General features: G+C 58.5%; 1 protein-coding gene across 4 annotated transcripts; it reads left to right on the top strand.

The window, feature by feature from the left end:
* Positions 1 to 34,184: 34,184 nt before the first annotated feature.
* Positions 34,185 to 100,136, top strand: SMOC2 (SPARC related modular calcium binding 2). 4 transcript variants are annotated; one of them, XM_070417320.1, is made up of 13 exons: positions 34,185 to 34,421; positions 55,332 to 55,503; positions 59,316 to 59,422; positions 60,156 to 60,255; positions 72,379 to 72,426; positions 74,030 to 74,080; positions 75,220 to 75,294; positions 79,537 to 79,723; positions 82,131 to 82,213; positions 90,566 to 90,665; positions 92,320 to 92,594; positions 95,768 to 95,805; positions 98,747 to 100,136. In XM_070417320.1, exons 1-13 carry the CDS (start codon positions 34,335 to 34,337, stop codon positions 98,762 to 98,764), a joined length of 1,341 nt encoding a protein of 446 aa, XP_070273421.1. In that variant the 5' UTR covers positions 34,185 to 34,334; the 3' UTR covers positions 98,765 to 100,136. The 4 variants fall into 4 exon arrangements, with proteins under 4 accessions (XP_070273421.1, XP_070273420.1, XP_070273423.1 ...); XM_070417319.1 differs by having other exon boundaries at positions 73,997 to 74,080; XM_070417322.1 differs by lacking the exons at positions 59,316 to 59,422; positions 60,156 to 60,255.
* The last annotated feature ends 40,131 nt before the right edge of the window (positions 100,137 to 140,267 follow it).

Genomic DNA, 140,267 nt, shown 5'->3' with positions numbered 1-140,267 from the left:
ACGTGGAGTCTCATGCAGTTTTCACATCATGAACTCGTCTTCCTGGGGCTGCTTCTCAAGCCCTTTGGGTGCAAAGACCGTGCTCGGCTCAGGGCAGACAGGAGCAGCGGGCGGGCATGGCCCGGTCTGCAGGGAGGGCTGTGCACGGGTGTGTGTGTGTGTGTGTGTGTGTGCGCGTGAAGGGCGGGTGCAGGGGGGTGGAGGGGGGTGGAGGGCTGTGCAGGGCGGGTGCAGGGCTGTGCGGAGGGGCGGGGGCGCAGACTCGGGCCCAGACATGGGCTCGCTCTGGTTTATAAGAACATCTAGTCCAGCGGTTCTCAACCTGTGGGTCGTGACCCCTTTGGGGGTCGAACGACCCTTTCACAGGGGTCGCCTAAGACCATCGGAAAACACATATATAATTACATATTGTTTTTGTGATTAATCACTATGCTTTAATTGTGTTCAATTTGTCACAATGAAATTGGGGGTCACCACAACATGACGAACTGTAGTAAAGGGTCGCGGCATTAGGAAGGTTGAGAACCACTGGTCTAGTCTGTGAGAAAGTAACCAAAAACTCCTTCTTTTCCCTGTAAACGTGGGTAACAGCCGTTGGGGGGGCTGAACCAAACCGTGCAGCCCCCGCCACTTAGGGAACGTCCGCCCGAGCCCCAGGCTCCAGGTGCCCCCAGGACCTGGCCGTGAGGCGGAGGCCGAGCAAGGGGGGGCTCTGGCGGCCACGTGGACAGTGGACATGCGCCTGGGCGAATGGGAGGGACGACACAGAAAGCCGGGCGCCTGCCCGTCTGTGCAGGGAATCCCGTGGACAGGCCGCAGGGCTGCCTCTCGGTGAGGCCGGGCTGGGTGGGCGGAGCTCCTGCCCCTCGGGGTGGGCAGAACCGGTTCTTCTGGGGGAAGGGGGGGGGGGCGAGCAGCGGGAGAAAGAGGAGCCCAGGTGTCGAGGGTCCCAGGGAGTCCCCCCAGGACCCAGGTGCTGCAATAAAAATGCACAAAAGCCCAGCCGTGTGCCTCAGCGGTTGAGCGACGACCTGCGATCCAGGAGGTCTCGTCCAGTTCCCCCTCAGGGCACATGCAGCTGGATCCCCAGTGTGGGGCGCACAGGAGGCAGCTGATCCATGATTCTCTCTCATCATCGATGTTTCTCTCTCTCCCTCTCCCTTCCTCTCTGAGGTCAATAAAAAATCTTACACACATGCACACATTGCACGCACACACACGCCCACACACATGCATGCTCACACCTGCACACACGCACACGAGCACACACACATGTGCACACATGCATGCACACGAGCACTCTCTGTGTTTCCCTCTTCCTTCCCCTGGTACGAGGGAGCCTGCACTGTCGGGGTGGAGCCGCCGTGGCTCAGGCAAATGCGCAGCAGGAGCCTCTGTGTTATCCTCACGGGCAACCGTGACTGTTTCTTTTAAACATTTGTTCCGATTACACTTTACATGTAAAATATTGGAAAATCGGGAATTTTGGGAAATCACACATGGAAAACACAGGCCCTGTGTGGGGCAGTGGGGACCTGACGCCAAGCGAGCGGGTCTGCGACCCCGACGAGCTGAGGACCCTCAGGAGGAGGGACGCCTGGCTCTGCAGGGCTTGCAGGTGGCGCTGGAGGCAGATCGGGAGGAGGTGACGGTCGCGTGTGTGTGTGTGTGTGTGTGTGTGTGTGCGCGCGTGTGGCCCAGGGCGTGGCCTGTCTGACACGTTCGTGCATGAACGTTTGTGCGGGTTGTGGGCAGGGAGGCGTGCCTGGCCTGTGGTTGGGACATTCTTCCTCCGTCGCCCCCTCCCCAAGGCCTCGCAGCGTGGAGCGTAGTCCCCCTCGTGTCACGGGGAGAAACTGAGGCGAGAAAGTCTGCTGTGCGGACGGGCTCCTCAAGCCGGCGGTCTGGCCGGCACATCGGTCACTGCCGTGTCTTCATTCTGCGTCAGGCCCCTCCCAGCAGCCCAGGTTTGGGGAGTCTCGGAGGTTGGGGCTCCTGTCAAGTGGCGTTCCCCGTTCACATGACCGTGTGATCTCAGCATCCCCGTCATTGAAGAGAACAGGTATTTAAACACGAAAAATGAGGAACCTAACGGTTCAAGCTTCCCCCACGTCCCGTGTGGTTCAGGGTTCAGGATCTGGAAGAGGAGCCGCACGCAAACGAAAGACAAGACAAGAAATAATAATTTGGGAATTCTGGGGGGCCAGGTGGGCAAGTCCAACTCAAGGGGAAGGACTTCCCTGGTGCCCAGGCCTCGCCAACCTTTTATTGGTTTGGGATAAACCATGGCCCTTAGGCCGGCAATTTCCAGTAACAGGCAGACTAGCCCATCAGCAAGGATTTACACAATAGTAAATGGGGAAGTTGCTTCAGCTACCATTGTCTGGACTAACAGTGGGTGCACAGCCCTGACCATTGTCAGAGCTCAAAGGTCGCCAGCCTTCCGGGCTCCTTGTCCACACCTCTCTGCTAGAGAAGACCATGGTGACTTCCCACAGGAACGAACAAATAAATGGATGAACAAAAAGGATTGAGACACGGAGGCGTGAAACAGACTGGGATCTCAGAGGGGAGGGGGTGGGGAGAGAGTAACCAAGGAGCTTAGATCAGACGCTTAGCCCTGGGCAGACAGTGGGGCCTGGGGTTGGAGCGGGAGGGGGGAGGGGAACAGGTGGACGTGGAATACTTTCAACAATGAAGATATGTTTTTAAAAAGAACCGAATTCTATTAATTTTCTATCATAAAATAAATCATAAGCAGATTTCCGGGCAGCAGGGCGAGCACCTCCTGTGGGAGCCCCGCCTGTGGCATCTCGGTCCCCCTCCTCCCGCCTGGTCCCTCTCCTCCCTTCTGGGTCCCCCTCCTCCTGCCTGGTCCCCCCTCCCCCCACCTGGATCCCCTCCCCCCACCAGGGTCCCCCTCCCCCCACCTGGACCCCCCTCCCCCCGCCTGGATCCCCCTCCTCCCGCCTGGATCCCCCTCCCCCCACCTGGATGCCCCTCCTCCCACCTGGATCCCCCTCCTCCCACCTGGATCTCCCTCCTCCCGCCTGGTCCCCCTCCTCCCACCTGGATCCCCCTCCTCCCACCTGGATCTCCCTCCTCCCACCTGGATCCCCCTCCTCCCGCCTGGATCTCCCTCTTCCCGCCTGGTCCCCCTCCTCCCGCCTGGTCCCCCTCCTCCCACCTGGATCCCCCTCCTCCCGCCTGGTCCCCCTCCTCCCACCTGGGTTCCCCTCCTCCCACCTGGGTCCCCCTCCCCCCACCTGGATCCCCCTCCTCCCACCTGGGTTCCCCTCCTCCCACCTGGATCCTCCTCCTCCCACCTGGATCTCCCTCCTCCCACCTGGATCCCCCTCCTCCCACCTGGATCTCCCTCTTCCCGCCTGGTCCCCCTCCTCCCGCCTGGTTCCCCTCCTCCCACCTGGATCCCCCTCCTCCCGCCTGGTCCCCCTCCTCCCACCTGGGTTCCCCTCCTCCCACCTGGATTCCCCTCCTCCCACCTGAATCCCCCTCCTCCCGCCTGGTTCCCCTCCTCCCACCTGGATTCCCCTCCTCCCACCTGGATCCCCCTCCTCCCACCTGGATCTCCCTCCTCCCACCTGGATCCCCCTCCTCCCACCTGGATCTCCCTCTTCCCGCCTGGTCCCCCTCCTCCCGCCTGGTCCCCCTCCTCCCACCTGGATCCCCCTCCTCCCGCCTGGTCCCCCTCCTCCCACCTGGGTTCCCCTCCTCCCACCTGGATCCCCCTCCTCCCGCCTGGTCCCCCTCCTCCCGCCTGGATCCCCCTCCTCCCGCCTGGATCTCCCTCCTCCCACCTGGATCCCCCTCCTCCCGCCTGGTCCCCCTCCTCCCACCTGGGTTCCCCTCCTCTCACCTGGATTCCCCTCCTCCCACCTGGATCCCCCTCCTCCCGCCTGGTCCCCCTCCTCCCACCTGGATCCCCCCTCCTCCCGCCTGGTCCCCCTCCCCCCGCCTGGATCCCCCTCCTCCCGCCTGGATCTCCCTCCTCCCACCTGGATCCCCCTCCTCCCGCCTGGTCCCCCTCCTCCCACCTGGGTTCCCCTCCTCCCACCTGGATCCCCCTCCTCCCGCCTGGATCTCCCTCCTCCCGCCTGGATCCCCCTCCTCCCGCCTGGTCCCCCTCCCCCCGCCTGGATCCCCCTCCTCCCGCCTGGATCTCCCTCCTCCCGCCTGGATCCCCCCTCCTCCCGCCTGGTCCCCCTCCCCCCGCCTGGATCCCCCTCCTCCCACCTGGATCCCCCTCCTCCCACCTGGATCCCCCTCCTCCCGCCTGGTCCCCCTCCTCCCACCTGGATCCCCCTCCTCCCCCCTGGATTCCCCTCCCCCCTCCTGGGTTCCAGGGGCCCACGTCCCGTTCCCGCAGCAGCAAACGCAGCGTGAGCCTGTGGCCCGTTCCCACGGCCGGGACCCCGGTCCCAGTGTCTGAGTAACAGGCCCCCAAACTGGGTCCTTCTAGAAATCAGCCCCGACGGAAACTGCAATCGCCGGGGTGTCCTTCTCAGACGCGGGTCAGGTGTGGTCAGTGCCCATGGCTCTGGCTCAGGCCTGTGGGGTGAAGCACGTTTTTGGTGTGAGCAGGACGCCCCCTGGTGTGCATGTGGGGAACCACACGCAGGTGTGAAGAGGGATGTGAGGATCTTGCTTCCTTATGCAGATCAGCGTCCACACGCCCCCACCAGCAGATCGCAGCTTCAGAAGCCAGGAAGCCCCAGTGCGGCTCAGCTCGACCTGCGAACCAGGGGGTCACGGTTCAATTCCACTCAAGGGCACATGCCCGGTTGCGGGCTCGATCCTCAGTGGGGGCGTGCAGGAGGCAGCGATCCATGGCTCTCTCTCATCATGGATGTGTCTCTCTCTCTCCTCTCCCTCCCCCTCTGGAATCAATAATAAAATATGTATATTCAGGCCTTCCTCCCCCTCCTCTCCTTATTCCCTGTCCTTCCTGCACCTCGGGACTCAGGGCCAGGGTTCAAGTTCAGACTTTGACAATAACCCTGCCCCCAAATTTGGAGAAGTTACTTAAACTCTCCAAGCCTCAGGTTCCCCACCTGCAAACCCAGGGTGGGAGGGGGTGGGCACCCAGCTGGGGAGTCTGCCGGTGCCCCCAGACGCTGCTCCCAGCACAGCCCCTGCCTGGGTCACGGGTCAGGGTCACGGGATGGGGCCGAGGAGACATCCCTTTGGTCAGCGGGACCTGGGCTCCTCCGTGGGCCATTGGCCTTTAGCAGGCGAACCACGCGTCTATACACCTGCCGGCAGCGGAACTGCCTCCACGACTCTCCATCGAGCTGTTTGCCCGGCTCCTTTCTTAACCGAGTCACTGTTCTACGATATCAGGACGGACGAGGCTCATTCATGGTTGAAAAGCAAGCACTGGGGATGTGGGGATGGTCACTGTGGATCCCCGAGCTCCCCTCGTGGCTCAGCTACTCTGCGTGTGTGTGTGCGTGGGTGTGTGTGTGCGTGTGTGTGTGTGTGTGTGTGTGTGTGCCTGTGTGTTACTAAGAGGAGGAAAGACAAGTGGACGGACAGGAGCATCCTCCAGTTATTCCCTGAAGAATCGCTGGCACCTGCTCTGGCTTAGGCGCCGCATCAGGGAAACCAGGCCCACCGGCCCCCACGTCACTCGCTGAGGAAGGGGCGGGAGCTCAGAGGTGCCATGAGAGCACATGGCCACCGGGCCAGGGTCAGGAGAGGCTGCGGGCTCTGAGGGGTGAAGTCGGTTCCGACCACAGTGTGTGTGTGGGGGGGGGGGGGGCAGAGGGGGGGGGACCGGGGTAGGGGGGGCAGGGACCAGAGGTGGTGTCTCCGGAGCCTCGAATGAAAGGGTCACTCGGCTCAAAGCACAGCCAGGGGACAGGGGGCACGGGAGCCCCCAGTGCAGGGGCCAGCGAGGTGCGGACCAGCGGGACGGGCCGGGCGTGTGGAGCTCTGGGCGCAGGTGTGGCAGTGAGTGCACAGGTGCAGCGGCTCAGCACGCCCGCTGGGACGGCGGCCTGAGCTCGGAGGGGCCGGTCGAGGTCCTGGCTCGGCTGTGGGGTGCTGGGACCACGCTTCTCTCCTCCCCGGGCTCCCCACCTCGCGGAGCCCGTCTTCCTGCCGCAATCGGGGTTCCCTCTGTCTGTTCTCTGTCCAAGCTCTTTCCCTCGGGGATTGTGCTCTTTTAAAAAATATATATATTTTTATTGATTTCAGAGAGGAAGGGAAAGGGAGAGGGAGAGGGAGGGAGAAACATCAGTGATGAGAGAGGATCATCGACCAGTGCCTCCTGCACGCCCCACACTGGGGATCCAGCCATAACCCGGGCCTGTGCCCTGACCCGGAATTGAACCCTGACCTCCTGGCTCGGAGGCGGATGCTCAACCCCTGAGCCCCGCCGGCCGGGCTGGGTGATTGATTCTTCATGAGCCGAGCGCCTCTCTTGCTGGCTCAGTCTGCGTCCCTGGGGCCGGAGCAACGAGGCTCCGGAAGATGCGGCCTGGGCCCAGCTACACTCAACTGCGTGCGACAGGGGCGAGGTCGAGTGGGGCCTGGCTTTGCGGGACTCCGAGGCCACAGGGTCGGTCCGAGTGGAGGAAGCCACGGCTGCGTGGAGGAGGGAGCCTTTCCCAGGTCAGTCGGGCAGCTCCCGCTGAGGCGCGGCCGCCTGGGGAACCCCCCAGAGACGCAAACCGTTACTGTCTCTCTTGTTTTTTGGGGGGGAGAGGGGGTTAGGGTCTGCACCCTATGCGTCCCGTGGACTCAGGGAGGGAGACACGGCGAGGCCGCCTGACCCCGAAACTGCCCTCAGCCCTGTTTCACGCACTCTGATTCTCAGGGAGCCAAGCGGGTGTGAAATACACAAAACCGTGTTCCGGCCGCCTGGCTGCATGCTCTGTGTCTGAGCCCGGCCCTTCCCCTCGAAACCCACCTGTCTGTCTCGGTCCCGTGAGACCATTTCCTGTGGCCCCACTATGTGCTGTTCTCGATGGCGCAGGGTGTCTGGAGGGTGCAGCTCTTGTGGTCCCGGGAGAAGCCCCCTGCCCGGTGTGGCCCCTGCACAGAGGCGCGGCTGGGAGCTCCCGGGTGCAGCGTGCCCGTCGGGCCAGGGAGGGGACGTGCACACGCACGGGGATGTGTGGCTGGGGTTCATTTTCCCGCGACGGGACATGGCCGTCGGCGCGTTCTCTGTGGGTGATGTGACTGCACCACGAAGACGTGTCCGATCCGGCTGTGCACGGTGGTGGGCTTCACGGTGGCGACATTTTCAGTGCCATGAGAAGGTGGACGTAACGTGAGCGTACCCCTCCATAAACCCACGTTAAGTGCAATCATCGTAATTTATGGGTGATATAAAATCGTGTTTTGTTGTTTCAGTAAAGTGGTCCCCGGAGGTTTGCGCTGCAGGCTGGTGAAGGGAACCCAGCCGCTGGGACCTGGGCTCGCCCCATGGGAACCAGCCCGGAACCAGCCCGGAACCAGCCCGAACCAGCTCTGAGCTGCGGGGCTGGCCTCACGGTGCAGTACCGCCTCCGGCCACCAGGGGCAGCCTCGGTCCGCGCCAGACCAGGTCCTGGACTGAGGACGGAGAATCCAGGCCCCGCATGTGCAGGGCGCTGGGCCGTGGCCTGGGAGCAGAGGGCTCCGCGGCCTTCGGAGGGCTGCACGGGGGCGGGGGTGGCGGGGCGGAGTGGGGGGAGGCGGGGAGCTGGTCTCTGTCCCTCCCAGGCGCAGGCGGCTGCTCAGACCTGGCTTGGGGACCAGCACTGGGGGAGGCCCCGAGGACCCGCCACCAGATGGCGCTGTTGCCCAGGGCTCGTCCAGGCGCCAGGTGTCCTGGGCCCCTGGGACTGGGAGCCTGGGAGTGGGGGTGGACCGAACCCACGTCCAGGTGCGCTGACCAGGACTCGCCCTCCGCGCGCTGACCAGCCGCGCAGCCCTGTCTGTGTGTCTCAGTGGCCTGGGGCGGTGGGAGAAGTGGGTAAGGGTCTGGCCATTGACAGGTGGCCTGGCGGGGAGGGGGGCCAGGTGCCCGGAGCAGCTGCAGTCGGAGCAGCAGGGACAGGAGCTGGAGAAGATGGGGCGCAGGCCCTGAGCCAGGGGTCAGAGGTCATCACGGTGCCCTGGGGCACACGCACACATGCACGCGCACGATGCACATATGCGTACGATGCACACGCATGCACCTGCTGGGAGCAGACCCTGGCCCTCGGGCTATCACAGTGGCCCCTGCCTGGCATCGGGCCTATGGGAGGTGCAGAGGAGGTCTGAGGGGGACACAGAGGTCGCTGGCAGGTCTCCTCTCCTTGGCGTTGAGCCTGGGGCTCTCCCCCCAGACCCTCCGAGCTCCTGGCTCTCAGAGCCTCTGCCGCAGGCCCACAGCTCCCACACCTGAAGGCAACAAAGCCCCATTCAGCCTGGTTCCCTTTATGGCCCAGATGCTGGGTTTCTGCTACTTTGATGTGAGCGTTTGCACCTTCAGGGCAACAACGGTCCGGCCTGGGGTCCTGGCTCCCAGCACCCCAGCCTTTATTGCCCCCAGGTGCCCGCGGCCGTTACTGATAAGGGTTTGTACCTCCCAGGCCGGGCCGGCTGATAGGAGGAGAAAGGGCTCGGCTGCCCCTCCTAGGGAGCACCAGGGGGTCACCCCCACCCGGCGTCTGTTTACAGAAACCGCCTCCGCGGCAGATAACTGGTCCTTGTAGCCGAGGCTCGCAGGTGGCTGTCTCCGGGCACGACCTTCCTGGTGGCTGGGCTCACACGGTGCTGGGGCGGGGTCTGGGCCCGAGCCCTGGCATGGCCGCTGCCTGGAGGAGGGGCCGGGGAAGCCGTGGCACCTGTCCCTTGGTGCTGACGGGCGAGCAGACGCCTGCTCTGGCCCAGGTGTCCCCCGCGTCTCCCGTGGCTCCTCCCTGGCGTCCATGTGGCCTTCACCCCTGACTGTCCCAACTGTCCTCCCTCTGAGGGGGACACAGAGGTCGCTGGCAGGTCAAGCTTTCCTCCTCGCCTTCATCTACCTTCAGGCACAGGTGGTTCTCTCAGAGACAGGCACCCAGCACCTCGTGTGACCGTGAACCCCGGGATGTTTATGGTGGGACGGCTCCGGCCGCTCTCCCTCAGTCTCTGAGGTCAGGAACGGGGGTGGCGTGCCTGCCAGGTGGATGCAGCTGCCCCCGTGGGGAGGGGACGGGGCGCCAACACCACTCGGCGATGCCATCTCGGTGCCGGGCAAGCCAGGGGCAGCCCAGCCGGGGAGACGCTGAGATCCGGCAGGTCCCTTCCCCTGGGCCCCGTGTGTCCGCTGTGTCCCCACCTTCCTGAGTGGGGAGCACGGGGTGTGGGGGTCCCGGCTCCCAGCTGCTGACCACACAGTGTGTGTCCACAGACGTCCCTCCTGACCTCTGCCCCAGAAGCCACTCTGCCTCAGCAGGTGTGACAACCCAGAGGGCTGACCAGGCCCCAGCCACTGCCCCCTCGCCAACCTCGAGGGATAGAGCCTAGGTCACTGGGTTCCAGAGGAACATGCCCCCCCCCCCCCCCGCCTCCCACGTCTGGCCCTCCCCCCATGCCTCCAGCCCTCCCCTGCGTCTGCTCACTGCCCCCTGCCCCCTGCATGCGACTCTCCCCCTGCATCTGCGTCTGGCCGTCCCCCCCCACTTGTCCAGCCCTCCCCCGGGTCCATGTCCACTCGCCCCCTCCCCCGGCGTCCGGCCCTCCTGCCTCCCATGTCCTCCAGCCTCTGGGGCGAGCTCAGCCCAGCACAGCTGGACAGACACGTGATGACCAGGGTGTGGCCACGCTGAGCCCGAGCCGAGCGCATGGGGCTGCGTGTCCCTTTCCTTCACTGAGGGGTGGAGCGCAGAGGGTGTCGCTGGAGGCCCCCCCCCCCCCCCCCAGTGGGCTGGGCAGTGAGGCTCCTGCAGGTCCCTGTGGCCCATGAGGACGATGGGGAGGTGGCCTCCAGGGGTGCCCTGAGGGCAGGGGGGTGGGTAGATTTGCCCCCTGTCCTGGGTCCTGGGACAGCCGAGTGCGGGTGTGAGAGGTGGGAGGGCAGGTGTCCCAGGCCCTGGGGCTGAGGGAGGGAGACCGCCTGCGGTTCTGGCCCTGGTTCCGGCCCGACCCATTCACAGTGCCACGGGGAGGGGCGCGGTGTTTATGGCCCAGGCACTGGGCAGGGACAGCCAGCGCTCTCCCGAGTCTCCTGGTTCTCACCGTCCTGAGACGAGACCTTTGCAGGGAAATGTTTAAACCCACCCTCCCAGCAACAGGACACCTCAGGCCTAGCCGGGCGGCTGCTGACAGACACGCCGAGGGCCGGCCCCGCTGCCAGGCCAGGTGTGCAGTGCAGCTCCCAGCCGCTTGCCAGCTCCCCTCCCAGGAAGCCAGCAGGACAAACAGCCCCAGGCCTTCACCCGGAAAACGGCCGCCTTCCGGAGCGAGGCCGGGGCCTCTCGTGTTTGCACACCTGTGGGAGCGGGGGCGGCCCGGCCCAGGAGGCCCAGGATCTGAGCTCAGGTTATGAAAGACCCCGATCGTGGCTGAGCGGAGGGTTGGGTGCCAGCACTGGGGCTGGTCTGCTGGGAGAGGCCGCGCCCCGGCTCCCCGGCCTCCCCGGCCCCGCCCCGAGCCGGGCCTCAGCGGTTGCTGGGTTGATGGCAGACCCAGGCGAAGGAGCAAGTTCCATCCACGGCCCCTTCCCGTCTGAGGGGTGAGGCCGCGGAAAACAGGGATCTGGCTCCCAATGGGGGGCATCTCTGATTCCCGGGATCCTTGTCGTCCCTGTGCACACACCCCATTAGTGGGGCGCGGCGGGGCCCACACCCCGCCCCTCGGAGACCTCTGCTGTCATCGCCACCATCTGACGCGCGTGCTCTGCCTCCCAGCTTCGAGGAGCCGGGCGGCCCGGCGTGTTCTGCTGCTCGTCCCCTCACGTGTGTGTCTGAAGGCAGGTGCGGACCTGGCTCCCCACTGACCCGCTGCGCAGGGAGGGGCGGTGCGAGTGCTGGGGCCTCGGCGCTTGTCCCCGGGTGTCCAGGGCCCTGGGGCCTCGCTGCCCCCTGGAGCCCCCAGCACGTCCAGAGGCGGGGCCAGCGTGAATCTAAACGTAATTTGTAATGTCCCTCGTTCCAGCCAGAACCAGGGCCTCAGGAACAGGAACTTGGTATGAGGTTGCCGGCTCCTGGGCGTCTCTCCTCTCACTCACCAAGGCCCTGTTCCCGCTGGGCAGGCGTCGCTCTGCCCTCCAGGCCAGTGTCAGGCCTCTCTGCCCGTCCTCGGGGCTCCGGGGCTCCAGGCAGCGGGCGGCTGTGGTGAGGGGCTGATGGCATGGCGGGTGGGGCGCCGGGAGGGGCAAGCCTGGCCATCTGCTCATGGCAGGGGGTGCTGCTCCTCCCACAGAGGTGCTCAGAGCTGTGTCCCCCTCCCCCTCGGGCTCCTCCAGGCCTGAGGTGCCCGCTCCCCCGGGACAGCCCTGCTCTCCGTTCACTTGTTTATGTTTCTGGGAGATTTCTTTTGAAAAAGGAATCTGAGGCTGAAATGGTCCTGGAAACACACACGTTCAGTCCCCGGAGCGGCTGTGCGCTCCCCGCGCTGAGTAAACACACCTGCTCCACGTGCGCGCAGGTCCCAGGCCTGGCCGCCCGGGGAGCAGGCTGACCTCGCACTCAGGCTGGGAGGACAGCGTGGCCTCAGGGCTCGGCCCTGGCAGTGGCTTTTGCATCGAGAAAGCCCAGAACTAAATGCATTGAGACCCACCCGAAACCTGGTCACAGACGGAAAACGCTCAGACCACGCACAGCGACGCGTGAAACCCGGCTCGGTCAGCTGACTGTTTAAAACACCCTTCGTGGGGTTTGTTAGAGCACAGACCAAAACGTGTCAGTTCCTGCCTTTTGATACGAGAGAGTGAAATAGAATTCCATTCTTTAAAGTAGCGGAGCCCCTGTGACAGCATCGCTATGTCCCGGGCATATTGAAAAGTCACCCATTGCCCTAACCGGTTTGGCTCAGTGGATGGAGCGTCGGCCTGCGGACTCAAGGGTCCCGGGTTCGATTCCGGTCAGGGGCATGTACCTAGGTTGCGGGCACATCCCCAGTGGGGAGTGTGCAGGAGGCAGCTGATCGATGTTTCTCTCTCATTGATGTTTCTAACTCTCTGTCCCTCTCCCTTCCTCTCTGTAAAAAATCAATAAAATATATTTTAAAAAAAAAGAAAAGTCACCCATTGCCAGCAAATGTAACATGGTAACATTCCCTTGGGGCGATTTCTCCCCTCTGATGTGCATGTTATCATGATCCTGTGTGTATGTGTGCCTGTGTATCTGCATGCACGTGTAAGTATGTGTTCATGTGTTGGGCATGTGTGTCTGTGTGTCTATGTGTGCATGTGTGCGTATGTGCTGTGCATGTGTGCATGTGTGTGAGGGTGCCTCTGTGTGTGTGTGTGTTGTGTGTGTGTGCATAGGTGCATGTGCATGAGGGTGCTGGTGTGTATCTCTGTGTGCATGTGTGCATATGTGCTGTGCATGTGTGCATGTGTGTGAGGGTGCCTCTGTGTGTGTGTGTTATGTGTGTGTGCATAGGTGCATGTGCATGAGGGTGCTGGTGTGTATCTCTGTGTGCATGTGTGCATATGTGCTGTGCATGTGTGCATGTGTGTGAGGGTGCCTCTGTGTGTGTGTGCTATGCGTGTGTGCATAGGTGCATGTGCATGAGGGTGCCGGTGTGTATCTCTGTGTGCATGTGTGTATATGTGCTGTGCGTGTGTGTGTGCTGTGCGTGTGTGTGTGCTGTGCGTGTGTGTATGTGCTGTGTGTATGTGCTGTGCGTGTGTGTGCTGTGCACGTGTGTGTATGTGCTCTGCATGTGTGTGTATGTGCTGTGCATGTGTGTGTATGTGCTGTGCGTGTGTGTATGTGCTGTGCATGCGTGTGTGTGTGCTGTGCGCGTGTGTGCATGTGCTCTGCATGTGTGTGTATGTGCTCTGCATGTGTGTGTATGTGCTCTGCATGTGTGTGTATGTGCTGTGCATGTGTGTGTATGTGCTGTGCATGTGTGTGCTGTGCGCGTGTGTGCTGTGTGTATGTGCTGTGCATGTGTGTATGTGCTCTGCATGTGTGTGTATGTGCTGTGCATGTGTGTATGTGCTGTGCATGTGTGTGTGCTGTGCATGTGTGTGCTGTGTGTATGTGCTCTGCATGTGTGTGTATGTGCTGTGCATGTGTGTGTGTGCTGTGCATGTGTGTGCTCTGCATGTGTGTGTATGTGCTGTGCATGTGTGTGTATGTGCTCTGCATGTGTGTGTATGTGCTCTGCATGTGTGTGTATGTGCTCTGCATGTGTGCGTGTGCATGAAGGTGCCTGTGCGGGTGTGCAGTGAGCCCTCTCACGGGAGTGTCCAGGTGGCCCTGGGCAGGTGTGCATCAGGACTCCGTGCGCCCATGTCCTCGGGGCACGGCTGGGAAGTGGGGGCGGGGACACGTCGGCCACACGTGCAGCCCCCTGGATCGTTGCAGGCTTTTGGTTTATGGCCAAACACGGGCGTTTTTGATGTTTCGTGTTTGCTCATTCTGGGCAAATCACAAGGCTCTGCTTTTAAGAGAAAAGGATTAAAAGGCCATTACGAGGCCTCTTTGACGGTAAATGGCTTAACTATTTCAAGGAGCTCCAGGCAGATAATCAGAGTCAGCCGTGGGCCTGGGTCGGCTCTGCCCCAGGAAATGTTTATGGCCGGGCGCGCAGGGGGAAGGCTGCGGGCCCCGAGCCCACGGAAAGAACTCGGAATTCACGTGACTCGTGGTCGGGCTGAGACAGCTCGGGGGTTCCTGGGACACCGGCGGGTCCCCAGCGCCGCGTCCTGGCCTCTGAGGGCGGCACCGTGCGCCCGGCCCTCCCGAGGCCTCCCCCCAGGTCTGTCCAGGTGCAGCAGCGCCCGGCCCTCCTCCATGGAAACCGCGTTCCTCCGTTGGACGGAGGACAGGCTTTCAGAGTGAAGGTCTTTGCACTTTGGGCCTCGTTTGCAGTGTTGTTGCTCAGAAGTCATTTTATAAAATGGGAAGCATCCTGAGTGGGCGGAGCCCATCTCTGACCGTGAGGGCCACGGTTCCCACGCACTTCGGGGCGGCGTGTCCCTGGCCGCACCCGCCTGCCTGGGTGCCCCCTGGGCCCTGGCTCCCGGGGCCTCCCGCCTGCGGCAGGGGCGGGGGCTGGGCCCCAGGCGGCTCCTTCCCCGGCTTCCGCTGACACTGCGGCCCCACGGGGGGGGGGTGGGGGGGGCATCCTGTTCTGAGGAAGGACAGTGTGTGTCTCTGAGTCCTGAGAACGGTCACAGACGCATTCATTAGAACAAGGTCCTGCAGCCGGCTGGCTCAGGGCTGAGCATCGACCTAGGAACCAGGAGGTCAGGGTTCGGTTCCGGGTGGGGGCACATGCCTGGGGTGTGGGCTCAATCCCGAGTGGGGGGCGTGCAGGAGGCAGCCGATCGACGATCCTCTTTCCTCATGGATGTGTCTGTCTCTCTCTCCCTCTCCCTTCTTCTCTGAAATCAATAAAAATATAAAAACAAAAACCAAAACCACGCACCCCTGCGCCAGACGCGTGTGTTGTCAGCAGGGAGCTTCCAGGGCCCGGCTGGCTGCTGCCTCGAAGACCCCAAGCCTCACGGAGCCCAGAGCAGAAATGACTGAGAAACGGACGTAACGGCCCTGCGACCTGCCGCCGGGGTCTCTGCTCAGGGCGTCCTGAGGTGGCGATCCCTGAGCTCAGTCGTGGAAATACAGACCTCACCACGGCTGGGACGCGTGCGGAGGGACCAGGAACGTTGGGAACAGATGTGTCATCGCACGGAAACAAGTTATTGAGAAAACAGACGTGTGGCCGAGGGGAGGCAGGCAGCCGCGTGTCAGTCAGTGACACACGTAAAGGCCCCGCACGGAGCCGCCGCGTCTGCATGGGAAACGCCGCGTGACCTTCCAGTCCCCTGAGGTCGCGGCCTGTGCTTCCCGTCAAATAGAAGGCCTGGCCCTGCGCCCTGCAGCCCCAGCAAACGGGAGACGTCACTGAGGCTGAGCAGTGACCCTCGGAGCCTCTGTGGGGAAGGGGTTTCGGGGGACGCGGCCGCGCCCAGCCAGGAGAGCGGGGTTTGGGGTGACGCCGGGGCGCGTGGACGAGACGGAGGGGACGCCACGTCTCCCGCCCTCTGCCCAGGGCACGGTGCGGCGTGGGCCTTTGTCTGCTGCCAGCAACCCGGCGGCGGGGTGAGCGTGGGACACACACCCGTCCTGCCGTCAGTAACGCCGCATCCCGCACGTCACACACGTGTGCTCTGGTGGCACAAACACAGACTCACCATCCCACAGCACGCGCTCCCTGTGCTTGTCCAACAGTGCGCACGCGTGCATGAATCGGCCTGTTTCGTGACCAGTCTCTGCTCAGTGAGACATGAACTCGGGGCTGACGGGTCAGAGGTCAGCTGGAGAGTGGGGAGTCCTCCGCCTCCCACCGTGCGGTCAAGACGTGTAAGGAAATGAGTGCGATTCCACACTCAGGGCAGTACCCACTCAGGACAGCTCAAACCCAGGACAGCACACACCCAGGACAGCTCACACCCAGGACAGTACACACCAAGGACAGCACACACTCAGGACAGCTCACACCCAGGACAGCTCACACCCAGGACAGCGCACACTCAGGACAGCTCAAACCCAGGACAGCCCACACCCAGGACAGCACACACCCAGGACAGCTCACACCCAGGACAGTTCACACCCAGGACAGCGCACACTCAGGACAGCTCAAACCCAGGACAGCCCACACCCAGGACAGCACACACCCAGGACAGCTCACACCCAGGACAGTTCACACCCAGGACAGCTCACACTCAGGACAGCTCACACTCAGGACAGCCCACACCCAGGACAGTTCATACACTCAGGGCAGTACCCACTCAGACAGCTCAAACCCAGGACAGCTCACACCCAGGACAGCACACACCCAGGACAGCTCACACCCAGGACAGTACACACCCAGGACATCTCATACCCAGGACAGTACACACCCAGGACAGTTCACACCCAGGACAGCTCACACTCAGGACAGCTCACACCCAGGACAGCTCACACCCAGGACAGCACACACTCAGGACAGCACACACTCAGGACAGCCCACACCCAGGACAGTTCATACACTCAGGGCAGTACCCACTCAGGACAGCTCAAACCCAGGACAGCTCACACCCAGGACAGCACACACCCAGGACATCTCATACCCAGGACAGTACACACCCAGGACAGCACACACTCAGGACAGCTCACACCCAGGACAGCTCACACCCAGGACAGCACACACCCAGGACATCTCATACCCAGGACAGTACACACCCAGGACAGCACACACCCAGGACAGCTCACACCCAGGACAGTTCACACCCAGGACAGCGCACACTCAGGACAGCTCAAACCCAGGACAGCCCACACCCAGGACAGCACACACCCAGGACAGCTCACACCCAGGACAGTTCACACCCAGGACAGCTCACACTCAGGACAGCTCACACTCAGGACAGCCCACACCCAGGACAGTTCATACACTCAGGGCAGTACCCACTCAGACAGCTCAAACCCAGGACAGCTCACACCCAGGACAGCACACACCCAGGACAGCTCACACCCAGGACAGTACACACCCAGGACATCTCATACCCAGGACAGTACACACCCAGGACAGTTCACACCCAGGACAGCTCACACTCAGGACAGCTCACACCCAGGACAGCTCACACCCAGGACAGCACACACTCAGGACAGCACACACTCAGGACAGCCCACACCCAGGACAGTTCATACACTCAGGGCAGTACCCACTCAGGACAGCTCAAACCCAGGACAGCTCACACCCAGGACAGCACACACCCAGGACATCTCATACCCAGGTCAGTACACACCCAGGACAGCACACACTCAGGACAGCTCACACCCAGGACAGCTCACACCCAGGACAGCACACACCCAGGACATCTCATACCCAGGACAGTACACACCCAGGACAGCACACACTCAGGACAGCTCACACCCAGGACAGCCCACACCCAGGACAGCACACACCCAGGACAGCTCACACTCAGGACAGCTCACACCCAGGACAGCTCACACCCAGGACAGCGCACACTCAGGACAGCTCAAACCCAGGACAGCTCACACCCAGGACAGCGCACACTCAGGACAGCTCAAACCCAGGACAGCCCACACCCAGGACAGCACACACCCAGGACAGCTCACACCCAGGACAGCTCACACCCAGGACAGCTCACACTCAGGACAGCTCACACCCAGGACAGCTCACACCCAGGACAGCACACACTCAGGACAGCACACACTCAGGACAGCCCACACCCAGGACAGTTCATACACTCAGGGCAGTATCCACTCAGGACAGCTCAAACCCAGGACAGCTCACACCCAGGACAGCACACACCCAGGACAGCTCACACCCAGGACAGTACACACCCAGGACATCTCATACCCAGGACAGTACACACCCAGGACAGTTCACACCCAGGACAGCTCACACTCAGGACAGCTCACACCCAGGACAGCTCACACCCAGGACAGCACACACTCAGGACAGCACACACTCAGGACAGCCCACACCCAGGACAGTTCATACACTCAGGGCAGTACCCACTCAGGACAGCTCAAACCCAGGACAGCTCACACCCAGGACAGCACACACCCAGGACAGCTCACACCCAGGACAGTACACACCCAGGACATCTCATACCCAGGACAGTACACACCCAGGACAGCACACACTCAGGACAGCTCACACCCAGGACAGCTCACACCCAGGACAGCACACACCCAGGACATCTCATACCCAGGACCGTACACACCCAGGACAGCGCACACTCAGGACAGCTCACACCCAGGGCAGTACACACCCAGGACATCTCATACCCAGGACAGTACACACCCAGGACAGCACACACTCAGGACAGCTCACACCCAGGACAGCTCACACCCAGGACAGCACACACCCAGGACATCTCATACCCAGGACCGTACACACCCAGGACAGCGCACACTCAGGACAGCTCACACCCAGGACAGCCCACACCCAGGACAGCACACACCCAGGACAGCGCACACTCAGGAAAGCTCACACCCAGGACAGCACACACCCAGGACAGCTCACACCCAGGACAGCTCACACCCAGGACAGTACACACCCAGGACATCTCATACCCAGGACAGTACACACCCAGGACAGCGCACACTCAGGACAGCTCACACCCAGGACAGCCCACACCCAGGACAGCACACACCCAGGACAGCGCACACTCAGGAAAGCTCACACCCAGGACAGCACACACCCAGGACAGCTCACACCCAGGACAGCTCACACCCAGGACAGTACACACTCAGGACAGCTCACACCCAGGACAGCACACACCCAGGACAGCGCACACTCAGGACAGCTCACACCCAGGACAGCACACACCCAGGACAGCACACACCCAGGACAGCTCACACCCAGGACAGCTCACACCCAGGACAGTACACACTCAGGACAGCTCACACCCAGGACAGCCCACACCCAGGACAGCACACACCCAGGACAGAGCACACTCAGGAAAGCTCACACCCAGGACAGCACACACCCAGGACAGCTCACACCCAGGACAGCTCACACCCAGGACAGTACACACTCAGGACAGCACACACCCAGGACAGCACACACTCAGGACAGCTCACACCCAGGACAGTACACACCCAGGACAGCTCACACCCAGGACAGTACACACTCAGGACAGCTCACACCCAGGACAGCACACACTCAGGACAGCTCACACCCAGGACAGTACACACCCAGGACAGCTCACACCCAGGACAGTACACACCCAGGACAGCACACACTCAGGACAGCTCACACCCAGGACAGCTCACACCCAGGACAGCTCACACCCAGGACAGCGCACACTCAGGAAAGCTCACACCCAGGACAGCACACACCCAGGACAGCTCACACCCAGGACAGCTCACACCCAGGACAGTACACACCCAGGACAGCTCACACCCAGGACAGTACACACCCAGGACAGCACACACTCAGGACAGCTCACACCCAGGACAGTACACACCCAGGACAGCTCACACCCAGGACAGTACACACTCAGGAGAGCTCACACCCAGGACAGCGCACACTCAGGACAGCTCACACCCAGGACAGTACACACCCAGGACAGCTCACACCCTGGACAGTACACACCCAGGACAGCACACACTCAGGACAGCTCACACCCAGGACAGCTCACACCCAGGACAGCTCACACCCAGGACAGCGCACACTCAGGAAAGCTCACACCCAGGACAGCACACACCCAGGACAGCTCACACCCAGGACAGCACACACTCAGGACAGCTCACAATCAGGACAGCTCACACTCAGGACAGCTCACACCCAGAACAGCTCACACCCAGGACAGCTCACACCCAGAACAGCTCACACCCAGGACAGCTCACACCCAGGCAGTGCACACCCAGGACAGCTCACACCCAGGACAGCACACACTCAGGACAGCTCACACCCAGGACAGTACACACTCAGGACAGTTCACACCCAGGACAGTACACACTCAGGACAGCTCACAATCAGGACAGCTCACATCCAGGACAGCTCACATCCAGGACTGCGCACACCCAGGACAGCTCGTACCCAGGACAGTACACACTCAGGACAGCTCACACCCAGGACAGCGCACACTCAGGACAGCTCACAATCAGGACAGCTCACACCCAGGACAGCTCACACCCAGGACAGTACACACCCAGGACAGCTCACACCCAGGACAGTACACACCCAGGACAGCACACACTCAGGACAGCTCACACCCAGGACAGTACACACCCAGGACAGCTCACACCCAGGACAGTACACACTCAGGAGAGCTCACACCCAGGACAGCGCACACTCAGGACAGCTCACACCCAGGACAGTACACACCCAGGACAGCTCACACCCTGGACAGTACACACCCAGGACAGCACACACTCAGGACAGCTCACACCCAGGACAGCTCACACCCAGGACAGCTCACACCCAGGACAGCGCACACTCAGGAAAGCTCACACCCAGGACAGCACACACCCAGGACAGCTCACACCCAGGACAGCACACACTCAGGACAGCTCACAATCAGGACAGCTCACACTCAGGACAGCTCACACCCAGAACAGCTCACACCCAGGACAGCTCACACCCAGAACAGCTCACACCCAGGACAGCTCACACCCAGGCAGTGCACACCCAGGACAGCTCACACCCAGGACAGCACACACTCAGGACAGCTCACACCCAGGACAGTACACACTCAGGACAGTTCACACCCAGGACAGTACACACTCAGGACAGCTCACAATCAGGACAGCTCACATCCAGGACAGCTCACATCCAGGACTGCGCACACCCAGGACAGCTCGTACCCAGGACAGTACACACTCAGGACAGCTCACACCCAGGACAGCGCACACTCAGGACAGCTCACAATCAGGACAGCTCACACCCAGGACAGCTCACACCCAGGACAGCTCACACTCAGGACAGCGCACACTCAGGACAGCTCACACTCAGGACAGCGCACACCCAGGATAGCTCACACCCAGGACAGTGCACACTCAGTCTCACACTAGCCCAGGAGTAGCTGAGCACTCCTCTGCTGAGTGCCATGCTTTCGTCTCCAGAGAGAACAGGGCAGCCTGCCTGTGAACCTCTCTCTAAGGAACCAGCTGTGGCATCTCCGTGCACGTGGGCCACCTGCTGGTCCACAGTGAGGCACCCACGGCTCCATCGGGGTTTTCAGATCCGTTGTAGCCACTGACCAGCCGCACTGAGAGTCCTTCCCTCCCCCCTGAGTGGCCACATTCAAGGCAGAATCTTTGCGTTTCCCAGCTTTCCTGGTGTTTGACAGAAAGAAGTGTTTTCTCAGAGAAATGATACTGGAAACAGCCTCTGTTCTTCTTTATAATTAAATTAGTGGCCTGGGGCACGAATTCATGCACATTGAAAGGAAATTAATTAGAAGAAATACTTTAATATCACTATTTGCCTTTTCTCTATAATAGAAGTGTCAACCAAATTCACGATCAACAATGACAGATCAAAACACACGCGTGCAATTGGTGCCAGTGAGAGCTTTACATGTATTGCGCATGTGAGAGTCAACTTAGCCTTTTATAGACATAGAATAAACTTGCTTAATTAGACCTGCTTTCTGAGGTAGCTAAACTTTTTCCAGTCCAGTGAGGCACCCCAACTTCCCTTCCAGGTAATTGTCAGCAACACAGCAGTAGATATCAACACGAAGCAGATTATTATTGTAGATCACACAGGGAGAACTAAGGGTGAAATATTTAACTGCAGCCGTGTTTGACTATATTCCACGGAGTGAGAAAACCTGAAGTCATTTTCAAGGTCCACCATTTCTTACTTCTTTTCAGATGGGTAAAGTTTCTAAACTTTCTAAATGTCCGTTTTCCGGCTAATGAAAATAGGATTCCACCAAGTCTCCTGTCTACCTACTCCAGGACTTCTGTGAGGGTCAAATGAAACGAGGCACAGGAAAACACTTCACAGACATCTGGTTAAACTGTGAAATGTTTGCACCTGGCTATAAAGGAAGTCGTATTCCTGGGCTGAAGAAACTCCAAGGAGGCTAGTCGTTGCTAGGGAGAGGAAGCCAGGTGTTGCTATGTGATGTCATTACCAGGCGGCCACAGCCACCATTTCTAGGCTGGGCTGTGGGCTGCTTTTTGCACCATGGGGTCTCGGCCGTGTTGGCTGCGATTTGGTGGGCTGTCGCTCTCGGGTGGTGGTGGGGCCTGTGTCCCACTTGGGGGAAGCCGCCTGTTGCTTTTTGGCACCAGGTCCGCGGTGCTGTTTCTCTGTAAATGGCCAGTGTGCGCGTCACGGCAGCTCCTGTGATGAGCATCTGCCCCCTGGTGGTCAGTGTGTATCATAGCGACCGGTCGGATGGACACTTAGCATATCAGCCTTTTCTATGTGAATACTTACCTGGGGTCCAGGGTGTGAAGGGTGAGTCATGTGACAGGGAAGACACAGCAGGACCGGCGGGCGGGGAGGAGGCTGCCCTGTTACCTGGCGTCTCCCGGGACCGGGAACCCCGTGCGGCTGCCGGCTTCGCCCCTGCTCTGGGCTCCGCCTCCTGGATGGCTGACCGTCCTGCTGGGGAGCGTGTGCTCAGGACCGGAGCGGCTTCCGGGAAATGCTGCTTCGCCTCAGCAGGGCCTCTTCAGGATCCGTCTCGAGCCGGAAGCGGGACGAGGTGGCAGAGATGTGGTCGGAGAGCTGCGCACCCTGCGATTCCTGCACCTCCGTGGCCCTGGCTCGGCTCGGAGCCACACAGACGGCCCTCAGCTGTGTGCACTCACAGCCGGGGCTGCAGCCGGCACCGTGTGTGGGGGGTGGTGTCTGGTGGGAACGCCCTCCTGGCGGGTCCTCCCGGGGCCTCTGTTCCGTGTTCGGAGCGTGAGAGCGGTCGCCCTGGTGTGTCCTCCTCACAGGGGCTCCAGGCCACAAGCTCCACCCGACCTCACCTGCCCCAGGTGCCTCCATAAAGGCCCACCTCCATAGACATTGCGCTGCGTGCAGGGGGTCCGCGGGCGAGCTGGGGGTACACAGTCTGATCCACAGCAGGGCCCTAGGCTCCTCTGGGCCAGGTGAGAAAGCAAGGTGTCTAGTTGAGACGGGGAGGGGGGGCGGGCAGGGGGGGAGCAAGATCAGGCAGCTCTGTGCACATGGCGCTCGCATCAGCCCAAGTAGACCTGCAGGCTGGGGCCCTCTCCCCAGGTGCCCTCCCCCCCTCACCTGGCCTTCCCTCCCCGCCTCACCTGGCCTTCCCCCCCCTCCCTCTCCACACCTGAACTCCCCTCCCCTCCTTCCTGAGGCCCCTGGTCAGGGAGAGAAGTGTCTGAAGCTCCCAGAGAAAGTAACATTTGAGGTCCTGCTGCCTTAGTGGTTCTCAACCTTCCTAATGCCGCGACCCTTTAACACAGTTCCTCATGTTGTGGTGACCCCTGATTTCATTGTTACAAATTGAACATAATTAAAGCATAGTGATTAATCACAAAAACAATATGTAATTACATATGTGTTTTCCGATGGTCTTAGGCGACCCCTGTGAAAGGGTCGTTCGACCCCCAAAGGGGTTGCGACCCACAGGTTGAGAACCGCTGCCTTCGACCTTAGTTCTGCCTTCAGAGATGGACAGCCCCCCCGGCATAGAGCTCTAGGCGGGACGAGTCCATCACAGCCATGTGTGTTGGGGGAGAGGACGGACCTGGTGGAGCCAGGCAGCTGCGCAGGGCGGGCGCGGTGGGGAGCAGCCGGGGGCTGAGGGGGGTCCCTGCCGCCCCAGGAGGAGGGCAGTGCCGGGCACTTTCCTCTCTCCCCTCCCCCCTTTGTCTTTTTTAAAGGTTTTGATTGTGGCACAAAACACGTAAAACTCACTGTCGCGGCCGTTTTTAACTGTGATTCCGGAGCGTGAAGTACACTCAGTGCGGAGCGGGCAGGGCGGCCAGTGCCGTGCGGGCTGGGATGTCCTGGGAGCACCGCGGGGTGTCGGCCCCGCCCTGGCCCCGGGCTGCTGCAGGGGACCCCGCTCTCTGGGAGGCCGTCTCGCTGGCTGTAAACAGCCCCTGGACTCCGGGCTGGGCTCTGACCTCTCCCCCCGAGGCCTTTCTCCCTGAAAAGCCGGCTTTGAACTCGGACACGGTCCGTGTGTGGGGAGGAGCGGTCCATCTGGTCGAGGCAGAAAGGACGCGTCCGCCTTGCACGTGCTGGGGAGGAGCCGCGTCCGAAACGGAGTAACCCGGCGCCGCCACTCAGCGGTGAGGCGGGCACACAGGCTGCTCTGTGAACCGCTCCCCGACTCCAAGTGAAGCGCCCCTTTGTTCCCGAAACAGCCAGGGCATCGCCTCCCAGGGGGAACCCAGCCAGCAGTTCTCGGGGCTGTGAGTCACTGCGGGGACCACAAGGAGGGTCTGTGAGCGAACCTGGAGGCCGTCCTGCTCCGTGTGGGAGCCGCACGTGGGAGAATGGGGCTCTGTGAGCCCACACGGGCGGCCTTGCCTGCGGGCACCCGTCTCCCGGTGCCACTCGCAATCCACGGCTGCTCCTCAAGGCTCTGCAGGGGGTCAGCCCAGATCCCTGCACCCACACCCGGGCCAGGGGCTGGTTGTAGACTCAGTAACTTTCAGCTGCTGACGTGGTAGCACGTGAAACCGCCCCAGTGCGCCCGGGAGCTCACCCTCGGTCCCTCTCCAGGACGGTCCCTCCCGGGTGCCCGTGACAGGGCTCTGCGCCCGCCTTACTCCAGGGCCTGAGTGCCCAGCGGGCGGACGCGGAAGGGGCTGCCAGCCTGGCTCTCTTGTCTCGGGCACAGCTCTGTTCGCCCCGGGCCGGGCACCGCAGGGCAGGGTTCTGGGAGGGCGGCACCCATGGTTCGGTGATGCCAGCAGAGGAGAGGCACCTTCCCCGACCTCCCCCCGTGGCCCAGACCAGGTGGTGGCACTCGGTTGCTCCTCGTGCGGAGAGGCTGTGGGCTGGGCAGAGGGCCAGCTGGCGCCCCGAGGGGGCCTGCAGAGAGGGGTTTTGTGGGTAAGTGTTAGGCCCCAGGCCAGAGCAGGAGCCTCCAGGACTGGTATCCCTCAGGCCCGAGGCGTCTGGAAGCTTCCTAGTGAACTGCACCCAGGACAGGGGTCCCACTGGCTTCCTGCCTGGGCCGAGCTCCTGTCCACGGTGAGTCAGCCACATGCCTCCTCGCCTGGCCCCCCTCCCCCTCCCCCTCCCTCCTCCCTCCTCCCCCCTCCCCCTGCTCTCCTGCTCCCTCCTCCCCTCCTCCCTTCCTCCCCTCCTCCTCCTCCCCCTCCTCCCCCACCTTCCCTCTCCTCCCTCCTCCCCCCTCCTCCCCATCTCCCCCCCCTGTGCAGGCCAGAGGCTGCCCACGCCCTCCTGCGCTCACATCTGGCCGGGGGCCTGGCCGCTGTGCCTGGCAGACCACCAGACGTCTATGCACACGCTCAGACCCTGGTGGGGAGTCACATTCCAGGCTCCCCGGGAAGAAGAAATCTTCTCCGTAATAAAAATACAAATGGCTTTTTGGCTCGCGGACACTTCATTAGATATTTATCAGACATGGGAGGCTTGGGCTGCGCAGCCTGCTGTGCCCGCGCTCCTCACCGCCAGCCCCGGTCGCAGGCCTCACCCTCTCTCCTGCAGGGGCCAGCGCTTCCCTGGAACACACGCGTGCCCACCCGGGGCTGCGCGGCGCGGTCAGCAGGCCGGGCGTGCGGGGCCAGCGCAGGGGCAACATCCGTGCACAGGAGCCAAGGAGGCTCCCTGTTGCTGGAAGGTACACGGACGCCCCATTCTCTCTGGCCCTTTTCTGAGCGTTTGCCCTGCAGGCTCACCCCACTGGGCTGCCGCTCACATCTGGCTGAGCAACTCCAGGTTCCGGGGAGCCCTCCCTGGACCCCGGGGACAGTGCCAATGTTTAGGGGGATCCCGTCTCCCAGGTCCTCTGCTGCCTGACAAGCAGGGTGCAGAGAGGGAGGGAGGGAAGCGCTGACCCCCGGAGGAGGGAGGTGTGAGGGGAGCCCCGAGGGGAGACGGGGACTCAGGAACAGAGGGTCCCCTTCCAAGGCTCCTCCAGGGGAAGGTGGCCCTCCCCTTCCCATGACCCTCTGCTGGGCCCAGGCCAGATCACGCCGGGCTCACCAGCTCCTGGTCTGCGCAGGCTGGGGGGCGGGGGGGGGGGGGGTAGATTCAGGGCCCGAGGGAGCCGTGGCGCAGACAGAGACGCTGGCACACAGGACACGGGGCCAGCAAGTGCCCTACAGCGTGGACGCCAGGCGTTGGTGTGCAGCCCAGTCGGTGACCCCAAGAGGGTCAGGGAAACGGTGGGGGAGGGAGGCCGGTTCTGGACGTGGTGACCTGGGCGTGGAGTGTCCGATCGGGGTGCTGAGTTGGATCTGGAGCATCGGGCCAGCGGCAGAGCTAAGGAAGGGCCATTCCCAACGCCTGGGGCTCCGACCTGACCGGGGCCACAGGGTCGGGAGGGGCCGGGCAGAGGCCTGGTTGGGTCTCCCCGGCCGAGGGTTCCCGGAGCAGCCCCGTCCCAGCCCCCGGCAGGCAGCGGCCGCTCCTCTCTCGTGGCCCGGCACCTGCTGTCCTCGCGGTCCTAGTTCCTTGTCTGCTGCCGCGGGCGCCGAGCGCTCCTGGCTTCAGCGGGCACTTCCCGGGCCGACGCCCGTGCGTCTCTCTCTGCGCATTTTTGCACGGGCCTGTCCTCTGGTGAAAGTCTGCTCATGTCTTTTGTCCATTTTTTAATTGGATTTTTTAAGTGGAGTTTTTAGAGAGAGAGGGAGAGAGAGAGAGAGAGAGAGAAACATCAGTGATGAGAGAGAATCATGGACCGGCTGCCTCCTGCACGCCCCATCCTGGGGATCCAGCCTGCAACCTGGGCATGTGCCCTGACTGGGAATTGAACCGTGACCTCCTGGTTCATAGGTCGACGCTCAGCCACTGAGCCATGCGGGCCGGGCTAATTGGACTTTTGAACGTGAGTGTTAAGGTTTCTTTGTATATTCCAGTGACCAGCCTTTCCCGTTGTCAGAGACGTAATTTGTGAGGTTCTGGGGAGCTCTGGTTAACTTCATCTTACTCCACGATGACTTGCCACCAGTACAACATCCTATTCACTATTCATTTTTAAATAATGCCCGTACTGAATAAAGTCCCGGCGATGCACGGACATGAATGAATATCTGTGTGGACCTCACGCCCACAGCACGTGGCGAGCAGAAACCACCCCCATGGAGCATTTACGGGGAAAAGGCTCAGATGGTGGTGGGCCCGCTCTCAGACAACCACTCCATGGGGGTGGGGGTGGGGGCGGGGGCCGACCTCGCTGGGCCTCGCACAGTGGCCAGAAGCCCACAGCCTGCAGGGGAGTTGGAATGATGACGCATTAAATCACCAGAGGCCCGGTGCACGGATTCATGCACATTGAAAGGAAATTATGTGAAGAAATAAGTTAATATCGCTATTCGCCCTTTCTCTATAACAGAAGTGTCAACCAAATTCACGATCGACAATGACAGATCAAAACACATGTGTGATTGGTGCCAGTGAGAGCTTTATATGTATAGCGTATGCACGAGTCAACGTAGCCTTTTATAGACATAGAATACAATTGCTTAATTCGACCTGCTTTCTGATGTAGCTAAACTTTTTTCAGTCCAGTGAAGCACCCCAACTTCCCTCCCAGGTAATTGTCAGCAACACAGCAGTAAATAACAACACGAAGCAGATTATTATTGTAGATCACGCAGGGAGAACAAAGGGTGAAATATTTAACGGCAGCAGCGTTTGACTATGTTCTGTGCAGCGTCGGCTGCGATTTGGTGGGCTGTCACTCCAGGGTGGTGGTGGGGCCTGTGTCCCACTTGGGGGAAGCCAAGTGTTGCTTTGTGGGTGCCAGGTCCACAGTGCTGTTTCTCTGTGCGCGTCATGGCAGCTCCTGTGTTGAGTGTCTGCCTCCTGGTGGTCCGTGTGCATCATATTGGCCAGTCGGAAGGTGTGACACTTAGCATATTAGTCTTTTATATATATAGATGACATATACGCACAGTTAAAGGTGTAATAAAATGAACCGATATCCAGATGAGGAGATGCAGGCCCGGCCCGGGGCCACCTCCGGGGCGTGCAGAGAAGGTGTCCCACGTCTTGGGTTAGCCCTCCTTGTGCTCCTCATGCCCAGAGACAATGCAGCCTGCCTTTCCGGCCTTCATTTCTATTTATTCTTGAAAAATGCACTTTATTGATGGCCCTCATTTTTATACACGTAAAAGGATGAATGTTAGTACTTTATCATCACGCGCCGATTCACTGCTCCTCGCGGCCGGGCCCAGCCTCTATTTCGTCCTCCCCTCCTCGGGGCCACACGGAGGGAAAGCAAAGGATGCGGAGGATTCACGGAGCGCACTGTCTGTGCCCACACCAGGGCCCTGCTCTCTCCCTGAAGGGGGGGTCTCCCTGGCAACGAGGACCTGGTGTCTCCCGTTGCCGAGTCGGTGCTGCTGCTGAGCTCCTCTGGGAGCCCCACCCGCTCCGGTGCTGCAAGACCTGCCCACATCCTGCCCCGCATGAGCAGTGACGGACGGTGGCTCCCACGGTCGCTGGGCCAGGCCGTGCTGCCCGTGTTTTGGTCAAACACCGTCTCGCTGTGGCTGGGAAGCCTCTTCTAGGTGAGATGGTCACGTAAGCCGTGGGCTCCGAGGAAAGCCGATGGCCCGCCACTGAGGGGGCCTCATCCATCAGCTCAGACGCTGAGAGAAAAACCACTGAGGGTCCCCGAGGAGGAGGGATTCTCCTCCAAATGGTCTTGGGGCTCGACTTTAGCATCCACTGCTCCCGGGCCATCACCCTGCCGGCTGCCCTGCGACTGCAGATGGCTAACCCTCAGCCTGTGAGCCAGTTAAATCTCCCTCATTCTTGCTCTCTCTCTCATTCTTGCTCTCTCTCTCTCTCTCTGGAGGACCTAGTACAGGGACCCTATTGCTGCCATAAAACACGGTATCTTTCCTGACGTACGCGGCACCCCACTGGGTCTGACCTCACCCGTCACTGTATTCACCGATTTCCTTGCATAAAACCCTGGTCGTCCATGGCTTCTCCTGGACCCGTGTTCAGTTCACAGCCGCCGAGCCGTTCCTGCTGTGACGCCTCTGCTGTCCCTCGTCCTCACCCCCCTGGTCCTTCGGGAGTTCATTCAAGCCCCGCCTCCTCTGCGGTCACGTCTAACCTAGAGCCCTGCCCACTGCTGGCGACCCGTGACCACTCCCAGAGGAACCGCATGGTGACCGGGCCCGTGCCAGTGCCAGGGACCCTGAGACGCGGCCATGGGGCCTCGCGGTGCCGGAGGAAACTGTGGGGTGGGCTCAGGACTCGCCGTCCGTCACGCCGCGCGCAGAGCAGCAGGGAGCGGGAGGGAGGGAGGTGCTCCGAGGGCGGGCGCCCGGTCCACGCGTGAGAAGCCCGCTCTGTCCGGCTCAGGAACCGGAATAGCAGACGTGTTAGTCAGAGATCCCCAGAGCCAGATTCGGGGGCAGCCGGCCAGGTCCCGAGGTTGAGAAGCGCCTAGACAACCGCAAACAAACAGAGAGCCTGGCCCCCACCTGGTGGGACGGGCCCTTTCCCCGGACCGGACGCCCGAGGACAGCCCAGGCCAGCAGGGGACGCAGGTGGACCCACAGGAGAGATGGCCTTGGACTTGGGTGCAGACAGGACGTCGAGGGCCAGAAACCCAGGGCCCGGAGGGAAATTTAAATTCCACAGGAGCACCGCACTGCCAGCGAGACAAGGTTTGTGATTTATCTCAGCTGTAAATCGCTGCGCCCGCAGCTGCCTTCCCTGGCCTCGCGGTGCCTCCAGCGCCCGGGTCCGAGCCAGCGAACGGGCGGGCGCGGCACCGGGACACCTGGACCCGCGTCCCCTGCCGGCCAGGCCTCCGGACACAGGGAGGTCCTGCCACAGCTTGGACTTTGGGGAGCGCGGACTGCGCCCATTCTCTCTCCCAGCCCTCAGGCGCTGAGCGTGTGTTAGCGACAGGAGCAGTTGGTCCACCAAAGGCCAGTCCTTCGAGGATGTGAGGAGCAGCCACGTGAACATGGGACTGATGGCCACATGGGACCGTGCGGCTCCCAGAACCGGCTGGACCGTGGGCGTCAGGAAGGAGCAAGGCTGGTGGGTGACGTGGCCCAAGTCCGCCACCACAAGGCGCTCCCCACAGACGGGAAAACTGGTCGGTGGGGCCAGGTCCAGGCCAATGGTGTTTATGTCTGCCTCCATGACCGCGTGGCCTGCGGGACTGAGGGACAGGGCCGGGGACCGGGGTGATGTCTGTGCAGCCTGCAGCTCAGGACAAGGAGGGGTGGGAGGGGGCCACTGGGTGCCATCCTGGCAGGTGTGTGGGCGCGGGGCACGGGTGCTGAGGGTAGAGAAAGGTTTCTTTATTGGGGTGCCTTCTCACACTGCTTTCGGTCGGCGTAACACGAATCTGTGGTCCCTGTGCCACCGAGGGTTCCTGGAACGCCATATTTCTGTTGCCTTTTAACCTTTCCCCCCTAAAGGCAGGAAGGGCTCCTAGCTCGTGGTGTCAAGGTCATCTGAGGTCGGAAGAACTCGGCTGCTGCCTGCCCTGTGGGCTCCGGGCCCCTCCACGGGCACACCCACCTGGGCCCAGGCCTCTCCACGCTCTCACCTGCCGCCAGAGTCTTGGGTGCGATGGGCTTGCAGTATTGCATTTAGCTCTGTGCCTGGTACATGCCCCGTGAGGTGGATGCCTGAGTGGAAGGCGCGCCGGCCGCTGGATGTTCTCAGACGGAGGCTCTCAGTGCTCCTGTGCCGTCTCGGGCTGCCGCATGTGCCACGAAGGGGGCGGGCGGTCGGAGTGTGGCTCTGGCCCAGGACGCACCCTGGCAATGGCCCGGCGTCCCCCGTCACCTCGGCAGCTCCAGGCGCGATGTTCTCGCTGTGAAAGCAGCAATTCTGCACTTGGCTTTGCGAACAGAACGCTCTTTGGCAACATTAAACCTGAGCTTGGAGAGCACAGTGGGAGTGGAGCCTGGCCCATGAGTCAAAAACAAGTGCTGTTTTTTACTTGTTTGTCAATGGATCTCAAACAAGATGGGAAACGGGGCCAGCGCCGCCGGTGTCTGCGCCCGCTCACAGCTGCCGGCCGGCGGGAGGAGGGAGCCGCCCTGGGTGAGCCACATCAGGACCCCGCTCCACGCCCCCGGGTGGCCTGGCAGGTCCGGGAGTGCCTGGGCCGCACCACGGTCACCTGTGAGGCAAGCTCTCCGCCAGGCTAATTAGATTAAACACCCAGCATGTCGCTCTTGACTGAAAGATCCGGAAAGAGCCGGAAGGGAGTTGTCATGACACTTGCAGAGGCGTCTTGAGGAGAAGGGGCCGGAGGCTCCAGGAACCACCAGGAACGGGCAGTCCTCTCGCTCAGAGGGAAAGCCCGGAGCAATTCCGAAAGTGGAGACAAGTGTGACGGCCAGACGAGAGGACAATTACCCCGAACTGACCCGAGGGCCGTGGGAGGTTCCTCCTGCCAGGGGTCAGCAGAGGCCAGAGACAAGAGAAGTGGGGACGTGGCTGGGACAGGGCCGTCCTGGCTGGGCAGCGGCCAGTGTTGCTGCCGGTCACTCGGGTGCCCCTCAGGGTGGTGACGGGGCTGCACATTGAACACGAGGCGGCGGGGACAGGGCTGAAGGTCCCGACTTTGCCTAATGGGGGCGGGGAGTGAGCTGACACAAAGCATTCTGGCCGATCACAAGTTACCCAGAAATAAGAATTAAGATCCTGTCCACCCCAGAAAACCTCCTTTTGCAGTGTCAGCCTTCGAACCTGAAGGATGAAGTGGGGGCCTGCCAGGGCAGGAGGCCTCTGAGGAAGGCAAGGATGGCTCGAGCCCGGGGGCCGTTTTCTCCTGCTCTTCCTTCTGGCAGCTTTCACTGGTGACACAACTGAGATCCTGGATCCACAGCCAGGATGTAGGATGAGCCCTTATCACGCTAATTAAAAAACACCCCGTGTTTCCAGGGAACTTCCTCTGCTGTCGTCTGGCCCAGGGGGACTGGTTGGGAAATAGGAACCGGTTTTTCCCTGCCTTGATTTTGAACCAAGTAAAGGTACTTGTATCTCCTTCCCTGGCATCCACGCCAGTGTTAACTCTCCTGTCACACAGCCCGGCTGGCGTGGCTCAGGGGTTGAGCATTGACCTATGAACCAGGAGGTCAGGGTTTGATTCCCGGTCAGGACGTTGGGGGCTCCATCCCCAGTGTGGGGCGTGCAGGAGGCAGCGAATCAATGATTCTCTCTCATCATTGATGCTTCTCTCTTTCTCTCCCTTCCTTTCTCTGAAAATAGTAAAAACATTAAAAAAAAGAATGTTAGACAGACATATTGATTTCTCTTTTTAAAAAAAATATATTTTATTGATTTTTTACAGAGAGGAAGAGGGATAGAGAGTTAGAAACATCGATGAGAAAGAAACATCGTTCAGCTGCCTCCTGCACACCTCCCACTGGGGATGTGCCCACAAAGAAAGGCACATGCCCTTGACTGGAATCGAACCTGGGACCCTTCAGTCCCCAGGCCGACGCTCTATCCACTGAGCCAAACCGGTTAGGACAGACATATAGATTTCTTAGTGTTTTTAGTAAATGTATCGATTTTCCCCATGAAAATGGGACTTGGGGATGTCCCCACACTCTGCTTCTAGCAACCTGGACCCCTCCCCACCTTGGGGGGCCCAGGAAGGAAGCTGGGATCCCGGCATCTGCAGTTGGTGTATGAACATTGGTTGAGATTCTGAATAAAAGGCCTGAGGGCCTGGCGGTCGCCTCCTGGCCCCGGCGGCACCTCCAAGCCTCCAGAGGAAGGTGGGCCGTGGCCAGGGCTGCACGGCTGGGCATCGGGCCCTGCCCCGCTGCCTGTGGATCTGGCTGCCACCTGCTGCTGGTCCCGTGCGGCCTCACTTGTGAAGTGGGGACAATTAACTCTACTCCTCGTCCGCCGTGGTGAAGCTGATGGGGGGAACCAAGGAGCCTGATTTCAATCCTGTGAGCTCCAGAGCCACGCGCAGACCTGAGGGCACGCTCCGGGCCTGGGCCGAGGGGAGCAGACGCCCAGGGCACGGCTTCGTCTGGAGCTGTGCTGGCTCTGGAGGGCCACGTTCTGCGTTGGAGGATCTGAGAGTCTGCGGTATTTACTGCTTCATTTCTACCTTAATTTTTACGGAGCTTCCTGAGGGCACTGCTGAGCCACTTAATCACTCGCAGCTGCTCCGCTCACCTGCTTCTCGGACCCCGAGCCCTCCGGGGGTTTTATTATCATTTCCTCCCGCGCCCTCGAGCCAGGAGGAACGAATGTGTTTAAACTTTAAAGCGCTTAATAGATTCTCTGGGCCCAGGAATTTGAGTAGCCCCCTCCCAGGACAGGCACGTCTTCCCCATCCGTGTCCATCACGTTGCTTGTGGAAGCGGGGCGCCGCCCCCCTCCCAGGGGGGCCCCCAGCCGGGAACACTCCGCCTTTGTCTCAGGGTGGGCCCAGGCTTTGCTGGCACAGCCCCTCCCCCACCCGGGGCTACAGCTTCCGATTAAACATCCGATTAAAGACCAGATTTGGATGTTCTAGGTTTTGTCCTCCCCGCCCCCAGTCAATCGGTGCATTGTTCTTGCAAATCCTCGCTCCTGGTTTTTGGTGGGAGCCAGAACTGGGCTTCTTCCTGTGCAGTCGTAGCCAGGGCTAAACTATTCCAGCAATGCTGTCTGCAATGGATCCCATCCAGCGCCTGCGTGCGCACAGTCCTCCCGGATTCCACCCTCTCCACGTGGAGCCTGCGGCCTGCGCGCCCCGAGGCCCCTGAAACACCCACCGCGGGACAGGGCGGCTCCACGCAGACACTGCCCAGCCCCACCTGCGGGTCACCAACCGCTGCGTGCGGCTCAGAACTCGGCCCCCGCGGGGCTGAACCTGCGCGAAGGCCATTTCTGGACACTGTGGTGTTGTTTGCTGCCCCTGCCTGAGAGCCAGAAAGTTTGAGTGGCGACCTCTGGGCTGCACCAGGTGCAGTGAGAGTCCAGAGGTTGAAGAGGCGGGGTGGGGGGAGTGGGGTGGGGGGGGAGGGGAGGGGAGGGCGGGGCGGCTGGGCTGACCTAGGTTTCTGATTAATGCAGGTGGGAGACCCAGGCCCGCAGGGGTGGGCCTGCAGGGATCAGGTCCTGGGAAGGGAGGAGGGCGCAGCGCACCTTGTGGTTGGGCCAGGGAGCCCTCCCAGACGTGCCCGCGTGGTGTGTGCATGTGTGTGTAATGCGTGTGCGCACACATGTGTGCATCCATGCGTGTGCGTGGGCACCGCGCCGGGAAGGAGGCGCGCACACAGCACCCGGGGGTGGCCCCTGCGCCCCAGCGCATCTGAGCTGAGCCGCGCGCTGCGGGCGCAGGAGGTGGGGCTCTGGGCTGGAGGGGAGGGCGGGGAGGAGGGAGGAGGGAGGAGGCAGGAGGCTCCGCAGTGATTTGACAGGAGCCAGGGAAGCCCTAAAGGACGCAGGACCTCTCTGTGCCGGGAGGGCAGCTGGTCGAGCCGGGCGCCAGGAGCGGAGGGGAGGACAGCCCGCAGCCCAGCGCCAGGCTCCGGCCGCCGCCGCCGCGTGTCGCCGCTCCGCTCCGGCCGCCCGCGCGCACCATGCTGCGGCCCCGGCTCTGCTGGCTGCCGCTGCTGCTCGCGGGGCTGCTGCCGCCGGCGCCCGCGCAGAAGTTCTCGGCGCTCACGGTGAGTCCTGGTCCCCGCGGAGCAGAGCAGGTGACCCCGGAGGCGGGGGGGCCTCCTCCTGCCGGCGGGCTGGGCAGGTGGGACTTGGGCTGGCGGGTGCGCGAGGTGCGCTCTGGGCTGGACCGCCGCCAGCTGCCAAGGGCGCACTGGGGGCGGAAGGGGCGGGGGAGGGGGCTAGCTCGGGGGGTAGGGGGGGTGGGGGGGGGTGGGGGTCGGAGTGCGCTCCCCCACTTAGGGGTGTGCAGGGTCCCGCGCCCGACGCAAGGTCTGGGATCGCCAGCGCCGCCCCGCGGACTGTTGGAGGCGGACCCACCAGGGACCTGGTGCCCACTGGCCCCTGGAGCGCGCCTGTCCGCGGGCTCTGCGCGTGGGCGCTGAGCTGGTTGGAGGGGCTGGGAGCCTTGGGCCCTCCTTGTCGCCCCCAAGGTTGGGGGGGTCCTTTCTGGAGACCCTCCCTGTGTGGAGTTAGGAGAGCAGATGGCATGACAAATAGGGATCATTCGTCACTGGTGTAAACGGACAGAAGGGGGAGGAGTCCCTGCGCCCCAGGGGCCACTTCGCCCCACGGCGCCCCCCGCCCCCCCCCCCCCCCCCCCCCGTCTGAGCTGTGCGACCGGCGGGCGCGCGCCCCAGAGCTTGGGTCACTGCGGTTGACCACAGCGTGTTTTTCTTTCTTCGCTGCAACTTCTAGGCCAAGGCCCTGGTCGACCCGCGCGGTGCCAAGCGCGGAGCTGTGTCCAGGGGCTGCGCCAAGCCACGGCCACTGGCCCTGCTGAGCCTGCAGCCCCCAGCTCTGCAGACCTCGCGGCTGGCAGGGTCTGCAAGCCCATAATTAATGCAATCTGCAGCAGCGAAAACACGCCGCTTACATGTGTTCTTGAACAAGTGCTTGAGAAAACACGAGGCAGGGAGCGCGCCTCTGGTGGGGAGGGTGTAAGTGGCCGGGACGTGCCCTCCCGAGTTCACGGCATCAGAAAGAGAGGCTGTGGTCCGTTCTGCGTTTCAGCAAAGGCGCGGCGCTCCCGCGAGCGTCCCGGCAGCGGGAAGGCGTCAGCCGCTCCTGGTTCATACCTAAGATTCTTCTGGAGCCGCCTGGTCCCTGCCTAGTGTCTCCAGGGACTTGTCGACTAGAGGCTGTTCCGGAGGCTCGAAGGTTTTCACACACTCAGCCTTCCCTGCAGACTCGTATCTCCCCAGAGGGGCCCACCCACCACCATGCACTGGCTGTGTTCATGTGTATACACATGTGTACATACGTGTACATAAGATGCATGCACACACATGAAAACAGACCCCCCCCCATAGTGCATCAGAGGGTGAGACCAACGCTCCACGAGACCCACGTTTTCGGCAGGGCCACGGCCGAGGGCGACCCACCGTGGCCGCGGCGCTGGAAGGGCGCGAGGCAGCCTGTCCCGGGCCTGCCGTCCTGGGGGGCCCGGCCGGGTGGTCCCCGGAGGAGCAGCAGGATCCGTGCGGTTAGTTATTGGAACAATTTAAATCTCCGCAGATTTTCTTTTCTTCTCTCCCTCCCCTCTCCCGACTTAACCGTTTCCTCGCAGTCTCTGGTGCCTCGCCTGCGCCCGCGGCTCTCAGGGTCTCCGGCTGCAGCCACGCCAGCCACACGTGGGCTCCCGTGGCCAAGCCGACCTGGCGGGGTCCCGGGGCCTCCCTCACGGCACGGCCCAGAGGACGTGTGGCTTTAACACCACAACTTGCCGGCGAAGGCTGTGCTGCTCTTGCACCAGGAACGGAGTTTAAAGCCGTAAACTATTTGGCAGACGTCGTCTCCCCCCGCTCCCCCCGCCCCCGCCGCAGGACACCAGGAAGCCAGCGATGGGCTGGCGGAATGGGAGGTGCTGGTGTCTCTGTAGATGGCTTCCTGGGGTGCGGGGATCTCTTTGTTCCAGAGGAAGGCCCTCACGCAGCCCTCACGTCTGGTCCTGCATAAATCAGGCCCGTCGGCTGCCCGAGGCTCCGGGAGGGGTGGCTGCGGTCCTCTCTCCGCTCCCCTAATCTGAAGGGGACATAGCAGCTCTATCTGCTCAGCGCGTGTGAGGGGTAGAGATAAGGGCTCTGGTGTGCGCGGTACATCCTTCTCCAGTTAACATGCACCCAACGCCCCAGGCCCCGTCCCTCTGAGGTGTCATCCCCTTGCCCGCCGCCGGGTCGCGTGGGCCTGGAAGCAGCCGGGGGCTCCCCACCGCAGGTCCCCTGTGCCCGCGCTCTGCTCTCCTGTGTGTGGGCCCCGTCGGGTGTCTGCTGTGGGGCTGGACGGGTGCTCGCGTGCTCTGCCCCCGTTCGCCCCGCTTCTCGCCCGGACACAGGCGCCTGCACGCGTGGCGTTTAGAAGTTCCTGGGCCTGGCTTCTCAGGACACGCCTTCTCCCTGCTGCCCACTCGCGGGGGCAGATGTGGCCAGAGGGCCACTGGGCTTTGTGCGCGAGACAAGAGGATCTGCTTTGCTGGAGAATGACCGTTTTTTATTCATTCTCCCTTTTGTGTGTTTCCTGATGACGTTCCGTGGCCTGGCCTACGCTCCTGTCCTCACTGGCCTTGGCCTCGCCGCCCGCCAGCAGGTGGTGTGACGGAGTCCAGTCCGCCCTGACGTGGGCCCCGCCTCTCCTCCCTGAAGGGGGGCCCCCCAAGGCCAGGCTTCTCCGCTTCCCAGGGGAGGGCTGACGGTTCTCTTTAAATTTCTGTGCACAGCCGAGACCGGGAACACTTCCCAGTGTGAAGCGTTAGCTGGGCAGACAGGGCCACAGCTCTACACGGTCCCAGGTGCAGGCCTATGAGTTTGCCTAATGCCCTGCCGCTAGGCTCACACCTGAGTGTGTGTGTCCTGCCGCTAGGCCCACACCTGAGTGAGTGAGTGTGTCCTGTCATTGGGCTCACACCTGAGTGCGTGTGTGTGCCCTGTCACTGGGCTCACACCTGAGTGAGTGTGTGTGTCCTGTCACTGGGCTCACACCTGAGTGCGTGTGTGTGCCCTGTCACTGGGCTCACACCTGAGTGAGTGAGTGTGTCCTGTCACTGGGCTCACACCTGAGTGAGTGAGTGTGTCCTGTCACTGGGCTCACACCTGAGTGAGTGAGTGTGTCCTGTCACTGGGCTCACACCTGAGTGAGTGAGTGTGTCCTGTCACTGGGCCCACACCTGAGTGAGTGAGTGTGTCCTGTCACTGGGCCCACACCTGAGTGAGTGTGTGTGTCCTGTCACTGGGCTCACACCTGAGTGCGTGTGTGTGTCCTGTCACTGGGCTCACACCTGAGTGCGTGTGTGTGTCCTGCTGCTAGGCCCACACCTGAGTGCGTGTGTGTGTCCTGCTGCTAGGCCCACACCTGAGTGTGCCCCGCGGGGCAGTGCCCAGAGGTGCTGGAGGGACCATGGCCGCATGTGGAGCTGACCCTGCCTCTGCACCCCCATGTGGAAGGCAGCGTTGAGGGAGCCCCCCCTTTGCTCACAGCCCGTGAAGGCGGGCGCCCCGGAGGGTTCCTGGGAGGGACTGACAGGGACTCTGTCTGCTCATTGGCCCCCCGCCCCCCGCACAGCGAGGCACACGCTCTGGTGTGTCCACGTTCGAGGGAAGGGAAGCCGAGCCCAGACCCCACAGGAGCCCCGGCAGCAAGGTGGCCTGGTGCTTCCAGACCCCGAAGCCGCTCTCCTTCCTGGGGGGCGGGCGTCCTGGCTCCACTCTCCCGTCACCTTTAGGCTAGAACTGGGCACCCCTTTTCCATTCGGGACCCGTTGACCGTGGTCGCCTTCCCACGTGGTCACCCCCCCCCCCCCCCCCCCGTACTTATTTGGCCTAAAAGAGCGGGAAGGAAGCAGGAAACAGCTCTGGCTCAGTTACAAGTTTCAGACGCTTCCCGGCGTGTCCGTGAGAAGACCTCCCGTGGACGTGCCGAGACACCAGCCGTGAACCGCTCTCGCTCCCGCGTCATCTGGTGGGCGCTGCTCCACTCAGCGTGGATCCCTCAGGAGCGATTGCGGCTTCTCCTCTCCCCTGCGCACGCTGGGCGGGCGTGGACGCCCCGGGAAGGCGGCTTCGTGCCCCGGTGTGAGACGGCCGGCCAGAGGGGGCCTACGGAGAAGGAACCTGAACCCATCAGGGCCCCGGCCTGGGAGCCCCTTCCTGGCGGCTCGGGACCCAGATGTCTGGGCGGCCACTTTCCTTGTGATTTGAAGTCAAGACCCTCATAAAACCTGAAGCCACTCCGGCCCGAACGAGGCTGCAGTCACGGCCGGATGGGCCCGAGGGTGCAGGGGCTGGGGCCACGGGGTCGGAGGGATCCTGTCCCCTCACGAGCCTCCCCGCAGGCCAGGGCTGCCGTGGGGCTGCTGTGGAGATGGGTGTGACCGTGTGGGCCAGGGCACATCTGTGTATTTTTGAGTTGAAAGGTGCCCCGTCCACACATACAGGACAGACGTGGATGTGGGTTTCCAGGAGCCTCTTGGAAGTAGGAAGGAATCAAGAGCAGGTTTTCTGCGTTCACGCAGGGGTGGGGCCTTGCCCTGCCAAGGGCCAGTGGACACTGATACCATCATTCGAGGGCCACACGGAAAGGTCAGCTTAATGACCAGCCTGCTCTACCGGGTCACTCACCCCTAACGCCTGGGCAGGGCCAGGCCCCGGGATTCCGCGGGCCTTCTGCCGCCCACAGGCCGGACGTTCCCCACCCGGGAATGTAAGGCATTAGACTTGTCACCCGGACGCTTCCCCGGGCGACGGTGTGGGTAACGGGACAAGGCTTCCTGGTGGAGAGGCGTCCATCTGTGGAGGTTGAACAGCAGCCTGTTGCACACTTAGCTGAAGCCCCGGAGGAAAGATGTTGGGAAAGGAAGTTTGATTTTACCCGGAGAAGGAATTATTCTGAAAGTGAAAATAGCAGACATTCTCGTGTGATTTTGTAGCCCCAGGTTGGAGCTCCAAGAGCCAAGGTTTGTAATAAACCACAAACGAATAAAAGGAAATCGTCAGCTCGAGTTTATTCTGTCGGGATGAAGAGAGAGGAGTTGTACGTAGAAACTCGGGCGCTGTGAGATCTGACCAAATTTAGTTAGAACCCTCCACGCGGAGGCATCGCAGGGCGACGCTGAAACCAGGATCACAGTCAGGTTCTGTGGCGTGTGACCTCATGCAGCCGCCGCCCATGACGCTCGGAGGAGGGGCGGCGACCGAGGGAGCGGGCTTCCTCCCTCCGGGGTGGGTCTCCCTTCGGTTTCTTTGGTCTTTCCCGGCGTCTCTTTCCGTTCTCTCTCCCACTTCTCCCGAATCGCGCTCCCGTGTTCCCCGTGTGCTGATGCAGTGGTTCTCCACCTTCTGGCCCTTTAAGTACCGTTCCTCATGCTGTGCCCCAACCATAACATTATGTTTGTTGCTACTTCATCACTGTAATGTTGCTACTGCTATGAATCGTCGTGTAAATATCTGATATGCAGGATGGTCCTAGGCGACCCCTGTGAAAGGGTCGTTCGACCGCCAAAGGGGCCGCGACCCACAGGTTGAGAACTGCTGTGCTGACGGGTTAACACGGTCGATCGTTCTGCGTTGGCACCGGCAGCCGGCCGTTCCAGAAGAGGTCTTTCAGCTTCTATTCCTCCTCTGCCCCCCCCCTGCACCTCCCACCCCCAGCGCCTCCGCCCGCCCCTCCGCCAGCTGCGCCCTGGTGGCCGGCGTTGCGGTGGGTGGGCCACACCGTCATTCGATCCCAGCGTCAGGTTACCGACCCCTCCATTAGCCAGCCGTGCCCAGGGCAGACTTTGTTCTGGGGGGACGAGTAAGCCAACGCGGAACGTTTGAGGTTGCTGGCAGGGAGTCCGCCAATAGTCACGACGCTTCGGAGAGCGTGAAGGGCTGCGGGTGAACATGAGCCGCGGTGGGTTTGATCGCGGGCCGAGCGCGCGTCGGGGGCACCGTCGAGGGGGCCCGCTCCTCTCTGGGTACCTCAAGTTCGCGGAGTTTAGTGGCTTCTTAAAGAGCAATCTCATCAGTTTGTTGGGGAAAAGCAGTAAGTAGTCTGTAGGTTGGCCTTGTCTGAGTCAGTGTTTATTTATTTTTTAAATATATTTTTGTTGATTTCAGAGAGGAAGGGGGAGAGAGAGAGAGGGAGAGAGAGAGAGAGAGAGACATCAATGGTGAGAGAAATCATGGATCAGCTGCCTCCTGCACGACCCCCACTAGGGGTCAAACCTGCAACCTGGGCCTGTGCCCTGACCTGGAGTGGCACCGTGACCTCCTGGTTCACAGGTCGACGCTCACGCCCCGAGCCAGGCCGGCCGGGCTGTACCCGTTTCTCTAGCCCATCCTCAGACGCGAGTGTGCACGCGCCTTTCTTCACCGCATCTCGTCCGGCTTTCTGATCACTAACCTTCGCTGGGACTGCTCACCCGAGTCCTCTTACTCTACCCTGTGCTTTTACAACATTGAGGAAAGCGCGCAGATCAAAGGGATCCACGGAGCCTGGGCGCCGCTCTTGCCGTGGCACAGTCACCCTCCCGCCCGGCAGAGGCCGAACCAAAGGAAAGAGGCTTCATGAGGTGCCGCCGGCCCTGGGTGAGGACCGCTCCAGGTGCACGCGTCACAGGCCGTCGTCCGTGCCACCAGGACGTGAACAAAGATCGATTTTAAAACCGTGACTTTTCCGGAAAAGCGGCTCTTCTCCTGCGTGCTGTGGCCGGCAGGGCCCAGGCTGTCGGAGGGAGGCGATCGGGGGCCGCCCGCAGCCGGTGCTGGGCTCAGGGTTCCGGCCGCGCTCCCTGCCCCCTGCGCCCTTTCTAGGAAACCCCGTGACCTCCAGGGCAGCCAGGTCACACACTGAGCTTCCCCATCACACATTCCTCCCAAGAGCAGACCCTTCGTAGGTTAGTAGATCGTGGGAGGGACTGTCCTGCCTTCACAGCGAGCGGCCGGGAGCCGCGAGGCCCCTGTCCAGCCCCATCTCCTCCCCTCAGGGCTCAGCACTGGGTGCGGCCCCAGCTTCCCTCCAGACACGAGCGTCCTCCATATACAGTCCTGGCTGCGCCCGTTAGAGGCTCGTCGAGAGCGGGGGGAGGGGGTCCCTGGGGCGTCACTCAGAAGATAGGTGACCATCAGGCTTTGAGGGTGGACAGAGACCACAGGCCCCCCGGCCCGCTCCCCCATTCACTGCCGGCGAAGGGGTGTGAGGAGGCCCTGCGGAGAGGCTGTGAGCCGGGCCGAGGCGGCTCCCATCAGGCCGAGGGACCACTCGGCTGCCGACAAGTCAAGGACTAGCTGCTCCTCGGCGTCTAGTGGGCACCTGAAGAGGAGCACCCTCGTCCGCAGGCAGCCCCTGTCCGGCCCCCTTCCCCTCAGGCCGGCCCTGTCCGGCCCCTTCCCCACAGGCAGGCCCTGTCCGGCCTCCTTCCCCACAAGCCGGCCCTGTCCGGCCCCCTTCCCACAAGCCGGCCCTGTCCGGCCCCCTTCCCACAAGCTGGCCCTGTCCGGCCCCCTTCCCCACAGACAGGCCCTGTCCGGCCCCCCTTCCCCACAAGCTGGCTGTCCTCCGCCTGGGGGACTGAGGCCGAGAGCCTCCTCCCTCTCGGACCCTCCCCGCCAGTGCTGCTGGGTCAGGGCGGCCCTCAGTCCTGGCCTCGGGCACCGGCGTGCGGCTGCCCCCGGCCCTGAGAGCTTCCTGAGCCGAGATCCCAGCGAGCCGGGCCCTGGGCAGCTGCTGCCTGAGGTCTGAGCCCCGGGGGACACGGGTGCTGTGTCCAACCCCTTCGCCCCGGGCGGGGCACCCCCTGAGGTGTGAGCACCGTCCGTCTTCTGCGACTGGGCGGCCGCAACTCCCCTGAGGACAGTGAGCCCCTCTCCCAGGAGCGGACACTTGGGTGAACCCACTCACTGCCCGACTGACCCTCCTGCCCCCACCTCCCAGTCAGCAGCTTGGAGACCATCAATAAAATGCTGCATTGGGTCCGGCCGCCTGGCTCAGGGGGCTGAACATCCACCTAGGAACCAGGAGGTCACAGTTCGATTCCCGGTCGGGGCACAGGCCCGGGCTGCGGGCTCCATTCCCAGGGTGGGGCGTGCAGGAGGCAGCCGATCCATGATTCTCTTTCATCACTGATGTTTCTCTCTCTCTCTCTCTCTCTCTCTCTCTCTTCTCTCTCTTTCTCTCTCTCTCTCTCCCTCTCTCTTCCTCTGAAATCAATGAAATTATATTGAAAAAATAAACATAAAATAAATGCTGCATTCAACTCCCAAGTACATGTTACTGTGAATCTCGGTTTAAAACCTTTCCACCAACCCAACGATAGACACTTGGTGGTCCGGCCCCTCCCACCCTGGGGCGCAGGCCCTGCCCGGACACACACCTCCTCCGGGACAGGGCGGCTGTGGCTGGGACGGCTCGCCCTCGGCTCCTCTCCGAAGCGCGTGCCTGCTCCCGCGATGGTATCTCCCCTGCCCTCGCACCTGCCGGCGGCGGGTGGTGTCGTGGGCGGGTGTGGCTGGGGTTCTGGAGGCACCTGGGGGTAAGGAAGGTGAGCAAGGCTCCAACCTGAACCTACACGCCTGAGCCGTGCCGCTGCCCCGGTCCCGACGTGCTCGCGCGATCAGCCCTCATTCTTACAAGATGGATCTCGTCGGGGGGGTTGCCAGGGACAGATCCTGCTTCCCATTCAGAGATAGAATCTGGGTGGGGCCGCGGTCCCGCCTCTGCTCTCCTGGCGGCTCTCCCACCTGGACGCCCCTGAGCACAGGTGCCGAGGCCCAGCCAGGTGGGTGAGGGGGCGCCCCCTCCTGGGTGGGGACTGCGGGTGATCACCGGAGGGGCGCCCGAGAGCGGCCGGCCCCTCCTTGGGGGACAGGGGCTCCAGGGAGGGGTTCAGGGTCAGTGCCCCGTCCAGGCTCCCACCACCTGGGAGACAAAAAGGACCCTGGCCCTGCCACTCGGCGTGGGTTCGGGCATCAGCGAACTCCCGGCTTCAAAGACGTGACTCTGAGGCAGAGATGCTAAATCGGGGACAGGAAACCGGGGACCCTCCGCCTCCCAGCGCCTCGATGTGGAAGCCTGGGGGTGCGAGTGCCATCAGGGCTGGGGCTCAGCGGGGGAGAGCTGGGACCTGTGGAGTGACCGCGGCCAGTGGCTCTGTGGGAGGCGTGGCTTCCTGTGTGTCTGCGGAATTCACTGTGTTCCAGCCACTCCAGACGGAGGGCCGCCGACAGAACGCAGCAGCCCCGGCAGTGCTGGTGTCAGCGCAGCCCCTCTTTCTGAGTCGTTCCCGCGTCCTCACCCCCCAGCACGAGGGGCCCGGAGGGCACGGCCGGCTCCCAGGAAGTAGGTAAACAAAGTCACATCCTTCCCTCGGGCATCTGCACTGCTCACAGGGGCCAGGGGACATCAGTGGAGGGACATGGGATCTCTGGGTGCTAGGGCAGCTGGGGGGGGTTCTGCCAGAGAGCATCTGGGGAGGGAGGAGCCTCCTGAGGGTGCTGGCGGGTGTGGGGGTGAAGGGCTAAGGGCAGGTGGGTGGGCATCAAGGGGGGCCTCCCAGGTGTCAGAGCAGGGGACAGGCTCCTGGTGCAGCCGTGATGTGGGGGTGCAGACAGGCTCCTGGTGCAGCTGTGATGTGGGGGTGCAGACAGGCCCCGGTGCAGCTGTATGTGGGGGTGCAGACAGGCCCTGGTGCAGCTGTATGTGGGGGTGCAGACAGGCTCCTGGTGCAGCCGTGATGTGGGGGCGCAGACAGGCCCCGGTGCAGCTGTATCTGGGGGTGCAGACAGGCTCCTGGTGCAGCTGTGATGTGGGGGTGCAGACAGGCTCCTGGTGCAGCCGTGATGTGGGGGTGCAGACAGGCTCCTGGTGCAGCCGTGATGTGGGGGTGCAGACAGGCCCCGGTGCAGCTGTATCTGGGGGTGCAGACAGGCTCCTGGTGCAGCTGTGATGTGGGGGTGCAGACAGGCTCCTGGTGCAGCCGTGATGTGGGGGCGCAGACAGGCTCCTGGTGCAGCCGTGATGTGGGGGTGCAGACAGGCTCCTGGTGCAGCCGTGATGTGGGGGTGCAGACAGGCCCCGGTGCAGCTGTATCTGGGGGTGCAGACAGGCTCCTGGTGCAGCTGTGATGTGGGGGTGCAGACAGGCTCCTGGTGCAGCCGTGATGTGGGGGCGCAGACAGGCCCCGGTGCAGCTGTATGTGGGGGTGCAGACAGGCCCCGGTACAGCTGTATGTGGGGGTGCAGACAGGCCCCGGTGCAGCCGTGATGTGGGGGTGCAGACAGGCCCCGGTGCAGCTGTATCTGGGGGTGCAGACAGGCTCCTGGTGCAGCCGTGATGTGGGGATGCAGACAGGCTCCTGGTGCAGCCGTGATGTGGGGGTGCAGACAGGCTCCTGGTGCAGCCATGATGTGGGGGTGCAGACAGGCCGCTGGTGGGGGGAACTGGCCCTGGACCGGCCACAGCCACTGCCGGGGCCCCTCGGTGCTGCCCCCGCGCCTCCTGGGCTCACACGGAGCACGAGCCAGCTTCACTCCGGTGAGGAGCTGGGCGGCTCCGGTCACCGCACGCAGGAGGGACGCGTGTGGGACCAGCTGTCAAACGGTCCAGTGACTGAGCGCTCAGAACCCAGCCCCAGGTCCCACACCCCCCAGCGTGGCCCACGCAGCCGCACTCGTGTCCCGGCGCTGGACTGGGTCCCAGCAGACGCACCCGCGGGCTGTGCTCCCCACCAGGAGGGCCCTACCCCTCGGCTCAGCCCGCAGAGGGGGACGTGAGGCACTGGCTGGGGTCCCCGAGCACCACCTCGCTTCCCGCGCAGCCGCCACAGGAACCTCCTCCCAGCTGCCCGCTGCGTCGTTTCCAGGGGTTGGGGTTTTGCAGACGCTGTCTCCAGGGACACGTTGACCCCACAACTAGCCACTCACCCTCCGGCCGGGACACCAGCAAGTCCGAGGGCCGCCCCCAGTGACCAGGAAACCGGCACAATTTCACCTGCTTCTGCCCGGTAGCTCCGTGCGATGCCGGGCGGCAGCCGCTCGCAGGGACTGAGTGTTAGGAGTGGGACACAGACGCTCCTAGGCGGAGACCAGGAGGGGGACAGGCCACCGCAGCTGCCACACGACCTTCCCACCGCCCCTGTGCTCCGTCGCCCTGACTCTCAGAGAAACAACAACAGGAGACACGGAGCTCGTGAGTCTGTTACAAGGTTTGCATTTAATGCTCTGATTTCAAAGAAACTCACAGACGAGGCCCAACATCTGCAGCCCATGCGGGTCCCGGGAAAGCAGCCCCTCTGTCCCTACACCAGCGGCCTGTCTGCACCCCCACATCACGGCTGCACCAGGAGCCTGTCTGCACCCCCACATCACGGCTGCACCAGGAGCCTGTCTGCACCCCCAGATACAGCTGCACCGGGGCCTGTCTACACCCCCACATCACGGCTGCACCGGGGCCTGTCTGCACCCCCACATACAGCTGCACCAGGGCCTGTCTGCACCCCCACATACAGCTGCACCGGGGCCTGTCTGCGCCCCCACATCACGGCTGCACCAGGAGCCTGTCTGCGCCCCCACATCACGGCTGCACCAGGAGCCTGTCTGCGCCCCCACATCACGGCTGCACCAGGAGCCTGTCTGTGCCCCCACATCACGGCTGCACCAGACCTCCTGACAGTGGCTGTGGCCAGTCCAGGGCCAGTCCTCCCTGATGTTGGACCTCCTTGGTGGTGGCCCCGTGTGGACAGGGCAGGTTGGGGCCCCTCCCACACCCACTCCCTCGGGCTGCGGCCTGGCTCCCTGCCAGCGCTGCTCCAGGACACAGGGACTTTGGGAGGCGGGTCCCCTGGGCCCTGCACCATGGCTTTAGTGCACAGAGCCCTTCATGGGGCGCACCAGCGAGCGCCCCGCTTTCACGGGCTCTCAGACGTGGGGGAGGGGGGTATGGAGGGGGGGACACCGGGACATGGGGGAAGGCTCGCTGGCTTTCAGGAGGGAGCCTTAGGATTTGGGGCGCTGTTACTGTCCATGGGGGGGTCTTCCGTCCAGGCAGGTGAGCTGCGTGGGGAGGCAGCTGTTCTCGGTGGGTGGGCCAGGGAGGGAGAGGGTGGGGGCTCACGCCCACGTGGGGGAGGCCCGGCCTAGGCTGTGTGCGAGGCGGGGAGCAGGCCTGACCGTCCTATTTCTGCCGGTGAGATGCACAGGAAGGAAAAATAAAGCCAGGGCAGCAGGAACCCCGGCAGGGCCAGGGGCCGTGCGCACGCGTGGGAAGCGCTGTTCCCCGGCCTCACGCCGGTCTGCGCATTCCTGCCGGTGGCACGGAGCCCAGCAGGGCCCGGCCCGGGGTCCTCGGTCCTCCCGAGACCTCCACGCCACGTCCACTCCGGCTGCTGTCCCACCTGGCGCCTGCGTCTCTGGCCCCCACAGGTGTCCAGGGGGATGTGTAAACACGAGCGAAAGCCCAGTGCAGCCTCGGGGCGCAGTCCCCCCTCTTCGCTGCAGGAATCCCGGCTGCAAAGCACCCGGCGCCCCTGGCCCCTGCATCGCCACCGTCCGGGGCGGGGTCCCCGGAGCCGAGGGCGGGTGGCTGACGGTGGTGACAGGTGGCGCTCGCGTGGCGCTCGCTGAGCCGTAATTACTTGATCCGTGTTTTGCCTCTGGGCCGCCTTGTAATTACAGTGACCGGAGCGTCACGGGTAAACACGCGGCGTGCCAGCTCCTGACCACACGCACGTGGCGGACGTCCTCCGGGCCGCAGAGGGTGATGACACGCCTCAGGGCCGTCCCAGCGCCGGGGGGCAGGGGGAGGGGGCGGGGGGGGTGCAGAGCCTCCCGGCGGGTCCTGCGCCCGCCTGGGCCGGACCATCAGGGTACGTTCTTTGGGCCCTGAGGTCGCCCAGGCCCCGTGCACTTTGCTGTTTGGGCAGCAGAGATCTGAGGGTCAGGTGTGCAGGGAAGTTCCTCTGGGCAGCAGCTTGGCTCCATTTATTTTTTATTTTTAAAAATATGTTTTTATTGATTTTTTTAGAGAGAGGAAGGGGAGAGAGAGTGGTAGAAACATTTGTGATGAGAGAGAATCACTGATCGACCGGCTGCCTCCTGCATGCCCCCCACTGGGGATGGAGCCCACAACCCGGGCCTGTGCCCTGACCGACTCGAACCCTAACCTCCTGGTTCATAGGTCGACGCTCAACCATGAGCCACGCGGGCCCGGCTCAGCTCCATTTAGAGTCAGCGCAGGTTTGCAAATGAGGAACAAAACCGAGACTCGAGCCTCAGGGACCCCGATGTCGGGTCAGAGGCCCCTGGATTCGCGGGCTGGGATCCCTCGGGGACAGGAAGGGCAGCCCGGGACAGCCTGGACCGGAACCACCGGCTGCATCTGGAGGGAACGTTCTGGAAACAGATACGATCTTCCAATTAGTCACCCCTGGGATGCAGCACTGTGAGCTCACCTCCAAGGAAGGAACATGGGACACCGTCGCGGGCGCCCCAGGCGGGCGGAGGGCTGTGTTTCGGGGGGAGGCCGGTGTGCTGGGCCCGGGTCAGGGCGGGGATGTTGGCTGATGTTTCTCCCTCGTCTCGTCTCTGAATCATGTCCGCCCAGGGGCTGGCGTTTCCGTCATGTTGACTCACCCACACTCAACTCGCTGAAAATTTGAATGATTTAAATGCATCTTTTGATTTATTGTCAATAAGGTGAAGTTCACTTTGATTGACTGGTACTCCAGATTTCTCAGACTTACATGCACCCTCGAATGAAGGTTAACGTGTTAGGACGTGTACCCCTGGGAGTCGAGGGGTTTGCAGGGCTGCAGGGCCTCTCAGTCCACGGGAAGCCCGAGCCGGGCAGCGGGCAGCGGGCGCGCAGCCCACGTGGCCACCAGCCTCCTGCCATCCTTCTCTGCTCACTCCATGTTTAAAGGGCATTTAAAAAATATTCCTATATAATAAAAGGCAATATGCAAATCAACCAAACGGCGGAACAACCGATCGCTATGACGCGCACTGACCACCAGGGGGCAGACGCCCAATGCAGGAGCTGCCCCCTGGTGGTCAGTGTGCTCCCATAGGGAGAGCGTCGCTCAGCCACAAGCCCGGCTGATGGCTGGCAAGCACAGCGGCGGTCCTCCGCAGCAGTGATAAGGATGTCAGACGGCGGCTTAGGCCTGCTCCCCAGGTGGGCCTAAGCTGTCAGTTGGACATCCCCCGAGGGCTCCCAGACTGCTAAAGGGCGCAAGCTGGGCTGAGGGGACCCCCGCCCCCAAGTGCATGAATGTTGTGCACCAGGCCTCTAGTGTGTGTATGTGTATATATATATATTTATTGATTGATTTCAGAGAGGAAGGGAGAGGGAGAGAGAGAGAGAGAAACATCAATGATGAGAGAGAATATGATCGGCTGCCTCCTGCATGCCCCACACTGGGAATTGAGCCCGCAACCGGGGCATGTACCCTGACTGGGCATCAAATTGTGACCTCCTGGTTCATGAGTCGATGCTCAATCAGTGAGCCACACTGGCCGGGACTAAAGGGCATTTAATGCCCGATTTCAACAAAACGATTTCCGCATCCAACCCTCTGTGATGTCTCACATTTATTATTTTGGCTGAAACATGTTAGTAGACACCAGCATCCCTTTTTAAAACTAAAGATGCAAAATACTGTGAGTGTCGCTGTGGGCGTCCGTGGCTCAGACGCTGCTGAGTGAGAACCGTGGCGGTAGGAGCCCTGCGGGGGTGTCCACAGGAGACCCCAGGGCCCTGGCTGCCGACTCTGCCAGGCCGGGGGGCCCTGGGGTCAGGCCTGGGTTGCTCAGGCTGTGTCCCTGGATTTCCCATCTCCTCCTCTGATAGCCGCTCGGGGCCGCCCGTAGCGTCCCTTCCGCAGTGATGAGCTGTCACTGCCTCCCCCAGATCCGCCGAGGCTGTGGTCCAGCGCCATTTCCGACGAATTATTTCCGTCATGGAGGGCGAGATGGGAAGGAGCAGGGCCCTGTGGGATCATCAGCAAGTGACGGGCTCGGCAGGAATCCCTGTCATGAGCATTCCACTCGTTTCCCGTGTCCCGCACACGCCCTCTGCACGCGGTGCAGGGAGCGGGAGCCACACGCGTCGGTCGTGATGTTCCCACCCCCCTGGCCACACCTTCAGGTGTTTAGTACCGAGCTTGTGGGCTGTGACGCCCAGAGACCCCTGAGGGCTGTGCCGGCGACGTCACCCACCCGCCCGGGAGCAGGTGTCTGGGGCAGTCGTGTGCTGAAGAGGAATGAGAGCATAAAACACCAGAGAGCGGAATCCAAGTCAAGTCGTGTGTGCCGTGACCAGACGCCCGAGGGCACCTCACCAGCCCCAGGTGAAATAAACCGCTGTGCGTCCCCGGGATGCGTGGGCGTGGCCAGGACGGCGTCCCACCCAGGCTGGGGCAGTGTCACCGTGGGCCGCGGGCCGGACAGACGACACCAGACACGGCACATCTCTAAGCTGCATCTGCTCATGGAAAACACCTGATTTTAAATACCTTCCGTTCCTCAAAAGTGGCCTTTCTCAATGACCTGGGTCTGGTCGGTGCCGAATGTCTCGAGGTGAGGCAGCCAGCACCCATCGGAGCCACCGCCGCGCTGGCCTCCCTCCGAACCGGGTCAGGACCCACAAATGGAGTCGGTTCTGCTCGGCCGATGCGGTTCAGTGGCTGAGCGTCGACCTACGAAGCAAGAGGTCACCGGTTTGATTCCCGGTCAGGGCACATGCCCAGGTTTCGGGCTCGATCCCCAGGGGGGGCGTGCAGGAGGCAGCGATCCATGATTCTCTCTCCCTTTCTCTCTGAAATCAATAAAAACATATTAAAACAAGGAAGGCTACGCTGTCGGAAGGTGGAGATGTGTTCAGACGTGACCTCAGTGAAGGACCGTGACCTGAGTGCCCGTCTTTCTTGGTGTGAATCTCTTAGGTACAGTGGTTCTTAACCTTCTGGCCCTTTAAATACAGTTCCTCATGCTGTGCCCCAACCATAAAATTATTTCCGTTGCTACTTCATAACTGTCATGTTACTATTGTTATAAATCGTCATGTAAATATCTGATCTGCAGGATGGGCTTAGGCGACCCCAGTGAAAGGGTCGTCCGACCGCCAAAGGGGTCGAGACCCACAGGTTGAGAACTGCTGCTCCAAAGGAGGGACGATCCCGGAGCCACCGGGCAGCTCCTCAGAAATGAGGCTCCGAATATGAAGACGGCGCCATCTCGGGGACACGTCCCTGCAGCGTCACCACTTACACACGTCAGTTCGGCGTGTTAATACCAAATGTTTGGGGTAGCAGTGACACCGGTCGGTTAAAATGAGCTTAGACGGGAGTTGGTCATGTGGGTATAACCCCCCCAGGAAGGTGTGTGAGCCCTGAAGCCCTCCTTCCTGTGGGGTGGCAGGTGGGGTGGCAGGTGGGTGGCAGGTGGGTGGCAGGTGGGGTGGCAGGTGGGTGGCAGGTGGGTGGCAGGTGGGTGGCAGGTGGGGAACCGATTTCGCTGCCTGTCCCCTGGCTCTTTCCTGCGTCCCCATCCCCGTGGTCGCTGTGTCCGTTGGTTCTCGCCGTTCGGAGTTTTTGACGTGAACCCCTGGAGGAGTTGCTGCTCACAGCACGTACCTGCATCCTGTGTGTAGCCGTGATTTCTGCGTGTCAGAGTGTGGGCTCCGTGAGTTTGGAATACCAGGTGGTGGGGTCGTTCTGACGCCTGGAACCGTCGGAAACGGACATGTTGCCTGCGTTCCCACCCCCGACCGCACGGCCGGGGCTGAGTCCTGGCGCGTTTGTGGAGGCACTGGATGTCATCAAGGGTAGTTCCCTGATTCTGAGTGAGTTGATTCTTTATGAAACAGCGCGGTGCGGGGTGTGGAGCCGGGGGGCTGGGCCCGCGGGTGTCGTGTGACCCGCCTCGCACTCCGATTGGGGATTCAGGCTGCGGACGGGGTGCTAATCCACTGAGCAAAGAAGGAAAGGTGGGCCAGGTGCCCCTCTTCTTCCCGCGGCTGCTTCTCTGGACTCCAGGCCTCGCTGCCGTTTCTCGGCACCTCCTGCAGCTCTCCCGGGCCAGAGCCCACTGCCCTCTGGGTGATAAAGAAAGAGCTGGACGTGGCCTCTGGTCCCCCATCGCTGTCAGGGACGGGGCGCCGTGTGTCCCGGGAGTGGCAGGGTCTTGTCTGCTTAGGACTCACCTGGGTTCCTGGGCCGGGGAGCCCCAGACTGGAGCAGCCCCCTGGATCCCAGAACCCAGCACCGAGTGGGCAGGGACCCCGGGGACAAACAGGACATTGGCTCCCCGCCCCCCACCCCCGAGGCTCTCCGGGAATTGAGGGAGAGTCAGCTCGGCCAGGATCTGGCATTGCCCCAGGCTCCCAAATCCTGGTGCCCCTGGCCACGTGTTTAAGGCCACGCAGGACCCGTGCCTGCCACGCGGACTCGCCCCTGCTGGGCTGTTTCTCCGCGTGACACTTGGACCGGGGGTGTCTCGGATCAGGGACGGGCTGTGCCCCCTGCTCCCCACTGTCCGTTCTGGGCCGGGGCTCCCTGAGGGCTGCGGGTGCCTCTCAAGGATTCTCGTCCCTGACACTGACTGATGGCCCGGGCGGCGTGTCCCACTAAGCCGTGGGCGTGGAGGCGGGTCCAGCGCCGGCCTCTCCCCTGGGAAGGTGACTGCTCCTGGCGCCTCGCTGCAGCATCTCGTGGACACGGAGGGCGTGCCCGGCGCCCGGAGCTCCGCCGAGGAGCAGCGTGAACAGGCGCGGCGTGCACGCTGTCCGAGGTTCACGGGGACACGGGGAGTGTTTGGTGACGCTGTGGTTTGGAGAAGCCCCGTGGCGACGGGCGGGCGGGTCTGTGCCCCCACAGGGGCTGCGTGACTGACGGCGAGGGCCCCCCACGCCCCCGCCTGCACACGCCCCCTCCCCCTGTGCTGTCTCAGGTGCCCGCTCAGCTCTGCGGGCGGCTCTGCCCGGGGCAGCGGGCTCGGGCGTCTCCTCTCCTGTCCCCCGATCCCTCCGGCCCTCACCCACCGCTTCTCTCTGGCCTGTGGACCCCGCCGCCCGCAGTCCCCTGGGGGTCCCCCCAATCCTCTTACTCCCTCTGCAGAAGCCGAGGGCTCTCCCCTGTAATTAAGGGATTTCTCTTTTCTGTGTAATTAAAGGTGTGAGTTCCCAGGCGTTAAGGGGAAAGACGGTCTTTTCTCAGCGTTGTTTTGTCAGCGCTGTAGCCACGGACGGGCTCTCACGGTTCCTGTGCAACTGTTCCTTTAAAACTCGGGGTGTAGGAGCTAGTTTAGGAGGTTCCCCCGGAATTCCAGCTCATAGATGGCAGAGCCCGGGAGACCGATGCGCCCCCACCCGCCCGGGCTCCACACAGGCGCCCCGAGAGCCGAGACGCAGCCGGGGACCAGCAGCGGAGCGTCGCTCTCCCCGAACTTCTATGAATTGAGGCGCGAACCCCTTGCCCAGCTGTGGTGTCTGTGCCGGGCGGGAGGGTTTAGATCGGTGTGTGCTCCGGGCCCCAGGGCCGGGGTGAAGCGCCATCACAGGTGCCCCAGCCGGCCTCCGCCTCCGCCTCCGCCTCCGCCTCCGCCTCTGCCTCTGCCCTGAGACACCCGTGGGGAGACGCACAGACGGGGCCGCGGGCTCTGCCTGTCGCCTGGGAGGGTGCAGACACCCGGGGAGGTGTCGGTGACAGGGGCCAGGCGCCGCGGCAGGGAGTGCATCTCGGAGATTGCGCCTGTGGCTCGGGGTGATGTGACCTCAAGGTGGGGAGGTGGGGGGGGCGGGGGGGGGGGAGGAGGCGCTGTGCAGAGAGGCTGCCCCAGGGCCGCAGGCCTTGCCGTCTCGTCTCCTCGCATAACACGCTGTCGGGGAGCGTGAAGCATCTGTGTCCTGCGTCGCCCAAGGTGACAGGGTGGCCTTTGCACTTCAGACGAAGTCGGCGGAGCCAGCAGGAGTCAAAGCCCGAGTGGAGCTGGGGACGGGAACAGAGGCGCTGAGCCCTGACGCCCAGCCCTCGTCCATGCCACTTCCCAGGCTTCCTCCCCAAAATGCTCCCGTGGGGGTCCTGGAGCAGGAAGACCCGGCCGTGCAGGGCAGAGCGGGGAGTAGGACCGGGTCCCAGGTGCTGGTTGGGTGCCAGCTGCATCGCAGACAAGCTGGTGACTTCCGGGAGCCTGGTCTCTCAGTGGTCGCGTGAGGCAGCTGGGCTTGGGGTCCTCCAGGAACCTCTGTCTCCTCCTCAGTGCCTGTGAGCTCCTCCCACCTGCCCTCGGGCTCCCACAGGTTCCGTCTGAAGGGCCAGCTCTGCATGGCCCAGGCCGTGGTCACAGGGCGAGGGAGGCTGGCTTCCCTCCACAGGTGTCTCACTTGGGGGGCAGTGTCAGTGTTTGGAGGACACGAGGAGGGAGCTGAGCGTCTCCTCTGGGCCCCCTCTTTTCTCCAGGTCCCTCTGCACTCGCCCTAGTCAGTGAGCATGCACCCCGCAGTGGAGGGGAGAGCAGGGTTCTCGCTGCCTCCAGGATGTTCCATTGCACGTGGGTCCCTGCCCACCTGGGTCCCCTGCACGTTTGCTGTCCCTCCTGGCAGGGGTGGGGGTGGCGGTGGGGGTGAGGGGAGGGAGGACTAGGCCTGCAGTGGGAGCACGTGCAGAGGTCTGGGAGTTGGGTGGGTGGGGAGCACCATCTGTTGGCCAGGAAGTGCTGTGTGGGAGCTGGCAGCTGGGCCCAGGCCTCTGGGGGGACACTGTTAGATCTGAGGGGTATGTGGGGGATAAGGAGGAGCCGGGCAAGGACAGGGAACCTGGGGTATCCTCAGGACTGGGGAGCATGGGGGGCCCTGGGCAGGGTCTGTGGGGGACATAGGCCAGCCCAAGAGCCATCAGGCCTCCACAGAAACCGCTTCCCTGGGCCTGGGCGATGGTTCAGAAACTAGAGGCCTGGTGCACGAAATTTGTGCACGTGGGGAGGGGGGTCCCTCAGCCCAGCCTGCACCCTCTCACAGTCTGGGAGCCTCCGGGGGATGTCCGAGCAGTCAGTCGGACATCCTTGGAGCTTCTGGGGAGGCGGGAGAGGCTCCCGCCACCGCTGCTGTGCTCGTCAGCTGTGGGTCCCGCTTCTGGCACACTGACCACCAGGGCGCAGCTCCTGCATTGAGCATCTGCCCCCTGGTGGTCAGTGCATGGCATATCGACCGGCCATTCTGCCGTTCAGTTGATTTGCATATTAGCCTTTTATTATATAGGATAGGAACCTAATTCAGGCGATATGCATGCAGGGCCCAGGTCACGGGGGCCCTGTGGGGCCATTTCATTGGGGGACCCACCTCCCGATTTCCTCACCGACTCCTCACCTCCCAGATGAGGGCAGCGCAGGGTGAGTGGGGAGTGACTGGCAATGAATTCACAGACTCCGAAGCAAGGCCCCCCCCCCGCCCCGCCCCGTTCAGACGGAAGGTAAAGGGCGCACTGGCCTCTGTGAGATGGGGCGGGTTCACACGCTGCTCAGCTTCTGCGATTCAGCACCAAACGCGGGCGTAGAGAATGGTCGGTTTCCGAGACTTAGAAAACAGGCGACGGCCAAGAATGCGTAGGTCTCCCTGGTGTGTCCGGCCACGGCTCCCAGACATCAGTGGCCTCAGGTCACCGTCTGCTCTCCGCTGCTCTGCCGAAAGCATTTCTTTAAAAAATATGTGCATATTTATTTATGTCAGAGAGGAAGGGAGAGGGAGGGAGAGAGACATCAAGGATGAGAGAGAATCATGGATCGGCTGCCTCCTGCAGGCCCCACACTGGGGATGGAGCCCACAACCCAGGCATGTGCCCTGACTGGGAATCGCACCCTGACCTCCTGTTCACAGGTCGACGCTCAGCCACGGGCCCCGCTGGCCGGGCTGCAAGCGTTTCTTCAGGTCGATCTGCTTCTCTTCTCCTCCTGCAGTTTTTGCGAGTCGATCAAGATAAGGACAAGGACTGCAGCCTGGACTGCGGGGGCTCCCCCCAGAAGCCGGTCTGTGCGTCGGACGGGAGGACCTTCCTGTCCCGTTGCGAGTTCCAGCGTGCCAAGTGCAAGGACCCGCAGCTGGAGATCGCGTACCGGGGCAACTGCAAAGGTAAGCCGTCCGCGCACACGCGCCTCGCAGCGCCGGGCGGTCCCACGGGAGTTGGTCCCACGGGAGTCGGTACCATGGGAGTCAGTGCCATGAGAGTCAGTACCACGGGACCGCCACGCCGTGCGCTTTAGTCCCCCCGCCGCTGCATTGTCGGGAGGGACTCGAGATGTAAGTCTGTGAACATTTCAGATCAGTGGGAAGAAGAGCGATTTCCATGACTCGAGACAGAGTCCTTTGATAGGTTCGTGCTCGCTAACCGCTAGCCCACACTGGCCGGGGAAGGAGGGCGGCTGGGACGAGCTGCTGTCCCTGGGATGGGAGCCTCAGGGAACGGCCACTGAACGTGAGGCCAGTGAGGCCCAGAGCTAACGGGAAGGGCACAGCCAGCGTTGAGAATCCAAAACCATCAGGGCCCGAGGCTACGGACACGCGTGCACCGTGACCCTAGAACTCAAAGGGAAAGGCGTCCAGGCACAGACGCCCACATGGCCCATGAGCCGCTCACAGGCCCTGAGCCCCGCAGGCACCACAGGGAGGCGGGGGTGGGGCGGGGTTTCCTTGGAGTGATGGAAGCTCTGGTTCCACGCGTGGTGGACGCCCTGAGGCCACCGAGTCCCACGCTCTCAGATGGTCACGACGACGGTTTGAGGTTTTGTGTCGTGGATCCCAGGGGAAAAATGACGGGGCTTGTGTTGTGAGGATTTAATTTTCAAACCGTTAAAAACAAAGTGTCCAAAAAGAAAAACAAACAAAAAACCCACAAGGTGTCCAGGGTCCAGCCTCAGCCAGACCAGGAGCCGTGAAGGCCGGCTGCGCCTCCCTCCGACCACAGCCCGGCGTGAGGGAGCTCGTTCAGGCGGCCCCCAGGGGCGGCGAGGAGCCGTGAACTCTGTCCTGTTTGCAGAGAGCCGTGGGGATGCAGGGGGATGACGCCATGGGAGGCTGTGCGGATGCTGCGATTTCTGTAGGGAGGGCGCTGGTTTAGTCTCGCGCAGGAGCAGGTCAGCCAGTCGCCAGCTTAAAGTCAAGGACGGGCCTGGCGGGCGGGGCTCAGAGGGTGAGCGCGGACCCATGAACCGGGAGGTCACAGTGTGAGTCCTGGTCCGGGCACACGCCCGGGTTGCGGGCTCAGCCCCTAGCGTGGGGCGAGCAGGAGGCAGCAGATCGGTGATTCTCTCTCAACATTGACGTTTCTACCTCCCTCTCCCTTCCTCTCTGAAATCAATAAAAATATATTAAAGAAATAAAGCTAAGGAGAGGAGGGGGCTCTGCTGAGGGCCCCGCCGTGGGCTGCCCCGTGACCCGGAGTGGATGGCGCAGGGGCAAACTGGCCGAGCCTGCGGCCTCACGTCACGTGTCCTGACCACGCCAGAGAGAGTAACACGACACAGCAGCACCGGGCGGTGTGAGCAGTTCTGAGGGAAACCGCCTTGTGTTTTGCATGTTTCAGCAGAATCGGCCGGGAGGGCCGTCCAGGCTCCTGGCCGCAGGCCGTGGCCGGTGCTGAGTCAGCACATCTGGAAGGGGGACCAGGGCAGGGGCGGGGCCGCCAGCTCCACCCGCAGGCCTGGACCCGGGGGCGACCGACGGGCCGCAGGGCCTCGTGGGCCTGGTTCCCCGCCTGCATCATCGCCCGCAGCAGCCGGGAACCTGGGACTTCGCGCCCGGCACGCGGGGCTGCGGGTTCGAGAGCTCCCGCCCGCGGCAGAAGTGCTGGTGTCTTTAAAAGGTCCACACCCCACGCTGGGAACGGCCGGCCCCTTGGGTTTGGAAAATGGATGCTTTCTGCTTGTTCCACGAGAGTTCAAACGCTGGGCACAATTTGTAACTCCATCCGCCACACGGGGCCCTGGCCAGCGGGGCCCACTTCTCCCTTTAGACAGTCAGACCGCAGGCTGCCCTAAAACAGGAGGACGGGGCCCAGCAAAGCAGTGATTTCCGCAGCTAAAACACAGAGCGCAGTAAAACCACACGTGCGAGGCGGCCGCCGGCCCAGCGTGCACCAGGAAGGAGGCCTGAGCCCTGGCGTTTCTGCAGCAGGAGGCCCCTAGGGACCAGCCTGTCGGGGGTGGGGGGCGCAGCCGGGCTGCCCACCTCCGGCAGGGTCTGCGCGCAGCTCAGGGACGCCCGGAGCTACCAGAAGCCCCCCGGCCGGGCTGCTGCTGGGATGGCACCTCCTCGCAGCCGGCAGTTTAACTGCCAGGCAATGAGACGGTCACCACTGGAGCCGCTGGGCAGTGGCGCGTTGGAGAAGCAGGTCCAGACAACTGGTTATTTAAGTCTGGAAACACTTAAGACAACTTGGGGAAACCATTCTTTTCAAGTTTTAAAATTCAAATGGGCTCCAGGGTTTGGGGGGCCCAGGGAAGGAAACCAGCGCTTGTGAGGGTGTCCAGGGCGCGAGGACCGGGAGGCCGCGTGGGGACGTCTGGCCTCTCCGCGCCGGAGGCTCCTTGGCCACTGGCCGGGTCGGGAAAGGAGGGGCCCTGGGTAGCGGCCGTCTCGCCCCTCGAATCCTCTCCCTGGGGTCTGGCACCAGCACCAGGATGGCCTCCCTTCCTGCCGGCAGGAGCCTAGGGCAGACGCGCAGCCGTGGGGCGAGGCGGGCCTTGTGGGGCCGCAGGCCTCCCTTACTGGGCACCCAGGACCCCCACAGTCCGTCCTGCTGACTCCTCCCCTAATCCGTGGGCAGAGCAGGGTTGGGGGGCTGAAATGTTTTCTTCTCTTTCCGTGTCATTTTGCATTAGTTTCCGGTGCCCGGCATTGCCGTTAGACAACCAGATACTTTGCAGAGTCGCCGATGTTTCCAGGCCCGCCGGGCACAGGCGTAGTTATGGCAACATCACCGTGTCTGCTCCGTGTGCTGTGCACCCCCCACTAGGGTGTAGCCAGCGACCTGTAGGCCTCCGTGGACGACACGGAACCACCAGCATCCGAGAGGAAACGCGGGTGGAGCGTCGCGGACATTTCTCAGCAGCACTGTTTCTGTTGGCGCTTCTAGACTTTTCCTTTTCACTCGTTTGCTGAGTCCCAGGGTTTCTTCCTGAGGAGCACAGCCCCGCGGCTGTGCCTCGGACCCTGTCTGAGCAGCATTTTTAAAAAATGTATTTGTATTGATTTCAGAGAGGAAGGGAGAGGGAGAGTTAGAAGCATCAATGATGAGAGAGAATCACGGATGGGCTGCCTCCTGCACGCCCCACACTGGGATCCAGCCCACAGCCCGGGCCTGTGCCTGACCTCCTGGTTCACAGGTCGACGCTCAACCACTGAGCCACCTGGCCGGCCGGTGTCGCGGCTTTGAGGCCGGGGCAGGCTGGACGGAGGCACTCACTGCTGGGCGGTGGAAGGAGGCGGAGCTTGGCATCGCTCCGAGGTCCTAGGAAACGCAGACACAGAGCAGAGAGGCCCAGTGGTGCCCCCGATGGTGTTTCCGGGCAGGTGACCTGGACCCCGCTGTGGGCCAGCACGTCCCAGCCCCCGGGAGCCCCCGAGCCCCCTCCCTCCCGCTGGGCCTGTGGACTGGACCCCGTGGGCTCCGGCTGGACCACAGCTGTGTTCCCTCATTGGCCGTGAGGCAGGTCCTGAGTCACCGGGACGAGCCAGTAACCCTCTCCCAGCCTCTGCCCCGGCTCCTTAGTGTCGAGAGGACCCGACTCGGAGCAGCCAGCCTCTCGCTGGTGACCTGCGGTGGCCACTTGCCCGCCCAGCGGAGGTGGCTGCCCCGCGCCGTCGCGCCCGCGTCTCCACGCGCCTGTGTCTCTGGCGTTGCCTCTTCCTGGTGTGTAACCGCGCTGCTCTGCTCCCGCCTGCAGACGTGTCCCGGTGTGTGGCCGAGCGGAAGTACACGCAGGAGCAGGCGAGGAAAGAGTTCCAGCAGGTGTTCATCCCGGAGTGCAGCGAGGACGGCACCTACAGCCAGGTACATGCTCTACAGCCAGGTACACGCTCTATAGCCGGTACACGCTCTATAGCAGATACACGCTCTACAGCCATGTACACGCTCTATACCAGGTACACGCTCTACAGCAGGTACACGCTCTACAGCAGGTACACGATCTACAGCCGTGTACACGCTCTACAGCCATGTACACGCTCTACAGCAGGTACACGCTCTACAGCCATGTACACGCTCTATACCAGGTACACGCTCTACAGCAGGTACACGCTCTACAGCAGGTACACGCTCTACAGCCGTGTACACGCTCTACAGCCATGTACACGCTCTACAGCAGGTACACGCTCTACAGCAGGTACACGCTCTACAGCCATGTACACGCTCTATACCAGGTACACGCTCTACAGCAGGTACACGCTCTACAGCAGGTACACGCTCTACAGCCATGTACACGCTCTACAGCAGGTACACGCTCTACAGCCGGTACACGCTCTACAGCAGGTACACGCTCTATACCAGGTACACGCTCTACAGCAGGTACACGCTCTACAGCCAGGTACACGCTCTACAGCCGGTACACACTCTACAGCCGGTACACGCTCTACAGCAGGTACATGCTGTACAGCAGGTACACACTCTACAGCCATGTACACGTGTGTGCGCGGGATCCGGGTCGGGCACCCCTCTCGCACTGGGGGTCAGGGGAGCCGCCTGTGTGGTGAGGCCCCGCCCTGACACCGAGTCCTGTCGCCTCCAGGTGCAGTGCCACAGCTACACGGGATACTGCTGGTGCGTCACGCCCAACGGGAGGCCCATCAGCGGCACCGCCGTGGCCCACAAGACGCCCCGGTGCCCGGGTAGGTCTGTGGTCGCTGACGGGAGCCTCCTGACCCCGTTGGCTCCTTTCTGAGCCTCTCGCCTGTGTTTGCTTATAATCCCAGGAAACTCCGTGTCAGGCCCTCATGGGGAGTCTCTGGAAGGAGGGTGTCACTGGACAACCCTAAGGTATTCTGAACCCTCTCTTCTTAAGACAGTTCCCGACGGAAGGCCGGCCCACACCACGCAGGCCCGGGGTCTGGGCTGCGGAGTGTTTCAGAATAACTGCGAGGACTTCCGTCCCCGGTGGGAAGGACCAAATAGTTTCTTTGGCAAAAACAAACAAACAAACAAGGCGTCTCTGGTTTGTGTATATTTTTGCAAAGGAAAAGCGGTCGTTGTCAGCGCCCTGTCAGTGGCTCTTGGCTATGTCTATTACTCACCACAGGGCTCGGCCTCTGAGTGTAGCAACGCTGCCCGGGAGCAACCTGTACAGTCGTCTGTTTTCCGTTAATTTTACCAAAAACCTTATCTGTGACGCGACTGCTTTCATGTGACAACGGCCTGCAGCCTTCTATGTCGATGAATGTTTGAGGACACCGATCAGATCATCTGTTAAGTTTCATGGTGGCCCCCGCTGGTGTGGCTCAGTGGATAGAGCGTTGGCCTGCAGACCGAAGGGTCCCGGGTTCGATTCCAGTCACGGGCACGTACCTCGGTTGTGGGCTCCTCCCCGACCCAGACACACGCAGGAGGCAACCAATTGATGTATTTCTCTCACGTTGATGTTTCTGTCTTCCCCCCTCTCTCCCTAAAACCAATGGAAACACATCCCCGGGTGAGGATGAACAAAAAAGGGAAGTTTCGTGGTCTGTGCCTCCAACCCAAGGTTAGGTCTCCTAAAACAGGCAAACACTTCCCTATAGCCCAGCAACATCTTCCTGCTGTTTCTCGTGAATTGTGGGAACATTTGTACGTGGAGTTTCCTTTCAGACGGATTTTCTATTTGGAGGGCGGGCGGTTACAGTTAGAAAGTCTGTCCGATGCCGACGTCCACGGGGGAGGGGCCAGGACCGGGCTGCCGGCTGCCGGGACGATGACACCGTCATTAGCGGGAACTCGCAACCTGACACCCGGTGGCTGGTGGCCACTCGCAAGCCCCGGGGGTGCACTGCGTGGAGGGAAAACAGAGTTATTTTTAAAACCTGTTTTGTCACCCAAGACCTAAAATTGGCTGAAAAAATATTTTTAGTGAGCGAACCCTGCACCTAATAACTCTTTTACGAACTCGGGAAGTAAGTGAGAAAGGAAAAATGACACGCTAAGCCGGCCCGTGTGTTCCCCGGCCTGGAGACACCGTCACACGCTGGCCGCACGCCATCCGCAGGGCGGCCCCCTCACTCCCCTCGCGGAGGAGCCGTGCCGTGTCGGCTTCTGCGGTTTCAGTGACAGCGTCTGAGAGACTAGAGCAGTGATGGCGAACCTTTTGAGCTCGGCGTGTCAGCATTTTGAAAAACCCTAACTTAACTCTGGTGCCGTGTCACATATAGAAATGTTTTGATATTTGCAACCATAGTAAAACAAAGATGTATATTTTTGATATTTATTTTATATATTTAAATGCCATTTAACAAAAATCAACCAAAAGAATGAGTTCGCGTGTCACCTCTGACACGCGTGTCATAGGTTCGCCGTCACTGGACTGGCGTGTCCCAGACTCTCCCAGAGACTCTCCCAGAGCTCGGCCGAGGTTCACATCCCCAGCCCCTGCTCTGCTCGGGGAGCCGGCCCTCGCCCTGTCCACTCGCCTGTCTTTCTGGCGCCAGCAGCATCTTGCTGGATGGAAACGCCCCGTTTTCCTGGCCCGGGATGGTTTGGGTCTAGGTGACGGTGTTGGGAGAGAGTTCTGTCTCCTGGCTGCACAGTCTGCTCCGTCGTGTGGGAAAGGCTGTTCGGAGGAGCCAGGGTCCGAGGTTGGGTGCGGACCGGGCGCTCCCCTGACCCTGCCCTCCGTGTGTGTGCGTGTGTGTTCATGCGTTGCGTGGCCGCACTTCCATGGCATGGGTTCGTGGCTGAGACCCGCTTATTGGCGTGGCAGGGTCAGCTCACACCTGTTGGTACTAACACACTCCGCGCCTCTCCCTCAGGATTGTGGGAAATTCCATACGTCGGTGCCTTCACTCTGCAGGAATCTGCGCGTGGAGGGCGGGCGCGGTGTCAGGAGCCCTCGTGAGCCTGTGGCGGGTGGTGGTTGTGGAGGAAGCGCTGACGGGTCAGGGCGAGTGGGGAGGGTTAAGCACACAACTGCACGAGGAGTTTATGACAAACTGTCATGCGCTTCACGGTTTCCCAGCCGTAGGCAGCCTCACACACAGCGCAGAGAAGCCGGCGATCGGACACCCTTTGGGGCGGTGGGCGTGGCGGGTGCCATCAGTCACAGCTGTGCAGGCTTTCATCTGCTGACCCCAGGGCCGCAGTGTCCGGGCCCCTCTGCACCCCCTCTGTGCACCCCTCCCTGCACCCCCTCCGTGCACCCTTCCCCGCACCTCTCCCTGCACCCCTCCCTGAACCTCCTCCCTGCACCTCCTCCCTGCACCTCCTGCACCCCCTCCCTGCACCCTCTCCCTGCATCCTATCCCTGCACCCTCCACACCCCCTCCCTGCACCTCCTCCCCGCACCTCCTCCCCGCACCCCCTCCGTGCACCCTTCCCCGCACCTCTCCCTGCACCCCTCCCCGAACCTCCTCCCTGCACCTCCTCCCTGCACCCCTCCCTGCACCTCCTCCCTGTACCCCCTGCACCCTCCCCTTGCACCCCTCCCTGCATCCTATCCCTGCACCCTCCACACCCCCTCCCTGCACCTCCTCCCTGCACCTCCTGCACCCCCTCCGTGCACCCTCTCCCCGCACCTCCTCCCTGCACCTCCTCCCTGTACCCCCTGCACCCTCCCCTTGCACCCCTCCCTGCATCCTATCCCTGCACCCTCTGCACCACCTCCTTGCACCCCTCCCTGCACCCCCTCCCTTCCCCGGTGAGTTAGCTGGTGCTTAGTATGGCTCAGTGGCACTACCCACCTCTGCCCAGGACGGGGGTGGGTCCCAGGGTGGGTCCCAGGTCATTCACACAGGAACTGTCACTGCTCAATGGCTGCCTTTTGTCCTGGAGTTTATACCGTGGAGGCCGTGGAGCCCATGGAAGGACGGGCTATAACAACTGAAAAATCAGAAAAAGAGATTTCAAATTTAGCCACAAATCGTACCTGCCCCTCAGGATGTGCACCTGTGTGTGTGGTGAGCTCACAGGGATGCGGAGGCAGGCCCCGCAGGAGGCACAGACCCCTTCTCGCGGACTCGGGGGGGGGGGGGGGCCAGGACGGGGGGGGGAGCCCCGTCCTGTCCCGCTGCCTCCTCGCTTCTCCTGGAAGGTCCTCCAGGGGAGGGTCTGAGTTTGAGCCGTTCCTGCCAAGCACCCAGCTCCCCTTCAGCACTAAGAACAATGAGCTGTGAGGTGGGGGCTCTCAGCCCAGGGCGACCGCGTCGAGGCTGGACCGTGTGGTTCCTGTGATGGTGAGACGCCCTCAGCGGGAACGTGGGGGGCGCAGGTTGATGACCCAAGGCCTGGGAATTCCGTGGGCGCCTGGGGCCACACGTGAGGTGGGGGCGGGGCGGGGGGAGAGCAGGGGCTGGGCCCAGGGTGGGGCCTCGGCCCCGCAGCTCCCTCGTTACGGAGAGGGGGAGCGCTAACTCAGGACCTTACAGCGCAGGAAGGAAACACGCCAGGGGCCTGTTGGCCAGTGACCGGGTCAGCAGGGTCTCCAGACACAGGAGGGCCGGCTCTCAGGGTGAGGCCGGGAACGTGTTCACCCAGACGCCTTGCAGCAGAGGCCGCGGGAATGGGTCTGCTCATCCCGTGGGCCTTGAGTTCCGTCCGGGCGCCTGGGTCAGAACGGAAAGTCCCGGCCCCAGATCCAGGAGCACGTGGCGGTTCTGTCTGGGCCTGGGGGGAGGGGAGCCTCCAGCACAAGGAGCTGCGAGCTGCCTGAGCGAGGTCTCCCTCCTTTAATGAGCTCTCGCCAACGACCGCGTCCTGACAACCGTCGTGGGAAATGGGGAACCGTGAGCGCAGACGTTCACACCGGCCAGTGGGCTGCCGCCTGTCTGCGGCCACTGTGACCGGTGACCAGGGGGCCAGCCGTGGGGAGCATAGAATGTCGGGGTGTCGTCCGTCCCTGCACCCCGTGTCACCTGTGTGCTAGCGCTGAGTTGTGCACAGGCAGTGGCTGCCCTAAGAATGTGACTGGAGCCCGGCCTGCAGGGTTCGATTCCCAGCGGCTGAGCGTCGACCTATGAACCAGGGGGTCAGGGTTCGATTCCCGGTCAGGGCACAGGCTCAGGTTGTGGGCTCCATCCCCGGTGTGGGGTGTGCAGGAGGCAGCTGATCCATGATTCTCTCTCTTCATTGATGCTTTTATCTCTCTCTCCCTCTCCCTTCCTCTCTCTAAAATCAATAACAGTATTTTTTAAAACTATGAGTGATGCTCTGACTTTAATGACTGAAGGCTCCGCATCCCAGTGGCAGGAATGGGGAGGCCGTGGCCTGGCCGGGCTCTCGCTGCTCATTCTCGTTCCCTTCCCGTTACCAGCTCTGAGCTCATCCATCTGTGATCCTTGCGTTTTCCTGCAGGGCCTCGCGTTCTAGCTCCCACCTGGAATTCCAGAACTCCGTGTCTATGAATCTCCAAGTGGTTTCTGGAAACGTTAACTTTGTGGAGAGCAGCTGTTTTTTATTTTATTTTTCACGGACAAATATTCCTGGCACCGAGTTAAGGAGCCCGTGAAGCCGAACAACTAGGCCAGTGGTCGGCAAACTCATTAGTCAGCAGCCAAATATCAACAGTACGACGACTGAAATTTCTTTTGAGAGCCAAATTTTTTAAACTTAAACTATATAAGTAGGTACATTGTTATTAACTTAATGAGGGTGCTCCTGAGGCTTAGGAAGAGCCACACTCAAGGGGCCAAAGAGCCGCATGTGGCTCGCGAGCCGCAGTTTGCCGACCACGGAACTAGAACAACTGAGCTCCCAGATAGGAAACCAGCAACGCAGCGGCGGGTCTCTGATGAGATCGTTACAATGCACGTGGAGCGTTTTGCTCAAGTCGGACAGGGGGCCGATCAGAGGAGCTCCATTGCCCCTCAGAGCAGCCTCTGCTTTAGGCTCCGCCTCCTCCGAGCGGGAGCCGCGGAAATGGGTGTCGGAGTGAATATTGTCAAGGACAGTCAAAGGGGGAGAGAAAGGAGCCCCCTTGTCACAGGGACGGGAACCCGGGGGAGCGGTCAGCCGATCCGGGACCGGGCCGCCTATTCTTGGTTCACTGGCTGCCCGCAGGTCCCCGCGGCCTAGCCACGGCCCCAGCGACCACACGGGAAGCCAGGCATTGTGACAGGAGGAGGCCACGTCCACATAACGTTTATTCCCGTCTGTTGTAACTGCGCTGCTTTCTTATTACTTACTGTTAATCTCTTACGGCGCCTGGTTTATAAATTGAACTGTGTCATAGGCTTGTGTGTGTAGGAAAACAATATATACGTTTATGTAGACGGATTGAGGTCTGGTGCTGAGGCAGGGGCTCTGGCATCCGGGGCCGAGGCCACTGGCGTCACGCGGGAAAGCGTTCAGACGTGAGCAGCGCCGAGTTTGCAGCGAGAGTTTATCAGGAGGCAGCGAGGCGGAGAGCCGCCCCACCCCAGGAGAGCGGCCCCTTCAGCAGGATGGGCTTCCCTTATTGAGGCTCATTTAATGGGGGGTTCAATGGGGGGGTATTCAGGGTCCCCCGGGTAAGGGGGAGGTTCTGCAGAGGAGCTCGCTGCACTGTGCTCATCTGGGCCTCCTGCTCCTGATCATAGCCATGCGGCTGGTGTGTGTGTGCAGCTGGTGTGCATGTGTGCATGTGTGTATGCACGTGTGTGTGAGTGTGTGTACATGTATGTGGCTGGTCTGAGTGTGTGTGTATGTGAGTGTGTGTGTATGTGTGGCTAGTGTGTATGTGTGTGTGCCTGTGTGGCTGGTGTGTGTCTGTTTCAGATGCAAATGACTACTATCCTATATAATAAAAGGCTAATATGTAAATTGTCCCCTTGACCGGGAGTTTGACCAGGGGGCGGGGCCGGCCGGCCAACCACCGGTGTCCATGAATTCCTGCATCAGGCCTCTAGTGAATATATAATGAGGCTGAAATCAGTGGTCATGTCGGGTGGAGCTGGACTCAGCTGGTTTTAAGAATAAATCCGGGTGGGGGTGGGTCTCATCATCTCCCCTACGGTCCCTGCAGCTTCGTCCATCGCACTGTCTCGCCACGTCCCCTGTCTCAGCACTTCCTGCGATTCCGACACCCATGAGGGTCTGACTGAGCACCCTCCTTGGATAAGGGGAGGACTGTATGGACTGAACTAAGGACTCGATTTTTTAAAAAAATATATTTTTATTGGTTTCAGAGAGGAAGGGAGAGGGAGAGAGAGAGAAAAATCCATGATGAGAGAGAATCATGGATCGGCTGCCTCCTGCACGCCCCACACTGGGGATCGAGCCCACAACCCGGGCCTGTGCCCCGACCAGGAATCGAACCATCACCTCCTGGCTCATAGGTTGATGCTCAACCCCTGAGCCATGTCAGCCGGCCGGGCAAGGAGTGATTTTTTAAAGGAAACTGTGCACCGTGTTACCCTCTGACACGGACTCTCATGGCCATTTCTGAAGCAGCGAAGAAATCCGTTTGACACCCACGAGGAGATAAAATAGTAATTTGATTCAGCACAGGACACGTGACGTTTCCAATGGAAGTTCCAGCTCCTGGGAGTCTCCGCCGGCGCTGAGTTCACTCTGCAAGTGAGAAAACCAGCCGGGTCGTCCACGAGGAGACCACAGGGCGTGGTGACCACACTCAGCACGACCCAGAGCCCGTGGGACCGAGCGAGGAGCCGTGAGTGACGAGCTCTGACAGGGAGGCAGGAGCCAGACTCGGTCACGTGGACGTGGCTCTGCTGGCGGGGCCGGGGGCGGGGGTGGCGCTGGGCGCGTCTGTGCGGAGTCCATCCGGGGCCCGCCTTCTCTCTTTTTAATTTGGACTCGTTCTTGAACCGCTCCGCAGCGTGGTGTTATACACAACATTCTGGTGTTATTGTTTTTCCTTTAGGAAAAACGCTCGTTGCTTTTATTACCACTTTTCGGGGAAAAAATCCTTCCAGGTGTCCAGTTCTCGCCTTTTCATTACGTCGCTCAGTCGCCGTGCTTCATGGGACATTTAATTTGGTGGCTAATTTGTAATTGAATTTCTCATTACTTCAGAAGTGTATGAAGTGTTCTTTCCCATACCTCACCGACAATGGCTTTTCCCTCCCGTTTTCTGATATTTAATAAAACCATAAAAGAAACCAAGAAGCCTTTCAGAAGCAGATGGTTCCAATTCACAGGGCCCGTCGGAGCGGCGTGCCCTCCCGGGACGGTCTGTGCTCATGCATTTCCCTCCCGGTCCGTCCCACCAGCAGCACGTTCTCACAGCGCTTTATTATGTGCAACCTCGGCGTCCAGCGGGGGAGGCTCATGACCGCAGCGAGGCGATGCCGGTTCCCAAGGACGGTCGCGCAGATGAATGGTCCTGCCTGGGAGCTTGCAGAACTGGACATCAAAGTGGGGACTGGGAGCCCAGACGACAAAGACAGGGAGGTGGACGCTGCGAGAGGCGCCGGGAGCGGGCTCGTCCCCAAAGAAGACTCAGGAGCCAGTTCCTTCTGTGCTTTCGAGGAGGAGGGGCCCCAACGGGGCGGAGGGTGGGCGACTGGCAGCGGTGCCCGAGCGCCCTCTGCGATGCTCCTCCCACCAAACCGGACCAGCTGCTCTGAGCCCCCCCGGATGGGAACAGGCGAAAAGGGAGCCCAGCCACCGCGCCCGGGGACGGACCCGTCCTGCTCCGGCCCCAGCCCTGGACGCTAATGGAGTGGAAAGGGGTCCACCTGCTGGGTTCTGTGCCCAGAAATAAAAGCTAGCAAAGCACGGCCCACGTGGCTGGGGCTCACGGGGGCTCGTCCTCCCAGGGCGGCCGCTGTGGTCGCCTGGCTGCTGTTCCCACCGTGTCCAGGCCCCGGAGAGGGTGCCCCTGCCTTGCTGCCTGTGGGTGGGGGTGGGCATAGAGCCGATGGGGTGTCACACAGCCCGACGGGGCGTGCTGGTCCACCCGCATGGCTTCCCGTCCTCGCTGGGCTGGCTGCTGACCGGAGACTGGCACAGGGTCTGCTGGTTTTTCAGAACTCGGACTCCAGCCTCACCTACACCCGGGCCCTCAGCACCTGGCCCTCCCACCCACACTGCGCCCTGTCTCGGCCCCAAGCCTGCGCACAACCAGGCGTGGGTGCGTTGCAAATCAGATGGTGCCCCTGGAACTAGCGGAGTCTCTGACCTTCAGGAACGGCGCCCAGGCTCCCATCCGACTCGCACACAGCGTCCGCCCCCCGCGCCCACCACGCCAGGGAGCCCGCGACGCGAGAGTGAGGCAGGTCCTGCCCCGAGGCTGAGCCCAGAAAGGCCCGGCTGGGGCTTGCGGAGGACACACTGGTGCCTGGAGGGGCCGAGTCCCCTCTGTGCTCCTGACACGCAGTGCGGGGCTCACCCCCTGCCATGGGCTCTGCCCAGTCGCCCTGGTGTATGGGAGGGACGTGGAGTGGTGACCAGCACACAGTAGGAGCGCGTGTGCACAGCTGTGACCTCAGGCATCTCTGTAGTTTCTGTGTAACGCCCACCCCCAAAGCAGACAGGACTGTCCCGTGTGAAAGCCTCGTGTTGCTGGTCTACAGACACCGGAGACGCCTGGGTCAAATGAACAAATGAATGAGTGAGTGAGTGAGTGAATGAATGAGTGAATGAATGAATGAGTGAATCAATAAATGAGTGAGTGAGTGAATGAATGAATGAATGAAGTCGTCCCAGAGAGAGGCTGAGGCCCTCTGGCCCGCCGTGTCCCTCGTGGCTGCAGGTGGCTGACTGGCTGCTCTGCTGGAGAAGGTGTTGCTCTCTGTGGCGAGCGGGCTGCCACCCCCTGACATGTAAAATCCACGTGTGTGAAGAGAGGCTACACATGGTACATGTGACCCACACCCGAGTGTCCTGAGCATTTAGGGGCACATGTGTCGTGTGCCTCGTGCGTGTGCTCTCTGCTCCACGCCCCCCGCAGCCCCGGCACGTGCTGCCTGCGACCCGGGCACAGACGGGAGCTGAGCCTGCGGGCGAGGCGCGTGCCGGTCCCAGAGCCGCAGGCGGGGCTGCTCCGTCCACAGTCCGCCTTCCTCCGTGGTGCCGCGCCTCTCAGGACTCAGGCCCTCGTCACCTGCTCACCCTCCTGATCAGGGACGAGTCAGAATCGGCCAGAAGGACATCCGTACACAGAGGAAGGGCCAGGAGGCATGGAGGGACGATGACCACGGTCAGGGCTCGCTGGGCCGGTGCCCCGAGAGGCCCCATCCGGTGCCAGCAGTGCTCAGGGCGGCAGCTCCGGACGCTGGTCCCCAACAGGCAGGGGGACGGCCGCCTGTCAAAATGGCATTGAGGCGGGAGGACGCTCCGTCGGGAAGGGAGTCGGGCCCTTAAATCCGGGTGCGTCCTCGGGTCCCAGCACAGCCCACGTTTGCGTGGCGTCCACACCTGGCGCGTCCCTCCCTTTCTGCGCCGACACCCGAATCTGCTGCTCCACACGCTTCTGCAAACACCTCAGGGAGCAGCCGCGAAGCCGGAGGGAGCTTCCTGGCTCGGGACCCGCGGTTCCAGTTCCGATCTCCGCGTTCCCGCGGGGACAGCGAAGTGGCACCGCGTCCGTGTCCCTGGGCTGGGGCGGGAGGGGTGCAGGAGGCCTGCAGGCCGTCTGGGGAGCCTGCTGGCCTAGAGGCTGGTGGAGCAGCTGCTCGGGACCCTGGGGCCTGGTGGGAGGCGACGCCTCGCCTGCGAGGACAGGATGGGTGATTGTGTGGATTTATCCCAGGAAATGCCAGTTGGGTTGAGGGCCGTGGTTGGCAAACCACGGCTCGCGAGCCACGTGCGGCTCTTTGGCCCCTTGAGTGTGGCTCTCCCACAAAATACCACGTGCGGGCACGTACATACAATGCGATTGAAACTTCGTGGCCCGCGCGCAGAAGTCAGTATTTTGTGAAAGAGCCGGTATTTTGTGGAAGAGCCGCACTCAAGGGGCCAAAGAGCCGCATGTGGCTCGCGAGCCGCGGTTTGCCGGCCACTGGTTTAGGCGGCTGGCATGAGCCCTGAGGTGTTGGCTGATGCAAAGAGGAGAGAACTTTTTAAAGTTGTCTTCGGGTCTGAGCCTCCGATCACATGGTGGACCAGCAGTTGGACTTTTCTGTCCTTAGATTATAAAATATTATCTTAATTCGACCGGGAAGCTCTCGGGGGGCCGGGGGGGGGGGAACACAAATAATTATTATTTAGGGAGTTTGCATTTAGCTCAGAATAGCCAAGCCTGCATAGTCATATTCAGAAATATCACCAAACCATTATAATTTCCAGCCAAAAGTAGAAAACGTTATTTTTGACTCACGGCCGACACAGGATAAAAATAAACGGCGACTAGAAACCCCAGCGTGAGAGATCTGGGTGGTACGGATGGCACAGAAGGAGGAGCTGGAGGCGTGGGTCTGAGGGCTCCGTGGGGGCCACACAGGGGGGCCTGGCGCGGGCGCGGGGCTGGGGCCTGGAGACCACGTACGTGTCACCGGTGGTAACAGTGACCCCGGGAAGGAGCCGGCGTCGCAGGCCCCTCGCGCCGTGCAGACCGAGCAGGAATCTGAGCTCAGAGACACACGCACCAGGAGGAGGGGGGTCCATCTCCGCTGTGGTTTGGGGGGGAGGGGAGGGGAGGCGTGTCTCAGGGCCGTGTGCTGTGTTCTTTTAAGGAAGCCCGCCGCCTCGAGTTTGGGTGGGGATGGGGACCCCCCGGACGGGAGCCCCAGGTTCTGCGTCTTCTCTGTCCTTCGAGGCCCTTTCCTGCGAGGAGCCTGATGTCTCCTGGGAGGTGCAGCTGTGTGTCCCGGACACAGCGTCAGCCGCCTCCCCCTCAGGGTCTGTGGCCCGTAGGAGTCAGTCTGTGTTTAATGCCAAAGTCACGATTGGAAAACAAGCAATGGCCCGGCCGGCTGGCTCCGCGGTTGGGCATCGACCTATGAACCAGGAGGTCCCGGTTCGATTCCCGGTCAGGGCACAGGCCCGGGCTGCAGCTCCATCCTCAGTGAGGGGCGTGCAGGAGGCGGCCGATCCATGACTCTCTCTCGTCGTTGATGTTTCTATCTCTCTCCCCCTCTCCCTTCCTCTCTGAAGTCAATACAAATATATTTTAAAAATAAAATAAACAAGGAATTTCAAGTTCTAGTTCACGGGATGCTGTTGCTGGCAAGGAGGACCTGGCACGTGACCGTGGTCACGCTCACTGAACCCGGGACGGAATATTCCGGACCGAATCGGCAATGCACCTAAGTCCTCTTGAGCAGATTAAAGCGAATCCGGGGGGTGGGAGAGGGTGCCTGTCCTGAGGGTGAAGAGGAGCGTGGGTGCCTGTCGAGTCTCAGCCTCTCGGGGGAAGAGCAGCCTCGCGGGGATGCCTGGGTCCCCGTGTCCTGTGAACTGCGCAGGTCGCCGTCGGCCGCGTGCAGTTCCGGTTCCCGAGCCACAGGAGGCGGCTCCTCAGCTGGTTTGTTTTCCTGTAAATGGGAATCCAGCGGAGACTGAGGTCTAATGTACCTGTAGTTGCATCACTTCTCATTTAAAACCTTTAAAATGTAACTCCTGTCCCTGCCCCAACGTGGTGGTGCAGGGCGAGGGGCGCGCTGACCTTCCCAGAGAAGGAGGTGCCGTGTGGGCACCAGAGGGTCTCAGGGGCGCGGTGGACGGGCAGCGGCCGGGGTAGGGCTCCTCACGCTTCCTGGTGTCGGCCTCGGGGTTTCGGGGATGGGGGGGGGGGGGGGGCGCGGGGGGCTCAGGGCCCAGAGAGCGCGTGCGATGTAACCGGACAGCCACAAGCACTGTGACCGCATCAACATGGGAGAACATACGTTTGTAACAATTACTGATGATGGTTTTGGAGCCCAAATAATCTCATTTCTTGTTTCCCCTCGTAGGTTCCATAAACGAAAAGTTACCTCAGCGGGAAGGCACGGGGAAAACAGGTAACTGCTTTAAATTTAAAGTGAATTCCCACATTGGTATCTATTGTATCGGATCCAGCCTGTGCCTTAAACGAACTTCTCAAGTTAACATGCAAATTTGAGCTCGTAACGACCACCAGAGCCAAGGCAGTCTGTTCAATATCCATCCACAGACGTGGAGGCTGGGCGTGCGATCTGCCCCCCGTGCCCACCTCGGGGCTCTCAGCCTGGCTGGTGCCGGGACCCCGTCGATGGTGGGAGGCACCCCTCCCGAGGCCATGCCCGGGGAGAGGAGTCACGTCAGCGTCCGGGCTGCGGCACATGCGATTCTGACGCCTCCCGGCAGGACGGGGTCTGTTACGAAGGGAGATGTGCAGGTTGGCATGGGAGCCAATGCCAGCCTTGCGAGGGGCCCCTCTTCCTCTCGGGGACGCCCCTTGCTGTGCTGGGCGAGTCAGACCCACGGCCCAGTCACTGGCCCAGGCGGGGACCTGCCCAGGCCTCAGCCACGCCCGCGGCCCTGACCGCCCATCGAGTGTCCTCCTCCAAAGTCCTTGCGATGAGCGAAGGCTGATCTCAGTGTGTCCTTTTAAGGCTTTCATTTAAAACCTCGATTATTGTACCGCAAAGCCACGGTGAGCGCAGGGGACACGCCGGGCGGGCCCTCGGAGCCCACACGTGCCTGTGACCGTCCCTGGGCCTCGGAGCTCACTGCCCCCCGGCCGTGTCTCAGAACCCGAACCTTAACCTGACCAGGCAGCCCAGAGTCTTTCCAACGAGTTAAATCAAGATGATTCATTTGGAATATGAGTCGTCAGTGAGATGACCCAGTTCATTCGTATTCCAGGTCCCTTTCCTCCATTCTCTGCTCGGTCACTCTTGGCCCCGCCCCCATCCCTCCCCCACACCGAAGGGCCCCCCCCAGTGTTGTTCTGCTGCCTAGTGGGGGCGGGGGGGGGGGGGTAGCAGTTCAACCAGGAAGCCTTCATCCCTGCCAGGGTGTCCACCTGCCCAGCCCTGCCAGGCCCCGCCCCCCAGTCCCTGCCAGGCCCCTCCCACAGCCCTGCCAGGCCCCGCCCACAGCCCTGCCAGGCCCCGCCCACAGCCCCTGCCAGGCCCCTCCCACAGCCCTGCCAGGCCCCGCCCACAGCCCTGCCAGGCCCCGCCCATAGCCCTGCCAGGCCCTGCCAGGCCCCTCCCACAGCCCCTGCCAGGCCCCGCCCACAGCCCTGCCAGGCCCCGCCCCCAGCCCTGCCAGGCCCCGCCCCCCAGCCCTGCCAGGCCCCGCCCACAGCCCTGCCAGGCCTCCTCAGCACCTGTGGCCACCTGACCTCCTGACCTTTCAGGCTGAGTTTTCCTGGCTCATCCCCGCCCCGTCACCCCACGGGCGGCTCAGGGTGCAGAGCCCCATCCGGCCTCGCGGGCCTGTGGCGCGTGTTGAGCGAGCTGCTCCCCAGCACGCGTGTCTCCCACTCGCCCCCTCGCGTGCGCCCGCGTGTCCCGGGTGGGGGTGCGCGCTCACCGGTGGGCGGTGTGCAGACCGTAGCCTCCCCCGCACGCACACTCACTCGGCTTACTCTCGTGCTTGTAGTCTCCTTGCAAATGTTTTCCGTTCTGAATTCAGATGATGCCTCAGCCCCTGCGCTGGACACCCAGCCTCAAGGCGACGAAGAAGGTGAGGGGGGCGGGGGGCGGGCCTAGGGGGGTCCGGTGGGGGGAGGGCGCTGCTGCGGATGTCCACGCTGAGCGGCATCGGGGCCACCCCCACGCGTGAGCACCCCCTGACCCCGTGGACCTGAGGCTCCACGCGCTGACCTGGAGCAGAGCGCGAGGGTCGCGTTAGTGAAAGCCTGTGCGCGAAGCTCTGAAACGCGGACGATATAAAACATGTTTCCGCAGAGCGCGAGGTGTATGGCGGCCAGTTCACGTGTCACGCCTCCCGCGTCCTGTCCACGCCCCGGGGCTCGGACACGCTCCGTGACGTCCCGGGAGGCGTCTCGGGGACCCTGCACCTGGCGTCACGTGGAGCTGGGCTTCCCACTCTCCGCCGCTCCTGCGCTGTCTAGGGTGCTTGCCGTGCGCCCCAGATCTTCACGCCAAAGGGTCGGGCTGTGAAGACAATATAAGGGACTCACGTAAATGATCTGAGAGTGAAGGTGGAATTGCGCTGCTTTGCAAACAATAGCTTAAATAAGTAATAATAACAACCAACGTGGGCAGAGCCTATGGGCTCCCCGTGTGCCCTGAGGCACGGCCCCGGGCCCCCAGATTCCCGTGTCACAGGCGAGAGCACAGGGGACTTGTCTGAGGTCATGAGGCCGGTGCCTGGCAAAGCGGGATGGACCTGGCCGGCCTGCTTCCGGGAGGTTCTCAGGCCGTGCCGTGACTGACCAGCCTTTAAATGCCCCTTTATGCCTGTTAACCAAGTGCCCACACACGGCTCCCAGGACGCTCTGCGCGGGAATCACGCCTCACTCTGTGTTGGGCCTCCCCGCTGAGTGCGACCCGCACGCCGTGTGAACGTCCGTCTGGGCCTCCCCGGGCGGTTCGGGTGAAGCCCACGTCTGCCTGGATTCTCCCGACGTTTGTTTATACTTTTGGGTGAAGAGAGAAGAAAATATTCTGAAAATGTTAAATGCACACGATGGTTTCTTGCTGCCGCGTGCACAGAGTTATCTCGTAACTCTTTTTAAAAACGCACAACACGTACTCATGATAGCGATGTTTTTGGCCTGTAGGCTCCCTGCTGAGGTCTCTGAGAGACTGAATTTTCAAGATGAACTAAAACTGACGTCCCTTCGTTTGCTTTGTTAGATATCGCCTCGCGTTACCCGACCCTGTGGACGGAGCAAGTCAAAAGCCGACAGAACAAAACCAACAAGCACTCAGGTAACAGGGCCGGGCTGGGCATTGTCTCCTCGGGGTGGAGTGTGGACGGCACGTGTGTCCGTGGTTACGGCGTCAGCACCGAACCTCATAGTTCAGATTTCGGTGTTTTTATGACGTGTCCTACAGTCTCTGCAAGGTTTCTCCGTAGGTGCCCAGCACACGACAGCTTCAGATAAAGACGGAAATGTTTGCTAAGTGTGTGTTTTTGACCTAGTGCCAGGGATGTCGAAACACGTGACTAATTTAATTTAAAATCCTCGAAACTGCGTGATGGCTTTGCTACAAATCAACAGACTTTACCTTTTTTAAAAAATACATGTTTTATTATTGATTTCAGAGAGGAAGGAAGAGGGGGAGGGAGAGAGAGAGAGAAACATCAGTGATGAGGGAGAACCATGGATCGGCTGCCTCCTGCACACCCCCCCACTGGGGATCGAGCCCACAACCCAGGCCTGTGCCCCGACCGGGAATCAAACCCTGACCTCTTGGTTCATAAGTCAATGCTCCACCGCTGAGCCAGGCTGGCCGGGCCAGACTTCACCTCTGAACCTGACATTGGACATTGGAGACGGCCGCGGGCTGCCGCGTGTCTGGTCCGTGACCCGCTGTCCGTGAGAACCAGCCGTGTCTGCGTGTCCCAGGGCTGCCCGAGCCTGCACGCACTCCCTCGCCTTCCCGAAGAGCCTCCCCCGATGCTCCCTGAGGGAACGCCACGCCCAGGGCTAAGTGTCCGCAGCCTGAACTTCTGTGGTCGATTTCGAGGGGAATATTGCAGACCTGCACATGCAGCCTTCGCGTCCAAACCTTGTCACCTGGGGCTCCCTGCTTTCCCCCAAGCGTGTTTTTAACGCCCTTGTACGTAAGACGTTCACAAGTCTATCGACGTTTGGGACACAGAGTAGTTCGATCACCACTCGGACCCGCACACACTGTCAACTCCACGTGCCAACTGCCTGGCCACGTGCCCGGGGTCCAGTGAAGGCTGGGGTCCTGTGAGGGACCTGGTGCCTGAGCTGTGGTTGCTCAGTGACTGTGAGGAGGGCAGGTTGCCTCTGTGCTGGGGCCTCCTCCACAGGCCTGGGGCGTGGGGGGGGGGGGCGTGGGGGGACAGGAGACAGCATGGCGTTGGCGGGGGTGGAGAGGGAGCGTGGCCCGCCTGTCCATCTTCTGAGTCAGGTAATACCTGAGGGGACTCTGCCGCCCATTGGCTTGGCCCCCAGTCCCCCGGTGAGCCCTGCACCCCGACACACGGACGCTGATGTGTTCCCAGGCGTGTGATGCTGTCACGGAGGGAGGTGGGCAGCATGGGGTCCTCACCAGGCCTCCTCTGCCCTGCTCTGGGTAAACTGAGGCACTGACTTTTCTGTGTGGAGGACAACATGTTGGTGCTCCCCCTGCTGCCTCCGTCACGTCAGCTCTGATCTTCGGGGGGGTGTCTGGAGGTCTGGGGGGTCGGGCTGAGGATCGCTGTGTGACGTCCCCCTGGAGTCCTGGCGGCTGACAGCTATGCACTGGGCAGCCTCCCCCGCACTGACAGGGGCCGCATCCAGCCCTGGGGGCCAGCGTGTGTGGCCATAGGCGCTGCCCGTCCCCCCCCCCCCCCCACCCGGCTTATCCAGGGCTTCGGAGGAGGCACTGCTCACAGACGCGCTGAGTCTGGGCCACTGGCCATTGGTCTCGTTATTTATTTCAAATCGGAGGTTGGTGATCCTCTAGCGTGTCTGCTTTCTGTCTCGGCCCGTGGCTCTCCCACATCCTGTGTGGGGCCGCGGGGCCGCGGGGCCGCGGGGCCAGTCTTCCGAGACCCATGGGCGTGGGGCTGGGGCCACGGACCCTGGGCTCACAAGGGCCCCGCCCCAGGCAGAGACGCCGCCAGCTCGCCAGCCTTTTCTTTTACGGGCTCTGCAGGCTCTGCATGAGCGGAGACCAGGCCCGAGTGCTCGCCCCTGTGACGCACCCGCCTTCCCTGGGATAAAAGGATTCCTGGCCCCCCCCGCCCCCCCGACCCAGAGAGCAGCCCGCCGTCCGCCTCCTCCTGCTCGCGATGTTCCCGGCGAGGATGGCTGTGTTTTATTGCACATTAAGCTCAGTGCCAAGAGATAGTCATCTTTTGATTCTGCTCTAAGTCCTGGCAAATCGCATTCCCTGGGGAAGAGTCAAGCCCATTCTGTGTTCTTTGTTGGTTTCTAACTTTTAAAATATTCTTTCCCCTATTCTTTCATTTCACTGTTTAAATGAAAGCTTGCAGAAACATCAGGTACCAATGAGACTCTTAAGTGATGAAGTTTTTGGTCATTTGAAGAGATTAAAATACGGAAAAAAGAACGCAAATAGCTCCTTTTTTATTGTTTAAAGTATTACAAATAGTAGTACATATGTCTCCTTTTTTCCTAACCGTAAAGGGGGTTTTTCCTCAGATCAGATGGAATCCTTAGATTTCAGTCTCCAAACTGTGGTTCTATAACTAGGCTGCCACCTACTCCCCTCTATTTTTTTTTAATGTTTTTATTGATTTCAGAGAGGAAGGGAGAGAGAGATAGAAACATCAATGATGAGAGAGAATCAGATCTGCTGCCTCCTGCACCCCCCACCTCCCCACTGGGGATCCAGCCCACGACCCGAGCATGTGCCCTGACCGGGAACCCAACCTGAGCCTGCAGTCTGCAGGCTGATGCTCTACCCACTGAGCACACCAGCCAGGGCTCTTCCGGGTCTTTCATGAATCGCCGAATCCTTTTCCATGGTCTGATGGACTTCCGTCCATTTGTCCGTCCCCTGAGGGGCCTCCTGGTTGCTTCCAAGTCCGGCGGTTGTGGCTAGAGCTGCTGCAAACGTCCGTGTGCAGGTTTCGCTTGGACCTCGGCTCTCACCGTTTCGGGGACACCGCGAAGGCCATTGCAGGGCCTGAGCCTGTGCAGCTTTGTCAGGACGGCCGCACTGCCGTCCAAGTGGCCGCCCATCTGCTTGCCCGCCATCCCGGGATGCCTCCGTCCGTGGGGCCGGGAAGTGGCAGGAGGCCGCCGGGCCCGCACACTCAGGAAGGGGCGAGGTTTCAGGGTGGCTCCAGCCCAGCTCCGCTGGGGAGGTGGGGGGCTCTCGCTTAGGGTCGCGCCTGAGCCCTGCATTTCAGGGGGTGATCTGCGTGTGGGGCCACGTGACAGGAGGCAGGGGGACCCTCCTCGCCCAGCCCGGATCTGCCCTGACCTCCGTGCAGGCCACACAGCCCCCGTCCCTGGCTCCGGCGTCCGGGGTGGGGGGTGGCGGCTCCTGCTCCCCGTCACACGGCCCCAGCTCCTCAGGGTGTCTGGGCGCGCAGGACGGGCCGCCGCACAGACTGGACCCGGCGCTGCCTTATTAGGCGACGCGCCTGGTGCCAGACTCGCCGTGTCCTGAGCCCTGGGAGCTGCACAAGTTAAATATTTAGAATCCGTCTATTTGCCCATTTCTGCCAGACACGCTGCAGCCTCCTCCCGGCAGGAGGAGGGGCTTGGCCGCTCAGGTCGGCAGGAGGTGACCGGCCTGGGCAGCAGGCTGAGCGGGCTATGGCCGCGCTGGCCTCCTGGGGGCCGGCTGACCGCAGGGCCGACCGCAGAGCTCGGTCTGCAGCTCCCTGTTTAAACCCAGTTGTTCTGTGATTTAAATTTTACAGCAGATTGTACCATGGGCATTAGTCATGTGTTTTTGATGTGGGACGGGGTCCCCTCAGCAGGACAGGGTCCCCCCAGCAGCCACCAAGGCCCACAGGATGCAGGCCACCACCTTCTCCCCGAGTAGGAGGACAAGGACTGTGTCCCGGGTTTGGGTGTCTTTGCAACGGAAGGCAGGCCACGAGTTTTCACACATGCCCCAGCTGTCCACATCTGTGTGCAGGGCTGTGTGCGGGGCCATGTGTGGGGCGTGTATAGGCTGTGTTTGGGGCGTGTGCAGGGCTGTGTGTGGGGTGTGTGTGGGGCCATGTCTGGGGCGTGTGCAAAGCTGTGTGTGGGGTGTGTGAGGGGCATGTGTGGGGTGTGTGTAGGCCTGTGTGAGGCGTGTGTGGGGCCGTGTGCACATCTGTGTGTGGGGCTGTGTGCTGTGTGTACAGGGCGTGTGCGGGGCCGTGTGTGGGGTGTGTGAGGCGTGTGTGGGGCCGTGTGCTGTGTGTACGGGGTGTGTGCGGGGCCGTGTGCTGTGTGTACGGGGCGTGTGCGGGCTGTGCGCCTGTCCTGGGGCACTCACCCCATCGCCCCTCCCTCGCCCTAGCGTCCTCGTGCGACCAGGAGCAGCAGTCAGCGCTGGAGGAGGCCCGGCAGCCGCGCAATGACAACGTGGTGATCCCCGAGTGCGCGCACGGCGGCCTCTACAAGCCGGTGCAGTGCCACCCGAGCACGGGCTACTGCTGGTGCGTGCTGGTGGACACGGGGCGGCCCATCCCCGGCACCTCCACCAGGTGAGCCCCGGGGTGGGGGGGGCCGGGGACCCCCACATTCCCCGCACCTGCCCTGCCCACTGCTCTGTGCTTCGCGTCCATGGAAACAGTGGCCTTGGCCACAGGGACGAGGAAACTGTCCCCTGAAGGTGACCAGGAGCTGACGGAGTGACCACAACTGGTGGGCAGCGTGGCCTTGTGCGGGGGAGTGTGGAAAGCCCTCTGCCGTCTGGGGTGGCGGGGGCACCTGAGTGTGGGGGAGGGTGGGGGAGAGTGGGGGAGGGTGGAGGAGGGTAGTGTGGGGGAGGGTGGGAGAGGGTGAGGGAGGGTAGTGTGGGGGAGGGTGGGAGAGGGTGAGGAAGGGTGGAGGAGGATGGGGGAGTGGGGGAAGAGGGTGGGGGAGTGTGGGGGAGTGTGGGGGAGTGTGGGGGAGAGGGTGGGGGAGGGTGGGGGAGTGTCCCGGTGTTGGCCAAGGAGCCAGCGTTTCACACGCTGAGGGCGCCGCCTCCCAAGGGCTTTCTGTGCCATGAAACATGTGCCCCCGTGGTTCCCACTCGGAAGGATGGCTAAGGGCCGGGTGAGCGGCGGCCTTTCCCAGGCCCAGACACAGGCCCTGTGAGCTAGGGTGTCAGCCAGCACTTCCTGCCGCCCGGGGGACATGGCCCAGGGGACACGGCCTGGGGGACACAGCCTGGGGGACGTGGTCTGGGGGACATGGTCCTGGGGGACATGGTCCTGGGGGACACGGCCCCGGGGGACACGGCCTCAGGGGACATGGTCTGGGGGACGTGGCCTGGGGGACATGGCCCTGGGGGACGTGGTCTGGGGGACGTGGCCTGGGGGACGTGGCCTGGGGGACGTGGCCTCGCTCACAGAAGCTCATTGTGGGTTAAAGTTTCTGTGCCTTGAGCTCCAATGTCCCACGTTTGTGCACACGAAGCTGACGGACGGTCGAACGGCGCCAGGTGTCGCCCCCTCAGCCACGCGCCCCTCGGGGCTGGCGAGCATGCCCGCCTTCCTGCGGGACGTCCGGACTGTCCCCATGTGGCCTGGGCACCACGAGGAGGACACAGGGCCCTCCCGCAGCCAGGGCTGCGGGACCGCTGACGAGATGCCGTCTGCCTGGCCTGCTGTCCGTCCGTCTGTCCGTCCCTCTGTGAAATCATCTCCCAGGCGCTCAGCTTTGGGACTAAGAGGAGCTGCGACTCATTCAGGCCAGGCCGTGGTGGCCAGTGCGTCACCCCCCCACCCCCAGCCACGGGGACGATGGAGACCCCCCTCCGCCCCCCCAGCACTGGCTCACGGCGCCCAGCACAGCAGTGCCCGCCAGAGCTCGGCCAGCCAGGGCCCCGGCCAGATCAGCACAGGGCCTTTTCAGGGGTTTGCTGTGAGATGTTTTGGTTCCTGTCACATGCTGTCCTCTAAGGATCCTGGGAAGCAGCGTTTCTGCACAGTTAACAGCGGCCTGTGCCTGTGTTTAAGTCCGGCGTTGGTTCCCGGCCCGGCTGCCCTCGCAGAGGGAGTGTGGCTGGCAGGCGTGGTCCAGGCACCAGCCAAGAGACAGCCTCCCGCCCAGGCCCGCCAGCCCGATCTCTAGGGAGGGAGGGAGGGTCTGCAGCGGCAGTGCCTCAGCCATCCCTGCTCGGCCTGCAGGGGCCCCTCCCCCCCGAGTTCCAGGGGACACATCAAGTCAGGGAGCTGCCTGCCCTTATGCACCACCCGTTCATCTGTCCACTCACTGTCATGATGCTGACGGTCAGCGCCATCCCACACCCTTCCAGGCTCCGAGGAAACAGCCCTGAGCTCGCAGAGGTGCCTCCTCTCCAGGGGCTGGACCTCCTGCTGGGGAAGGTCAGGGGGGGCCGGCCCGCGGGCTGCCTTCCGGGCGCAGTCAGACACCAAGCTGCCTCCAGGCTGACCAGCTGGCACGGAGGTTCAGGTTGACTCAGCAAACAGTCCAAGGACATGATTTTTTAAATGCATATTTTTTACTGATTTCAGAGAGAAAGGGAGATGGAGAGAGAAACACCAATGATGAGAGAGAACCATGGGTCGCTGCCTCCTGCACCCCCCTCCCCGGGGGATCGAGCCTGCAACCCAGGCTTGTGCCCTGAATGGGAATCGAACCCTGACCTCCTGGTTCACAGGTCGATGAGCCATGCTGGCCGCGCAGGACGTGATTTAATAAGCCGATTGCTCTCTGCTCTGCCGGCTCCCGCTTCCCAGCTGGCTCCGTGGCTTGTGTGTCACCGGCAGCCATGAGGACCCTGTGAGCCTTCCCACGGCAAGCAGAGCCTCCTCAGCCCCTCCCCCGAACCCGGACTCCCTCACCCTAGCTGGCCAGCCAGGGTCCTGCTCCGGGACCAGAGCGAAAGGGAAGAAACCCCGTCAGAGCCCTGACCCCACTGACCTCCCTCCCCCCTCGTAGGTACGAGCAGCCGAAATGCGACAACACGGCCAGGGCGCACCCCACCAAAGCTCGGGACCTCTACAAGGGCCGCCAGCTGCAGGGTAAGTGGGCGCAGGGTGCGGGGGGCGGGGCAGGGAAGGACTGACACGCAGAGCTTCTTGGAGGCTGGGAAGAGAAAGAATGTCAGGGCGGGGTCTCCATCATCCCCATCGAGGGGCCTGCGGGGGCAGGGTGGGCGGAGACGCTTCAAGAGCCTGATGCAGGACCCAGCACCGAGGGGCAGCCGCGTCCGACTCGCAATGTGCCGCCGCGGGACCCACACCTGAGCCTCGGGCGCTTTTACCTGAGAGAGAGCGGGACTTCAGTGCCGTTTTCTGAGATTCCTTTAAAAATCTCTACTGTTGAGATGTCCCCCTTCTCTCCCCGTGGCCCCCCTCCACCCGGTGCCCGCCCCACTCAGGCCTTCACCGCCCTATTGTCCGTGTCCATAGGTCTCGCACACGCACGCAAGGTCTTTGGCTGATCTCCCCCCGCCCCCCTGCCCTCTGAGAGTCCTCAGTCTGCCCCATGTGTCCAGGCCTCTGGTTCTATTTCAGTCATCGGTTTATTTTGCTCTTTCGATTCTTTGTTCATTTATTTTGATTTTTAGATTCAATTGTTGATAGATGTGTATTTATTGCCATTTTATTGTCCATATTTTTTTAAATCTTCTTCTTCTTCTTCATCTTAAAAAAGACCCTTCAACATTTCGCGTGATTCTGGTTTGGTGGCGATGAGCTCCTTGAGCTTTTCTTGTCTGTGAAGCTCTTTATCGGGCCTTCAGTTCTAAATGAGCTTTGCTGGGCAGAGAGGGGCGAGGCAAGAAATATTCAGGGTGATGAAGAGTGAGGACCGGCAGCCAGGGCGACCTTCCCTTTGAAAGGATGCGGCTGCTCCGGGCCGAGGGCTCGGTCTCCGTGAAACCGGGTCAGTCTTTGCACCGGGCGAGCGGGATCGCGGAGGCCTGTGGGGGCGTCGCTGAGGCTGGGAGCGTGACCTCAGAACAGTTAAAGGCACGTTCGCGAAGGGGTGCTGGGCTCTCTCTTAAAAAGCCCCGCCTGCCTGTGCCGCACCAGCAGGGCTGCCTTCACACCGAGCCTCCGGGAGCGGCGGGAGGTGGAACGTGGCCACGCGGGTGAGGCCGGTGCCTGGCGACCCCCAGGTGTCAGCGGCTCGGCGGTCGGGGCCCGGGCGCGGGACACAGGCTCTGCCGTCACCACCGCGCGGAGGACCTGGCGGCATCGGCAGAGCTTGCTGCCCTTTTGTTTGACTTTCATCTCCTTTTCCCTTTAAACCTCTCCAGGCTGCATGCGCTCGAGAGGAGCAGCCTCCGCAGCCCCCTCGGCGGAGAGCGCCTGCGATCTGGGCTCACACGCAGCCGGATGGGGGCCTGTTTAGAAACATGTGTGGGTCTTGCATGGTTTGTGCTGTGACCGATAAAGAGGGTTTTAGATTCTGCACGTAAATGTGTTTCCTGCTTATCCACGAGGGCAGGAGGCTGAGCGCAGCCACGGGCACAGCCACGGGCACAGCCACAGGCACAGCCACGGGCACAGCCACGGGCACAGCCACAGGCCTCCACTCACTCACAGGCTCCGTCCAAGGCCGCGATGCAGGCGCTTTGCACAGGGAGGGGGCCGGGGATCAGGGCCGGGCGGCAGACGCGGGAACATGGCCGTCCAGGCCCTGCTTTCCCAGCCCTCCTGTCTCAGTCGGACCTCCCCGCTCCTTGTCTGTGGCGTCTTCCTCTGGGGGCGGATCAGGCGTCTGCGGGACATGATGTCTATCACTCGCTGTTCCTCCGTGTGGGTGGTCAGCACGGGGCTTCCTCAGTGTTGTGGTGGGGGCGGGGGCAGCATGAAGGTGCAAACACCACCGTGCAGACTCCTCGCTGAGCGCCTTCTGTGCACCTGGCGGGCGTCTCCCCCTCAGTCGGGGCCCCCTGTGTCCGCGACCAGCAGGCGGGGGGCTCTCTGCGGCCATCGCCGGGGAATCCCTCCTCTGCCAGGTGTCGGATTCGGTGGAGGAAACAGTGGCTCCGGCCTGTGCTCGGCGCCCAGAGAGCCCGCGGCGAGCGCTTGCTGGCCTCACTCAGGTCTCAGAGCCCGCGCTCTGTCCCTCGGGGCCGAGAGTCTTAATGTTTCTGATCAAACAAGATGGCACTGTTCCTGCATCGACCTGCCTACTCATGAGTGTCCCCTGCACGTCACCGGCATCGGTGGGGGCCGCGGTGCCTGTGTCCGCGGCGCCTGTGTCCGCGGCAGGCGGTGGGGAGCTGTCACCACGGAACCCGGCACTGACGCGACGCCGATCCTGACTAAAGGCCGGGTGGGGTTCATCTTGTGGGAATAGCTGGTCGTAGGAGGGAGCCCTGCCAGTGTCAGATGTGCCTTTGGAGAGAGAACGAACGTCCAGGGAGGGCGCTGGGAAGGGTCTTGTCCCAGCGGTGGGAACCCCGCCCCTCCCCTGCCCTGGAGACTGGGGGGCGGGGGAGGAGGGGGAGGGACCCCACCCTCCGCTGCCCCTAGGAGGAGACTGGGGCGCTGTCACCCAGACGCCGCCTCCCACCTCCCAGGCCTCAGACACTAACCAGAGGCCTGCCCGCAGCCGCGGAGGTTTGGGAGTGCGAGCGCCTTCGTCCTCGTGACTCTTTGGAGACAGGCATCCTTATTAGGGAAAAGGCCTTCAAACAACCCCGGTCGGGGCTGCTCTTGGTGCAGGGCAGGCCGTCCCCAGAACAGCAGGCGTGTGGCCTGGGCAGCTCCTTCCAGCCGCGGGCCGGTCCTTCCTTCTGAAGGCACTGCTTTCGTTTCTGGCTGGGACGGTGGGTGGGACGCGGGTCTGGCTGAACCAGACACCCTCAGAGCACCCCAGGGTTTCACATCCTGTTTTAGCACTTCCGGGGGGCGTAACGCGATCCCCCCTCCCCACGGGTAGCTGAGGCCGCTCGCCAGCAGGCGATGCCAGCTGGCCCCGTGCCTGTGCCGCGGGCCGCCCGGCCCTGCAGATGCCCCTGTGCCCTTTCCTCCACTGGACTCGGCCTTCGAGGCTCTGTCACAGGCAGAAGGAGGAGCGGATGTCTCGCCCGTGAAACATGTCGACTCGGTGACTTCCTGTCAGATCAAATGCCGTTTCATAGACGCTGAGCCGGGAGGGGAGGCTTAGGTGCAGGCAGGTCGCCCCCTGGTCCTGTGGATGCAGAGAGTGAGTGCCCAGGGCTTCCAGCCACACCTGGAGGGCTTCCTGGTGCCTGCCTTCCTGCTACCTGCCTCCCTGGTACCGGCCTCCCTGGTACTGTTCAGGACCACAGGTGTGCAGGTGAGGTGAGGTGTGCAGGTGAGAACAGGTGTGCAGGTGAGGGCAGGTGTGCAGGTGAGGTGAGGTGTGAGGGTGAGGGCAGGTGTGCAGGTGAGGGCAGGTGTGCAGGTGAGGACAGGTGTGCAGGTGAGAACAGGTGTGCAGGTGAGGGCAGGTGTGCAGGTGAGAACAGGTGTGCAGGTGAGGTGTGCAGGTGAGGGCAGGTGTGCAGGTGAGGTGTGCAGGTGAGGTGAGGTGTGCAGGTGAGGTGAGGTGTGCAGGTGAGGTGTGCAGGTGAGGTGAGGTGTGCAGGTGAGGTGAGGTGTGCAGGTGAGGGCAGGTGTGCAGGTGAGGACAGGTGTGCAGGTGAGGTGTGCAGGTGAGGGCAGGTGTGCAGGTGAGGTCAGGTGTGCAGGTGAGGGCAGGTGTGCAGGTGAGGACAGGTGTGCAGGTGAGGGCAGGTGTGCAGGTGAGGACAGGTGTGCAGGTGAGAACAGGTGTGCAGGTAAGGACAGGTGTGCAGGTGAGAACAGGTGTGCAGGTGAGGTGAGGTGTGCAGGTGAGAACAGGTGTGCAGGTGAGGGCAGGTGTGCAGGTGAGAACAGGTGTGCAGGTGAGGTGTGCAGGTGAGGGCAGGTGTGCAGGTGAGGTGTGCAGGTGAGGTGAGGTGTGCAGGTGAGGTGAGGTGTGCAGGTGAGGTGTGCAGGTGAGGTGAGGTGTGCATGTGAGGTCAGGTGTGCAGGTGAGGGCAGGTGTGCAGGTGAGGACAGGTGTGCAGGTGAGGTGTGCAGGTGAGGGCAGGTGTGCAGGTGAGGTCAGGTGTGCAGGTGAGGGCAGGTGTGCAGGTGAGGACAGGTGTGCAGGTGAGGGCAGGTGTGCAGGTGAGGACAAGTGTGCAGGTGAGAACAGGTGTGCAGGTAAGGACAGGTGTGCAGGTGAGAACAGGTGTGCAGGTGAGGGCAGGTGTGCAGGTGAGGTCAGGTGTGCAGGTCAGGACAGGTGTGCAGGTGAGGTGTGCAGGTGAGGGCAGGTGTGCAGGTGAGGTCAGGTGTGCAGGTGAGGTCAGGTGTGCAGGTGAGAACAGTTGTGCAGGTGAGGGCAGGTGTGCAGGTCAGGACAGGTGTGCAGGTGAGGTGTGCAGGTGAGGGCAGGTGTGCAGGTGAGGTCAGGTGTGCAGGTGAGGTCAGGTGTGCAGGTGAGGGCAGGTATGCAGGTGAGGTGTGCAGGTGAGGTGAGGTGTGCAGGTGAGGTGAGGTGTGCAGGTGAGAACAGGTGTGCAGGTGAGGGCAGGTGTGCAGGTCAGGACAGGTGTGCAGGTGAGGTGTGCAGGTGAGGGCAGGTGCGCAGGTGAGGGCAGGTGTGCAGTTGAGGTCAGGTGTGCAGGTGAGGGCAGGTGTGCAGGTGAGAACAGGTGTGCAGGTGAGAGCAGGTGCGCAGGTGAGGGCAGGTGTGCAGGTGAGGGCAGGTGTGCAGGTGAGAACAGGTGTGCAGGTGAGGGCAGGTGCGCAGGTGAGGTGAGGTGCGCAGGTGAGGGCAGGTGCGCAGGTGAGGTGAGGTGTGCAGGTGAGGTGAGGTGTGCAGGTGAGGGCAGGTGCGCAGGTGAGGGCAGGTGCGCAGGTGAGGGCAGGTGCGCAGGTGAGGGCAGGTGCGCAGGTGAGGTGAGGTGTGCAGGTGAGGTGAGGTGTGCAGGTGAGGGCAGGTGTGCAGGTGAGGTGAGGTGTGCAGGTGAGGTGAGGTGTGCAGGTGAGGTGAGGTGCGCAGGTGAGGGCAGGTGCGCAGGTGAGGGCAGGTGCGCAGGTGAGGGCAGGTGCGCAGGTGAGGTGAGGTGTGCAGGTGAGGTGAGGTGTGCAGGTGAGGGCAGGTGTGCAGGTGAGGTGAGGTGCGCAGGTGAGGTGAGGTGCGCAGGTGAGGGCAGGTGCGCAGGTGAGGGCAGGTGCGCAGGTGAGGTGAGGTGTGCAGGTGAGGTGAGGTGTGCAGGTGAGGGCAGGTGTGCAGGTGAGGTGAGGTGTGCAGGTGAGGTGAGGTGTGCAGGTGATGTGAGGTGTGCAGGTGAGGGCAGGTGTGCAGGTGAGGTGAGGTGTGCAGGTGAGGTGAGGTGTGCAGGTGAGGGCAGGTGTGCAGGTGAGGTGAGGTGTGCAGGTGAGGTGAGGTGTGCAGGTGAGAGCAGGTGCGCAGGTGAGGGCAGGTGTGCAGGTGAGGACAGGTGTGCAGGTGAGGTGAGGTGTGCAGGTGAGGTCAGGTGTGCAGGTGAGAACAGGTGTGCAGGTGAGGGCAGGTGTGCAGGTGAGGGCAGGTGCGCAGGTGAGGTGAGGTGTGCAGGTGAGGTGAGGTGTGCAGGTGAGGGCAGGTGCGCAGGTGAGGGCAGGTGTGCAGGTGAGGTGAGGTGTGCAGGTGAGAGCAGGTGCGCAGGTGAGGTGAGGTGTGCAGGTGAGGTGAGGTGTGCAGGTGAGGGCAGGTGTGCAGGTGAGGGCAGGTGTGCAGGTGAGGTGAGGTGTGCAGGTGAGGGCAGGTGTGCAGGTGAGGACAGGTGTGCAGGTGAGGCCAGGTGTGCAGGTGAGGTGTGCAGGTGAGGGCAGGTGTGCAGGTGAGGACAGGTGTGCAGGTGAGGTGTGCAGGTGAGGGCAGGTGTGCAGGTGAGGACAGATGTGCAGGTGAGGGCAGGTGTGCAGGTGAGGACAGGTGTGCAGGTGAGGACAGGTGTGCAGGTCAGGACAGGTGCGCCGTGTGTGAGACGGATGTGAAATGCGTGTTTGCTGTTGCTTGTGTCAAAGTCTGCGCCGGGCCCTGGGGGAGGGGCCGATTCTCGAGAGCAAAGCTTGGAGAGAAAGAGCGACATTGTTCACGTCTTACGCCTGCGTGGACGATTAAATATGCAATTAAGTTTGTAGAGTGACTAGTCCTTCAGAAGAAAATTGCGTTTTATGGGAAAAGTGGCGAATAAATAGACCATTCCATCCAGTGTTACCGAGGAAAGGGTGCTGAGGATGAAACGCAAAACCACACAGACACTCTGGCTGAAGACCTCGTGACGGAACCGGGGCACCTGGGGGGTGGTCCCAGATCGAGGGTGTGGCACCAGGGCACCTGGGGGGTCCCAGCTGGGGGGTGTGGAACCGGGGCACCTGGGGGGGGTCCCAGCTGGCGGGTGTGGAACCGGAGCACCCTGGGGGGGGGGTCCCAGCTCGCGGGTGTGGAACCGGGGCACCCTTGGGGGGGGGGGGTCCCAGCTCGAGGGTGTGGAACCGGGGCACCCTGGGGGCGGTCCCAGCTGGCAGGTGTGGAACCGGGGCACCTGGGGGGTGGTCCCAGATCGAGTGTGTGGAACCGGGGCACCTGGGGGGCGGTCCCAGCTCGAGGATGTGCGGCGGGGGCTCCTCTCGGGCGGGAAAAGCCCTGTCGCCCCAAGGAGCCCGCGTAAGACAAATCCTTCCTGTAGGACATCCTGCTTCTTAAAAGCAAAGTCGATGGGAGGCTGAGCGGGTGCAGGAGGCACAGAAAAGGCAGGAACTGAACTCAGTAACTGCCCTGCACCTGGCAGAGGGCTTAGTGAGGTTTTTATTAGAATATTTAGTTCAGTTAATTATTTCCTGATTTTTAAGAAAATGAGGAGAAGTTGGAGAAAGCTTGGGGGAAATGGTGGAAATTGCTCATTCACAATAAAATAAGAACAAATGACAAGTTACAGAGGCAGGAAAGGCAACAGGTGCCGATTGAAAACGTCGTTACAGAGGCGCCGGCTCTGTCCCGCTTACTGCACGGACCCGCGGGACAGCACGCGTGTCAGCCGCTGCTGGCTGGGGCGCCGAAGGCACAGGGGCCTCCTCAGATGCCAGGGCTGCCCTGGACGGGCGGCGAGTCCCATTCACGCCGAGCTCCGTCCTTGGTGAAGGTGGATTACGAGCGGCAGGAGCGGGAGGGCCACCGCGTCCTTCCCAATGAACGGCCTGACGCTCCTCCGTGAGCAGCACTTCCCGGTGCACACGGGCTCTCGGTGACCCTCCCGGCTCCCGCTGCGCTGCTCCCCTCCCGAGGCCGAGGCGGGTCGGTCTCGCTGTGTCTGTCCGCAGTGTTGGCACTAGCCTGTGCGCGGAAATCGGTGAAACCGGGGCTTGTTCCTAACCCCAGCCGCCCTGGTGGATCGCCAGGGGGCGTCCGCTCTGCTGATGGGCTGAGCCAATGGTCTCGGGCAGGTCCCAGCACAGCGGCCCAGCCCCTCGAGAGGGTGGTCACCCCTACCTCTCATCCCTGTCATCAGACGGCACTGTTCTCCGTGGGTGCCTGGTGGGTCCCCGGAAACTTGAGGGGGGCCCTAAGCTCAGGAGATCAATTTTTTTAAATTTTATTTTTGTTAATCCTCACCTGAGGATATTTTCCCATTGATTTTTAGAGAGAGAGGGAGAGAGAAGCATCGAGTGAGAGAAACATCGATTGGCTGCCTTCTGCACGCATCCCACCCGGGGCCCAGAGACACACCAGCCCTCGGCCTGGAGACGTTATCCTGGGGTCAGCCGGCCACTTGGTGCTTCCTGCCCACAGGGACTGGACTTGGAGCGTGGCCTGTCCTGTCCCCCCGGGGTCAGGGTGCTGCTCAGGAGAGGAACTGTCCTGACAACGGCCCGTCCTCGCTGAGAGCGGAGCTGGGCGGCCGCAGGAGGTCCCCAAGGCCCTGATCATGGAAGATACACCTCCGCCTCCCGGCTCCTACTCCCGCCAGGGGAGAGTTAACGAGAACTGTTTTCCTGCAAAAGTCACACTGTCCGGGCTGTGGGCTCTCCCAGACGATGACCTCTGTCCTTCTCCGGGCACCGGAGCTGCTCTCTCCTCGGCCTCCCCCCGCCCCCCCCCCCCCCCACCCCGTGCCCGTCTGTTTCCCGAGGGGCATTTAGTGACGTGGAAGCCGGTGGGACTGGTCCCGCATCCGCAGCCCCGGGTGCTCGAGTGATGACAACAGGAAACCCAGTGCCCGAGGGTGCCTGGGCGTCAGTGTGGGCCTCTCGTGAGTGATCCCAGGAGCCCAGCTCGCCCTCCGCCGATTAAAGCGACGCCTCTCTCCTTACAGGAAAGGCCCGGTGCTCTGAGTTCTGTGAATGGAAACACGTGCATCTTCCTTGTTTCAGGTTGTCCTGGTGCCAAAAAGAATGAGTTTCTAACGAGCGTTCTGGACGCACTGTCCACCGACATGGTCCACGCCGTCTCTGACCCGTCCTCCCCCGGCAGGTATGTCGCCCGTGACGCAGAGCCGGGTGCTGGGAGGGAGCCCGTAACCGGAGGAAACGGACCCGCTAGCCAAGTCCAGCCCGGGCTGTGAGAGCCGGCCGCTCACCTGGGAGCCGCAGGGCAGGCACGAGAGGGGGCCTCCTGCCCCCCGAACGGGAAGGGGCTTCGAGGGGTTGGAGGTGACTCCTTTAGTGTCTTTGTCATGTGATTAAGCCACTGAGGAGGTTGTCCTGTTGGGGAGCGGCCAGACCCGTGGGATTTTCCGTGATCCCCTCGGGCGGTGGGAGGGAGAGGGGAGGAGGGAGAGGGAGGGCAGGTCTAGTTTAGCCGCCTTATGCTTTGGAGTTGCATCTCACAGCAGTGGACTGGATGTTAAAAACTGTGTGTGAAAACGTGCACTTTAAAGTTCTCAAACTATTATGGATTTATTGTGGGAACCACATACATCACGTGCAATGTGCCGTCTGAGCTGTTTTCAAGCGCACGATTCCGTGGTTCGCTCCCTGACACAGTGCGAGCCCTGACTGTGGAACTGGATGCATCCTCTCCGTGCCCGGGAAGCACCCCGGCTTCTCGAGTCCTGAAGGTCCTGCCTCCCCCCCCCCCTTCTCATCCTCCTCCTCTTCCTCCTCCTCTGGCCCCAACAGCCAGTATGAGGGTGGCTCCCAGTGTGGCCTTTCAAGCCTCAGACCCCCCTGGGAATCTGCAGTAACCTCTTCATTTTAAGGGACATTCTTTTTAAATATATTTTTATTTTTATTGATTTCAGAGAGGAAGGGAGAGGGAGAGGGAGAGAGAGAAACATCAATGAGCAGAGAGAATGAAACCAGGACCCTTCAGTCCAACGCTCTATCCACTGGGCCGCACCGGGCAGGGCCGCAAGGCATCTTTAACATCTGGGCCTGTGTCCAGCCCTGACTCAAGTCCAGCCTCCCAGAGGAGCTGCGTGTAGTCACATCTCCAAATACAGAATCTTTAATTCAAGGGAGAGCGTCCAGTTACCTCTTTACGTTACGTCTTGGTTTGCACCTTTCATTGTCCCTGTGACGTAACTGATATGACAATGAGCCACGTCGAGCGGAGGAGGGAACCTCCGGTCCCAGGGTTTGCAGCAGGTCCTTCACGTGTGGCCTGACCTGCCACGTCCACGGAGCACAGAACCGGGGGCAGGGCGCTCTGTCCTCCAGGACTTGGCCAACGCCGGGGGCATAGTTGGCACACACACGTTCAGTGTCATTTGCAATTTTGAAACCAACTTGAAAAATTTTTGCTAAATCCCTTTCTCTAAATTATTATTATTATTTTTTAGAGAGAGAGGAAGGGAGAGAGAGAGAGAGAGAGAGAGAGAGAGAGAAACATAGATCAGAGAGAAACATCAATGGGCTGCCTCCTGCACGCCTCCTACTCGTGACTGAGCCTGCAACCTGGACATGTGCTGTGACCGGGAAGTGGACTGGTGACCTTTTGGTGCACGGGATGATGCCCAACTACCTGAGCCACACGGTCCAGGGCTCCCTAAATTATTTTTAAATCCAGGTCCCACCGAGTGGCACTTCCAGGCGGGTTCGGCATCAGGGCCTGGATGGCACAGGGAGGGGGGCGAGGGCGGAGGGAGGCGCGGCCACCCCCACCTCCTTCCCGTGTGCTCCTCCAGGCTCTCCGAGCCCGACCCCAGCCACACGCTGGAGGAGCGAGTGGTCCGCTGGTACTTCAAGCTGCTGGACAAGAACTCCAGCGGGGACGTCGGCAAGAAGGAGCTGAAGCCCTTCAAGAGGTTCCTTCGGAAGAAGTCCAAGCCCAAGAAGTGCGTGAAGAAGTTCGTGGAGTACTGCGACGGGAACAACGACAAGGCCCTCTCCCTGCTCGAGCTGATGGGCTGCCTGGGCGTGACCAAGGAGGAGCGCAAGGCCGGCAGCAGGAAGCGGCACAGTAAGCCCGCCCGTCCCTCCCGCCGGCCAGGCGCCCCTGGTTGTCCTGCGGGGGGCCGGGCAGAGCAGGGACACACCCTCGGGAACAGCAGGGCCCAGGGGAGGAGGGGGTCCGAGGGCAAGTTCTTCATCGTCCCTCTGTGGCGGCCGACGTCCCGAGGTGCGGGCCGCGATGTGTGGGGTCAGATCTCAGAACCATTCGCCAGAACGGGGGAGCCCTGCAGGGGTGCAGGCCTGTCCTCTCGCTTCAGGGGTGCATCCGGACACCCCGAGGGGCCGGCAGGGTGGGAGTGCCAACCCTGATTGGGAAGAGGGGTGCAAGCGGAGGACAGCAGGGTCCCTCACGAGAAAGTCAGTCCCTGCGGGGGTCCCCACGGCCCGGGGCTGAGCTGCTGCGTCCGCGTTTGACTCTCTTGTTGGGAACGGAGAGGACCCGCTGGGACCCTCTGCGCCCAAACAAGCTGAAGTGGTATTTTGTCAACAAGGAGCATCGGGCCCTGGGCTGCATCGTTTGTTGTTTCTGGAACCCGTGTATGCTCCCTGCAGAATTTTTCTGTCTTTTTCCTACTTTATTTTTTTTCCAGTTTGATGACCAGGTATTTTTCCCACCCTGTGCAACTTGAATCTGAGAAAAGTCAGAAAAACCTAAATGTTCAGGGGAGGACTACTTGGGATTTTCTAAATATCCAAACTGTTACCGATTTCTTTCGTTCCCGTTACTACGTAAGAATGCAGTTTTTTATTCTAAAAATATGAGGCATCAAATGAAGAACATCAACAGCATGTGAACTGTTTCTTCTCAGACATCATCCACCCTAGAGCCACACTCATCCCCAAACCCTTCTGTGCTGACTCGTCGCTGCAAAAGGGCTCCACACACACACTTTCTAATCACATGTATCTTTTGTTCGTTTATTTAATTCTCACCCAAGGATGTATTTTCCCCAGTGATTTTCAGATAGAGAGGAAAGAAGGAAGGAGGTGGGGGGGGGGGGGAGAGAGAGAGAAACATTGATGTGAGAGAGACACATTGATTGGTTGCCTCCCGCACGATGGGATCAAACCTACAACCCAGGTCCGGGCCTTGACTGGGAATCGAACCTGGACTCTTCAGTGTGTGGGCAGACGCTCCAACCCCTGAACCAGGCCGGCGAGGGCTCTCTAATCAGAGCCCTCTAATCACACGCATTTTAAGCAACGACACAAGGTTTTGCATTTCAATTATTGCCACAGAGATAAATTATTGGGAAGTTTGATTTAATCTTTCACTATGACAAAAAATGCAAAAGTGAAAAAAATTACCAAACTATTAGGAAATGAGACGGCCAAAAAAGAACATATTTCTGAGGAATTCAGGGGAAAAGTCACAAAAGATTGCATCATGCCCTTGTGATTCCCCAAAGTGACCATTACGGAGAAACGCAGCACTTAGGAATTATCCAGTTTAGACTAAATTGCCATGCTCGCTGCATCGCTTCCAGGCAAGCTGCCTCGCGGGGTGTCGCCGCCAGGTCACCTGGAAGCAATCAGGGTCATTCGATCCCGATGACATCAGCTCTCCCGACTGGGCTGTTCTGGGCTGGGGGGCGGGGGGCTGGAGGGCGGGGGGGCAGGGGGGCAGGGGGGCGGGGGGTTGGGGGGCAGGGGCTGAGGGGCGGGGGACCTGGGGGCTGGGAACAGCCTTCTCTCTCAGGGGAAGTGCCTTGCTTCAGGCCGACTGTGATCATGTACATTCTGTTTCATTGAAAGACCTCACGGACAACTTTATTTCCCTGCTCTTTGTACATTTTATTTTATTTTAATTTTTTTAAAAAATAATATTTTTATTGATTTCGGAGAGAGGGAGATGAGAGAGAATTATTGATTGCCTACCTCCTGCACGCCCCTGACCGGAATAGAATCTAGGAACCTTTCGTCCGCAAGCTGACGCTCTATCCACTGAGCCAAACCGGCTAGGGCTGTACATTTTAAATGGTGATTTTCACTGCTCTGCCTTGAATGAGATATTGCACCAGGTGTTTTTTTTTTTTTTTTTAAATCATGACCCATTAAACTTTACCTAAGACTCTTTTTAAATATATTGTTATTTATTTCAGAGAGGAAGGGAGAGGAAGAGAGGGGTAGAAACACCAACGATGAGAGGCAATCATTGATCAGCTGCCTCCTGCACACCCCACACTGGGGAGCCAGCCTGCAACCCGGGCCTGTGCCCCGACCAGGAATCAAACTGTGACCCAACCCCTGAGCCACACCGGCCTGGCCGCACCAGGTGTCTCGAATGAAATTTACCTTTTTCATCTACACGGCAAGGTGTTCTTTTTCTTCTCAACACTTAAGAAGATTAACTTTGACTCTTGTTACTGACCTTTAACCTAGAGCTACCTCAGTTACCAGGGACACTGATACTTGTCGTAGAAGAAACCAAGAAAAAGGCGGCAATTGTTGAACAGCCAAACTGGCTCAGACCGGATCCCAAGGATCACTAACGTTCTTTAAATTGGAACCAGTGGCCCCACGTTTCTTAGTGAAGCAGTCATCCCAGAGGAAGCCAAGTGGTTACAATTACCCTCGTACTTGAATCGTTCAAACCTACAATTGAAAAAAATAGTCCATTTACCGACTGTGTGTGTATTCAATATTTTTGCAATTTACTCAGTACCTTTGTGCTTCGACTTTGCACGTGACGGTGCTTCTTAGAGTCAGCAGGAGGAGCAGGGGTCTGGAAATGGAACGACTTTGCTCCTTCCTCGATGCTTTTTTTATCTCGCAGCCAGAAGGCAACAATCAATCAAGGCCTTTGGGGGGGAAACGCTGCCCTCTGTCTACTGAGTGGCTGAGTGCTCCCTGCTCTAAAAATTGGCAAAACGACAGAAAATAGGCAAAACCCACGCAGGGGAGGGAAGGCCTGGCCTTCTCGGACGGGCGTGGGGAAGGTTCGGCGAAATGAACGGCCCCGAGGTTGGGGAGGGCTCGCGTCCTGTGAGGAGACGTTCACAGCAGGGTCCTGGGACCCACACGCCTCGCTGTGGGCTCAGCGTTGCCATGGAAACACGTTCGCTGTTGCTGGCGTCATCCTAACGTGACACGGCCCCTCCCTGAAGCGGGCCTTGAACCGTTCAGCGAAGGGAGCGTGTGCAGTAGTTAATATCGACTTTGTGTTTTCTCCCCCAACAGCCCCCAAAGGTACTGCGGAGAGCACTTCCCATAGACAGGTGAGTGTGTCTCGACTTTCACCTTCATAACCTGCTGGTTCTCTTATAGGCAATAAACATTGAGGGTTCTGCAGACTTGGGAAGTAAAGCACCTTCCAAGAAAAAATCCCCAAAGCACACAATCCAGACGAGGCGCATGCCTGTCCGCCCTGATCAGATTCTGTCAGAAATCGGCAAGCTAGCCCTCGCTGGCGTGGCTCAGTGGACAGAGCGTCAGCCTGCGGACTGTAGGGTCCCGAGTTCGATTCTGGTCAAGGGCACATGCCCGGGTTGCGGGCTCGATCCCCAGTGTGGGATGTGCAGGAGGCAGTTGATCCATGATTCTCTCTCATCATTGATGTTTCTCTCTTTCTCTCCCTCTTCCTTCCTCTGAAATCAATAAAAATATTTTAAAACAGAACAACAACAAAAAGAAATCAGCAGGTTAAGTCAATGGGAAGATTTTGCCTTAATTTTCCTTTTTACTATTTGAAATTTCAATTACTTTATTGTTGTTATTTGTAAGTCGAGTCCTCTTGTTTTGTGGACATAAATGCTTGCGTTGGAACAATTCTCCGAGGTTCGGTCTGTATTTCTGACGTGTTAGGAAGGAGATGAGGGACAGGGCACGCCCTGGGGGACCAGGGGCACCTCCCTTTCCGTCGAGGGGCCCTGAGGGGTGTCGGCTCCCTGCTGCGTGCCGTGAACACTCTGTGTCTGTGAGTCGTCTCCGAGCTCAGTTGGAGGCCATCGCGGTGTCCCTGCCACAACCACCCCGGGCCCAGGACACCGTCCAGACAAACAGGCGCGGCCCTCTGCCCCCGAAGCCGGGCCGAGCCTCCATTCCCAGGACCAGGCGTCGGAGCGTCCTGTCTCCCCCGTTTGGTGCGGCCGCATCCCCTCGGGGAGCCCCGCATCGGTTGTGGGTTCTGAGCGGAGGCCTCCAGCACACACCTTGGGTGTAACTTGAAACCGGTTCATCAGACAGATGTGTGATACGGTTTTCGTTGTTTAGCAAATGTTTACGGCTTTAACTTTTAAAAATCCCACCGCAAATCACTTGCAGGTGGGAGCAGGGCCGGCTGAAAGCCATTACGCTGGCGCACGCCCAGCTGTGCGGGGGGTTATGTCGTCAGAGAGGGCGGGGCGGGCCCATGCAAGCCCCCCTCTGCCTGAGGGGCCCCATTTGGGACAGGAGCTCGCCCCCAGGCTTTTCCCGGAGAAAGAAACTGGGGCAGGTGACTCTCCAGCTTGCGTGCGGCCCAAGAGGCTGCAGGCCTTCATGCCACAGCCCAGGGCTGTTCGCCTGAAAGTGCCAGGCGGCTTGGCTGGCATCGACCCAGTGATCCAAGCCCATCGATATTTCCCCAAAGGACAGACACAGTAGCTCCAAGCGCCTCCGTCCTTCCTCCTCTGAATAGCGGAGACGAGAGGATTGCACGGGGAGAGGGGAGGACGAGCGAGCTAGCGCTCAATCAGAAAGTGAGCGGCCTCCACCTTCCATGGGGGTTCAGAGGTAGGCGGCACCCTCAGGCGGTGGGTGGGTGATGCTGGAGCCACTGCCTGCAGCGCCTGGGCCCAGCCCAGGGACTGGGAAGCTCCTGGAGAAAGGGCTCCTCCTCTCGCGGCGGGACATCCCTTCCCCATCCCACTCGCATCTCCATCCTGAGCGTCGCCCACCGGAAACCTCCTCAGTGTCCAAGACCGTTCTGAACGATGAGGCAGAGGCATGGAGCGCCTATGTGGTAGGAGTTGGTCCACATGAAAAAAATGGCCAGGAACACTGTTCCCAGCTCTTCCTTTCTTTCTGGATTGCTTTCAGTTGGCAGTCAGAATGCAGAGCTTGAGTAGCTTAAACTTTTAACATATATTTTTATTGATTTTTAGAGAGAGAGGAAGGGAAAGAGAGAGAGAGAAACATCAATGATGAGAGAGAATCTTGGATCGGCTGCCTCCTGCACGCCCCACACTGGGGATGGAGCCACAACCCGGGCATGTGCCCTGACGGGTAATCGAACCCTGACCTCCTGGTTCACAGGTCGATGCTCAACCACTGAGCCACGCTGGCCGGGCAGAACTTGAGTAATTTAAACAAACTTTGCTCAATGTATTTCTTCTGAGAGGTAGTGACTAAAACGAATGAAAAGAAAAGTTAAGAAACCAAGGATGCCTTTATCGAATTGGAAGCACAATTAGATTATTGAAATGATTTGTATATTGATCCAAGGGAACTTCTGCAGGGTGTTTGATATGTGGAGCCCACTTACAACATTAGGAGCAAAGGCTCATGTTCTCACCCAGCATGTTCCCCCAACATTTCTGATCCTTGAGGGGAGGACAGTGGTAGAAGGTAAGTGTCCAGAAGGTCCTCGTTGTCTTTTATGTGTTAACTAGAGGCCCAGTGCGTGAAATTCGTGCACCAGAGGGCGGGCGGGGGGGTCCCTTAGCCTGGCTGGCACCCTCTCACAGTCCGAGCTTCCTCGGGGGATGTCTGCCTGCCAGCTTAGGCCCCATCCCTGAGGCTTAAGCCGACAGTCAGACATCCCTCTTGTAGTCCGGGACCCCTCGCTCCTTACCACCCGCCTGCTCGCTGCTCCTTAGCACTTCCATGGAGGCGGGAGAGGCTCCCACCACCGCTGCTGCGCTTGCCAGCTGTGAGCCCGGCTTCTGGCTGAGCGGCGCTCCCCTGTGGGAGCATACTGCCACCAGGGGACAGCTCCTGTGTTGAGCATCTGCCCCCTGGTGGTCAGTGCACATCATAGCGACCGGTCATTCTGCTGTTTGGTCAATTTGCATATTAGGGTTGTATTATATAGGGTCATCGCAGCCAAAATCACACTGTTTAAAAGATCGCTGTCCCCTGGTTGTCAGCAGACAGGATTATTCCCTTCCCGGAAGGCAGGCCTTCGTCACAGACGAGGGAGGAGAAGGTCTCACACTATCTTTCTCATCTCCTTTCCAGCCCAGGAACCGAGGATAAGAGACAGCGGCCGAGGCGCCTGAGACGTGTGGGAGGCTCCCTCACCAAATGCAATTAAAAAACAGAAACAAAACCCATAGTATTTGCACTTTGTACTTTAAATGTAAATCCACTTTGTAGAAAGGAGATATTTAAACGGACTGCTTTAATCTGTGAAAAGGGAGGGGCTGGCTTCGGCAGGTTAATCGCATACAATGTATGTGTCCCTGTGACCGTGGACATCCCCGCTGTTCGGGGTGGGCTTCCACTTGCTCTCTGGGTCCCCTGGGTGTCCACGTGGAGGACGGCGGCTCAGGCACAGCGGCTGCAGCCGTGGCTCCTCCCTGGCACAGGATGGGCCCCACAGGCACTCAGCTTCCTCCGGCCGCTGCTCTGAGACCCACCGTGCTGGCAGCCTCGGGTGGCTGTGGGAGCTCACACTTTGGTCTGTAAGGGTTGCCGTCAGCTGCCGGCCTGGCGTGCAGGTGGCGCGTGCCGGGCTGCGTGTCTCTGGGACCTGGTCCCTTTGTTCTGCTTTCTCGAAGTCTCACTCCCGTCACGTTGGCACCCACAACCGCGGCGATGATGGGCTCTGGGGACAGTCCCCGACACCTTCGTGGGCCTGCTCTGCCACCTCAAGGTTGGCCGCAGGCAGTGAAATCCACGCTGGGGACTCCCTCCCCACTGCACTGGCTCCAGGCAGCGGGCAGGGTTCAAGGTCAGAGAGGAGTTGGCATCAGGCCACAACTGCCATCTGCCCACCTCTTCCCTTCCACCTGGCCTTGCCCTCCCGGGGCCCCTGGAAGGTGGACTGTGCCCTGAGCAGCTCCCGACAGTCTCCTTAAAGGAGGCGCTGGGACAGCTGGGCGCTGGGTGGCGCGCCCTTGGCAGGCAGGGCCTGGGCCCAGGTTCTTCTCCTCCTCATTCTTTCCTGAAGGCCCCGAGGGCACAAGAACTTGTCACTGGGCCAGTCCTCTGGGGGGCACTGGGGAGGGACCGGTCAGGACCGGATGCTCACACCGAAAGCCACAGAACCGGCCCCTGTACAGTCAGGGGCCACTGTCCGGCCGGACCCCGCACTGAGCGGCCACGGCTCTGCGGTCCCTGGGAGGCCGGCGGGGGCCGCGTGTGACCAGCCGGGAGGCTGGCTCGGCTCCGACGTGTGGCCTCGCTCCCCAGCACGTGGCGGACACCGACCCCTGCGAATAGGCATGAAGACGGCGGCTTCTCCCTGTTTAATGTGCAGAGTGAAAGCTGAACCTGGAGCCGCTAAACCCTCACCGTTGCTAAGGACACAATTACGCTCCTAAACTTATTGGATAATCTTTTCTATTTCTGAACTTTGGACTTAATCGTTTTTCTTAGATTGAAATAAAAGATGCTATCAAGACCGTCCCTCTTCTCTTCCTTCCAGCTGAGTGCACAGGCTGCACTTGCTTGACGTTGGGGTGCCCCCTGAGGGGAGGCACGGAGGAGGCTCCGCCCCACGGGGCTGTGACGAAGGGCGGTGGCTGAACCTTTTCCCGCCTCGGTTCCCTGTGGACGGTGGACGCACCTGGGGAAGGCTCTCTGGGTCCGTGTGCGACGCGCCCTGACTGTGTGAAGCAGCCCTGAGCTTGCTCAGTGAGTCCCAGCCCCGCCCTGACTCTCCCCTGCTGCCCGCTGCCGCGGGGACCACAGGGGAAGCAGAAGAGGCTCTGATTTTGACGGAAGCGGGTGCTGTTCCCTGCGTCACACGCTCCAGGCCTAGGCCTGCCCCTCTCTTCTCCGGCCCGGGCCCTGTCCTGGCCAGGCCCCCTCATGTTCCCCTTGGGCCGTGGCTGTGGCTCTTGCCTTCTTCCTGCCCCAGTGGTGCTGCGACGTGGCTGACACCCTGCACGGTCTGAGTGCACAGTGCACAGCGCAGCGCCCGCCTCCCGTTGTGAAACGACTCCCATGAGTTTAGGGCCGTCCGTCCTCACAGGGACAGACAGCAGTTGCTTCCTGGTGCAGAGAACGTTCGGGTTTCCTTTCTGTGGTGCCACGTGCAGTGGCAGCGTCGGCCGCCACGCTGTGCCTCATGCTGATGCTCCTGGTGCCAGGCTCTGCAGGCCCTCACCCCGTGCTGCTCCCAGAAGAGGGGTCCCCGTGAAACCATCTCAGCGCGTCATGTGCAGTAAGGATGATCCCTGAAGCGGGTTAGGAGGAAGGCAGCTGTCAGGACACCTCGGGGAGGTGGGGCTGGGACTGGTCGGAGCGGGTGGGAGGGGATAGATAACGTGGCCGTGTCCAGGAGGCTGTGAGCCTGCGGGAGGGGCGGGCGGGGAGCCAGTGCGCCAGGCTGCACAGATGGTTCTCATTGCCCAGCATTAAGATTCAAATCTAAAGCAGAATGCTGGTTCCCCCAGGTACCGGCACAGCTGGCTTCAGTGACAGAGGCCTCCCTCCCGGGTCCTCCTTCGCCCTCCTCCTCCTGCTTAAAAGGCAGCCTGCATCCTTGTCAGAAATCCCCACGTCAGACATTATTTACACGTGCCCGACCAGCTCATAAATCATGCCAGGATCCCACCACCGGCCTTTGTGAAGTCGTCCAGGTGACAGGAGTCAGCATGTTTGTAATCATGTGTAGGAAAGGCTGACACAGTCATAGACTGCCAAGTGGGCACGCGGATTGTGCAGCACAAAGCTGCTCCAGAGAGGAAGTAAGGATGTGTACAGCGCTATACGCGGCTGAGATGGCAGTGGCGGTGGTGACGGAAATGGTGATGATGATGATAAAGGGGATGGTGATGGTGACGGGGATGGTGATGATCATAGTGATGATGATGTGATGGTGGTGATGGTGGTGATGGTGATGGTGGTGATGATGGTGATGGTGGTGATGATGGTGGTGATGATGGTGATGGTGATGATGGTGGTGATGGTGATGGTGATGGTGGTGATGGTGATGATGGTGGTGATGATGGTGATGGTGATGATGGTGGTGATGGTGATGATGGTGATGGTGGTGGTGGTGGTGATGGTGGTGATGGTGATGATGGTGGTGATGGTGATGGTGATGATGGTGATGATGGTGGTGATAGTGATGATGGTGATGGTGGTGGTGATGATGGTGATGATGGTGGTGATAGTGATGATGGTGATGGTGGTGGTGATGATGGTGATGGTGGTGATGGTGGTGATGGTGGTGATGGTGATGATGGTGATGGTGGTGATGATGGTGATGGTGGTGATGATGGTGGTGATGGTGATGATGGTGGTGATGATGGTGATGGTGATGATGGTGGTGATGGTGATGGTGGTGGTGATGATGGTGATGATGGTGATGGTGGTGATGATGGTGATGGTGGTGATGATGGTGGTGATGGTGATGATGGTGGTGATGATGGTGATGGTGATGATGGTGGTGATGGTGATGGTGATGGTGGTGATGGTGATGATGGTGGTGATGATGGTGATGGTGATGATGGTGGTGATGGTGATGGTGGTGATGGTGATGATGGTGGTGATGGTGATGATGGTGATGATGGTGGTGATGGTGATGATGGTGATGGTGGTGGTGATGATGGTGATGGTGGTGATGGTGATGATGGTGGTGATGGTGGTGATGGTGGTGATGGTAGTGATGGTGATGATGGTGATGATGTGATGATGTGATGGTGATGGTGATGGTGATGGTGATGGTGATGATGATGATGGGGACAATAATGATGGTGATGGTGACGGGGACAGTGATGATCATGGTGATGTGATGATGGTGATGATGGTGGTGATGGTGATGGTGAGGATAAATAATGATGGTGGTGATGGTGATGATGGTGATAACTATATTTTTTCCCTAACAACACACTCTACATAGATCAAAATTTGTAAAACATTTTGATCGATTAGATATTTAGCTGTTTTTTGGTATTTCTTCATTCTAAAAAGTGGGATTAGCCATCTTTTACTATAGTGCTATGAATAAGCCTCCCCAAACTCCATGGCTTAAAACCACTCTTGCTTATTCCGGTCCATGCCTGTGTGCTGATGTGGTTGGTCGGTCTGGCCTGGGCTTGGCTGGGCACAGATCTGCTTCTGTCCCCGTCCTCTGAGGTGAATGGGCCGTCTGGGCATGGTCTCTGCACTGGCTGTGCCTGAAGCACGGGTGACACGCCCACAGCACAGGCATATCTCAAGCCTCAGCGTGTGACCTGTGTGGTCAGAGCTCGCCACCTGGTTCAGAGCCAGCCGTGGGCAGGAAGTGCGTGCCCACCAGGAGGCCCCGGCGGCTGTGGGTGAAGAGTGCTGCTCACTGACTCCTCACTCAGATGCAGCTCAGCACATGCATGTGTCCCGAGTGTCTTGGTCACAGAGCCATGTGCAGAGTGTGGCTGAAGGCAGGAAAGGGGATGCGTGTGTGGGAGCCGTCTCAGATATAGAGAAAGCAGGGCATGCTTCCTGCATATGCACATATATTCCATCAGGTGCCTGGAGCAGCACCTGTGGCTTAAACACATCTCTTACCCAAAGTCCATGATAAAGCCTGGGCGAGGCATGGACACCGTGTTTGGTGGTGGATGGAGATCCCGTGACTCGAGGAGCAGCGAAGTGATAATGGGGTTCAGCGTAAGAGCATGTCCTCCACGTCCTCGCTTCCTCTCTAGGCTGAGTGGTAAATATTTTTGACTCTTCCAAATATTTCGGCCTGAATAATATGTCTGCTATGTGAAATATTGAAAAATAAATCATATCTTGTCGTTGATGACCATGATCAGGAGGCTCCAGAGAAAGGACACTAATGAAAACGGAGATGCTGGGGACGCCGGGAGGAGGCCTTGCAGAGGGCAGCGGGCGTGCATGCTGGTTCGTGCTCCGAGGCCCAGCTCCGACCCCAGGCCATTCTCGGGGGTCACAGAGCCAACGGGTGGCAGCTGGATTCTGACCCCAGGGATGGTCCACATTTGTCAGTCCTGTTGATGATTCTTTCAGGCAAATTTTGAGCAATTCCCCCTCTTTGTGCGCCTGAACCACCACTGCTAGAAGGTGCTGCCCCTGCTTGTGTTTGTCTCCATTGCTTCTGTGCTGTGGGGGGGGGGGGGGGGGGGGGGGGCGGCGTTTGTACTCATGACAGACCATAGGGCTGCGAGAACCCCTGCTTGTGACTTTGACATGAGTGCATCCTTTCCTCTTTTAGGTCTGAGGCCCATGTGCCAAGTATCTACTTCTAGACAACATACATAGATCATATTATATACACGGTATATGTAGGTATACACACACACACTCACATATATATATACATACATATATGTGTTTGATTGATTTCAGAGAGGAAGGGAGAAGGAGAGAGAGATAGAAACATCAATGATGAGAGAGAATCATGGATTGGCTGCCTCCTGCACGCCCCACGCTGGGGATCGAGCCCACAACCCGGGCATGTGCCCTGACTGGGAATTGAACCATGACCTCCTGGTTCATAGATTGACGCTCAACCAACCATGTAGCCCCGCCGGCCGGGCTAGATTATATTTTTAATAAACATCAGTTATGTCATTAAGTTAAGTCACGTTGGCTACCGTTTCCAACAGCTCAGATCCCCAGAGAATGGTCTGTAGTTCACAGCTCCCGTCAAGTTAAGACCTCTCTGTGGTTAAATTTACGTATTTTCCTCTCACAGGGTTTCCCCTTTAGTTGTGTCTGAGTTAACGGACGTCCTTTCCTTTTGGCTTTTCCATTTTCCGTGCTCTCACTGTGACACGGATACGCCGCCTCATGCATTTGAAGCGGACACGCTCTGTTTCGTGTCCTTTGGTCTTTCATGCCCGAACGAGACAGGAGAATGTGTCTCCGCTCAGCGCCGAGCACACGTGTTTTGCAGAGCCGCGTTTGTGGAGCGTGGGGTGTGGCGGCCGCGCCCCGTCTTGTGATGAAACGCACGTTGACGATGAAAGGGAAGTTCATGTAAATAGACTTGGAAGGGAAGACGCTTGAACAAACCCAGCTGGTTGCCCCGAGGGCGCTGGCAGTCCCCGTGCACTCACAAGCCCTGGCCCAGGGCCACAGGGCTCTGACTCCATTCGAACGGCGTGTTCGGTCGGGGGTGGTCTCCCCCGAGGCAGGCTCAGCTGCCGAGAGCAGTCGAGTTGCTCCCGGGGCCACGCGTGGACTCCGTGGTCGGACACGGGAGGCCCCAGGCCGCTGTGTTTGTACATCGGTTTCAGGGCCGACCGCACGCGTCCTTGGCGCTGCACCCGCGGGTGGGAGCCTCAGAAAGCGAGAGCTCCGCTCCGACCCCGGCCCTGCAGACGCTGACTCGGTGTATCTGAGAGGCCCTCTCAAAGCCCCATTGATGCCGGGGCCCTGGGGAGCTGAAATAGAGCCGTGTAAGTGCTTTGTAAACACGGCCGCTTGCCAGCTGCGCGGTCTCCTGTTTCACCGGGACAGCCCCGGGCTGCTCCGGGACCGGGCCTCGCCTGCCAGGTGTGCCCGGCCCCTGCCGCTCGTTCCTGCAGAACTTCAATTGTCACTTGGAAATGAAGCCGTATCTGCAACGTCAAACGTCAGTACTGCACTGAAGTCGACTACATCTCCGAGAAGGCGGCCGGGCTGTGAGACTGTCTTGATGGAAACTTCTGGTCGACCTCGCGATGCACCGTCTCCTGCGAGCTCCTCCCGTCCCACGGCCGCTGTCGGAAAGGACCGGCAGGCATGTCCCGCGTGGCGTTGCCTGGTGACTCCGCTGGGGAGGGGCACCCAGGTGTCTCCGGGAGGTACTGGCTGTGTGACCGGGAACGCTAATTTCCTGCTCCAAAGCCCAGGTACCCCTGAGAAGTCTAGTTTAAGGGCAACTGCAGAGGAAGGCTTTCACGTGGCTCCTGCTCCCGAGCTGGCTTCTCGTCCTTGCATTTGGGCGGAGAACACGCCCTGGTCGGCATTTCAGCGCCTTTGTCCAGCCCAAGCTCCCACTTCCAGGAAAACAGCGTTTCTGCTTCAAACACAGTGCGAAGAGCATCTGACACAGCCCACCTCTGGGGCCGCGGCAGGGAGGGGCCGGAGCGCATCTGGCCTCGTTGCTGCTCATGCAAACTCTGTCCCAGGCTTTTTTTTTTTTTTTTTTTAAATGTTTTTATTGATTTTTAGAGAGAGAGAGAGAGGGAGGGAGGGAGGGGGATAGAAACATCAATGAGAGAGAAACATCATCTATCGGCTGCCTCCTGCACGCCCCCTACTGGGGATCGAGTCTGCAACCCAGGCATGTGCCCTGACCAGGAATGGAACCGTGACCTCCTGGTTCCTGGGTGCCATCCCAGTCTTAACACAAAAGTTGGGACACCTCCCCCTTCCTCCAGCCTCCTGCTTCTTCCCCCACCCCCCGCCCCCCGGGAAACACGAGCCCGAGGACTTAATCCCCAGCCATTTGCAGACAATAACATTTGGTCGTGTATAAAAGTCATTTCAAACCTCATGAGTTCAGACTTGAAATATGGAGGGTTTTGAGCTAATTGTTTTTCCAAACATAAGGTCCTGACTTTGAGAAAACAGTTAACAGTTCAAAAAACGTTTGGACATCAGATAAGAATTACAAAGCGACGCTCAGATACGTTTCAGTAAGAACAGAGGAATTAGAAACATATGAGCCACGGATTCCTTTAAAACCCGCTTGCACTTAAAGATTAAGGGGCCGAGAGATTCTGATTAACCAAATGTGTTCAAGGACTTACTAAATCCAAAACGTTTAAATCACAGTGAAGACATTTAGGGAGAAAAATGGCTGTGATGTGTAGTCAGTCCACCCGGCCGGGCGAGCAGCGGCGTGGGGAGCTCGAAGCGTGATTCACGGTCAGTGATTCTGAACTCGGGCCACGCGAGCCATGAGGGTTTCATCTGCGGACACACCTGCCACCTTCGCACTGCTTTCTGCGTCCCTGAGAGAAGCTTTACGGGGTCCGCAGCGGGAGCAGTGACGGGCGCTGGGAGGTGAAGAATGAGACGCGCCTGGCTGGCTCTCCATCATTTCCCGACACACGAGTCGGCGAGTTCAGATTTAATAAATATGTATGAGCTACGTTCCCTTCTGTCCAAGGCACAGTTTTTCCCCTCAGTCAATGGCAGCCCCGCATGCAACAGCTTCAGAGCTTACAAACCTGTCTCATACAGGAGGATAGTCAGTGAAGGAGACCATGCATCATAAAGAGATAAAATAAAAGCTAAGGTGACGTTGGTGACTAGAGCCCACGCAGGTGGGCCTGCGCCAGGGAGAATGGGGGATGAACACATGGGCTTCCCGGTGGCTGAGGCAAAGGGACAGACATGATGAAGTCGGGGGACAGACATGATGAAGTCGGGGGACAGACATGATGAAGTCGGGGTGCCTGGAGGGACCTGCCGGGAGCCGAGGCCCGGGGATCGCAGCGGCTCCGTGAGTGCGTCCCCAGCAGAGGGACGAGGTGACGTGCTCACCCCCTCCTGTCCTCTCGGGATGCCTGTGAGATGTCAACCAGTCCATCCACGGACGGGGTCTGTCCCCCTTAGTGAGACGGACACTCAGCTCCTTCGTGGCCCATCTCCCGAAGGCCACAGTGTCCTGGCCTCCCGCGCGTCTGGAGCCCGCCGGGACAATGTCTCGCTCTCTGCGTCATTTCTCCTTTCACCAACGATGAACTCGGAAGTGTGCCCGGTGTTCAGTGTCCGGACACTGGATGCTGTCGTGTAGCATCCGTTTCTGCAAACGCGTGCACAGCTGCGGGAGGCGGGGGGTGCTCCTCGCCCGCGGGACCCGCCTTTGTTGACAGAATGTAAAGTCACATTAACTGCCTTTGTCCCCTGGTTATAGAAACGGTCTTTTCTGACTTTTCCAGAAATCAAGGAAAACAGAGAGATGTCCACCATCTTCTCCAGGGGATGACAACCGTCGTATTACCTATCTTCACGGATTAAAGACACCGCCTGCTGCGGGGGCAGGGCAGGCAGGCTGTCCCCACGGAGGGCGAGGGAGCGTGCCCCTCACCGGCCACCATCGCGACGTGATGCTGCTCCTTGCTCATTGTTAAAAAGGTTACTGAAAAAGGCGTGATTCGATAGACGCCGTATTCACACTGGTTACGCCGTGCATTAGTCTTCAGCTTACGCGTCTCCCACGAGGTTTCTAGGCAGGCATTTTCTTCCTGACTTTGCTTTCCTTCATTTCTCAAGACCTCTGTGCTCTCGCAGATTTACAGAGCAGGCTTGTAAAACACGTCGAAAGTACCGGAAAATGGGAGCCGTTGATGGGTTGAGTGTTGACAGTATAGTGTTAGCTAAGCACCTGGCAGATTTCACAATGTTTGTCTTCAAGGCCGATGTCTGAATGTCAGAAAGAGACACAAATCCCCAAGCTCCCTCTCCCTGGGGGTGAGTCTGTGTCTGGGCGGCCGGTGTATGGAATGGGAATCGGGCGGCGTGTGCCCTCGGGTGACACTGCATCTGCACATCTTGTAGGAACTGACCCGTCCGTGACAGGACCTTTTCAATGGCCCCACTGTCCTGGACAGGCTGTGGCAGGTGTAACCGTGAGCCAGGGCTAACCGTGGCCACCTGGGCTGACAGGACTCTGCCTTCTCTCCAGATAGTGTTTCTCGGAGCCCTGGAATGTGCCCGCCTGGCTCGGGGGCCACAGGCAGCCAAGTTCTTATCTCAGAGCCGCTGGCTCCGCTCCGCATTCCACCCCTCCCTTAGCTTCATTCCCTCCCACGCCTCTCCTGCACCCCCCCCCCCCCATATATCCATGAAAAGGGTAAAGAAATAGGGTTTAACATAGAATTAAAATGAACTTCGTGACAGGGATTTCAAAAGCTACTGTAGGGACTCCATTGGTTAATATGACATTTCATAAATAACTACATACTTTTTGGTCAAATTCTTTATCATTCTCAAGATGTTTTCATTTCATGGGCCGGCAAAAAAAATTTCTTAAAATATGTTTCTTCTCTCCGTGTTTTAGTTTAAGCTCCGTAGTTACCCCCAGGCTGTACTCAGGGAGCAGTCTGCAGCGGCCGGGCCGTGAGGCTGCCTCGCGGGAGGCTCCGGGGGACAGCCCCCTGCGGTCAGGAGACATTCCCGTGCCCACCAGGGGCTGGACCCGCACTCCAGAATCACAGCCACATCCGCCCTCGGCCTTTTGATTGGGAGGAGCCGCCACACTCCTCAGTCTGTGAGGGATAAAGTGACCTCTGATGCCCACCAGGTGGCCCTTTTCTGCCCAGGGACGTGGGGTCAGACACAGGAGATGACGCCATGGGCTGGTGACCGGGGCTGTGGGGCTGGCAGGGAGGAGAGTTTAATCCTTGGCGCGTCCCCCACGCTCACCCACAGGTAACCAGGCAGATTCCCCTCCTCGTCTGAACCCCCCCTCCCCCCCGGGCCCACTGACATGAGGAACCAGAGGCGGTGAGTCCCGCTTACCCGGGCATCCCGACATCCACTGGGCAGACTAACTGATACTAAGAAACAGAAGCAAATCTCATAGACGTCTCTGTTTCTGTTCTATTCAGAGACAGGAGACTTGACTTTGGGCGGTGAACACCCCACACAATATGCAGATGATACATCATAGAACGGTGCACTTGAAACCTGTGTAATGTTACCAGCCAATGTCACCCCCAATAAATTCAGTTAAAAATCAGAACGATAGCAGAGTCTTCCCAAATGCCGTCATCTCAGAAAAATGGCAAAGGACAAAAAAGACTCAGTCGAGAGCCAGTGCAGGCTCAGTGTTGGTCACCTCCCCACTTTTTTTTTAAATTTTAAAAATATTTTTATTGAGTTTTAGAGCGAGAGGCATGGAGAGGGAGAGATCGAGAAATATCCATGTAAGTGGAACATGGATCGGCTGCCTTCTGCACACGCCCTGCTGGAGACCGAGCCTTTGGTGCCCAGAACAATGCCCGAGGTCAGGGCAACACCTCCCACTTGTCATGCCGGACAGTGGTTCCGGCGGCCTCCTGAGGTGCCATCCTCTGTGGCCATCGGTGTGGATGCACGGGGCAGGCGCAGGTTTAGGCAGCTATTGGGATACTTGGCTTTATTAACACGTCACGATTCCCCCAGAATTTGGATGCCCTGACCCGGGAGGCCCTGGTGCCCGAGTTTCCCCGGAGGCCCTGGTGCCCTGACCCGGGAGGCCCTGGTGCCCGAGTTTCCCGGAGGCCCTGGTGCCCTGACCCGGGAGGCCTCGTGGGACGGAGGTGGCGCGAGCGGTTCTGAGCGGAGCGGGGGCCGCGTCCGGCCAAGCTGTGCTGAATGAAAGCATCGTTTTGTTCGTGGGGAGCCCAGAGCTCCTGAGGACACGGCCTCGCACTGAGCCCCTTGGTTTCCAGGGCGGGGCCTCCCCGGGGGCCGCGGCGAGAACACTGTGGCCTCTCAGCCTCGGCAAATGAGAACCACATGCTGGACGGCCGGCCCTCACCTGGCTGCCCGCTCCGGCCGGGACGCAGCAGGCGCTGGGGGAGAGGCCGCCGGCCCACCCTGAGCAAGCAGGACACTGGGCTTGTTCTTCATGGCTATTTTGGAAATTTTCAGAAAGTATTTTTAAAATTCATATGAAGTATGAAATGAAAATTCCATCATTTCAGTTTTTCTCGGTAACCAGTTCTAACCTCCGATGAGGTAAAGCAAACAATTCATAAAACGGTGACTGGACGAGGGTGCCATCTAACTTGGTCCCTCGCTACTTGGTTCTGCGAGGACGGAGACCTGAGATGTCGGGGGCCCTGGGGGGACTGTCGTGTACGTGCTGCACTGAGGGCTGCTGTGGGCCGGGGTCATGGAGGGGACAGGAGACAGGAGGTCAGGGGGCAGGAGGTCAGGGGGCAGGAGACAGGAGGTCAGGGGGCAGGAGGTCAGGGGGCAGGAGGTCAGGGACAGGAATGGGCCAGGGGGCAGGAGGCCAGGGACAAGAGGTCAGGGGGCAGGAGGTCAGGGACAGGAGGTCAGGGACAGGAATGGGCCTGGGGACAGGAGGTCAGGGGCAGGAGGTCAGGGGGCAGGAGGTCAGGGGCAGGAGGTCAGGGACAGGAATGGGCCTGGGGACAGGAGGTCAGGGGACAGGAGGTCAGGGGCAGGAGGTCAGGGAGCAGGAGGTCAGGGACAGGAGGTCAGGGGGCAGGTCAGGGACAGGAGGTCAGGGACAGGAGGTCAGGGGGCAGGAGGTCAGGGACAGGAGGTCAGGGACAGGAGGTCAGGGGGCAGGTCAGGGACAGGAGGTCAGGGGCAGGAGGTCAGGGGGCAGGAGGTCAGGGACAGGAGGTCAGGGGGCAGGAGGTCAGGGACAGGAGGTCAGGGGACAGGAGGTCAGGGGACAGGAGGTCAGGAGACAGGTCAGGGGGCAGGAGGTCAGGGGCAGGAGGTCAGGGGACAGGAGGTCAGGAGACAGGTCAGGGGGCAGGAGGTCAGGGGCAGGAGGTCAGGGGCAGGAGGTCAGGGGGCAGGAGGTCAGGGGCAGGAGGTCAGGGGCAGGAGGTCAGGGGGCAGGAGGTCAGGGGCAGGAGGTCAGGGGGCAGGAGGTCAGGGGCAGGAGGTCAGGGGGCAGGAACGGGCCATCCTCCATGTGCAGAAATGCAACCGGAGGCCCAAGTGGCTGAGAGGGGGACGAGGGCAGGAAGGAAAGATGAACACATTTCCTTGTTGTTGTTTTTTTGTGGATTCTGGAGGCTAAAGTACAGCCGGTAATAATTCTTATTTTTATTTTTATTTTATTTTATTTATTTTTTTTAAATTCTTATTTTTAAAAAAATTTGTATTTTTATTTCGGAGAGGGAGCTAGGACGTCAACAACGAGAGAATTGACTGGCTGCCTCCTGCACGCCCTGAGCCGCAACCTCCGGGTTCACAGGTCGAAGGGCAACCACTGGGGCGTCCGCTTCGGTTTCCGATGATTCTGGGAAGGCGGGTCCCACGGACAGACCGGCACCGCTCGGCTGCTCCCGGCACGTGGTGCCTTCAAGGTCTCCCGGTGCCCAAGCTCTCGCGGGACCTCAAGCTCTCGCGGGACCTCAAGCTCTCACGGGACAACCGGGCGCGGAGTGAGTGGCGGAGGAATCCCGCAAACTCCTGACCCGCACGGCCCTCGGTCCTGAGCGCGCGGCGGGGTTGGAGGCCGCCTGGCGTGAGAGCGCCACCCGCGGTCCTGCGTGGGCGTGGGCGGTGCTGCGCCGCGGTTCCGAGTCCAGGCAGCGCCTGGAGCGACCGGCAGGACCAGGGCCTCGGGGCGCTCGTCCCCCGCCTGCCGCGTGGCCGGGTCCCCGCCGCCCTTCGCGGAGCTGCTGGGCCCTTCCTCCGGGAGCATCGTCTCCTGCAGCCGCGACGGAACCGGAAGTGGCCGCCGCCAGCCAAGGTGAGTCGCGGAGCGGTTTGTGGGCCTTTGGGGCGGCGGGGGGCGGGCAGCGCAGATGGGACCGGGCAGCGCTGTGAACCGGGTCGTGGTCGCAGCCGCTTCCCCGGCCGCCGGGTGACGAGCTGGGTCACGAAGGGCCTTTACTAGCGCCGGCGACCTGCTCGTTTGCTTCCGCTGCACGTGCGCCGGGGCTTCCGCCGCGATGGAGGGACCGTGTCTGTCAGTGAGGAAACCCGGCCGAGCCGACCGGCGCGGGTGGGAGTCCGGGCGCGGGCGCTGTCGGTGCCGCCGCCGGGGCTTACGTGTCCTCGGGGGGAGTCGGGGTTCTCCGCCACCGAGGCTTCCAGAACCTTCGGGCTCCCGCAGGGCAGACGGGGGCGGCGGGGGCTCCGTCGCGGGAACCACGGGCTCCTGGGGTCCGGGGCTCTGCAGCGGCCCAGCCGGACCGGCACCTCCCGCAGCGGGAGTCCCGGAGGCGGCGCAGCCTTCACCCTCCCGCCCCCGAGGCCCGGCGTTTGGAAACGGGAGGAGGCGGCGGCTCTGCCTGCGGGCGGCCGGCCGGCTTTCTCCTTCTCCCGGACGGAGGGCCCCACGGAGGCCCCAGGAGAGGCCCCAGGAGAGGTCGCGGGAGACAGGCGGGTGCAGGAGGCGCTCAGACGCCGCCCTTCGTGCGAAGGCACGTTGTGTCGCCTACGCGGGTCCTTCCGCCGCAGAGCCCCGCGCCAGGCCCCGCCGCCCGGGCCGAGCAGCTGGAAGGCGCTGTGTCACGGCTTCTCCCCGGTCAGGTCGGGAGGCCGGGTTCCGTCCTGCTCACAGCGATGGCGGCGGCGTGATGGTTTTACAAAACCAAGGGAGTAACTGAACGAGAAGCCTGCTGTGCCCTGCGCTTTTCTGGAAGTTTCTGTGTGGTGGCCGACCCTGCGGCTCGGTGACAAGACCCTGGAAGGTCTGGGTGTCGCGAGGAGCAGCGGGCGCGGGGACCCGCCCTCTGTGCTGGGCGTCCTGCCTGGAGGCTGCAGTGAGGGGCCCAGAACACCCCCGCAGGTCTCCAGGAAACGGGTTCACGTGTGAGAACGGGGCCGCCTCGGAGGCTGCTGGGAAGGTTCAGCGGTCAGCGAGGGAAGTTAAGAGTTTACTATGAAAACTCCAACAAGATGAGGTCGGTTAAGCCCAGAGCGTGCCTGGCGCAGTTCGCACGGTTCACCGCTGTAGTGACTATGGTTGTGGTCCCTGAAGAACCGACTCACAGGAGGTAGACTCAGCCCAGTATCTCTTTGCCTTTCCGTGTTTCGGTGTCTGCAGGGTTAACGGCTCCGGGTGACACTTGTAGCGAGAACACGGACCCGCCCGTCTCTGCGCTCAGCACCGAGAGCCCCTCTGTGCTCCCTGGGGGGGCCTTTCCGTTTCCTGTCGCAGGCGGCTCGGAAGTTACACCTACGACCTGATGTTTCCGTTTCGGGAAGAAGCCAGGTGGCCAGTGCAGGGCAGGCAGGAGGCTCTGAAAACGGTGTTAATAACAAGCAGGACGGCACCTATTTTTGGACCAGCGCTTTTGCAGTCCTGCTGTGACCTCACCACGTGTCTTTTTTTGCTCTTTCTTTTTGACCTTTATTAGGACAGCGGACATGTGCCTGACATTTTTTTGAAAGCCTTGGGCTTTTTATTTGTGCTATAAATACATATAATGGCTATTTCAAGAAAACAAAATGCAGTCAGAGTAAATGAAGGCTCCCCAGAGCACAGGTGAAATCTTGTGATCATGTGAAGTTTGGGAAGAAAGGGTAGAATGACAGGGAGAGGTGCGTGTGAGGAGCGGGCACGTGGATCGCTGTCATCGCAGACAGCGCGGCTGCAGCTCTGGCGGGGACATGCAGGTGTCAGGATGCTTGTGTCCCCCACATTTCATGCAATAGGTGAGCATCTGCTCACTAACTGAAGTCGCCAGCCTGCGTCCGAACCTGCCCTCCTCGCTGGCAGTCACAGGAAAGGCTGAGCCGAGCTTTCTCGGCGTCGGCGGGGCTCACACACGGGTGTCCGCCCTGTTCTTAGCAGCCTTGCGCTGGGCTCTGAGGCCATGTGCACAGATTTCCACCCAAGTCCATTTCCTCGCAGGGATGGGCACAGGTTTCCCTAAGGAAAGGTGACCTTTTAGTGAAGTTGCTGCAGAGACAGAGTCCCCGAGGATGTTGGACACAGGGCTGGGTGTTTTGTCTGGCTGGCCCCGTGGCAGCGGGTCAGGCCAGCGCCCATCCCCTTCCGAGGGAGCTGGGCTAGCAGAGTGTCCTCTGGTCAGGGGTCCAGGGGACGGCTGTGCAGAGGCCACCCCAGCCACTCCATGGGGGCTGGGGATGCTGCTTGCTGGCTTTTCAGAACGTTTATGAAACCATCGTTTTCTGTAGTCTCCCTGCACAGCAGCGGCCCCCTTTCCAGAAGGCCCCGCACAGCAGTGGCCTCGTGGTCCTGGTGGTGCCGCTGGGTGACCCCACACTTCACATGGTGTGGTCTCCAAACCCTTCATTTGTTCTCTACTTCAGCATTTGTCTCAATATGCATGGTTTTGACTGAAATCATATGGCAATATTGAAGCCTCGGACAAAATCAGCAAATTTCATCTGACATTATTGCATATAGGTTCATGAGGTTTTGTGGTTTCTTCATCAAACGTGTAGTTAAACATTACAAAATGAAACCATAAAATCCACGTCTCTCCCGAGGCGCCGAATGGGCTTGTGCGCCGCAGCGTTGGGGCTGGAAGAGGTTAGTCTGAAACTTGGTAAACTCGCTTGGATGAGACATGAAGTCCAGCAATTAAATTGGTTTTAATAATGTTCAATTTTGAAGTAAAAATAAACTAAAGAGAGGGCTAGTCCAAGAAAAGCATTGTCCTGAGTATTCTGGCCACTGCGAAGGTCAGACGTTGAATTGAAGCTTTGACCAGTGTCCACAGGTCAGCTCGGCGTTGGAGAAGTGTCACCTTTCCTCCCAGGTGGGGCGGTGGGAACATGTCCGCACGCCCCGGCCCGCCTTCTCAGCTCGGCCACTGTGGCTGCTGTCCCTGCAGAAGGCGTCCTGTCACTCACATCCCCGCAGCCTCACTCTGCTCGTGGAACATTAAAACGGAAACATCCGTGGTGTGAGGCGGCCGAGTCCTGTTTCCTCGGACTCCCCTGCGCTCGGCCCCAGCTCCCCTGCCCGGAGTTGCACCCTGTCCCTGCGGAGCCGTGTGCTGAGTGGGCCCCATCTTTGTGGCTGTCAGAAATAACCTGTATTTATTCTGAAATAATGCTTCCTGCCGTTGGTTCTATATAAATATAATTTCTATTTACTGTAGAGGATTAAGAAAATACAGGAGAGTATACGGAAGAAATTTAAATAACTTACATTTCCGCCACCCAGAGAGAACTGTTGCTCCTGCTTCCTCGCAGGCTTTTATGCATACATTTATATAATTGAGATTTTTCTGTATATATATTTTTCAGGCTCCTATTTTTTTACTCAGTATCACATTGGGAGTCATTTGGTTCGACCTTTGGGGACCCCACAGTAGAGCGACTCTGTTTGCTTGCCGAGTTTGGGAGTAATTTGTCTTTGCTAATGCTGTAAATACTGCGACAGTTAGCTACGCCTTTGCTTGAATTGATAATTATGTTTGAGCCTTGGAAATTTTATGGGGTCAAAGGTCACACATGTTAGGTTTTGCATAAAAGTTTGGGCTCATGATGACACCCTGCACAGAATGCTGCTGTATTAACATTTTAGCTACTTTGCCTAATTCTTCAGATTTTGGGGTAAAACGATACAGAGAAGTATACTTCCTCCTGTGGTACTTTTCTCTGTTGAACGTTGGGTTTCGGGACAGGGAGCTGTGAGACGACAGGTGGCTCCCAGGACTGTCCCGGGAGGAGGACTGTCTGTGTGGGTTACAGGTGTCTCCCAGGAAGTGATGTCGTAGTCCTCACCCCCAGAAATCGGGGATGTGGCCTGTTTGGAAATAGGCTCTTTGCCAAAGCGTCAAGTGCAGGTGAGGCGACACTGGGGGCGTGGCTCTGGCCCAATACAGCTGGTGTCCATGTAAATGGGGAATGGGACAGGCCACCCACCATGTGAAGACGGAGGTGGAGAGCCGGCTGGGGCATCTACCAGGAGGCCTGAGAGTCGCTGGACCCCAGAAGCTGGAGTGGGGAGGCAGGAATACACAATGAGTTTTGGGGGAGTATGGCCTGAGGCACCTTTGTCTGGAACTGCCCGCCTCCAGGAGGGTGGGAGCCACAGCCAGTGAACAAGCTAGAAACAGAATGGTCCCGTCACGTACACGATAAGCCACAAAGCAGAGACCCCAAGGATGCACCTTCGAGAGTGGGCGCTCCCACAGAGGACAGGAGTGGGTGTGTTGGGGCCACAGGAGGTCGCAGTTGAGAGGACGGCTGAGCCTCCTGCTGGATTTGCCCCAACGTGTCCCAACTCCTGAGCCGACCAAAGGAGAGAGGAAGCTCCCCTGGAGGGACGTGTGCCCCGGGCGGGTCCTAACATCGAAAGCAGGAGCGTCCCAGGTCGTACCTGCCTCCGGCCTGAGAACCAGCAATCGCCACCGTGGACTGAGCAAAGAACGCACCTCAAAAGTAGTTGTTCTGTTACAAATTCTTTTCTTAACCAAACCAGGACAGAGTTCTGATATCTTCTCCGGAAGAGTCTCCTGCTTTGAGAGGCTGAACAACAGAGACACACCTCCCCCCACCCCCACCCCTGTTGTGAGCGGTGGGTGGCCAGCTGCTGCCATGGCTCAGGAAGAGCAAGCCTCTCTCCAAGGACACAGCTGAGGGACCAGCCCCGCCTCCCCCTGCAGGTGCCAATGTTGCGTTTGGATAACTTGGGGCCCCATTTCCGAGGCCACTTTCTGATACTGTATTGTCATCATTGTCATGACTTTGGGCAGAGGTAGGTCACTGCCTCTGTTCTGCCCGTCCAAAGGCTCTATAGAAAGAATCTCCTTCCTAAGAGTTACACACAAGAGTCACCTTCCAGAGTTGTCGGCAGCCTTCTCTTCAGAGGCAGGAGGCCAGCGCCCATCTGACAGCATCACCTGTGGCAAAAGCAAGGGAAGTGTCCCCTTCGCCAGTCAGTGGGGACGCCGGGACCAGGCTGGTGGGCTCCCACCCAGGTGTGCTTGGGAACTGACACGATAGGACCCCCTGCTCCCACAGACGGGGCTCTCCCTAGAGTTCAGACATAACTCTCACCTTTACCTGTGAGGACAGCATCTCCGGCTCCTTTTGTGGGTCATCAGTGGAGTTCAGATGGGCTCGGGCTCCAGGCGGGATATCGGCCACAGCATGCTGCCCGGGGCAGACTGGGACAAAGCGCCCGCTGGCATCCAGGCACCACCTGGAGCCCCATGTGAGGAGGACTGGCTGCCCTGCCTGCCAGGGCCTGTGTGTACACAGGTGGGGGACCCACATAGGTGTGGGTTCCTATAGGAGCCTGTGCCCACCCCAGGTGACTAGCGTCCCCCACGGCAGGGACCACGGTGGCCACAGGGCAATCCCTGCCCAGCAGAGAGGCTGCTTGCCAGTCGGGGCCCTGGGAAGGGACCCCAGCCCCCATCTGACTCGGCCAGCTCATCATCAGAGCGGCTCCTTGCTCACACAGGACAGCATTCCCGCTGCCTGATTAAAGGCATTTTCTTTTGTGAATTAAACCACACTGCACAAACCCCAAATTGTCCTGGGACCAGCCACACAGGCAGCCGCTTTCTGAATGCTGGGGGCCCCGGCTGGGCCCAGACCACCCGGGACTTTAGCAGCTTTGGTGCCCGTGGGGCCGCCGGTTCCTGTGTGTGGGGTGGGAGCCGGTCAGCGAGTCATAAGAACAGTTACAAGAAAAGCTCGCTTCCCCGCTGTTTCCCATAATTGCCCTTTTTCAACCCAATATGATTTCAGTGGAAAAAAGCAAACATTCATTGGCTCACCCTTTTCTCCCTCTTTCTCAATATTCCTTCTTTTGTTTATAGTCAGTACAGGCTGACTGTGGGTGCTGACTGGGAAGTGGAGGTCCTGCACCTGGGGTCCCAGCGTGAGGCCGGGTGGGCGTGGGGTGGCCAGGCAGAGAGAGACTCAGAAATGAAGCGTGGCTGCCACCAAGCGTGGACTCTGGACTTCTGTCTCCTCTGTGGACAACCATACTGCACCATCGCCCTTGAAACACACTGCCCGTCGAGGAGCATCGCTCGGACTATGAAAAACACCATGCAAAGCCAAGTTTCTTTGCAGATGGTGTTTGTAGAACTGTACACTTGAAACCTGTATAATTGTATTCACCAGTGTCACCCCAACAAATCCAATAAAAATGAAAATAAATAAACAGCAGAAGGAGACCCAGTGCTGGCCTTTCAGCCTACACGACGCTCTGCCCTCCTCCCTGAGGCCCTGGCCTAAGTGGCTCAAGGTGACCTTGTGAAGGTCGTGAGGACTTGCTCCCCTGTTCCAGGGAAACGGAAGCCTGGGAGCAGAATAGCCATCAGGTGTCGGGAGAGGAGACCAGCCCCAGGAGAGGGATATTAGGTAACTGCAGGCTGTGCTGAGAAACTGCCTTCTCATTGCACCCGGGGATACGGTGCTGGGCACCCGAAGTGGCTGCAGGGCGTGGAGCCGCCACTGGTCACGCTGCTAGCCGGGCTGAGATACCCCGGGAGTGAAAGCTGTGGGATGTTGGAAAGAACCTGGGGAACGGCTCAGTACTAAAGACAGTTTACAGTGATCTGCAAAATGATTGAAGAAAAGTCACACCAACAATCTCTGTCCCCCAAGGAAGTAAAGGCATCCAGCAGAGATGATGAGAGGGCAATGATGAGAGGTCAGAGGTGACGAGAGCAGGCAGAACGGCCTCTCTGGAGGAGCCGAAACACTTTGTTTCAGAAGACTCGCAGACACTCCTAGCAAGGAGCCCAGAAGAGGCTGCTCTGGGGAGACAGGACCCACGTGTCCTCAGGGATCCCAGTAGCTCCCTTGGAAGGTGAGGGTGCGCCTGGCAGTCTCCTCCTGGCAACATGTGTGGGGAGGCTTGCAGGGGGGCAGAGAAAGGACCGCCGCCCCCCCCCCCCCCCCCCCCCCCCAGCTCTGGCAGGAGGAGCTCTCCGTTACTGTCAACCTCCAAGAAGTGCTCTCACCACGTCCCCTCGAGGACCATCCCCACTGGTCCTGCAGGTTCTCCAGAGCCGCTCCGGGCCATCGGCTGGGACCACGCAGCACTTCCTGTGACATGGGTCTCGGGGCGCCTGAGCCAGCGCCTGGGTCCACCCAGCGACCGCCGCTGAGCCTCCGCTCTGTCCTTGCTGTGGGCACGGCGCTCACGGTGATCCCAGAGGGGCTTCGATTAATGAGAGTGTGAACTCACGTCCGTGTTACACAGATTCCTCAGGTGAGGAGGGAGAGGCCTTGTGGTTACCATCTGATAGCCTGACAGCAGGTCGGGAGCATCTGCCTGCCCATCGCTGTCCAACAGGAAATCAGGGGTCTCCAGCCACCCCTGCCGACAGGATGTTCCCACTCACTCCAGCAAAACACCCCAGCACTTCGATCTGCATCGTGCAGCTGAAAACAAATAGGAACGATAAACGCGCCCGGACTTCACTCCTATCCCTTAGGGGAAACAGGCCCCAATAACCAGGCTCAAGGGTGCAAGCGGGTCTGAGGTCACTGAAACCTCAGCACCATCTACCCTCCGGGCCAGGCAGTGTGAAGTGCTGAACCTGAGAGAGAACTTCCACGTGTGAGAGGCTCCGCTGCTCAGTAACCTCTCCTGGTGGTTTGTGAAAACGATCCTTCGGCTGAACATCCCAGCCCTCAGAGATGGAGGCGTTAGAAGAGCCGTTTCCAGCCGTCTGGACGGCTCTCGGGGAGAACATACCTCACTCCACCGGGTGAGGAGAAACCCACATGCTTTTTACGCAACTAAAAGAAAAAATGGATGGATGTACAGCAAACTCCGCGTGACTTCTGAATTTACTCCCCCACGTGCCCCAAACAGCCCTGGGGTTCAAACCTGCAATCCAAGCATGTGCCCTTGACGGGGAATTGGACCCTTCAGTGCTCAGGCTGACGCTCTAACCCAGTGATGGTGAACCTCTGACACGCGAACTCATTTTTTTGGTTGATTTTTCTTTGTTAAATGGCATTTAAATATATAAAATAAATATCAAAAATATGTCTTTGTTTTACTATGGTTGCAAATATCAAACAATTTCTATATGTGACACGGCACCAGAGTTAAGTTACGGTTTTTCAAAATGCTGACACGCCAAGCTCAAAAGGTTCGCCATCACTGCTCTAACCATTGAGCACATCAGCCAGGGCTAAACCAGTGACGATTCTTGTCACGCTGTACACAGGCGTGAGAGACCCCCATATGGAGAAAAACAACTCAGCCAGCATGTTCCTCAGGGTCATCTGTGGATCTCACAGTCTAATAACGAGTAAGTTTCTAGCTAGCAGTGGTTCTCAACCTGTGGGTCGTGAACAATGAAAATACATCCTTCATAACAGTAGCAAAATTACAGTTATGAAGTAGCAGTGAAAATAATTTTATGGTTGGGGGTCACCACAACATGAGGAACTGTATTAAAAGGGTCGCGGCATTAGGAAGGTTGAGAACCACTGATAGAGGACGAGAGAAACTGAGGTTTGAGGCGCACTCCTCGTTCCAGGATGACGTGGGCGACAGGGCGGAGGAGGAAAGGGTACAGCTCAGGCAGGTAAGCGCCGGGTCCAGACAGTTACAGTTCAGAGCATTCCCGACGAACTGTTTGTTTATTATCCCAATAAAGTCACATTTGTCTTAACCGCAAATATTTTCCAGTTCAACCTACATTCCATAGAAGACCAAAGGCAAAAGGGATGTGGCTGAATGAAAATGAGTAAGTTTTGGAAAAACATAAAAATTTAAATTCATTTTTCCATTTTTAAACTGAGGAGCTGTGTGAGTGTATCCTTTAAAAATGCAGAGGCCTCAGTCCTTGATGAGTTTCAAAGACGCAAGTCAAGGCCTCGGTGATGAGAGCAAGCCAGCTGCCAGGGCCTCAAGAGCCCAGGCCGTGAACGGGGTGCTTCATGCGGCACATGCTCCCGGGAATGGCCCGAAGTCAGCACTCCCCACCCTGTTCTGACATGAAGCCAGGCTTGCATAGCCATTCTAGAAACTGGCTTCACTGCAGAGTGCCAACCTTCCTCAGTGACAAGATTAGTTTTTTTCCTGGGTTTAAAAAGTAGTGACACAGGCCCTGGACAGTTTGGCTCATCGGGTAGAGGTTGGCGTATGGACTGAAGGGTCTCAGGTTCAACTCCTGGTCACGGACATATACCTGGGTTGCAGACTCAATACCTGCTCTGGGTCGGGGCCCATGCAGGAGGCAACCAATCATGTGTCTCTCTCACATTAATATTTTCTCTCTCTTTCCCCTACCGTTCTCCCTTCAACTCTCTCTCTCAAAAAAATAAAAAAATAAATGGGAAAACTATCCTTGAGTGAAATTCAAAAAAAATAACAACACGGTTCATGCAAAGTCTGGTGGAGCCCGTGACCCTGCGCTGGGCTGAGCGCACGGTTGGGGATGAGCCAGCAGGGCCACCCTCTAGCCACAGAGCCAGGCAGCCTCTCCTGCTGCTGTGAAGAAAGACTGTCCAGTGTTTTCTTAGTTTCGAGAAATAGGGGAATGTCAAGATTAAGAAGACAGTAATGTTCTGTTTCAAGGACTTTTCAAAATTGTTTTTAAGAAACAGATCTAGGTCATTGGAAAAAAACATTATAATGAATCACTAATCTTGTCAGAAATCAGGAAATGGATTTACTGTTTGATCTTTTGATCGGCAGCGTCAGTGGTGGTTTGGCATTTTGGCGAAGGTGGTTCTAGCAAGGAGGGAGTTGTTCTCTTTTCCAGCTAAAAATATTTTTCTGGAAAATACAACCGTGGCTCTAAGCCAGGAAAGTGTTATTCTCTTTCTCTAGAGAGTTCTGGGAATTGTTTCGTGACCCAGGATGGTAAGGAGGGTGCACTCTTAAAGCCCTGACCACAGTGCAGAGTAGGTACGATGGTCTCCCTTTCTTCTTACTCACAGACTCCAGAGGGAATAATAATATTTGCACCCTGATAACTAAAAAGACAGATTGTCCATTGAGATAGATCTTCATTTGAAATAGGTGATAGCATGAGAGTCCAAGAGATATAGATAGTAATGGTCCCTTCAAGTTTCGATTTCATGGATTCAGAATTGTCTGATCGATTGAAAGACCAACATATGGTTGCTAATTGCATGTTTTTACTTACTTGCCAAGTAAATGTTACAAATTGAATCTACAATCATTATTTTATTTGAGAAAAAAGAAGGAAGACTACATTCTAAATATTCTTTCTGAAATGATAATGTAACTCAGTGCCAAAACCAGTAGTGATGATCACTTCCTACTCTGGGGTAGGATGTTTGGCCAAGATTTGTCTTCCTTGTCGTCTTTGGTATTTGTTTGTTTGTTTCAATAGGTCCAGTGACAGGCATTTCTGGCCCCTTTCAGGGTGGAACTGGGAGGCTATAAGCCACAGACAGGAAAGTAAACCCTGAGATTATAAATTTAAAAAATATCAAAAGTCTAATATTGACATCGTTGGAGTGCTGGAATGGGAGGAGAAAGAATATGATGCTTGAAGAAAATTACTTGAAGGAATAATGACTAAAAGCTTCCCAGATACGGTTAAAGACAAAAATTCACAGATTCAAAAATTTGGTGAACCGCAGACAGGATAAACTCAAAGAAAAGCATGCTCAGGTGCATGTTAACTTGGACACTGGAAACGAAGCATAAGACAAAGACTTGAGGAGGTGCGGAAAAGAAAGCCTTTTCAGGAGGCACAGATGAGTGACACTGTTCTCTTTTTAAAAAATGTATCTGTTCTGGTTTCTTAAGACATTTAAATCAACAAATAAGCAGAGGAGAGGGCATTTGGGCTCCGCTAAAGGATGTGCAAAACATGAAGTAAAGTAAAAATTAGTGGGCAGATTATCTAAATATTTGGAACCTTGAACAAATATTTGGTTTCACTTCGAGGCAAATAAACAACTTGTTGCTTTTTTTTTTTAATCCCCTGTGGCTCCTCTGTGGCAATGGCCAACAAATGAAAACACTGAGGTGAGGGATGAATGGCAGGCGGTGGGGCGGGGCTGAAGACATTGCTCGCTACCTCTGCAAACCAACTGCTTCGTTCTCTCTCTCTTTTTTTAAAAGATATATTTTTATTGATTTTTTTACAGAGAGGAAGGGAGAGGGATAGAGAGTTAGAAACATCAATGAGAGAGAAACATCAATCAGCTGCCTCCTGCACACCCCCTGCTGGGGATGAGCCCGCAACCAAGGTACACGCCCTTGGCCGGAATCGAACCTGGGACCCTTGAGTCCGCAGGCCGACGCTCTATCCACTGAGCCACACCAGTTAGGGCAACTGCTTCATTCTCTAACTTATTCCATAATCACGGTGTTTCCCTGTGAGATGCCGTGGCCTCCTGGTAGGGATTGTGGCTCACGCTTTTCCAACTTGGAAAGTTTGTGACCTGGGGTCTGAGGGATCCCCAAGCCAATCTCCTTCTGTTACACAGGTGGTTCTAGACCAGGGGTGGGGAACCTTTTTTCTGCCAAGGTCCATTGGGGTATTTATAACATCAATCACAGGACATACAAAACTATCAACTTAAAAATTAGCTGCTACACTTGGTCAAACATTTAATTAGCTCCCCCAATGGCTTGGCAGGGCCAGATTTTGCAAATCTTATGTGGTCCTTGGCTGGACATACCCACCCCTTCCAGACAGAGACCTTTGTCTCCTCACGTCACCATCAGTGCTTGTGGACTCCCACGTGACTTAGAAGTGTGGCCCAAATGCACCTGAAATCCACAAACCCTCCAGTGGGCAGAATAGAACTATTAACTATATGAAGTGAGGTTCCCCCTCTCACTGAAGACGTTTTATTAGCATATATTCTTCATGTCTTTGTGAAACTCCAGCTGCCAATCTCCTAAAAAGTTACTAGAAAAGAGGCAAACATAGAGATGAAACTTAAAGAGAAATTAGATGAAAGCCTTTGATTATTGACACGCAGGTGAAATAGAGTTTGTGTCTTCTCCCCAGTGGAGTCCACTGAGAATGTGCATGACTCTGTCCCTGCCTGCCCCAGGCCCTCGGCGAGGGTGGGAGGGCAGAGAGGCAGCTGGATTCTGAGATGTTTTCTCATGGCCGGTGGGGCCCGAGGCCGTGCTTACAGGGACACCATGGGCATTTTGCAGGCTGGTGACTGGAGGCCAGACTGAGTGAATTTCCCTCCGCAGCTGGGGGTGCCGGGCGGCAGTGGACCAGACATTTCCTCCCACTGCAGACTCAGAGGCTCTGCCAGCCCCTGGGAACCCAGACCCCCGCCCGGGAGGAAACGGGAGCAGCTCTGAGTCAGTGAAAGTCCAAGTTGGAAACTACTCGGGGTCCAATGACTCGGCAGTTTCGCTTGGAAGCAAGTGGGTTAGATTTTCTGCCACAGCTTTTGTGACTGAACTGAAAATTAAACTCAGGCTTAAAAGAAAATAAAGTTATTACACAAACAACCTGGGGTTGTGGCCCCTGGAGTCCTGTTCTGTGGCCTCCCGCACCCACGTTCAGGGGGACGGGCCCTCAAGGCCTCTCCCGAATGGGAGCTCGGAAACCCCAGTGACCGCCGAACCCAGTGGCCGTTCTGTTTATGATTTTTAAAAACTATGCCATATTTTTATTAATTTCAGAGAGGAAAGAAGAGGGATAGAGAGAAACATCAATGATGAGAGAATCATTGATTGGCTGCCTCCTGCACGCCCTCTACTGGGGATTGAGCACACAACCCGTACCTGTGACCTGTTGGGACTGGAATCCTGACCCCCTGGTGCCTGGGACGAAGCCCAACCACTGAACCACACGGGCCAGGGCTGAGCTTTTTCTTGTCGGAAGAGGGTTGTTACCCAGTTACTTTCCTGCTCCGTGTCTAACAAAACCCCGAGTTTGTTTGGGGAACAGTGGGTCCTGGTAAAATATTCCTTGCAGCTTATGGTGGGCATGTAGTCCCATTTGTTACATGCGACCTGCTGCCTCTCAGAGCGCTCTGTAAGCAGAAGACTCGGCTGGCCAGTGACATGCAGAGGCTGGAGCGGAAGCAGCCACCTTGTGTGCAGGAGGCAAGTGTTCCGTACTAGTTAGTGTAGGTAGTGACAGCTGCACTAGTGAAACTTCGGCGCAAACAGAGGGTGGTAATGAAGTATGAAAGTTCAGTGAAAGTGTTCCCAGTCCGCTGGTAGCTTTTCTTAATGTGGTGATTGATCACTCCAGCCCTCGGGCTGCCGAATGCCTGCACCTGGCCAGCAGGGAGTGGGGAAGACTCACCTGCTTCTTAAGGTGTTGTTCTGCCAAATAAAGCTTAAACTCCAAAATGCAGAATTCACGGTCTTCCAAGATGAAGGTACTTCCCATCTGGACACATTTATTTCTCTTTCTGCTTTACTGCCGGTAGGGATTCTCCTGGGTCTGCCTTCTCCCACACAATGTGTTTTAGATATTCAGACACGTTCCTGCGTGAATCGGTTCATCCTTCCGGCTGCTGACTCATGCTCCAGTGTGTAATCCCCCACAGCTGGCTTACCCATGCCGCTGAGGTTTCAGTTGTTTCTAGTTTGGGGTTAGAATGAAAAACATTTTGTGTAAGTCCTTTTATGGATGGATATTTTTATTTCACTGGGTAAAAACATAAGTGATATTTCTGCCAGTTTTCCAAAGCAGTTCAAACATTTTATACTTCCACCAGCAACACATAAAAATTCCAGTTGCTCCACGATCTTGCCAGCTTTTGGTATTAACAGCCTTTTCAACTTTAGCCATTTTGAAGTTAGAGAAATAGTACCTTGTGGTTTTATTTGGTGTTTCTCTGATGATTAATGATGGTGAACACTTTTCAGATGTTTATTGGCAATTTCTGTATCTTTGTGAAATGTTCAAGATTTTTGTCCATTTTAAACAGGGTGGTTTGTCTCATTTATTTTTGGAAGCTCATTATATTCTGAATATGAGACTTTTGTCAGATAGATGCCTTGCAAATATTTTCTACCAGTTTGTGGCTTGCTTTTTTATTAGGTCATTTAATGCACAGAAGTTTTTCATTTTGATGAGGTCCAATCTCTCAAATTTCCTGTTATAGTTAGTGCTTTCTGTGTCTACTCTAAGAAACCTTTGCCAGTTTAGACAATAAAAAGATATTTCTCTGTTTTCTTCTGGAAACTTTATATTTTAGCTTTTATGACATATCTTGAATTCATGCTGGTAGGGTGCTAAGGAAAGGGTTGTGGTTAAATTTTCCCTGTATTTATCCAGGTGGTCAAATACAAGTGGTTTAAAAGGTCCCTTTCTCCTTTGAGCTACTTTAGTCATTGTCTCAAATATAGCAGCTTTGTAGTGAGTCAGGAAATCACATAGTATGATTCTTCCAACTTTGTTCTTTTTGAAGTTTGCTTTGCCTGTTTTGTGTCTTTTGAGTTTCAAAATAAATTTGAAAATCAACTCATCGATTTCTGTAAAAAGCAGAATAGGATTTAACTGGGATTGTGTTAAATCTATGAACAATTGCAAACAATTGAGATCTTAACAATACTGAGTCTTCAAATCTATGAACATGGTATACCTGTCTATTTATTTAGTTGTCTTCTAATTTCTTTTAGCAGTATTTTAAAATTCCCAATATAAAGGATTTGCATGTACTTTATAAACTTGATACTCAATTATGTTTAATGATACTGTACATGGAATTAATTTTATTTCATATTATATAGTTTCACCAAGTTAATACATAAAAACAATTGTATCTAGCCACCTAGAAGTTGTTTTATTCTAGTAGCTTGTTGATTTCTTTATATTTTCTACATAAACGGTATTGTCTTCTTTAAATAAACAAATTTTTTCTCCTTTGTTTTGAATAGTTTTGCTTTAATTTCTTCACTGCCCTATTTTAATAGAAAGGGCTTTCAGAACAATGTTGAATAAACACAATGAGAAAGGAGATCTTTGTCTTCCTGATCTGAGAACACTTAACTATTTCATCATCGTTTGTGACGGTGCATGTAGTGAACCCATCATAGAAGATAATAGTGAGAGCTGTGGGCTTTCTGTTTATTCTCTATGTCACATTGAGGGTGTGTTCTTGTATTTCAAGTTTGTATTTTCTGAGATTTTTTTTTTTTTTTTATGTATAAATGTTGAAATTTGTCAAGTGGCCTAGCCGGCATGGCTCAGTGGTTGAGCGTCGACCTATGAACCAGTAGGTCATGGTTCAATTCCCGGTCAGGTCATATGACCGGGTTGCGGGCTCAATCCCCAGTGTGGGGTGTGCAGGAGGCAGCCAATCAATGATTTTCTCTCATCATTGATGTTTCTTTCCTCTCTGAAATCAATAAAAATATATTTTAAAAAAAGAAAAATTTGTTAAGAGTTTTTCTTGGCACATGATAATATATATTTTGCTTCGTTAATCAGTTATTATAGTACACTATGCTGATTAAATGATAATCTATACTAATAAAAGGGTAATATGCTAATTAGACCAGACATCCATGTGGACATCCTTCCGGAGAAAGCCACGGTGGCGGGGGCCGAGGCAGAGGTGGTTAGGAGCAACCAGGCCGGCAGGGGAGGGCAGTTAGGGGCGATCAGGCCAGCAGGCAGAGGTGGTTAGGGGCAATCAGGCAGGCAGGCAGAGTGGTTAGGGGCGATCAGGCAGGCAGGCAGGTGAGCGATTAGGAACCAGCAGTCCCGGATTGTGAGAGGGTGCAGGCCGGGCTGAGGGACCCCCTCCCCCTCCCTGCGTGAATTTTGTGCACCAGGCATCTAGTGTTATATAAAGCATAACAATCATTACTTATAAATAATAAATTGATTTTACTTAACTTATAATCATGAATTTTTGGTGCTGAACGGGGGTGCTAGAACTGTTAAAGGTCTTGATTGTGCTGGTGGTGAAACAGCCACAAACATTCACCAAACCCCAGAATGATATACCAAAGGGTTCATCTTACTGCATATAAATTACTTAATGATGATGATGATGATGATGTTAGCTTATAGGATTTTCATAGATGCCTTTTATCTCATGAATGGATTGAATTTTCTCAATTGCTTCCTCTGAATCTATTGAGATAATCCTATATTTGATCAAAAGACTCCACAGACGAAAGAGTATGTTCTGAACCCATAGGAAGCTCAAAAACAGACCTAATGTATGGCACGGAAATCATAATACTTGTTGCCACTGGAGATGGAATTGACTGGAACTGCGCACAAGGAAACTTGTGGTCTAATAGAAATGTTCATACACTAATGTTGGTGATGATTACACAGGTGTATGCACCTGTACACATTTCACTGGAATGAATGCTACTTGGTCACGATGTGTTAGATATTACACATTTTTTATTTATTTTTGTTTGTTAATCCTCATCCAAGAATATTTTTCCATTGATTTTTAGAGAGAGTGGAAGGGAGGGAGAGAGACACAGAGAGAAACATCGATGTGAGAGAGACACATCGATTGGTTGCCTCCTGCTCGAGGCCCAGGTCAGGACTTGGGGATTGAGCCTGCAACCGAGTTATGTGCCCTTGACCGGAATTGGACCCAGGACCATTCTGTCCAATGGCCGACACTCTATCTACTGAGCCAAACCAGTTAGGGCTACACATTTTAATTGTGTGATATTAAAAGTTCCTCATTTAGATTTCTGAATAAAATTGATCAGCAATTTCTTTTTGTAATAACTTCATCTAGTTTTGATATCAGGTAATGCTAACCTCATAAAAAAAGTTGAGAAGTGTTCTCACCCACTCCGTTTCCTGAAATAGTTTTTGTTTTAAGATTAGTAGTATTACTAGGCAAATCTCAGCCAAGGTTGAGTAACAGGGTATTTATATTTTTGCATAAAATCCCAACAAAAATATATAAAACATGATTTTCAAAACACTGGGCCTCAGACAGAGAGAGAGTGATGACTGAGAAAGGGGAAGCACTGAGCTGCCTCCGTTCCCAGCGGTGTTTCTGAGCTGTGTCCCAGGGAGGAAGGACTAGGCAACCTGCATTGACCGATCTCCTGAGTCGAGAGAGGAGAGAGTTTGGTGAAGCCGAGGCGACTGAAGTTCCCCAGATACAGAGCTGGAGAGGAGGCCAGCACCCTTAGGGCCCCGAGGTCGGAGACCGTCTCTGCAGAGAGCCCGTTAGTGCCGGGCAAGGGGCTGGGATGACCCGTCTCCACGGATCGGAGGGTGGCTGGCACTCACACATGACCAGAAGTTCCGCCTTTTCCCACCAGCCACACTGGACAAACTCATAATTCACGGGGCATTGGTTAGAGCAGTCACAGAAGTCTTGCTTCAATAGTGGCAAATAATTATTCTTAGAATAAACACTGCTCCGGACTCACTTAATGAATCATAGAAGTGAGACTGGAAAGGATCAAGTTGCCTGCAAGTAAATTAACCTCAACCTGAACAAAGCCCACGAATATTTATAAGAATTCAAAAATATCCAGTTCCCAATAAGGTCAAATACACAATTCCAGGTTTTCAATCAAAGACAACTAAGCCTATTAAGAAGCAGAAAGACATGGTTCATGATGAATAAAATTGTCAAACAACTACGACTAACCCAGAATGGACACAGATGGTAGAATTATCAGAGAAGGGCATTGAAGCAGTTATTGCAATGGAATCCAAATGTTCAAGAATTTAATAAGAGACATGAAAGATGAAAAAGACAAAAGTCAAACTTTAGGAATTGGTAGATACAGTGTCTGAAGTAAAAATACAATAGATCAGATCAATGACAAATTTTACATTGAAATTATACAAAATGATATTAGTGAACTTGAAAACTTGGAAATAGAAACTACCCAAAGGAAACCTAGAGAGAGAAAATAAAAATGGGAAGAGATGGGAACTGTGGGGCAGTTTTAAGCACCAACATAAATGTGATGGGAATCATCAAAAGACGAGATGGTGGGGGACAAGAAAAAGTATTTAAGAAAATACTATCTGAAAAAAAATTCAAATTTAATGGGAACTATATACACCCACAGATCCCAAAGATTGACAAATCCCCAAACATGAATAAAATGACACCAAGGCATAGCACAGTCACATTGTGAAAGGACAGAGCCTCCACCGCAGCCAGGGAGTGGCTGCAGAGGACGGAGGTGATGCTGGCGGCCAGAGGTCTGGGGCAGGTGATGGGGACAGACTGGGGGCCGCTAGGGCCTCTGGTGAAGGTGTGTCTGGCCAGTCCTCATGGAAGGAGGCCCTTTGCATCTTAAAGAACCTGGTCCTGATCTAATATCCCTGATTTAACTGGACGGATAATTTACACATGTGACGTGTTCGGCAAATGTTACAAAAGTTATAACAAGTGATGCTTTAATTAAACCTGGAGTTCAGACTGAATGACAGCGTCCCTTTTGAAAGTCCCCCTGTTCCCGGGGTGCCCACAGGCTGGACCCCTGCTCTGGTTCCCTTTATAGAGCTGCCGAGTATGGCGTCTGACTCGGGTACCCATCAGCTGAGAGACGTTTTCAAGACCAAGGTCTTGCTCCCCAAGAAGCGGAGATGTACTTCCGAGAGATAATTAGCAGGGAAGAGAGAAAAGCCTCCACAGATTTGAGTCTGTGGGGCTTGTGAGGAGTTAAATGCCCCAGGACATGGCTGCCTGAGAAAGGCTTGGCTCTCGGGAAAAGGGGATGTGGTTTTCGTTGACCTAACTGCCTTTTCCTAAGACACTGAGGAGTTAAACCCAGGGGGGCAGCCTTTGGCAGGAGCCTTCCCTGCCCTGGGCCCCTGGGGACAGAGCCAGCCACATCTGGGAACCCGAACCTGAGCCACAGTACGAGGCCAGCAGCCAAAGCCTCCTTCATCTGGAAATATCCTTCTGTTGGTGCCATGTGTCACGCAGGGCTTCTGGTATGACACGGGGAAGCAGGACCCATCTCTGCCTTGGGTGCTCACAGCGGGGAATAGAACCGCTGTGTCCCTGTGGTGGCTGCTTTGCCAGACGGCCAAGCGCCGGGTGGCCGGCCTCCTGGGCGCTCTGCAGGGTCCTGTGGTCTCTGCCATTAGTCATCAGCTTTGGGCAGAGTTTTCCAGAAGGCATTGGAAACGGTGTGTTCAAACACGGTGGAGTCGACCACCACGCCCTTCAGCCCCCGTGCAGAAGCAAGTTGAGTTTGTGCTGAATTTGCTCACGTGTTGGCCTTAGAAAAATGTAAATGTTTCTGTTGTAACGTTTTAAAGAATTGAATGTGTTGGGGTGACATCGGTTCTCTATGCATCATCTGCCCACTGCACTGTGTGTCCCACCCCAGGCCGTCCTCGTCCAGCACCACTGACGCCCTTTTACGCTCTTCCACCGCCCCCCTCCCGCCTTCCCCTCTGGTAATCACCATGCTGTTGCCTGTGTCGATGAGGTGTGTGTTTTTCGATGTAACTTTTGGAAAATTTTACATCTAAATCCTGGTAGACAAAGACTCAGGTTAGTGCTGAGCCGGAGATGGACAGACTGGCGGGTGTCCGTGACTCGGGGCAGCTGCTTTCTTCTGTGTATGATTTTACAATTTCATCTCTTAATATCCACCAAGATATTTCTCATGTTTTTTTGATTTCTGAAAACTTTGATATTTTGTGTGTTTACACTTTAAAACATTCTTTAATACAGTTTGCGATTTAGTTTGAATAAACTACCCAATGTGAGGGCGCGCTTGATTAAACAAAATGCTTCTCACACATGGTTTCCTCACCCTTTCTTAAAACTGGACACACAGATTTCCAATATCCAGAGGAAAGTTTTTTCTTAGGATTTGCATCTACTCAATGCCATGTGGTTTGAACAGGAGGATCAGGCGTGGGGTCCTTTGTGACTGCTGTTTCAGGGAGAGGGGCTGAGAAAGGCTGAAAGGCCTTCTCTGATGCTAAGCAGTCCTAATAAAATAATGTTGATGCCAGACGCATGTCTGGGACACATGGGTTGCATTTGTCGTCCGGCCCACGAGGTTGGCTCTGGGCACGCCAGGCAGGGCCTGCGCTCAGTGCTGGAGGGAGGTGCTGAAAGGTTAGTGAGAGGCGCTTGGGCCCAGGTCCCCTCGCCGAGGTCCCGAGGCCTCGCTGGAAGGACTCAGCCAACACTCTTGCAGGGGAATGAGCTGCTCCAGAAAGGAAGGTTAGCTGGTGTGGGAAGTGTGAGAGCAGCCAGGCCTCCACGGAGAGGAACAGGGTAACTGGCACCAGGTGAGGCGGGGAAGGGCTTCCTGTCCTTCGTGGGCTCAGCCTGGGCCGGCCCTTTCCTGCCAGCTGCCTGATAAGGTAGCAAATGGATGGTATTTCAGGTATCCGTGAGCTACTGGAATAAACACAGAATTATTAACTGCACAGTTCACTCGCCCATCGATTTGTGCCAGTGGAACGCCTGCTTGCGCTACCCTTGGGTGGTTTCTGAGAAGTAGCTTACTGGTTGCTCGGCAGTGCCTTCTCCAGATGGATTAAAGGTACTGACCAGGTGACGCTCCAGCATCCTCTGGCCTGGTCCCCTCGTCAAGGTGAATGACACCAGCCCAGCCAGCGTGGCTCAGTGGTTGAGCATTGGCCTATAAACCAGAAGCTCACGGTTCGATTCCTGGTCAGGGCACATGCCCGAGTTGCAGGCTCAATCCCCAGTAGGGGGGTGCAGGAGGCAGCCAATGAATGATTCTCAGTAATCATTGATATCTCTCTCTCTTCCTCTCTGAAATCAATAAAAATATCTATTATTTTTTAAAAAGGTGAAGGACCCCATTCAGACTGATTGGGAGCCTGGCAAAGTTACAGACAGATTCCATCAAGTTTGACTCTGGTAACCAGTGCGTGTGGCTGGATGACAGAGTATAGCTGGGCCCATAAGTACCGTCTGAGGTTGCAAGTGGGGTAGGCGACCCGAGACCCCCTGGAACAGCCACACCTGCCTTTTCGAAGGCCAGGCGGTCCGGGCTAACTAAGAGCTCTGAGAAGCTGGGAGGTCAGCAAATACAAGCCCCACAAGACGAGTATCTATTGCTCTTCCCACACAGAATGTTTCTGTGGAGATGAGAGCAAAGACAGAGGCAGTGCGGCCCCCGGAGTCCAGCTCAGATGGAGAGGCCAGACCTGCAGGGACGGAATGCCCAGGGACCCGCCTCTGTGCTCTCACTTCCTCCTCTCACGTTTCTGTCTGCGGACGCGGTGCCAACCTGTGCAGGCGGTGCTGGTCCTGCCTGGGCCTGCGAGCCCGGACACGGTGCCCTCACCGGTCCTTCCAGCCCCACCTGGGTGAGCTGTTTCCCAGGTCAGACCCAACACCCTAACTGGAGAACCCTGAGCACCATGTCTATGCCAACCTCCCCTGTGCCCACGTTTCCAACCCTCAACTCACATGCGTGCTCTTTCAGGGCCCAAGACAAGAAGTGAAAATGATGATTCTATGGGCGGGAGGGTTTAAGCTCGGGCCAAGCCTGTGGAAATGCTGTGGTGGAAGCAGAGGCCTCACAGTTACTCCTCTGCTCACATCCGGGTCTCAGAATCCACGCTTGCTCTCTCACACAGGAGACGGGTGAGGTGTGCAATGCCAGCCTCTGCCCAGCCTCAGCCCTGCTTCGTCGCCTTCCGTCTGTGGGCGTTCCTTTGTCTCAGCCTCACTCAGAGGAGCACAGGGCTTTTCTCTGGACCAAACTCAAATATTTTCTGGATTTATGGTAAGAGGATACAATAAAAAAGCCGTCATGGTATGCATTAACTTCGATTTAGTATCAACCATTTCACAGTTTATTGGAAATCTTCCCTAGCTTTAAAATGTAGGTCCCACTAAATCACTTCAAACCAGAAAATGTTTCTTTGGAAGTTAATGCTGAGATGGTGTGGTCTCAATTATTACAACCTGCGTCCGTTCCGTATGTCCCGCTTTCCTGTTTCACTTGAACCTGGTGCACGCATTTTACATGTTGCTTTAATAACAGCCACGTGTCACAGCTGAGCGCGTCTGAGACCAACTCTTCTCGGGGTGTGCGCTTTGTATTGCGATTGTAGTGGTGGGTCCATGAATCTCCTCATATGTTGAAGGTTAGAGCCCCACACTGAAGGGAAAAAATGTGGTGTTTGAACAGATGTCTATTAACTAATATTAATGAGTCTGCAAATAAAACTAGATCTTTTATATGATTGTGTAAACTCTAAAAATGCAGAGTTAATAAACAGTTATGAAACGATGAAGAGTTTATGGAGTGCTAAATAAATATCGACTCTATTTAATGTGTCTTGGGTTACAGTGTCAGAGCAGGTGTTTTTAGGAGTAATGAAGTGATGTGTCAAAACACAGTCTCTAAAACAAACAGAAAAAGACCCGGATTGCAGGGGCAAAGGTTCTCCTGATGTCTGGCCTCAGAGTCAGACGTTCCCGACCACAGCTCCTGTTCCAGACCCGCGTCCCCAGAACTGTCACCAGCAAGGTGCTGCCGTTAGGGGCCAGAGCCACCTGTCTGCTTCCTCCGGGCCTGGATGCTCACCTGCCGCCGGCCTCCTGGGCTCTTCAGCCGTGGGTGTCCTGGAGCTGCAGCTCTGCAGGGACCCCGCCCGGTCTTCTGCCCTGGAGGGTGGATTGAACCTGGTGCCTCCCTCCCGTGAACAGAATATGGGGAACGTGATGGAATGCCACTTCGAGGTGAGGTGACTCCCCCCTGAGACTTGTCTTGCTTTCGTAGCTCTTCTCACCTGCCCCCTCGATCAAACCAGCAGCTTTGCTGGGACATATCCCAGGGACAGGCTCAAGCACAAGATGGATGGCAGCTCTGGCCAGTGGTCCTGCAAGAGCAAGAGCGAGAACAGACCCTGCCCAAGTCATAGCCTCGGGCCCAGGACAGACCCAGCTTGGTTTGATTGGAGCCTAGGAGCCCGCGCCTGGGTCCCTGGCCCACAGGAGCTGTGAGGACACAGCTGTTGTTTTTCTGATGCAGAAATTTAGATGCATCTTAACCCTCAGGTGTCAGTGTAGGTGAGGCCCCGAGGCCCCATGAGTACTCACCGATGGCTTCCCTCCTTCCCACAGGCCTATATTCATTCACTCATTTATTTTTATTTTTATTTTTACTGATTTCAGAGAGGAAGGGAGAGGAAGAGAGAGAGAGAAACATCAACAATGAAAGAGAATCATGGATTGGCTGCCTCCTGCACACCCCCTACTGGAGATCGAGCCTGCAACCTGGGCATGTGCCCTGGAATCGAACCAGGGACCCTTCAGTCCGCAGGCCATTGCTCTATCCGCTGAGCCAAACCAGCTAGGGCTGTATTCATTTTTAATTACACATCTCCGTGTGCTATCATTTTATTGATGCATTTGTTTACTTGTCTATTGTTTGTATTTAATCTTCACTGTCAATATCAGTGACTAGCAGACCTATGCATTCAATAAATACTAATCCCGTGAGTGAATGCATGGAAGACCCACAGACTTACAATCTCTTACAAACATAACTGTTTTGAGAGGGTAGATCCTTAACCAAAATGATCACCCAGAGAAACGTATATTAATACTGGGTCTGGAAATTTGGCAGAATTTTTGGTACCAAACTAGCAACAGCCAAGTCTTTGCTTTTGATTCAATAAGATCTTTTTCCCACTTTTGTTTCCCTCAACATTTCCATTTCTTCTTCTTAAAAATAAAATATTGTATCAAGAAAAGTTTCTCCTTGCTGGTGACTGCAGACTGCTGACCCCCGAAGTCCATCGAGAAGTTTCTGCCTTTAGAGACTTAGGTTTCCGCCGGGAAGGCTCCTGTGTCTCCGGGCGTCACCCAGCAAGGCCCATCCTGCTCAGCCCTGCGGAGTCAGAACAAAGGGAGAGAAACGAAAGGTGATCCAGAAAGTAAAATGAAGGAATTAACGTTTCTGTGTGGATTAGTTATAATCTTAGTTTATGAGCCTTTCCCAGAAAATTGAATGTGGTGAAAGAGCGAGAAAAATACCACCACACATCGAGTTCCAGGGTCTTAAATTACCCGGGGAGGGGGCTCACCGGAGCCAAGAGAGCGGGCAGTGAGCTGCAGCTGAATTGAAGGATTGAGGCCGCAGGGCAGCGGCCAAGCCCAAGTCTGTGCAAACAAGCAGCCCGCCAGCTGCCAGGGTCGGGACAGTGGACAGCGGGCCTGTGTTCCCTGCTGGCAGCCACCTGCTGCAGAGCCGGCCGTGGGGCTCTGACCCCAGGTACCCTGCGCTGCAGCGGTCACTGCCATCCGAGGATGGTGTCCGTCTGCATGGCTCTGTCTCCCAGGGACACGTGTTGGTGGCAGAGCCAGGGCGGCCCAGATGGAGAGCTGAGCACCCGGGACTGTCAGTCCTGCACTCCTGGCACAAACAGCCTCCTGTGCGAGGCTCCGAGAGTGCCAGCCTGGGTCCCAGCGCCCTTCTCCTCCATTTTCTTGGAAGAAGTTGGGAGATTTGGAAGCAGTGGCTGGGCTCCCGTGGAGCTGCCCGAGTCAGAATAAACGCTGCCCCAAAAGAATCTATTAAGGGTAATTAATTTACCTGAGGGGGGCCTTGGAAGAGCCACAGGAGGCATTTCTAAACACCTAGCGGAGGCACCATAGTTTAAAAAAAAAGGCAATTTAACAAGGACTGTTTCTGCAGAAGTCGTTTTCTATCTAAACGCACTCATGGCGGGGCCTCGAGAAATGATTAAGTGTTTTTCTGGAAAACAAGGCAGGTATTCTGCGGCGACTGCTCCAGCGAGAACACTGCCGTCTCTGTGCGTCTGTCCTGATGCTCGCAGAGATTTTAAAAGAAAATATTTGGGCTGCGGCTTAGGAATCAAACAGCCCTAAGTATGTAAATAACAGGCGGGCTGGTAGTCTTTCTAAAAAACATATACTAACCGTAAACACGTGGCCACGTTCTGGCAGCCAGAAGGTGCTGTGAGGGGCGCCCAGGTCCCACTTCTGTGCCGGTGGCTGCAGGACCACATGGGCTGCTCGCAGGGGGCGCCTGCCTTGGCCACCTCCGTGGGGTCCCCAGAAGCCCTTTTGCTGTTTGAGAGTCCTCTTAAGTTTATTGGGTTAGGACACTTTATTACTTGAGAGGGGGGTGTGTTCCTGGCAAGGAGGGCCACTGTGGGCACCGCCCTCGGAACAAGGAGCACTTGTGGGGGCAGAGACGCACCCATGCGGGATGTACCCAGGCCGCTGCCCTGCTCCCAGTGCTGAGCTGCGCACCAACCGCAGGGCTCCACCCACTTTCTCCCCGCACGCTTGTGTGTGTGTGTGTGTGTGTGTGTGTGTGTGTATGTGTTTTTTGTTTGTTTTTTGCAGATTCATTTACACACCCATCCATCCTAGCTCTTACTTACCTTCTGGGTTTGGGGAAGACAGGCCCTAGGATTTGTAAATCTGAAATCTCTTCTATTTAATAAGCACATTGTGATTTGGAGGTACCTACACAGACTTAAAAAAAAGATTGTGTCACCAATGGGAATAGGTGTCTTGCTGTGGCCCTCCCAGGTGTGGTCCAGGGAGGGAACTGTTTATTGCATGTCTCTGAGCTCAGGCACCCAGAAACCTGTGCTAGGCTGTGTCCCCAAGGTCACACTCTCAGGCAGCATCCAGAACCTCATATTTAAATCCAAAATGCCAGGCATGGCTCCGTGGTTGAGCATTGACCTATGAACCAGGAGGTCATGGTTCGATTCCAGATCAGGGTACATGCCCGGGTTTCGGGCTCCATCCCCAGGCGGGTGCAGGAGGCAACCAATCCATGCGTCTGTCTCACATCCATTTTCTTTCTCTTTCTCTCCCCCTACCTTCCACTCTCTCTAAAAATCAATGGAAAAAATATCCTTAGGTGAGGATTAACAAACAATAACAAAAGCTGGTCCACAAACACAGGCACTCCATTAGTATCTGCCAAACCTGTGGAGCTGGGAGGCCTATGGTCTGCCTGCTGTTGGCAGTGACTTCATCCACTTTGTTTCCAGAAATGTCTGCTTTAGTCATGTGACTAATGAAAATAACCGCCTACACTGTGAAGAGTACACCCGGTTTATCCTGAAAACAGATACACAAAATAAACAAGAAATGACAGAGTCTTAGTGACGATCATAGAAATAGATTGAAATCTGGCTTCAAGTCTCTCCAAATTCCAAAACTGTGATAATAGTTATGATAATAACTTTGAGATGTATATGGTTCAGAGCATAAATAAATAGAAAAAGGAATAGCTAGCTCTCCCTGTACAAAGATGCTTTTCCTACGTAACAGTGCAATTATATTTCACTCAGAAGAACCAGGGAAGGATTACAAGAAATCATGCTGAGGAAACAATGGCTGTTTATACAAAGATAAAGTTAAATATTTACTCAAGACCATTCTTCAAAATAAATTCCAAACCAAGATCGAAAGGAAAACCTTTGAAGAACTGAACTCACACATGTGTGGGGAATAATAATCTTAAGTCAAGATGGAGAAGGACTTCCAGAGTATAAACCTAAGAAATAGTAAAGTACTGATCGATTTAATTTTATAAACAGGCATATTTTAACATACTTAGGACAAAGTAGGTTGCAAACAATAACTCCAAATGATGTTCACTAATACTTAAGTAACATATAGCAACCCATAAAAATAGCAAAATTGCATTAAAAGTTGACAAATAACATGAATAAAATATTCATAGAAAAGAACATGAATAAAAAACTCAAATGGCTAATGTAAATTTATATCAGATGTGCGGGGAAATGTAATTTAATACTGTTTTTACCTCTAAAATCATAAAATAATTGGAAAGTTTTATTTATCTATCTACTAGAGGCCCAGTGCACAAAATTCATGCACAGGTAGGGTCCCTAGGCCTGGCTGGCAATCAGGGCCAATCTGTGGGGTGACTGGCGGGGTGGTTGGGGGCCTCTGCTGGCACCAGCCTTGGCTGGCCTGGGGCCTGCGGGCTGGGGGCAGCTCCTGCGTTGAGCGTCTGCCCCCTGGTGGTCAGTGCATGTTGTAGCGACTGGTCCTTCCACTGGCCATTCAGTTGATTTGCATATTAGGCTTTTACTATATAGGATGTGGTTAGGACACAGACACACAAACAGGGACAACCATGAGAGGCCCCGGGGAGAAGGTAGCTGTGGAGAGAGTCCCCCGAAATAGCCCTGCTGAGACCCTGACCTCAGACATGCAGCCTCCAGGGCGTGGGCAAGCCCATCTCTGCTGTGTGGCCGCCTGGTTGGTGGTGGTGGCCGTGGTGGCCGAAGTAGAGGAAGAGGAGTGGTCCCCATGAGGAAGGAGCAGAGCTGACCTGTGGCCTCTGTGACAGAGGCCAGGTCACATGAACCACGGGGCACAGACAGTGAATGTGTGAGCCACGTGTACAATCTGCAAAGCAGCGTTCTTTAGGAGGGTGGCATCTAAATGCAACTATACGTTAGCGCCAGTGGGTATTGCTAAAGAGTTCCATAAACTTTCACCAGTCTCGGTTGAAGAAGCCAGCGAGATGAGTTGGATAAATTACAAATACTGAAGTGACATTTGTGGAGTATTTGGTTTCAAACTTGAGAAAAAGTGGAAAATGCAGAGAAATATGTGAGAGAAAATGCCCCAAGGGCAAAGCTGTGATGGAGATTCCTGTCTGACAAGTTAGCAAACCCACAGAGGGGAGACCCATGGACAGGTAACAGAGCAGTCACCTGCCATAGATCTCCCAGCACCGGATGCCAGGGAGGGGGAGGGAGGGGTGGGAAGAGATTAACCAAAGAACATAGATGTACATATGCATAGGCCATGGATGCAGACAGTAGTGTGGGGAAGGCCTGGGCTAGGGGGAAGCGGGGGGTGGGGGACATCTGTAATACTGTCAACAATAAATAAAATAATTTTTTCCTTATAGATGTTATTGACATGCACTGTGAAATAGTCTCAAAGGATTCTAATACACGTTTTCTTTCTCATACAACAGAATATTGAACATAATGAATAAAGTGCAACCATTTATGTAGCTAGTTGTCAAGATTTCTTTAAGTGGTGACCTTGAGTCATTACTGAGCGAGTTGGGGCGGAGCCTCAGTGGCAGCCTCGGCTTTACATGAAACTG

The sequence above is a fragment of the Myotis yumanensis genome, unplaced genomic scaffold (assembly GCF_028538775.1).
Source record: "Myotis yumanensis isolate MYYU_CA2020_CCGP unplaced genomic scaffold, mMyoYum1.0.hap1 SCAF_6, whole genome shotgun sequence".
Lineage (NCBI taxonomy): Eukaryota > Metazoa > Chordata > Mammalia > Chiroptera > Vespertilionidae > Myotis > Myotis yumanensis.
Note: the sequence above shows the minus strand (reverse complement) of the source record. Positions and strands in the feature narration are given on the sequence as shown.

What these genes read in the sequence shown, in the direction of transcription:
- SMOC2 (XM_070417319.1), top strand. Translation starts at nt 34,335, where the DNA reads ATGCTGCGGCCCCGGCTCTGCTGGCTGCCGCTGCTGCTCGCGGGGCTG. An exon ending in GTACCGGGGCAACTGCAAAG is followed by an intron (nt 55,504 to 59,315) that starts GTAAGCCGTCCG and finishes TCCCGCCTGCAG; the next exon opens with ACGTGTCCCGGTGTGTGGCC. An exon ending in CAAGACGCCCCGGTGCCCGG is followed by an intron (nt 60,256 to 72,378) that starts GTAGGTCTGTGG and finishes TTCCCCTCGTAG; the next exon opens with GTTCCATAAACGAAAAGTTA.